The sequence below is a fragment of the Xiphophorus couchianus genome, chromosome 17 (genome assembly GCF_001444195.1).
Source record: "Xiphophorus couchianus chromosome 17, X_couchianus-1.0, whole genome shotgun sequence".
NCBI classification, from domain to species: domain Eukaryota; kingdom Metazoa; phylum Chordata; class Actinopteri; order Cyprinodontiformes; family Poeciliidae; genus Xiphophorus; species Xiphophorus couchianus.
The window spans coordinates 15,414,601-15,553,807 of NC_040244.1; the positions used below are offsets into that span (position 1 = coordinate 15,414,601).

General features: G+C 40.3%; 5 protein-coding genes and 1 long non-coding RNA gene across 11 annotated transcripts; 4 read left to right on the forward strand and 2 right to left on the reverse strand.

Annotated features, from left to right (window-relative positions):
- Positions 1-11,407: 11,407 nt before the first annotated feature.
- On the reverse strand, positions 11,408-16,816 carry nudt5 (nudix (nucleoside diphosphate linked moiety X)-type motif 5). The gene is made up of 9 exons (XM_028044125.1): positions 16,724-16,816; positions 16,349-16,444; positions 15,206-15,273; positions 14,346-14,506; positions 14,086-14,181; positions 13,887-13,988; positions 12,513-12,521; positions 12,370-12,423; positions 11,408-12,060 (listed from the first exon to the last, which is right to left on the reverse strand). Exons 2-9 carry the CDS (start codon positions 16,403-16,405, stop codon positions 11,951-11,953), a joined length of 657 nt encoding a protein of 218 aa, XP_027899926.1. The 5' UTR covers positions 16,406-16,444; positions 16,724-16,816; the 3' UTR covers positions 11,408-11,950.
- Positions 16,817-17,656: 840 nt separating this feature from the next.
- Positions 17,657-27,237, forward strand: cdc123 (cell division cycle 123 homolog (S. cerevisiae)). Of its 2 annotated transcripts, XM_028044111.1 has the most exons (13): positions 17,657-17,813; positions 18,038-18,109; positions 19,446-19,509; positions 20,406-20,438; positions 20,663-20,758; positions 20,845-20,951; positions 21,944-21,995; positions 22,979-23,054; positions 23,274-23,396; positions 23,586-23,614; positions 24,347-24,454; positions 24,539-24,676; positions 26,094-27,237. In XM_028044111.1, the coding sequence occupies exons 1-13, from the start codon at positions 17,740-17,742 to the stop codon at positions 26,145-26,147; spliced, it is 1,026 nt and encodes a 341-aa protein (XP_027899912.1). In that variant the 5' UTR covers positions 17,657-17,739; the 3' UTR covers positions 26,148-27,237. The 2 variants fall into 2 exon arrangements, with proteins under 2 accessions (XP_027899912.1, XP_027899911.1); XM_028044110.1 differs by having other exon boundaries at positions 24,347-24,676.
- A 3,918-nt stretch (positions 27,238-31,155) lies between these two features.
- Positions 31,156-90,727, forward strand: camk1da (calcium/calmodulin-dependent protein kinase 1Da). The gene is made up of 11 exons (XM_028044098.1): positions 31,156-31,550; positions 59,143-59,274; positions 66,559-66,633; positions 78,444-78,582; positions 79,278-79,404; positions 82,515-82,590; positions 85,676-85,788; positions 87,017-87,095; positions 87,185-87,272; positions 87,456-87,711; positions 89,037-90,727. Exons 1-11 carry the CDS (start codon positions 31,453-31,455, stop codon positions 89,159-89,161), a joined length of 1,308 nt encoding a protein of 435 aa, XP_027899899.1. The 5' UTR covers positions 31,156-31,452; the 3' UTR covers positions 89,162-90,727.
- Positions 90,728-109,583: 18,856 nt separating this feature from the next.
- On the forward strand, positions 109,584-112,201 carry LOC114161071 (uncharacterized). Of its 3 annotated transcripts, none has more exons than XR_003598929.1 (7): positions 110,072-110,267; positions 110,446-110,507; positions 110,617-110,754; positions 110,866-111,160; positions 111,259-111,414; positions 111,537-111,621; positions 111,795-112,201. It is a non-coding gene; the product is annotated as an uncharacterized LOC114161071 (long non-coding RNA). The 3 variants fall into 3 exon arrangements; XR_003598928.1 differs by having other exon boundaries at positions 110,622-110,754; XR_003598927.1 differs by lacking the exons at positions 110,617-110,754; positions 110,866-111,160; positions 111,259-111,414; positions 111,537-111,621; positions 111,795-112,201 and adding exons at positions 109,584-109,806; positions 109,905-110,060 and having other exon boundaries at positions 110,183-110,267; positions 110,446-110,459.
- ccdc3a (coiled-coil domain containing 3a) lies at positions 110,582-125,390 on the reverse strand. Of its 3 annotated transcripts, XM_028044114.1 has the most exons (3): positions 123,082-123,865; positions 122,820-122,997; positions 115,981-116,602 (listed from the first exon to the last, which is right to left on the reverse strand). In XM_028044114.1, the coding sequence occupies exons 1-3, from the start codon at positions 123,489-123,491 to the stop codon at positions 116,297-116,299; spliced, it is 894 nt and encodes a 297-aa protein (XP_027899915.1). In that variant the 5' UTR covers positions 123,492-123,865; the 3' UTR covers positions 115,981-116,296. The 3 variants fall into 3 exon arrangements, with proteins under 3 accessions (XP_027899916.1, XP_027899915.1, XP_027899914.1); XM_028044115.1 differs by lacking the exon at positions 115,981-116,602 and adding an exon at positions 110,582-110,719 and having other exon boundaries at positions 122,820-125,390; XM_028044113.1 differs by having other exon boundaries at positions 122,820-123,861.
- Positions 125,391-127,372: 1,982 nt separating this feature from the next.
- Positions 127,373-138,498, forward strand: optn (optineurin). The gene is made up of 13 exons (XM_028044089.1): positions 127,373-127,660; positions 131,226-131,347; positions 131,446-131,633; positions 131,749-131,892; positions 132,148-132,332; positions 133,237-133,330; positions 133,417-133,532; positions 133,662-133,811; positions 134,711-134,795; positions 134,873-135,031; positions 136,504-136,646; positions 136,772-136,854; positions 136,952-138,498. Exons 2-13 carry the CDS (start codon positions 131,227-131,229, stop codon positions 137,059-137,061), a joined length of 1,578 nt encoding a protein of 525 aa, XP_027899890.1. The 5' UTR covers positions 127,373-127,660; position 131,226; the 3' UTR covers positions 137,062-138,498.
- Positions 138,499-139,207: the final 709 nt, after the last annotated feature.

Here is a 139,207-nt window from a genome sequence, read left to right on the forward strand (position 1 = left end):
ACGTTTGTGGCTTCAGTGTAAAAACAAATATTGTGTCAGTTGCTTTTGGCTAGTTCAGAACTCTTGACAGTTAGCTTTAGACAGTTAGCGGCTAGCAAAAGAACTAGCTAGCTGTGAGTTTTTAACTAACCAAAAGAGACTGACGATGTTTTTTTACGCTGAAGTCACCAACTAGCATTTTTAGTCTGGCAGCACTAGATGGATCTAGCCAGAAGAACTATGCTGGCTGTTTGAGTTTTGAACTAGCCAAAACTGAAAATGTTGCTTTACACTTAAGTCACAAACTATTATTTTATTGGGACTGTATGTGCTGGACCAATATAAACTACAGTAGTTCCTATTGATGAAATTGGAAGGAATTGATACATGACTGTAAAAGAAAAATGTTTGGCAGGTGTTCTTGCAGGACTCCAGCTTTAGGTTGCATCCATCTTCCCAGTAGCTACGCCTCTGTCTCTGTTGAAGAAAAGCATCCCCACAGCATGATAATGCCACCACCATGTTTCACCGTGGCAATGTTACGTTTAGGGTAATGCGTCTAGTTTCCTGCCACACTCAGGGTTAGGTTTGCACTCAGACCAAGCTGTGTAATTTAGTTCTCTTGGGACCAGAGCATTTCCTTCTTCTATGTTTGCTGAGTAAAATCTGATCCGTTCTTCATTTGATTTAGCTGCCATAGTTTTGTCAGACGGTGAGGAATGACCTTCATCTGCCAACTTTATGAAAATCTCTAACTGTTTACATCCTCCTGTCTTTGGAGGATGTAAACATGCTCCCCAAACAGCATGTAATTCTCATCTGAGCTCTGACACATTTCTGCAAGTTTCCAGCAGTAATTTCAAAGATGAACTGCTTCGGTTGATGACTTTGGAATTTTTAAGTACGTTGCCGTCAGATTGTTTATTCCTACGTCAAGTCTAGCAGGCCCTTTCCTTACAGCCTATCTCAAAAGTAAACAAGTGATGGGTGGGGTGTCGCCTGGATGTGTCAGCAGACCATAACGAAGCCAAAATAGAAACACATCGCCACACTTCAGTCAGTTTATAATACATAGTTAATCTGGCATTTTGTTTTCGAAGCAACAGCAGAAGCTGGAGTTGACCCGTGCATACAGACCTCACATAGAGCCGGAACCTTCTGGGAGGAGAATACAGTAGCCTCTGTTCTACTATGAAGCCCATTCATTTGTAAAAGTGTCACAATTCTACACATACGTTGCTAAAACAAATGTTGTATTTAAGGTAATTATTAAAATCTAAATTGAGATGCACTAATTAAGCAAGTAGATGTTGCAATGATCCAGAATGGGTCATTTATTTATTTTCGATTGGGTCTCTAAAGACACTTACACTGCCTATATTTAATAGTTCAAAGACCAAATATACCTTAAAATACCTTAATACGCACAGTAGAAACCGTCTTAGAGGAAAACATCCATTGTCTTTCATGTCTTGGGGGTACAGCCAATCAGAAGCCACGGAAAATGTGTGGCGTTCTTTGACTGGCTGCTCTGCAATCAAATATTTGCATATTTGGAGGGCATATGGTCTTCAATAAAAACCTGTGAGACAGGTGTTATTATAGATTAACAGACTTTTTGTTTGTTTATTTGGGTCCCCATTAGCCATTGCCGTGACAACAGCTACACTGTTGCAAGCTACCGTCACCGCTAACGACTTCGGCTAATAATAATAGCTGTTGTCCTTTGCAAAAAAAAGAAACTACTACAAAAACAGTTACACACACTCAATATAACATTAGCAACGCAGCACTTGATGCGAGGACATCATTTTTGCAGCCAGTCAGTTGTATCAGGTTGAACATTTGGGCCTTTTCTGATCTGTTTGCTGATTTTGTATTCATTTTTCACGTTTTTTATTTGTTCAAAGACGTCCAGTGTTGCTCCACTAGGGAACAACAAGCACGTAAAATGGTGCTTTTCTAAAAAAAGATTTTTTGCCCGCAATAGTAAAAATAATTCCACTGTCTAGTTTTTTGGGTTTTTTTTTTTTACCCCGACTCCTTGAGCCCTTCTCCAAACACAGCTGTCTGCCAAACTTGAGACGGAGGTATAATGGAACGGGACCAGGAGACACATCATTTATGTTTTCCAGAAAACATGACGCCTTTGTATTTCTTATATCTGTCAACATGCTTTTACACATTCTTATTTTTAACATGTTATTATGATCATTTTTCATGAGTGATTCTTGTGGCGTCCCCATGATAGTGTGCGCCCATAATTCCATAATTCTCGCACTCCTTTTCATTGACCAGTGTTTCACTTGTACATCTGGAGGAGTTTTAACAAGCTCCAGCGAACACCGACTTTTAAATTAAATATGCTCAGACATCACTGAGTAAGTTGTTCTTTTGAAGTCTAATTGAAACGTGATGCGATCCCAGAGAGGTTTACAGAACTCCAGAAAGGGAAGAGATGAAAACATCCGCACAATATTAATAATGTGACTGCTTGACGGCTGCAAAATGTTACAAAAACGCTTTGGCCACAACCTCTGTCGAACCTTTTCAGTTCCCCTTCCCCACGACCCGTTGATGAATTGGCAGATTGTTGCTTGGAAACCAGATCCTCCAAAACACAAAGCAACTGGGTCCAAAATCGGCCCGTTCTGCCATGGAGCCGAACTTCAGATTGTTTGTGGAAAACTCACTTGCTCATAGGTTTGTTTGTAGTGCAAATAAAAAAAATACAATTTCACAAGAAAATGCAACTCAGAAAGTTGAGATACCTGGAAGAAAATGCTCTTGGCGTGCAAATACATGCCGTTTTCTGACTTCCACACCCACACTTCATCTCTTCGCTCTCTGCAAAATGATTTGCAGCAACTAAATTGGAACTCAAGACTTTTTGCAGAAGCCCTACAACAAGTGGTTCTGTATTTGATTGACCAACGATCTGATCTGACCCGACACCTACATCCTCTAGTATGAACGGGAGGATCTCAACATGCATTTACTGACAGTTTGCTGCTGCTTTTCTTGTGCCAGGCCACAATATTAGCTCCCATCCCTCAGTCCAGGTTGTTTTCTTCTTCATTGCGTCTGAACAGAAACACTCTTTTTAAATGACTCGTGAGTTATGGAGAACTGTTCGTTTCACTGCTAGGACTTGAATAGTCATATCTCAGGGGAAGCAAGTTTCTCCGATCATGTTCGCCGGCGTCAGTCATTTGCCAAAGTACGACTACATGACTTCATCTTGTGGCCAGCCAAGGAAAAAGTAAAAAAGATGTATTTAATCCACAGTTACAGTAGCTCACAACAGTAGCTAAGTGAACAATTCAAAGCGATACATATTGAAAACAATGATATAAATGAGCCAACGAAAGCTACATGCTGACAGAGTTCATAAAGTTCTTGTTCTGCTCCAACGACTTCCTTCTGCATAATGCAATGCACCGCTGCACACACATGCTAATAATTAGCTGGAATTTGGAGGGAGTCGGTGGAGTTTTGCAGTGTGCCAGTGGTGTGTGTGTGTGTGTGTGTGTGTGTGTGTGTGTGTGTGTGTGTGTGTGTGTGTGTGTGTGTGTGTGTGTGTGGATTGGTGGGAAGTCGTTGGCTGGAAGCAGTTGTTAGTGCTGCTTGGCTCCTACTGGCCGTTAATAAGTTCAGTGGATCCTGTCAAAACTAGAGCGTTTAGGAAAAACATGCAGCTCCTACATAATAACCCTGAACTCTGCTGGTTCGTCAGGATTGTGCAAGACAGTTGAATTCCTCTGTGCCAGGGCAGTGATGTCACATCCCTTCCTGTTGTGGAGTTTCTGCTTTCATATCTTCCATTATCTTTTCCCCCATTTCCAGTTTACTTCCTCCATTTGTTCAGTTATCTGAGTTTTTTGGATTTGCTTTGCATTTTCTTCTCGTTTTAGCTCATTCCTTCTGTTAGTTTAGTTTGTCAGCTTAGGTTTCGGATTTATTTTTGTTTCCGTTCATCATTTTTGTCTCAGCGACTTCGCCACTTATTCCTCTTCCCCACAATGGAGAAACAAAATCTCACCAGGTATTTTTTCTCGTCTTGTTCGGTTCACATGGTTCATTCCATCCTCCCGTCTGCGTCTTGGTCCGACTCAGAACTCACCAAACACGACAAGCGGCGTCAAACTCATCTTCACTTCGGGCCACATGGAGATCATAAACGTCCTCAGAGGGCCGGTTGTGGGAGAATGCATTTGTAGAACTGCCTGTTAAACTGTTGAAATATTTTTTGTTTTTTCTTCTCGTACTTCAGAAAATGTAAGCATTTTTTAAACATCTTTTCACGTTGATGTAATTTGGTCCTATAAAAATGAAAACTGATTGTTTTGGGGATTTTTTTTTTTACCTCTATTGGCCTGTATTGTCCTGAACGTAGGTTGTGACCGAGGGGGGAAGACATGCAGCAAAGGTCAACAGGTCAGGACTCGTGTCCGTGACAACCACGTAGAGCACTGAGGCCTCCATGTGTTGGTCATGTGCTTTACCACTCTTTGCCACGCCCACAAATGAAAACTGATTTGATCTGATAGGTGAAAAATATTTAAGCTCACAGCTGTTATCTTAAGGTTCAATTTCTAAGGCCCTTTAGTATCCAGAGGGCCACATATTGTAGGCCTTGAGCTTTACACCTCTGTCCAATGTACAAACACACAAAACTTAAAACATATGTACAGTATATGTAGCTTTTTAAAGGTTTTGTGACACTATCCAAATTATTTTAATTCACGCTTATTTCAGCAAGGACATTAAACAATGGTACATATTAAAAACAAAGCAAATGTTTTGTACACAGGTTATCTAGCCACAAGCTAATTTGCAAAACTAATCTTTGGTTCAACCATTTTGAAAAGACAGCGAGATTAAAATGAAGGATTCCTGTCACACACACACACACACACACACACAGATTTTCTGACCATTAGGAAGAAAGACATGACAGTGCATATGAGAGAAATCTAATTGTCCACATCACAGGAAGTTATTCATTAGCTGGACAGGAAGAAGGGCAGAGAGAGAGAAGGGGAGGACGTGCAGTAAATGTTCCAGGCAGCGGGAATCGAACCGGGTGACAGCTGGGTCCACATGTGGTGCACCTGCTCTACTGCTGAGCACAAAATAATAGATTTTTAATGCTTTTTGCAAAAAAAAATAAATAAAAAGAAACAACTTTCAGTTAGCTTCAAGTCTCATGACCAAACATGAGTCTTTTTTTTTTTTTTTTGAGGTTCCGTGTCAAATTGGAGAGTTACTATTTTGGATTGTGGGACGAATACCTGGAGGTCACTCATGCATGTCCACTGAGAACATGCAGAAAGCGTCCAGGCTGCGATTCCAACCCAGCACCTGCTGAGGCATTAACAACTGCAGATCTGTTGGTTTCACCACACAGGAAAAAAAGAGAAAACATTTTATTTTACTCTTTAAATTTTCTTACAGATTGCACCAGGTTGAACAATCCTTGGTTGAAGGTTGATGACATCAAATAAAGTGAAGGTAAAAAGCATAAAAGCTCATTTTTACATGAAGCCTGAACATTTCACACTTGAATGAATTGTTGGTTTAAAGATCAGATTTAGTGGCTCCCACAGCTGCTTAGTTTTGCTTCGCCTCACTTCCCCCAGAGAGGGATTTACTGAGGTCGATATTTCATAGAGCTGTTAGCTCAGCAAACACAATAAATCTGGTCAGAGTTGATGAAGCCTCATAGGAGACTGTGTGTCATGTCTTGTCATGTGGTTTTGAGGCCGGACTGAAATGCAGACTCAAGATTGGGACGAACTTGGAGAGTGGATTTATTAATACAAACCGAAAGACTCGCAAAACCGCCGCCTGCATAAAACACCAGGGCAAATATCAGCCGATAGACAGAGCAAGTAGTAGAGAGCAATGAGGTTAACCAGGATTAAATACGCAGAAGAATGAGCAGAACAACGGAGGAAATGAGAATGAAATAGAAACGGCTGAGGGGAACTGAAGAGGAGGACAATTAACAACAGCTGTGCTGAGGAACAGGCTACACAGGGAAAGTAAAACCACAAGGAAAACAAATAAATACTAAGCTAAGTGAATTAAAGGGCAACATAGATGCATAAATTAACTAACAAATGGAGTGACTTAAATGGCAAGATGTAAATAAAGGGACAAGAAGGAGATTATGAAAAATAGAAACTCAAAATAAACCCATCTTGCCTTTAAGGACAAACAATAAGAAAAAAACCGTTGCTGAAAATAGTGGGGGGGGGTTTACAAGCTTTGACTGGAGCAAGCATGTGGACGAAGGTGCTGAACCAAAAAAAAAAAAAAATGTACAAATGAAAGAAATCAAAATGAACGTACCGAAACTACTCTAACATGGGCAGTGCTGTCCTCGTAATAAATGTAATTAAATCGGTGTTTTTGGATAATATTCACATTAAAGAGGACAGGGCCTATAAAAGCTCATCAGGGTGGAGATTTTTAAGACGAAGGTTTGAACCTTACGGACTTGATAGTTTTATTTTGTTTGTTTTTTTATCCACCTTTGAAACTTGGGGTCAGCTTGTCTGACTGAGATCCAAGATTTCCCTTACAACAGAGACTTGTAAAAATACAAGTAAATACACTGTTTGTCTCAATTCAATAAGCAAATGAAATATTGCCTAAAAACAAGATCAAATTGTATAAGATTTATTTTTTATATATATATAAAAGAAATTGAAACAGAGCAAAGTAAGAACGTGTGTTTTTTGTGGTTTTTTTCCAAGTTGCGATTGCACTAATGGAACACTGAAGGAGAGAAAGTCCTGAAAGTGTGTGGCTAACTGTGGCTGGATGCTAAGTGTGGCTGGATGCTAAGTGTGGCTGGATGCTAAGTGTGGCTAGATGGTTAAGTGTGGCTGGATGCTAAGTGTGGCTAAGTGACGTGTAAGTAAGGCGGGAACAATCCAACAACTTTGGAAATGTACCAATGCATTAATCTATTGATTCACAGTGATAGTCAACTCACCTGAAAATATAAATTCCAGTGGTGAGAGATTTAGACGTTATGATCCCTATTTCTCCATGACAGACAGCAGCCAACACATGCAGAGAGGAGGTGCATTCATAGGAATAACATAACTGTAATCTAACAAAGGCAGGAAGGTCATTAAAACAAGATGCTTCATTACATAGAAAGAAAAGCAAGATCTGTTCTGTTCCCAAAGAAAATCCCTGGTTTTGATCTTCGACTTCTTTGCAACATTTTAGATATTTAACTTAAACGACAGTTGCAAACTATGAGAAACGATGACGTTTAGTTCCACGTACGTCAAAGGTCTAAAGCACAGCTGTCCAGTGGATCCAGGTGTCTGGTCGGCCAGCACTGCCAGAATTATTTTCATTTGTGGAAAACCGCCACAGTGAGGTGGAAAATGTGCCTATTCATAGATTTTCTGTAGACCGTATCCAGGACAAACAGAGACCGTTTACAAGAACAATGACAGTTCTGTTCTACTCCACTGAGCTCTTTGGTTCACATGTGCTTCACAGGACAGAGTTTTCCCCAATTAACCAAGCAATTCAGAGAGACTGTGGACCACGTCCAATCAGCATCTGGTCTTCTCTAGCGCTCTGCTCAGAGCCCAAAGTAACCCACCATGCTATAACTTGTCCCACAGCAGTTAGGAAGAAGGCGACAACTGTTACACTTCTGCAACATTTGCTTACTTTTCCCGTCCAAGTGCGCTCCTGCAGCAGATCGGAACCAGATGGCGTTGGATAACAAATGGGGAGCAGTTGGGAGACATCCCTGCGGTCTAGTTTGTTAAAGTGTCAGAAGCTGATGTCTAATGGAGCATTAAAAATATGCTTTTCACATTCAAAGGTCCTATTTACATTCTATATGAATGTAAGTCCATTCGGTAAAAAAAAAAAAAAAAAAAACATTGCACTTTTAGTTATTGTGCGCCTCAAGGAACAATGTTCGGGCCAGACTTTTTTGGCACTGAATGCGATTCCTGGGATCAATTTTCTCCACATTATAATACTTTTTCTCACTGTTTTGCAATTCACTTGCAGATTTATTTGACTTTAAAAACAGAAACAGGCTCATTTCAGCTGTTATTACATTGCCTTGGAAACAGCAATCAGTGCATACCCTTAAATGACTTTAAATTAAATAAAAACAAAACATTTTTGGCAATGCTGTAAGCCAAGATATTGACACTACTCCTTTTATCCTTTGATTGCAAGACAAATGTTAAAAAGTCTCTTTTTGTACTTTAGTACTTCCTGGAAACAGTGCGGGTGAGTGCAACATAATTCAGGGGAGCAAATCCCATCTCATTATTTGGGGGGACGATAAACAAGGAAATTTCTTAAACGTAATTTTGGGGGAGTCAGAAAAGTTACAGTGAATTGTAACGTGGTTTAAAAAGTTTTTAATGTGTTCAAGCTGCAGGAACAAAGATGACTAGTAAGTGTTAATGTACAACAAAAGTGTTTTTCTCAGTTAACAAACTGTTGAGACCCGTAGAGACTAAAATTAAAACAAACTAAAATCTAAATGTTGTGTATGAGTTTGGTTCAGTGTCACTGATCTAATCTCTGCTACACCTTCACAAAAATAAAGACTCTAAATAAAAACAAGCTTTAATGAGTGACTCCACTTAATAAAATTCCCCATAAATAGATTTATTGTAGTGGCTCTCAATACAAGTTATGTGTTATTTAAATGATAACTTGTTAAGTTGCTTTATGTTTAAACCTTTTCTGGTTTCCCCATGTCCTGGATGGCTGAGAACCTGGTAGGTGAATATCTGGGAAGTATTATAACTTCAACTTAACGCTCAAAGCACCAGGGATTTTATGGAAAAAATATTCAGATGTTATTGTGTGGTTCTAAAGGATCCTTCTTTTTTTTCCTGTCAGCTGCTCTACAAAGCCCCTCTGCTCTCAGCTTCCACCGAGCTGTCAGCTAGTGCTAACGCTCAGCTCTCCTGTTCCAAACTCTTCTTATTAATGTAAGAGTTGAAGGGCTAAATATAATTGAGATATTTTCTACCTTTAACAAAAAAAAGCTAAGTCTATCAAAACAATGTAACCAGTTTAGCTAGTTTTGATTTCAGGCATAACAAGGCAGTTTATCATGATTCAGCCAAAGTAATGAAATGAACAAACTGCAGTCTGATTTTTATTCATGTGTTTCTTCCTGTTGAGCAGTGAAAGCAAATAAAAATGTGTTACATGTCTTTTGCTTTGACTATTTACTTACTGGAGGGGATTTTCTTTGTGCTGCAGAGCCACAGCTAACAGTTAACAGTTAACTCCTCTCTGTATTGTTCAGCGCTGCTGCTGCTTCTCCCTCACTTTACGCCCAGGCACACACACCTGAGGAGAATTTATACAGAACAATTAACCTGACAGTCATGCTTTTGGACTTTGGGAGGAAGCCGGAGTACCTGGAGAGAACTCACCATGCACATGAAGAACATGCACACTCCATGCAGAAAGAAAGACGCCGGGCCGGGAATCGAACCCAGAGCCTTCTTACTGCAAGGCAACAGTGATAAAAAACTGTGCAGCCCTATTTTTATTTTTTTTCCAACTTTCTTTATTGAATTTTACAGCTTGAAATACATCAGTCATTAGCACAATAAAAACGCGCGGTAGTTATAGATAGAGAAAGAAGTTCAAGTTGATTTCTCCCAGAACCCAACCCACCCTGAACGCACCATATCCAGGTCTAAGCACAAGACAAACAGCCAGCAGAGATCCAATCCCTGCAGCAGCTTCTAGCAACACGACATACACACACATTCCACAGGAGGCAGAGGAAGAAACAAAGAAAGAAAAAATAATAATACTGATAATGAGTAAATAAATGAATATATATTTATACGTACATACTAGTAAATTAAACAAATATACAAATAAATTACAAATAGAGAATAGAAAAAAGATTCTAAGACGAAGAATATATATTGGTTAAAAACAAAAGAATTGGATATCGATGAGAAGGCCTGCAGATAATTTAATTTTCTTCTGAATCAGGTCTGTGCAGCCCTTTTTAAGTAATATTCAAATTTATTGAATATGATTGAAAATAATTAGTAAGGTAAGGTCGCGGCAGAGATCGACGGAGGCACAGAGAGGCGTCACGATGCCAGGACCGACAGAAACACCTTGATGCCAGGACTCATAGAGGGACAGAGAACCGTCTCAGGGCAAAGGTCGATGGAGGGACAGAGAGGCATCACAGGTCAGCAGCTGCTGAAAGTGACTAAAAAGTTACTTGTAATCTAACTTAGTTACTTTCCAAATCAAGTAATCAGTAATCTAAGTTACTTTTTCAAGGAGTAATCAGTAATCTGATTAGTTACTTTTTCAAAGTAACTATGCCATCACTGCCTTTGCGCATGCATGAAATATATTTTTCACTAAGCCTTCATTTCTGTATTAAAAGTGTTTTTTAATTAGTCTGACAAAACTCTGTTCTTAAATGTCTTGTTTTTATTAGCTGTAAGATGAGAGTGGTGCTGGTGCATCTGCAGTGGTGAATACAATACACACACACACACACACACACACTGAAGCCATACCTTCCAGCTAATGTTATTCATCTGTTTGTTGCAGATTGGACAGCTGCATCTCTGTCCTTCGGTTTCAAACCGTCCAGATGGTCAAAACCGCAGTGGAGCAAAAAGAGAGGAGCACATACTCAGAATGTTGGCCTCTCTACACCTACTTCCTGTTGCAGAGTTCAATTTCATGTTACTTTGTTGTTTTTCAGTCCTTGAAGGTCGAGCCAAAATGGATGGTGTCCCATCAAGAGTCTGAGCTCGAACCTCATTGGTTACACTGTACATTTTTATTGCATGATGTCTTTGAGTTTAGTTGAATTTGGTTCGTAAGGCACTTTGTGCAACAGGAGTTGCTACATAAACAAACTTGGTCTTGACATTTTGTCACATTATAACCTAAAGTTCTTATATGGGTTTTTTTTGTTGGATTTTAAGAGACAAAAATTTAGTAGTGCATAGTTGAGATTTTATAGTATGGCATCATTTTTATAGCATAGCTGAGTATTTCACATTTTCATTTTAACAATTTTCTTTTTAGAAATAAAAAAAGGCAAGGTGGTGTGAAGTTCATCTATTAATTACAACAAACTTGAACATAATTACACGTCAACCAGATAAAGTGAGCTTTGGTTTCCTTGACAGCTGGGATTTCAGCACCATCGTTAAACGTTGGACAGTGGTAAGAGTGGAGAAAGGGCGCCCTCTGGTGTCAAATATTTTGTTAGTAATGATTCATTTCTGTTTTTCCCACCATGTCCTGCTCTGCCCTGGGCTAATCTTAATTTCTCTAACTGGGCCTCTAACCTGTCAGCAGTTAGTCCGTTACGGAAAAACGTGAAATAAAAAGCACACATTCCAGTCACAACACAGGTAGAAACACTTTTTATTCACTGGTCAGTAGTTGGGTACAGAATGACCCAATCAGCTGACTGGGTTGGCATTACCATCACCGAACACTACAGAGTAAAACACCCTCCCACACTGTTAATGCATCATCAGGCATATTTACATTCACCATAACAACTAATTTAGCAACAAATGTGCCAAGATTCTTTGAAAACAATGTTAGCAATTATTAAGGAATGTTTCCTGAGAACTACATTAAAAAGGTTTGATGCAATTAAATGTTCCTAATCATCACTCAAGGAATGTCAAACATTAAACAAATCTCATGTTGAGAATGAAAGACATTGAGAGCAAAGGTTAATGTAGTTTTGACCCTGATCTCTTTCATTATTTCTTCACAGCTTCGTTGAAACGACTAACGAGACCAATATTGGAGTACCAGATTCATTTAGATTAAAAAGCACAAATCCATACATTTTCCAAAAAAATCCCCCATCAAAATGAGAAGAATCCTCAAATTCCCAGGCGCGGGTCAAAGTAAAGACCAGCTCTTCCTTGTTCCATCACTGCTTTAGGACGGGCAGCTCCCTGGGCTTGAAGAAGGCCTGAGCCATTCCCATGGCAAAGATATAAACCTTGGAGTCCACAATGATCTTCTCCCTCCGGATCAGGTCTGGGCAAGAAATCATAGTTAGCTACATTACCAGTAGCAGCTCAATAAATGTGTATATTAGATCAGTTTCACTCAAAAACTTATTTTACTTGCTTATTTATCTATGCTGTAACTGCGAAGTAATTTCCCTGCTGTGATGAATAAAGTACTTCTATTCTATTCTATATTCTATTTTATCAAGCTTTGAGGGCTAAAACAATTTAGCAGATTAATATGAAAATTTCTCGGCTCTATGCTAACTCAGTGAGATGAACTTGAACGTGTTTCATGACTTGGCCGAAGTCTTTTTTTTTTTTTTCGAAAACCTACCGTCGATTTTGCACTGGAACTCATCGAGCGGTAAAAGGATAACTTCGACAAACTCTGGAAGAGACGATGGAGGCCGGCGTGATGATTTGTGTGTCCAGGGAGGAAAAATGCATTTGTGAAGGAAAAAAGAAGGTGAAACTCACCTCCGTCGCCTGGAAGAGAGCAGAGGAGAGCCAGGTTAAGCCGCCCAGCTCTTTATAGTTTGAAACAGATTTTTAAATGGAGCTGAATTGCCGGAGGATGAGCTTAATGGGCCACTCCCGTTGCACGTTAACACAGGCAACGCTTTGCAGCAACTCAAAGCAGCTGCTTCTGTGTTTGGGATCGTATTTATGCCGACGACCAAATTTGAGTTGACTTTCGGACAGACGACGTCATATTTCCGTCAGTTGCTGTAGCAATAACTCATTTTATTTGTTTAGGTCATGTGGCAGCAGTAAGCCTAAAGTCCTCATTTTATGTTAACAGTTGATGTTCCCCCCACATGACGCTATGCATTATGGGTAAAGTCATTTTTTCTGTAAATCTCCAAGATCATTTAGAACTAACTGTTGCAGACTGATGTCGTGCTGCCATGTTTATATTTTGAATGAAAAGCTTCTTATTGGTCAGAAAAGTGCAAGAAGTCCTGTTATTATAGCAAATGTCTGACTTCCTGATAATTAACTCAGTATAGAAATTAAGAAGCACAACTTCTTGACTCTCAAAGGCAACAGCAAGATTCATTTTATACATCTCAGGTTAGATCTAAATATTAAGCTTCACACCAGCACCACCTACTGGTCAATTTTATTTAGATTTTTTTTATCTCTAGACTTGTACTAATGAAGAATTTTAATGGCAAATCTCTTGATTTTGTTTTCAGTTGTATTAGTAGAAAGCCTAGGAATGACAATAGAAAATAAATAAATATGTTCATTGACAATCCATGATTTAGGCCTAGAAATGTGAGAGAGTTCTCTGCAGAAAAACAACCAAACTGACCTAAAACAAGAAAAATAGTCTGGAAAATGTTAACCCACATTTTTTTCTCAAATTTAGACTTTTAACCAAATGTTAGATTGCAATTTATTTCAAAGCTGCACACTTTGAATATCAAGCACTTTCACGGACTTTATACACAATTCAACCTTGAAAACACCAAACTGAAATTCAAGTATTGTCAAGAATTCAGGAACCCGTTCGGAACCTGAAAAATGTGTGTATGTAGGGTTGGAGTTTTTGTTAAATTCAAACATATGTTTTGTTTTAGCAAGCACTTCAGTTTTTAAATTCCTTCTTCGATCACCTTAGAATTACATTTTTTCTTCATTTTTTGTCCTTTTCTATGAATTTAAGGGATTTTAAAACCCCTGGTCACATTTGTTTTCATATTTTTTGCAGAGGTTTCTTGTTCAAATGACATTTCATTCCATACATTTATTGTTTTGACTGAAGAAACTTTTGAATACGAGAGTTTCTGGGTTGTCTGTTTATGACTGTTTGACTATTTTGTGTGTGGACCAGTGTGTCCTCACCCAGCTGCTGTGTGGGGTTGATGTTCTCCACGTCGTCTCCGTTGATGTTGACCAGGACGATCTGGGTGGTGCAGTTGGACAGGCCGGGGTCCAGGCAGGTCACTGCAGTCACAACATGCAACCGTCATCCCACTCCCACCAGCTCCAGATAAGATAGAGGAGCTAATGCAATCAGATCCACATCACTGTGTAGAAATACCTGGAGTCACTCCCACCACTTCTCCTTTGTAGCCGGTTTCCTCCTTCAGTTCCCTCAGCGCAGCCACATCTGCCGTTTCCCCCTCATCGATCAGTCCTGAACACAGTCAGGACTGTGTTCACAGCCAGAAACATTCCAAACTTTACAGCATGGGACGGGGGACAGGTTAGTTAACGGGACAGATTTATTACAGAAGCCTAAAATGTGTGTGTGTGAAGGGGTGGAGGGGCGTTTAAGCATTTGGTTTCTTGGAACGGGACCTGCTGGAAACTCCAGGGTGTTGCCTCCCATTGGAGGACGGAACTGCTTCACCATGACGACGCAGTCTTTATGGAGCGTCCGCTTCAGCAGCGCGATGATTCCTACTCCGTCTGCCTCTGTGTTGGTCCTCCTGGTCGTCCGCTTCGCCGTCTCCCAGGTTCTTGGGAGTTGCAAAGGCAGATAGGAGGAAACACCATGAGCCACTGATTCACTTCTTAAAGGGACAGTAATATTTATTCTCCAGCCACATAGTGCCATTTTATAGCACAATCAAGTAACCATGTTACCTTAAGTTGTTATAGAAATGCTCTATGTATCAGATATAACTTAAAAGAAATTTCACATTGTAATTTAACGCCTTGAATTGGGTCTCTGTCTCTTTAAGAAACTCCGCCTCCAAGCAGTCATCAGTCATCACAACGCGGCTCCTCTATGAACGCTTTAACAGCGTTTTTACCAGCATTTCACTGAGAAGTAGCTCCTATAATGAGCTCAGCTGATGTGCAGTTCCACCAGGTGTTTGCTAATTGCTTCTGGCTAGTCTGAAGGAGCTGAGTGGGGGAGTCACTGGGAGGGCTGCTCTGTAAGGCAGAATCTCAGAAACCTGGAAACTGCAGCTTTCAGGAGGAGCTCTGTCTTGAAGGCGGAGTTAGCTCCACCCAGCCGTGCTACACAACTGAGTGGTTGCCATGGAGATGAAAGAGTTTCTCACATATTCCTGAAAGAAGCAAGGCAACACTCCTGGTATGTTTTCTGGTGAGGGAATAACACTATAACATGATGGAAAGCTTAAAAAAAAAGTCAATTTTACATAATAATGGCCCTTTAAAGAATATATATATGAAGGCTTGAGCGCCACCTGGTGTTTCCTGCAGGGTCCATGTATGTGGTCTGTTCCAGCTTTACCCATTTCCCTTCTGCCAACACCTGCAACACAAACAGTTGATAAGACAACGGGTGGAATGAACAGTTCGTTCTCATTTAACTCATTCAATGTTTTCCTCCATTACACTAAAAACAACCTGTTAGGATTTTATGAGACCGCCCTAACATTGTACGTAAACAATACCCGCTGGTAGCTCCACTATTGGATAATAGTCCTAATATCAGTCTGTTATACTTGTGTTTCTCTTTTAAGGGCAGAATCGCAAAAGGTGATCATTTGTGCAATGCAACATCATTTCAAAACTTTTTCATGAACTGAACTCCCTTAAGAATCACAGGACTTTATATGGATTAATAATGAGACTTTCTTAACTACCCATATCTAGTCTACTTGCAGTTTAGGAAAAAAGTACAAAAACGTATGAGTACCACCAAGAAATAATGTGAGCCAAGTTCATACTACTGGTTGCAAACTCTTCTCCATCTTGTAAAAATGCTAAATAACGGTGGCCCAACATATTGCCTGCTAGGCCACATGTACTGTCTGTCTTATCTGAAATTAAAACCAGCCTTTATCAGTTTCATTAACTTGCTGTGTCACATGACAAATTAATACAATTGTTTTAATGCTCAGCACTGCATAGAAATATTCCAGATCTTTGCGTAGCTCTGTATCAGGGCGAAATAACAAAAATGGTTTAACTGATGACATTTTTAAAAATTGTATTCAGCAGAATAATTGTCGCTCTTCTTGTTTTAAGCAGTTACATCTTGTTACACATTCTTGTTTAAAACTGGCTGATGGGGCTGTGGTAGCTGATCAATAATTGGGTTCCTCAAATCAAGTCCTGCCCAGGGCCCCAGTCAATCTCGGGTCAGCCCTGTTAGAATACATCTGGATGCTGGATATTAAGCGATTTTAATGGCCCTAACAAACATGAGACCCCAGACCCCCCAAAAAACCCTCTTATTTACAAAAACTTTCTAAAATGACTGGTAAGGAGTTTTCTAGTTTAAACATTCTTTTAAAAAATGTACTGCATTGATATACACAACTGTTAAAAGTAATTACAACTATTTCCTGTTTGTCCTATAGCATCAGAAAAACTCGACAAACCTCTTCTTTGATTATATGTGGTGTTGTTGTCACTTTAGGGTCCTCGGGATTGCTCATTTTCACTACAGGAAATGTAGGAACGTCCAGTCAGAAAGCCTGTACAAAATTAACCTACTGTTAATTACATGTGCAAGCAAAAGCTATAAGTTGTATTTTAAAGCTTGAAGACAGCCCTTAGTTACCCACTTAGCTGCAACACAACAAAAAATGCCAATTTGTCCCTGTTTTTTCAACATTATTCTGGTTCAGACCGGTTTTCTGTCCGTTAAACAGAAGCTGTAAGCTCTGTAGTTGAAAGTGGCCCAAGGCTTCGTAGTCTGCGTATTTTAAGCATTATATTTTCCTTTCAACTAAAAGAAATGAAACTTAACTCACGTGAAATCCCAGCCGTGCTTAACTAGCAGGGAAAAGAGGGTAAAGTTGTAGTGATGAGTCACTCTGACACCACTTCCTGTTGAAAGGAAAGCGTCACAGACGAGGTTTTCTGTTGTCTTATTTTATCTGATTTTTTTTTTTAAATAAAAAAAAATTCGTATAAAGATATAAGTTATAGCAAAAACATATTTGAACAATAATTTTTAAAGTGTTCTCAATTTTACTGAACCTTTTTGGTAGATAAATACAGCAGCACGTGCTTTGATGCTCTTTTAGATTAGTAAATGAAAACAGATAAAACCAAGAGAGGGATTGGATAATCATTTAAACCCTTCATTTTCTGTTTAAATCAAAGCTACTAACCATGGCAGCGACTCAGAAGAACATTTTTTCTTTTATCTGTTTTAAAAATATATACCAGATTTTTTTTGATTTTTTTATTTTCAATGTTAAAAAATGTAAATTTGCTACATACAGGACATAGTATCACCACCACAGCATGCTGCTGCCACCACTGTATCTCACTGTAGGTGTGTTGCTGTTGTTCAGTTTGTTCGTATATGCCATTTGTATGACACCTTGTGCAAACAAATTAAAGCAATAAAAATCTTTTTTGAGAATTTTTCCTCTAATTTATTTATAAGACGGAGCTTCTAGTTTCGCTGCAAATGCGATCTTCTTTGTAAAAAAAAAAAAAAAAAAAAAAAAAAAAGGAGTTTAAAAAGTTTAAAAATAAATCGTCACACTAATAAACGATCTATGTGCGTGTACGCACTCATTTTACGTCCTTGTGTGCATCTCCAAAATTGCTCCTCCGCGAGAAAGGAAAAGCTTTTCACGCAAAGCGCAGTTTTCTAAGTTAAATAAATATAAACTGTTGTATTTACACGATTGGGAACATTTTCTGATATTTTGAGACTGTAAACGAATTTTGGAGACCATGGCCATTTTAAAACGGTCTAAGTATCCGGAGGACATTTAGCGACGGACATGTTTCCTTCCCAGGATCTTACAGCATGAAGAAGGAGCAAGTTGTCCACTGTCAGTTCTCTGTTTGGTATCCGATCTTTAAGAAGCACACGATAAAAAGGTAAACGAAAACGGTTTAGTGGGAAAACAGGCTAGGAGCGCCTGTTTGTTTCTGCTGCTGTAAAACACGACTAACGTTAGCAACAAGACACATTTACACAGCTGTAACCTTGTTTAGTTGTTTGTGTTCTGAAATATTTGTCAGAGTCCAGCTGAGCTTAGATTCTCCTGAGCTCCCTCTGCTTTCATGATCTGTTTCTGATTCATTTCTGTCTCGTTTCCCAGTCTGATCCTTCCACTGCCTCAGAATGTAATAGACTATTTACTGGACGATGGGACACTGGTAATCTCTGGAAGGTATGAAAACACACACACACACACACACACACACACACACAAAATCTACAACCAGAAATAGAACAGTTCACGGAACACGGTACATGTTTTCATTAATGGCGTTGAGCTTTACTTGGACCTGCACAGAAATTAAAAATTTATCTCACAACCCGTTTTAACTTATGTTGTTTCTGATCCCCATTTGGACTTTTATCGAAAATGTGTTGTAGAAAATAATTATTTACATATTTATGCTTCCATAATCTATATTCTTAAATCTCCCTGTGATTGAAAACAGCTCATTTTGATATTTCTTTCTTCTTTAATAACCTTTAAAGAAGGTTAAACGTTCACTAAACATGTCGCAATAAGCAATTAATCGCATAAATTAAAATTAGTTCAGTAATTTCTTTCTGATTACTTTTTTTTTTTTTGACAAACTATTTTATTCACATAGACCTGATCAATTTTATTTTATTTTTTTCCCGTTGGGTGTGATTTTTATTTTCATTTAATGTGTTGCTTTCAGTTGTTGTGTTTTATTTTGCATATTTAAAATATCAGAATCAGCCTTTACTTTCATCGTACAGAAGCGCAAAGAAATTAGTTTCAGTTCAGCCCATCCAAAAAAGACAAATAACGTAAGACATGGTTAGACGGGTACTTTAGGCTGCAGCCATCGCCGGAAGAATATTTTCCTGTTCCAGTGTTACGTGCTGTTTAGAAAATTACAGATTATTCGTCTTTGAGAAGGTGAACTTTCATTATTATGCTATTATCAATATATTAGTTGAAAATGGTCTCAAAACGGCAACATTATGATTTACCGCAATCATTTTTGGGACAACAGCAACATTTGTTATCGTTTCGGGCCTGGAGTTCACTGATTGGAAGAAAGATCTGACAGTTCGTAGTTTCTGACAGGTTACTGACCGGTTAGAGTTCATCAAGCTAAAAATTGTTTTCTTTATCTGTACGTCTAGTTGTAGATCTATGCATGAACAATATATAGTGAGACGGTGGTGAGGTGTGCTGTAAGAGTGCTTCTTCAGCAAGTCACTTACGTGTTTCGCAGTGTTTACAGGTGAGGTCAGGCAGAGACCCTGGATTTTACTATTTACAGATGACATTGTGATGTACAGTATATGGACAGGAGGGGATGGCAGGAAGAGAACCTGGAGAAGTGTTAGTTTGCTGTGAAGAGAAGGAAAATGAAAGTCTGTAGAAGACAGAGGGTAACAGGTGGAACGTCGACGGGTTCTGGGCGCTGTGGCTCAGCCGTCTGGCGGTGGGCGGGGCTCGGAGTTTTATTCAAACCCTAAATTTTACACGAGCTCTCCTCCTCTTGTCTCCCCAGTGATCACAACTCTCAGCCGATACAAACCAACAACAGCGAGTCAGATGCTGAGGAAGACGTACAGGTAAGGTCACTTTGAGATTGGAGACTCAAACTTCACTCATCTCATCATCCGCTTGAGCCTGCGTTAGCTTGCTGGCAACACAGGAAAAGAGGTTAGCTTGTTAGCACTGTTACAAGTTAGCACAGAGTGTGCCCTGAGCTGAATGCGGTCTGCTAAAGTTTACCATGACTGAAAAATGAAGCATTAATCAGCACATTCTAAAACCTGGTGGTTTATCAAGGCAATTTCAGGTTCAGCTCAGGACTTTTGTTCACTTTGTACTGGAGCCGTCTCTGTCTCAACATTGGCTGGTCAATACAGATGGAAGCACCTCTTCTCAACCAATCAAATTCAAGGAGATGAAGAAACTATTCCATAAGCAGAGAAGAGTCTGTTCCTTTTATTTCCCAACAGAATGTCTGTCAGAAAGTCAACTTTTACAACAGCTCCCCCTGGTGGACCAAAGGTTGTTTTTTTTTTTACCTTACTCAGTGCAAAGGGCACTCTGAAATTTTCTGTGCATTTGGGAACATTAATTAGCACAATTGCACATTATTTTGGTATAAAAAAAGAGTAAATAAGCAGAATGTTAGGCTACTTAGTGCAGTTAATGGCTAACATTGAGGAAAGAAAGTAAAATAAGTATTCAGTCACATATGTTAGGTTTTATGTTTTGCTCTTTAAATTTGGACCATCTGGCCATTTTTCAGTGCGAATCTGCTCTAAGTGTGTCTGTCTGGGTTGGTCAAAATTTCCATTTAGATTTGGTGGACTGTATAAATGACTGTTATACACAATCACAGCAACATGCTGCCACCACATGTGTGAGTGTCTACTCCACAGACATTAAAATCTGATTTGTTTTCCTGCTAATTCTCACTCTCTCATAATTCTGTTGCTTCTCTACTCCCCTCTAGTGGTCGGATGATGAGACGACAGCGATAGCCACTGTAAGTAGTTCAGTGGCCGTGTCTTCTTGTTGGAATGTTCGTCTCATCCGGATGAAGGAACATGGAAGATTTTCTGGATTTATTTCACAGAAATGTTTTTAAGTTGAACTTATGTTGAAATGCTACTAGTGGAAAAAAAATAGTGTAGCATTGTGTACCTATTAACATGCCTACTGAGTGTACTGAGTACTTATGAGCGAAATAATTGTGATTCCTTTTCCAAGGCTCCCGAATTCCCAGAATTCGCTTCTACAGTGCTGGAGGCCATCAACGCCCTGGGTGGGTGTGTCTTCCCCAAACTCAACTGGAGCGCTCCGCGGGTAAAACACACACACACACAGGCGATTGAGTTTGCTGATGTGGCGAAGCGTCCGGTAGAGCCTCTGTCACCTGTGGCCTCTGACAGGACGCCAACTGGATCGCTCTGAACAGCTCGCTGGAGTGCCGCAGCCTCGGCGACGTCTTCCTGCTCTTCAAAAGCTCCGACTTCATCACGCACGACCTCACGCAGGCGTAAGCCCTGTTGTTCTTCCTATTGGAAAAGCATTACGAAATGAGTTTTTATATTTATGTAAATCTATGGGGCGGGGGGAAATTATACAGCCCCTGCATCTAAACTTTTTCTAAGCTGTATCAGAAATTAATCTGCTCTAAACCCCATTATTATTTTTATTTCTGCTTTAATTGGTTTTTTTTTTTGTTGTTTTCTTTTACAGTGGTTTCGTGTCCATCTTCCCCTGTGATCTTTCATAGATACACCTCTGGAAAAAATTAAGAGACCACTTAAGATGATCTATTTTTCTGATTTGACTTTTTATAGGCATGTGTTTGAGTAAGATGTACATTTTTCTTTTATCCTATGAACTGCTGACAACACGTCTCCCAAATTCCGAGCAAAAATTTCTGATTTATTTGCACAAAATGCGAAATGGTCAAAATAACGAAGAAGATGCAGCGCTTTCAGACCTCAACTAATGCAAAGAAAACACGCTAATATTCATTTAGAAACAATAAAACTATTGTCTTAACTTAGGAAGAGTTCAGACATCAATATTTGGTGGAATAACCAGGAGGTTTTCAGTGGGGTTCAGTGCAGTGGGCTCGTCATTTTTTTCAGAGCTGTATATTCAGCTGTTAGTGGTAGTTATACCAATTTAATATATTTTTCCTAAGTGTACTAGTTATGGAGATATTTAAGATATGTTGTCTAGAAAAGATTATTTAAATGTGAAATAGTCGTCATTTGTTTTGCATGTTTTTATATTATATACTGCTGTTCTGCTGAATAAAAAGTTGCAAAAAAAAAGAAAAAAATACCACACAGCTGTGCACCTTGGCAACCCTCAGAACCTACCGGAAGCTATGGGGACTGGAAACAACGGCATAACATAAGTGGAAAAAGCTGAAATATGAATTTTATGAATCCTTTTCATAGGAAATCAATGTAAAGTGAAGACCACTGCTAGCTAAAGCGCTAACTAGCTTTGGTGCGATTTGCTTTGCAGGTTCCTCCAGTGCAGCGACCAGGACTCTCCAGATCCAGTCATCAGTTACGAGGTACTTCATTCTTCATTTGGAAATATGTTTTGATATTGCAGCTTCAGTGTATTCATATGGAGAAGGCTTTTTTTCATACACGCTAAACATTTAAAGCAGCAGGTTGATTTAAAAAACAAATCACGTCTGAAAAGTGAGAAAAAAAACAACATTTTCTAACATTTGTTGTCAGGGTTATAAATGGCCCAACATTAAAAGTCCTGATCAGATTCTTAATTGTGCTTAAATACAGAAGCACAGAGAAAATTCTACTCCATCATTTTTATTCATTTTTGTGTCATTATTGACAAAAATTCTATATTTCAGAGGAACTTGAATGTAGCATGAATGAGAAGCTAGAAGCTAGTTTGGCGACCAGTTGGTATATATTTATGAAGAACCATAAATGTCAACCGCGCCGTCATATTTAATTCTGATTAGCTAGTATTTTTGAATTAAGGCTGAAACGATTAATCTCGATTAATCGTTCAAAAGAAAATAAAAATAAAAGAATTGTCAGCTAATTTACCAATTAATCACTAACTGAAGTATACAGGCTCAAAAGAAATTGTATTTGCTGAAAGAACAACACAGAGAAGCACGAAAAATATACACATTTCTTTAAGATTTAAAAAATTATTTTCTGTAAATATTTTCTACCCAGAACTTCTCAAGTGGGATAGTTTTAGCTTCACATGATTAAAAATTTCTAAATAAGAAAAAGGAAAAAAACTCCTAATTAATCAGTTAATTAAAAAAAATCCACAGACTAACTCTACACTGTATTGATAAGTCACGCAGAAAGGACTGAGCTCTTCACAGGCTACAAATGATGTTTATATGCAACATATTTATATTCGTTAGACTTAAGTGACTACAAGAAAAAATCTGCAGAATGTACAAATTTTGTTTTCTCCGATTAATCGTCAGAATAATCGATTACTAAAATAATCGTTAGTTGCATCCCCGGTTTAGATGGTAACGGTTGGTGTCCTTGTCCTCAGCTGGTGTTGAGGAAGTGGGCGGAGCTAATTCCCGGCGGAGAGTTTCGCTGCTTCGTCAAAGAAAACAAACTGATTGGTAAGAAACAAACCCTCGCGCTCATAACTGCAGCGTGTGGCAGACGCTTTGGCGCTCTACGAGGAAAAAAATCTGAATCAAAAGCATAAGTAGAAAGCGCCTCCTGCCGAAGCGCCTGCGAAAACGGGCCGAGTTTGAGCCTTGCCCTGTGTTCGGCGGGCTAATTATAAAATCCAATTTGAGCTGCGCTCACTGGCGTGTGTCTGCGCGATCCGGCAGCCGTCTCCCAGAGGGACCACACACAGTACTACCAGCACATCCTGAAGCAGGAGCAGCACATCTCCCAGGCCATCCAGGACTTCTTCAGCCAGCACGTTCAGTACCGCTTCCTGGACGAAGACTGTGAGTCATCATTTATTCACCATGTAACAAATGAGCTAATTATGTGACTGGAAAGGGGAGGTTAATGAGTCTGGGTTCTTTCCTGTGTTGAAATTTTAATATTTCATCTCAAACGATTCCTTTGTTGTGTGAAAGTCAAGAAAACAGTGAAATAATGTCTCTGTCTTTTTTTTCTCTTCTCATTTCCAGTTGTGTTTGACGTGTACAGAGACAGCCAGGTAACTCGTTTATCTACTTCAGAAGACCTGTTGGACTCTTCCATATTTTGTCAAGAAAAAAAACACAAACTTTGAGTTTTAAAAAGGTTTTCTGTGTTAGATTAACGAAGAGCAGCACCTAGTTGTACGCTGGAGGCTTTGCCCTCGATGCTGCTGAATAAAATTCGTTCAGGGCAAAAAGATTGCCCTTTTTATATAAACGCCTGCTATGGAAGAAAAAGTTTGATGGTTAAATGAAAAACTGTACGTTTTAATTCTGTTTTTAGGTTTAACAACACAAAAAACCAACAAAAAAAAGAAACTGTACAGTATTTTTTTTTTGCCCCCTAAATTCTGTATTTATGGAAAACAAAAACACTAAAATTTCAGCCAGAGAGCTACAGTGGAAGGGTTTTAGAGATGCATACCTCATATTTTAATTGTTTTTCATTTTCTTTGTGTTTATTTTGGATAGCTGAAATGTCTTCCAGGTCCAGCGGTCAGCATTCTTGTACAAAATCAAAGTTTATTGAAATTTGAGAGTCAAAACAACAATATTATGGTTTATCATGATCATTTTCACCCTTTTCAGATGTAAATTTTCAAAACAACGTATTGTCTACCTGCTGATTCACTGTTTGAAACTTGGCCTGAATTCTTTTTGCATATAAAACACCAGTAGTGGTTGTAATGCAACTAAAGCTGAACAGAAAGCTTAAGCAACAGGTTTAGTTTTTTTTCTTCTTTTTGCAGGGCAGGGTGTGGCTCATCGACCTGAACCCATTCGGAGAGGTGACCGACTCGCTGCTGTTCAGCTGGGACGAGCTGATGTCTGGAGAAGTCGTCGACCATCAGCAGCAGGTCAGCAAACCCGGTTTTTACCCAAAGCGCACTGCTTTCGCGACCCGACCCGGATCCCTCCGTGACGGCTGGTTTGTGTGGCAGGACGGCCCGGCGTTCCGCTACACCACCAGCGAGGTGACGGTGCAGCCCAGTCCGTGTCTGAGCTACAGAATACCGCGGGACTTCGTGGACCTGTCCGCCGGAGAGGACGCCTACAAGCTCATCGACTTTCTGAAACTGGTGGGTTCTGGTGTCTGCACGTTAGAAAACGCGACAGATAAGAATTTAAAAGCAGTTTCCAAACTAGCTAAAAAAATTGCTTGTACACCAGTACAGTATTGGGCAGGTGCTGATGCTAAAGTGCTAATCCATTAACCTGCTAACTTGAATTCAAATTATATCTGCCCTTGAAAGACTACAACCCTCAAGCACCAATTTAATTTTGATATTCTAATTTACATGTTCTGTGACGTCCTTAAATATCGTATTCACGTTTATATCTTGTTCTCTACAGCCTGTGTTTTATTTTGTTCCTTTGTGCTTGTTGCTAGAAATTAAGTTATAGGGGGGGAAAAAACAAAACGTGAGGAGAAGAAATGGGACTGTTGCACAAACAGTCTACACCCACTTCAAAATAAGAGCAGAAATATAAACGTCTGACTGCTGGAGGAATTCAAAACGGCCAAGAAAATTTTGTGTTTTGGAATTTATTTGGAAAAATTAATTAAGCTAAACGCACTAAAAGTTTTCAAAATTAGCAAAAGTTCTAGGCAAAACAAATTTGCTCCATTATTAGCATATTAGCACAAGTGTGCCAACCTCTGCCCAAAAAGAACCATAGCAACTGATTATATCTCAGATTTTTAGTGATTTTAAAATTATTTGGAACTACCGTATTTTCCGCACTATAAGGCGCACCACATTATAAGGCGCATCTTCAATGAATGGCCTATTTTAAAACTTTTTTCATATATAAGGCGCACCGCATTATAAGGCGCATAGAATAGAGGCTACAGTAGAGGCTGGGGTTACGTTATGCATCCATTAGATGGAACTGCAATAAAGGGGATGTCAACAAAACAGTCAGATAGGTCAGTCAAACTTTATTAATAAATTACAAACGAGCGTTCTGAAAACTCTGTTCATTCCCAAAATGAATAAACAGCTGTTGCTTCCTCCACTTCCGCACCATTGATTCGTTCATGTTAAATTCTCTGGCTGCTGCTCTATTCCCGTGTTCTACTGTGTGACTGATCGCCTTGAGTTTAAACTCTGCGTCGTAAGCGTCTCTTAATAGGAGCCATTTTGGGGTCTTTACACAAAACCCAGCATGCACCGCGCACTTCTTCTTCTACGGGGGAAATGAAGTTGGTGGCTGCTTACCGTAGTTGCGAGACCTGTTGTGGCTCAATATTGGTCCATATATAAGGCGCACTGTCGGCTTTTCAGAAAATTGAAGGTTTTTAGGTGCGCCTTATAGTGCGGAAAATACGGTATATTATTATTTATTTTTTTTAACTGTATCTTTTTTTTTTCTCGATTGTGAAAAACAAAATAGCTTACCACCAGGTTGGGCTGTTTCTTAAACATCTGCTCTGTACAAGGCCTGGCGTCCAATAAAGTTTCATTCAAATCTTCTGCTTTCTACTTTGTTCAGACGAAGAGCCAGCAGGAGGAATCCGAAGAGGAGGAGGAGAATCCTCCCCAGTGATGTCAGCTTTTTGTATAACGTGTGTGAAGAGACTCGTTTCCCCGCTGTCATTTATTTTTACACCGTTTTCTTGTCCTCACGCTGTTCTGTACCACGTCTTCTGAACCAAGTCACAGCTGAGAAACAGAACTTACGTTACCGAATCATGCTAGCAACTCCTGGAGATCATATTTTCCTGTCAGGTTTTTCCCCTCCTCTGTAACTGCGGAGGGTCTGACTTGCCTGCTTTTAGATATAGAAATAAGTGCATGTAGAAGTTATGAACAGTTAATGTGGAAAAATGTAGGACACCCCAATAAACATTGACTTCTTCACATATTTGATTTTTTTGTTATCTCTGGGAGAGAAAGTGATTTTCATGGGCATAAACATTAAAAATTAATGTCTTAAAATCTTGTTTTACTCGTTATATATGTACTTCTTAGGTAAGTTAGGACACCCCTATGAGATACACATTTGACTTGGCCCAGAAAGTTTTCTTTTATTATTATTCTTTGTTTTTATTCATGCTAGCATTTTAGACATATCTCTCCAAAGAACATGTCCAAACAATTAGGAAATGGTATGCCTTTCTTTTAAAAAAGAAAACAATTGACCAGTTTGTCAAATAATATAGTAATTTATGGAAACTAAGTACGCTAAATGTTCTCAGAGTTAGCAAAAAGAGTTGAATGCTAAAATTTTCATACCTGTCAAGTGTCCTGTTTTGGCCGGGAAACTCCCGTTTTTTACTCCCCTTTCCTGCTGTGCTCCAGTATTATCATAACCCCCTGCACCTCGCCACTTACATTACTTTCCAACTGACTGTGACAGTAGCATCGTATTCTCAATCCAAATCTTGACAGGTATGCGCTAAGTTAGCTCAGCTATTAGCAGAAGTGTTCCCACCTCTGTGTCATTTTTTGACTACTTCATGGCAATAATTTAGGGGGAGCTAAGTGCGCTAAATGTTTCCAGACTTAGCAAAAGTGCTAAATGCTAAATTAGCTCTGTTATATGTGGATTCGGGGAAGTGTGTCCCAGTCTGCCAAAAAGAAACCATAACTGATTATTTCTCAGCTTTTGGTGATTTTAAAATGATTTGGAACTACTTTGACTGCTGCCTCTTTTTTCCTCACTGTGAAAAACAAAGTAGGCTAACTAGTAAAGATGCTACAATGGTGGTAAGTTTGAGTGTCCTCATGTAGACCATTTTCTGTCCAATGAGATGGCTGATTTATACACTTTGAAACCATTACCTCCTTCTGCTGCAGTCTTCTGTCACTTCTACAGTCAGGGGCAGCAAGCTAAATGTCTGAGGTGGAAATGAAAGCAGGGAAGAATTTACTCCTGACCAAATATTGTCAGTATTCTGTTGGCTATCTGCAGTGATGTTCTGCATTTTAAAATGAACCAGAGCATGTTCGCCTGTTTACCATTAAAACCTCTCAGTCACTTAGTCGTGTGTAATTTATAATCATTTATCTCTGCTCCTGCACCTCTAAATTTCCTTTTGACATACTCCTTGATCCCAGCTGCCTCTGGGGCGCTCTCGGTCAAGTCCCGAATCCCGATTCTTCCCATCATGCATTGCTGTGGACACAAGCTCCAAAAAAGAAATAAATACATACTGTATATCACCCCCTCCCATTAAACTTCTTGTCATATTGACCGGCTGTCGGTCCAGCGGGCGCACTAAACAAGCAAATAAGAAATTGATTTGGCTTTTTATGTAACACTTCTCATTACGCTGGGAGCTAAATGAGCTGTGCGCGCGTGGGACACGGCTCCAGGCTTCCCGCCTTTACTGGATTTATGGAGCAATCATTTGGCGAAGGAGGAAGTGAGGGAGCCGAGAGTCGCAGTACTTCAGGGGAACTGCTGTAGACACGCAGCAGTGTGTGAGACACAACTCTTGTTAATGCTCATTAGAGGAAACAAAGGGCATTTGCCAGCTAAAGTGGTCCACAGTAATCGGGGAAGCGGTCAGGTTTGACTGGGGCGCCATGATAATGCATCACACAACATTTACTTAAAGGTCAGATCCTTGCCAGAGTTAGGCGGATGCAATTTAGAAGATCCAATGACAAGACAACTGTCCCGAAATACATTAATAAAGTGTTCTATTTAAACATTGTCATTACCAACCAGGTGCTAGTGATGAAAAGCGTTCAGTGAAGCAGGTATTAACCGATAATCACCACGGTAAAACGGTGGGAGACATCAGCAAAGATCTGAAAGATTAAATTCATAATGCCCATCACTGTGGGCATTATGAATGAGAATATATTCTAATTCAGCAAATTAGAATATATCCACAAAGTTTATTTCAGATAGATGTTTTTGTTTTTTATGATTATTTGCTTACACCAATAACCATTTGGGGAGGTGTGAATGCACAATGCAACTCTGATGCGGACCAAGAAAAAGCGAACTCTGCTCCGCTTACGGAACTCAGCCTCAGTTCAGTTGACGTGAACTCTGTTGCAGTTCGAATATGTGAATGCTAAGCGGATCGCAGACCGACCCAAAAGCAGGAAGCAGACTATAGCGCAAGGCATTCTGGGTAAATACAAGTAAAACAAAAGCTGGACTAGCACTCAGTGGGATAAATGAGTCTTTGTGTGGCACATTAGCCAAAGACAAAAAAGAATTCCTACAACCTCACTCTCCTCCATGTTTGTTTACGTTTCTTGAAGAAGGAAGTTGCGCTCGGTGTCTTCTTCAGAGGTTTTCCTGTCGTTTCCTTCAGTGGTTCTCGGTGCAGCGCCACAACAGGCTTTTTCAAAGGGTTCGGATCGTTTTGACCAGGGGTGCCCAAAGTGGGTCCTCTAGGGCCAGCATCCTGCACGTTTCAGTTCTCTCCCTGGTGGTACCAAGAACCTTTTCAGCATGTCAGAGTTCGTCATAGGCCTTCTAACGAGCCATCATTTGATCCAGGTGCGTTAAACCAGGGAGGGAACTAAAACAGGCAGGATGCCGGCCCTCCAGGACCCACTTTGAGCCCCCCTGGTTTTGACACAGTGCTGTGTGAAAGTGAATCGGCTGAAAATGTGACAAACGTTGCAATTTGGATCTCAAATTAAACCACGTCTACTGGACTATCAGGTGTGAAAACACCTTAGCAAACTGATTGAGAACATAATGCTCGTCGGGTAAAGTGTAGTTCAGTAAAGCTTCATCGCTGCCTCCCAGTGGACTTGTTTGTGTTTGTCTGAAGCTGCCAGGAATACGTCCTCTGCTTAACCCCTGCTCTCTGTTGACCTTCAGCCTGGATCTGCCCATCCCAGCGTCCCTCGTCTCCTCCTCTTCCCTCTGCAGCTGGGTTATCATCTTTCATCGGGGGGGAGATGAGAGCTGCTGACTCATGGTAAAGGATTAGGATGAGCAGGAGGAAGAGATGGGTGGGTGGGGGTTGAGAGAGAGAAAGGAGTTTTCCGTGGCTGCTGCTGCTGCTTCTGCTGCCGCCGAGGAAGAGCTGCAGTAGTTTGCAGCCGGAATACTCATGAGGAGTTGCAACACATTGCTCCCCCGCCCCCTTTCACTCCCTTCTTCTGCTGTTGTGTTTTCCTCCAGGATTACACACACACACACAGATATAACGAGGCCAGAAGCCACGTGTAGGGCAAGCTTTAACCATGACACGACCTCAGCTGGCCTGAGCCCACTCGCCACTCCCCCCCCTTCGTCAGCCTGCAGTTGTCGCAGAGCCTCTCTGCAAACTCCTGTCTTTGGTAACCCAGGTGAACGTGCAGCTGCTGCAGCTGGGGTCCCTGCTGATGTCATGGGGTGAGGGTGAGGGTGAACTGTAACGCAGATGCCTTTGGGGGGATTGCAGAAACTGTGACGGTTGTCAGCAAATTGGTGCACTGCGAATTTGCAGCGTCAGCTTGCAGGCCACACACACGTGTGCACACTCATGCTGTCAAAGAGGATGCATGGACAGCAATCCAATCAGCAGCTTTTTTTCTTCCTTCTTTTTTTTCATTTTTATTACTGTCTTAACAACATGGTGTGCTGTAATGACGCCGCAGTCGAACGCATTGGAGATGGTAAAAATCCTAGAAAGGCTTTGCTGGGGGCCTCAGGGAGCCCATCAAGCTGTCACACTGGCATCAATTAATTGCTTTTAGACAATTGCAGGTGGCATTACAATTTCCATTAAGTTACACACAGAAGCTGCTTCATGTAGGAAACGTCAAGGTGATGCCTTCAAAATAAGATATCGTCACCTTCCTAACATAATGACCGAAGTTTTTTTCCCCCTCTTTTGGTCTAATTCATCTTTAGGCAAAAAAGAGGTGGTGTTTTTAATTAATCAATTAATTTATTTTTTGCCAATATGGGTCATTTGGGTTATTATTTTAGGAAGATAACAATATGTAGTATGACAAAAGTAGCTTTTTCTAGAAACAGGAAATCGTATTTGAGTTTAATTTGGCTATTAATACTTTATTCAGCAAGTATTATTGAAATTAAGATTAGATAGATAGACAGACAGACAGCCAACTTCTCCTGGCACATTTCTACTTATAAAATGGTCTGATGGGAAAAGACTATTTCTTTGTTCAAGTTGTGCTAACAGAAGTTAGCCTGTTAGCAAAACTATTCCAGCCTAAAATATCATCTCAGTGCTAAACATGTTGCAGCAGCTCAGGCATCCCTATGCTAATGTTGCTAATGCTATTTTTCAAAGAAGCTTCATTAATGGACAGAGGTTCCTGAAAGACTTGAATGGTGCATCGGTATAATAACGCTTGGTACCAATCTGATGGCTGAATATAACCTACTTAACAGATTATAAGCAATAAATATCCTTGTTGTTGAGCTCATGTCTATTTATTCAACAATTCAGCAGCAAAAGAAAAATCGTTTCTGAAGTGAAAATGTTGCTTACTTTGTCAATATATAGTTTTATCTGTGGCTGTTGTAAAACAGCAACCCTTTATTTTGAAAGAGCTTTTGGAAGTGCTTGTATCTTATTGTGAACTTGACAGCTTGCTGTCCGCGCGGTGACAGAGAAAGAGAGAGAGAGAGAGGGAGAGAGAGAGAGAAGCGCAGAGAGACACGGTAACCTGCAGGACTCACATGGTCCTGCTGCAGCGGACCATACACCACCAGAACTCTCCAAAACCTCTCCCACTCAACTTCTTCTTTTTAAAAAAAAAAAAAAAAAATTTCTCCCACTGTACCACCTTATAGTTTTGTCTGTCTTTTAGAGGAATTTCTTCTTCTTCTTTTTTTTGTTGTTGTTTTTCTTCGCATCCTTGCCGCGCGCAGCCCGGTCTCGGCCAGACTCGCGGCGTCTGGCCGGTGAAACAGCGTCATGGCTCGGGAGAACGGAGACACCGGCAGCGGCGAGACGTGGAAGAAACAGGTCGACGACATCAAGAAGGTCTTTGATTTTAAAGAAGTCCTCGGAACGTGAGTAGACCGCCTTAAAAGCCTCTTTTATACTCCGGAAGCATCCTCACCCGGAGTCTGTTTGCGTCTTCCAGGGACTCCACAGTGACACTTTGTTACTACGTTTGAATAAAAATGACTCTTTCTACTTTATTCCTCGCTGTTAAACACCGTAGCATCGACAGGGCGCTCGTTGGGTGTCCTGTATGAAAATACACGCACTGCAGTCTTTAGTTGGAAGCATAATTTCAGGCTCTTAATGATTCTTCACAACATTTTCACAGTGACATCACAGCATCACTACTAGTAGGGCAGCTTGATGCACCCAGGCTTGCGTGTTATTCATTACATGGAGTTAATCATTGTAACCATTCAGTTATCAGGCTGAGCCGTTTCACTAATTCCCCTCTGGCAAGAGCACAGCTTTCCCACTGGTCGCAAATCACTCTATTTCAGTCTAAGCTGGCAGCCTGGTATAATGCACAGAGCTTCTACTACTTCTTTATTTTACAAAAAAACAAAAAAAGTGAAGAATAAAGACACAACAACAACAAGAAACAATGGGTCCACTGATAAATCAGTCCTTCGTTTTGGGAAATTGGTGACGGGCCAAAGCTTACATGTGAAGCCGACCTGATCCATCTGAAAACCAGCCACTGTCCTGTGTCTCTGCCGATAGTCACCCCATTGCTGCCAACTTTGCAAATTTGTCACTAACCTTCCCAACTTTTCAGAGAAAAAGAAAATCAACATGTCGGGCTCTTTAAAGATTGAAAGATCAGTGATCTATCAGAAATCTGCAAATGGTGTATCCCTAAAAAATATATGTATGTAAAAAAAAACTCTTAATTTTGTGAGGTAAAATGTTTTGTTACAACTACAAATGTCAATGTAGTTTATTACCGTTTTACGTGGCAGACCAATGCAAAGTGGTGTAAAGTTGTGTAACGGAAAGCAAGTTTTTAAGGTATATATATCTAAAGAAAAATTGTATTTTCATTCAGCCCCCTTTACTCTGATACAAATAGAATATAAATATAATAATATAAATAGAATCCAGTGCCACTGGTAGTCTTTAGAAGTCAAATAATTAGTAGTTTCCTGTTTTTTCAGTTTTGCTGTGAAGCATTTGGAGTTTAAAAATGCATTTTTAGACTCTAGTGTCTTTTATTGAACAACGAATAAACTGGATATAGGGAGAAGGGGAAGACATCCAGATGCTGGGGAGACGGTGATTTTGTGTCTCACCTCTAGTCAGATGAGACACAAACTGTAGCTTTTTGGCCAACAGATTTGGCAGGAATCTGACATGATAATCATCCACCTGACTGTGCAGGGTTTCCCCCACAAGACCAACAGTAGTGCTGCTAAGAACGTTTTGTTTAGGAATGCTAAGAATATTCCGATTGGATGAAAAGATCTGTTTGTGATTGGCTGGTTGTGTAGCTTATTTCTATAATCTTTGTCAAGTTGCACAGACGGAACGAAGCACACCTGCCAGAACATCAAGTGAGCATGTGTGAGATGGAAATACATCTCTGTTCACAAAGATGTATGCTCTCACATCAGTCTCACTGCGCGCTCAGGTTGGGGGCATGAATGTAATGTCATACGCAGAAGATTACTCTTTAAGGCTGAGTTACTCTGGCGGTTTTTGAGGTTTATGTTCAAGCCGATCAATTGTTTGAGCTTTTATACTTGACACGTACGTTGGCGCAGCATTTTCTGAAAATAAGTCCTGGTGTAAATGCCAGTACAGGCGAACAATGACCAGTGTTCTTCTAGAGATACAAGAACACTGTCCATTTTGGTGCCAAATTACAAAAATTCAGAGGTGTACATCGAGGCACTTCGAGGCCAATGCTACAACTGTTAACCTAGCTTTAGCCTGGGCGACTAAGTCCTGGTGACCCATCAAGACATATGATGTGCTGGTGAAAGCCCTGCATTGTCCTGGCTTATGGACAGTGGTAGCCTCCAGTTTTTTCATTTCAGACCCTTCCCTCAGCAAGGGCGTATTTTCCAGCCGACCCAGCTCTGCTCACTAGTGAGTCCAGGTGGATACAGAGAAACCGCTATGGCAAAAATCTAAAATAAATACACAGCACTCTTTTACATGCTGTACCAACCGTAAATAATCCATCTTGTTGTCCAAGGAATGATACTATCGAGAGAAAGTAGTGTTTTTAAGCCAGATGCTTAAAAACACTACTTTCTCTCTAGTAATAAACCTGGTTAGCGTAGCTAGTGTTACTATGACAGGAGTCTCCGGGTTTCCAGCCACGGTTTCCTTAATTTTGAAGCTCGGTGATGAGCTGAAACCAAACGTATCCACCTCTGCAAAGGTCTGAAAATCAGACACTGAACCTGACAGACCTGCCTGCACATGGGCGGTTAACAACAGTCACCGACCTGCTGTCAACTTAGCAACTTTGAACTTTGTCCCTATATTTAGTGGCTCTTCATACAAAAAAATAAATTGTGATCGGACAAGATCACAATTGGCAGGTCACGCTTTTCGGCCAGAAAACTGCAACCGGCGCTTCCCTATTTTCCAGTGCATCTCTTATCATAAACATGCACACACACAAAAAAACCCCACTTTTACACCTTTTTTTCATCCTTGATGATGACTGTTAAACTGTGGTAAATTTACTCACCATCTAAATCTCCTGCTGTTTATTTGACCACACACACATTTTGTCTGGTTTGCCCTCAAGCTTCATTGCCCTGGTGTTTCTGTTCCAATGCTACTCCATTATCCAAGCTCTTGTGTCGGTTCTGTTTATAAAGCGACTTGTGATGACTTTAAGTAAGCTTAGGCAGCAGCAGCGGTGGTGGTTGTTGGAGGTGTGTGTGTGTGGGGGGGGGATTTTCTGGTTGATGACAGCAAGACTTTAGCAGACAGCACGAATTACAGCCTGAGCTGCAGCGGTATCACTGTCAGGGTCGTAAGCCTTTACCTGTGGGAGTTAGAGGCTTTAGGAGAGGAAGCTCCGAGGTGGGACATGTTTGTTGTCCTTTTCAGTCAGGTGAAATTTTCACTTTGAACCAATTATCTGCTTCCACTTCCAGTTTAGAGGAGTCATCTTGTTTGGAGATGGGCGTAGATTGGCTTTAACGATGAATTCACAATTTGGGAAGTACAAGAATCAGGGTTAATGGTTCTTTTTGTCTTTTCGTTTTTGCTGCGGCGCAGCTGAAACTTGGAGCAGATGTGAATCACGCAGACACCTGCTCACTCAGGAGGCAGAGCGGCAGTGATCCGAGTCGGTTCTGTTTGCCGGCGCCGGTGATGGATGTTTGAAACTGATGCGTCAGCAGAAAGGGGGAAGCAGGATGTGTGTGTGGGGGTGTGTGTGGTGGAGGAGAGGTGACTGCACTGACTGAATCCCAAACAGACTCTCGCTTTCTGTCCTGGAACCAACCAGATAATTGTTGTTGCCTGAGGCGGGTCAGCTGGATCGGCCAATGGACGACCGCGGGCCACTTCCTGCAGCAGAGAAGCCGCGGTGTGTTTTTCGCTTCTGCGGGTTTTGACCCCTGGAAGTGATGTCAGACACCTGACACTGTCATCCCTGCATCATCTGGTCCCAACACTCTGCCTGTGCACCTGAACGCCTCGCCTCCTCAAGTTTATCAGCCTCAGAGGGGCTCAATTAGAGCCGCAGCTGTGTGCAGAGTGATGTGTTCGAGTCTCTCCCTGGGGTCTGATTACACCCCCTGGTGTGTATGCAGTGTGGGCCCCTGTTCCTCACTGATCAATTATTCAAAAGGAACAGGAGTGTGTTCTTTGTTGCACGTGTGTGTGATCTGCAGGTGGGCTGCACATCTCAGCAGGAGAGGTAACTGAGAACTGAGAAAATGCAAAAGAAATAGTTTATTCAGGAGAGTCTTAATATAGTTGGTGGGAAAGTAAAAATATAAACACGGTTTTTTTAAGCCCATTATTAATCCATTTGTTGCTAACAGTAGTGAATCTGATCACTAAGCAAATGATGGATGAGGGAGTTCAAATGTAAACATGTCACACCAGCAGGAGACTAAAATTCTAACTATTTGATCCACCCAGCACTTATAAGTAGCACAAAGCAAACGTACCAAAATGCAATTCTGTCAAAAGTGGCAAAAATAAACATTTATGCATTTAAATTAGAGGTGCAGAAAAAAAAAATCTGTTCTATTAAGAATCGCAAATCCTAGTCCTGGGAATTCTGAATCGATTTAAAATGTCTCCTAGCTCCAGTGTTGATGTTTAACATTTAAAGTTTAATGATCTTTGAAAATGCGGATTATGGCATTATCATTATATCACTTGAAAACGGTCAGTATGAACTTTTATTGCAATAATTTAAGGGACAATTTATTGTAAAACAAAATTTCTCGTTGTGACGTAACCCGTGCAACAACAATGCCATAATTTCTTGACTTGAACGTGACCCACAGTACCTTCTGTTGGAAGGGCGTTCAGCTCGTCTGCATTGAGCTAGCTAGCTAGACATTGCTGGCTAGCTAAGGGCATTCCAAAGCCCTACGTTAGCCTGGCTAGCTTAGTGCCGGATTTCAGGTTGGATGTGACTGCAGAAGACCTTTTTAAAGGAGCAGAAGTGTGTGTGAGTGTGTGGGCGTGTGTGGGGGTGTGCGTGTGTGAAAGTGTGTGAGGATGGGACAGGAAGAGAAATGTGATGGTAATGCATTGTGGGATTGTTACAGTGCCGTCCAGGGCATGCTGCCCTTAATTGATGCTCCACTTCCCCGGTTCCGGCACTGTTCTTCGTTCACCGTTTCTGGGACTCCGCAACCCACATCCCTCCCAAGTCATTTTGTCCTCTCTTTATCTCCTCTTTATGCCTACAACTCCGTCCTACGTCCCTCCCCACCACACCACCACACCGCGTCTAACTCTGCCTGGTCTCTCTCGACAGTGCAGGGTTGCGGTGCCAGCGTGCGTGATGGACTTTTCAAAGTTCCTTTCACTCGAAGTATAAATAGGATCTTAAAAATAGAACAAAAGATGATTGTTAGCTTTGTAACAAAGCCAGCTTCATCAGTGGACTGCCAGCCTACGCCCTGAACGGTGCACAACAGCACATGTGCAGTTTTCCTAAGAAAAAATAAGATGTACTTTATTGATCCCACAATCGGAAAATCTCTGCACAAACATTTTCATTCCTTCACAGTTTGATATTTATTGATATTTATAATGTCTCCTGGGTTATTTACCAGTTTTGTTCTCGAGTCCGTTTTATAAAATGACGTTTGAGTGCAGTGGAAGAATGATTAATCTGCATTCAGCCGTTTACCAAATGACTGCAGCAGTTGTGGTCATTAAAGAATGGCTCAGTGCCACACAAAAAGGATGAAAACACAATATGTGTGTGCATCATCTTTGCTTTCCATCTTAAGCCTCACAGTGCCATTGTTTCTACACTAAGGCTGCGAAGTCTTTTTAAGGAAATCAGAAAAATGGTGAGCCAGTTTGTAGAAAAACAACAAAGATGTTTACTCTGGGTGAACCTTTGGGGCAACAGGGGAGTCCTGGCCGGAAGGATCCTCGAATCTTTTCACATTTTCTTCTCTAATGGGGATTTTATGTGACTGTCCAACACCAAGGCACACTGCACACTTCAGTGGTGGAGGCATTGGAAAGGGGAATTGTGCAAACATCAAGGAAAATTTTACTTTTCAAGTTTTTTATTGCATTTATAGACGTGGATTCAGTGAAGCAGAGGTGCCTATGTTTGTTGCTGAGACCATAGAGGCTATGATGCTTGAGCCAAAGACTCGGTGAAGATGCAGCTGAAGCTGGTAAGGCAGAGTCATTATCCACAGTGAAACATGCTACTCAGTAAGGAGGAAAACGTTACTCCAAAAGAAGCACAGCAACAGCAGATTGCAGTTTGCAAATGTCCACAGGAACCTTCATATTTAGAGACATGTCCATAATGACCATCGCTAACTGAAGTATGGGGTTTCCAATATCAAGTTGTGGGGCTTTTTTGCTGCAGAAGAGACTGGTGGACTTTATAAAATAGATAGAATCATGAGGAAAGAACATTAAGTAGAAATATTGAAGCAACATCTAAAGATCTCAAAGCTGGGGCTCAGATAAGTCTTCCAAATGGACAGTGACCTTAAACTTACAGCCAAAGTGGTTACAAAATGGATTCAGGAGAACAAAATCAGTTCTACATAGAATTTGTTGGCAGATCTGAAAAGGTGTGCGAGTGTCGCTTCCACCAGCTCTTTCAGGAAGAATGTACCAGAACTCCAGCAAACTAATGTAAGAAACTTGAGGAAGGAAACCCAAAATCTTTGACTCAAGTCAAAGGCAATGCTACCGAATGCTGATGAGATGGATGTAAACTTCTGATTTTGAAAACATCTCTGACATACTCTCTCTCATTATTCTGGCATCTAGCAAATAGAAATCATTCTACTAATTCTACCAAGAGAAGTTTGATCTGATTTACCTTCAAACAGAGCAAAAGAAGGTGCTTTTATTCTATTGTTTGGTGTGTGTGTAACAGTGTGTGAGCTACACTGTGTTGCTCTCCAAGGTTTGAGTTTCTGCATTTACTGTGAAACTTTGTGTATGAGGAGAAGTGGGCGGGTGGGGTGGGGGGGGGACTTTCAGCCCAGACTGACACGTGGGTCCAGAGTATTAATGATCATAAACTTCAGTCCATTATCGGATCAAGGCTCTATTTTAAGCCTCTCTGTGATAACATCCAGCTTATAATGTCCCCGATCTGGGAGCCTGTTGTTTCTGCTGCTGCTGCTGCTGCCACCGCCACCCAGTTAGACAGCTGTATAGATTTATGAACTCAACTGCATGTTCCAAAGGGAAAAGGTTAGAAATGGCATTTTTTCAATAAACAAAACATGGAAGGGAATGTGTTGTTTGTCCTGGTCGGAGGACTCGGTTTCAGCGCTCTTGTGCGATCCCGAAGGCCCCCCACAACAACATCTGCTCTCCGAGCGCGACACGAGGGGAATGCAACCTGCTGGGACGCAAACGCTGGTTGTGATGAACGGAGCAGCTGGTGGGAGACGGCTGCATTTTTTAGTGATCAAGGACGACAGCGGAGCCGCTGGAGGTCAGCGATGTGAGCCGCGGAGCTAACTGCTGTCCTGCAGGCTATCGGCCTGGTTCACAACACCGTTAGGAGTCAGCGGAGGACGGGGCGCAGGAATTCGTGTCAACATGAATCAGTACCAGCTCTCTGTTCAAGAGAGGAGGCGCACTGGGGCTAATAAAGTGTTGTAGCCGACCGTGTTGTGGTTTGGAACTGTACTTTATTTTGCGGTTATGAAAAGTTGGTTTATGTCTGATATCCGACTGAAGTATCAGTTGAACATTGATTTCATAGAATAGGTGCATACCGTGCCATTGAAAAGTTTTCCGTCTCGAGAAGCACCAATCCGCTTCTTTCACTTTCAATACCAATATCTGGTATTGGTAATATTAGTATCGGCCGAAACCGATCCAATACAGAAAATCAGTGTTGAATTGACTTAAAACATTTCTATTTTTTTAACGCAGACATAAATTTACCGAATTGCAGATTTATTTGATAACTCTGCACCAGTACAGCACACTTAAATACACCAACAGCTTCTGTAAAAACAACACAACTTGAATTTATTTCAGTCAGTGCAATTCGGAGTGTAACAAAATAAATTATAAAAAAACCCCTGAAGCTTACAAAAACAATATGTTGACTACCTTGGTCGAACATGTATAAAATAAACTGCAACATTTATTGTATCGTTTACCATGTTTGCTATGTCAGAACTTATTCAGGAAATGTACTTCCATCTGTTTAGCTGCTAACGCTATAGCGCTTTAGCTCTCGGAAAAGCCAAAAAGCACTTCAAGCTAGCATAAAAACTATTTTTTGCGAAATCAAAGAAGTTATTTATTATTTTTGCCATTCCCATCAACCTTTTCTAACGAGATAGGAAACACAGTTTCCTATCTCTTGTTGTACTTTAAGAAAACTAAAACTTAAGTACAACTTAATCTCTAGCCTTCATATTTAGCATGCTACCAGTATGAGGTTGGCACTGTGCAAAACAGGCTTCATTTTGCCACACATCTCAGAAACATGAAAAGACATTTTCAGGAATATGTTGCTAGCAGGCAAATTGTAATTGTTCTGACATCATGTAATGCTAATTATGCTAACAAAGGAAACAGCTGAGTTATGGGGGGTGTATGTTTCAGGGTTTCCATCTCCATGTAAGCACTTTACCTCTTTAGCTTATTATCTCTCAGAAAAGACAAAAAGCATCTCAAGCTAGCATGAAAACTTCCCATAAATCTTTTCTAATGCATTAGGAAACATGGTTAATGAATAATCAATAAAACTTAAAGCACAACTTCATCTCTAGCCATAGTAACAGCCTTCATATTTCCCCTTCCAAAGCAGCATGCTAACAGCACGTGGTTAGTGCTGTGTAAAACAGGCCTTGTTTTGCTACAGAATATTATGTCGTTTTCAAAATTCAAGGAGTATTTCATTTATTTTATTTTCAAGAATTTTTTCTATATTCAAGGAAGATTTTGCAGTGATGAAGAATGGATCCTCTCTGGAGCTAAGCAGAGAAACAGCATCCCCCCCCTCACCCTTCTGACTTTGATTGGGTTTTAAACTGACTGGATCAGGACTCTGGCCACTCAATGGGAAATGCTTCCAGACTGGATTGTTTTGTTGTTTGATTTCATTTTCGATCTTCTCAAACATCGACATCCTCTCTCCAAGAAGATTGATTCGGTAGGCCTGAGCAGTGGCTGCCGTGTTCACGTGAAAATGGACCAGATCTGTGTTTTTCAGTGCAGGAGAAGTTAGCAGTCGACCCCGATCGGCGATTCCACACTTGCCTGAACGGATGAGCAAATCAGAAAGGTGATTTGCATATTTTCTCTTTAGGCTCTGCTGCTTGTGATGGAGGCAAAAGAAAATATAACAAAATAATGGAGTGGAGGAAGGAGGAGGATAAAGAAGAAGAGATAAGGTATGGAAATGAGGAATTGTAATCAAACTGCAATGAGGGATGGAAGCAGGAGCTCACATAAGCCTGAAGGGAGAGGGGGGGCTTCAGGGCCCCTTTGGCATTCATGTTCCACTTCTGAAGGATAAATATGTTGGAAGTGGTTTCGTTCTGCTACTCGATCTCTCCTTCCACCATCTGCTGTTGTTGGAGCCAAGAAAAGCTTTTGTTCTGGAAAAAAAGGCCATCTCTGTTTAGAGCTGCAAGGCATTTAAGAACCTAAGTGGTGTCTCATTATGTAAATTTCAGAACAGAGGCTAATAGAATCTTCACACGGATGATTTTGAATCTGTTGGTTCAGTAATGGACTAATTGTAAGCAGCAGCAGCAGCGATGGAGGCAGAGCTCAGGACCAGCCAAGGGGATGTGGAGCTCTGCTCAGACTCCAGAATGAGCGATCCGTCAGCCGGCCTCTGTTGGAGGCTGTCCATGTTTCCCTATCCGTGCTCCCTTTGGAAGGATTAATCCATGGCATGAACAAGGAGATCTGGGCTTTTTTTCCTAATCATTTCCTTTCATGAGTCCACAGAACGGGTTGGAATGGATTAAAACTGAGCGTTCTTATTACAGCTGCACCGATCACCGATCTTTAAAAAGCCTGGCCTGCCAGTTCCGATTTTGGAAAATGCCTATTTCTTTGGTGTAAAAAAGTCTCTAAATATAGTAACAAAGTTGCTAAGTTAAGAATAATAATAGCACTTCATTTGGATAGCACCTTTTTAAACAAATTTTACAAAGTGTTTTACATAGAAAAACCAATTAAAGCATCCATTGACACATGAAACACAGAAAGTGTACCAAATCAATTAAAATACATAACAATGAAAGACTAAATGAAATAATAAAAATACAAAAGAAATTAGAATATTAAAAGCCTTATCATAACTAATGATTTAAAAGCAGACAATGAAATGGCCTGTTTAATATTTGTAAGTAATATTTGGGAACAAAGTTGGCAACAATGGTTTAATGTTGACCTCACATGTGCAGATGTGACCTGCGTTTTGCATGTTGGGTTTGATCATTTAAAAAAAAATTTTAAATCTGGGTCGATTTATTGGTCCAACCGGTTTAGCGGTTCAAGGCTAATTCTCATAGCTTTAAAAGGAAGTTTATATCAGTTGATTTTACAGTATGATAAGCTTTCACATAGTTGAGCTTGAATTGGTTGACTGGTTGCGTGCGACCACAATCACATCATCATCTCCGGATGTTCTGATGGCTGAAAAATTGAAGCTGTCTTCAAAAATATTAATTGTTGAAATAACAGCACATTAATTTGCTCCTAAACCAGTTCTTCTCTGGTGTCTAGAATCCTTTAGCAAACAAACTATTTGCTAAAACTAATGTCAAATGTTTCAGTTCAGTGCAAGGTAGTACAAAGAGTTCTGTCACTACTGTTTTATCTAAATACCACATCAAAACCTTAGAAGTGTTACAAAACCTCTGCTTCCAAGCAGAGTTTTTAAAGAACACACTTTAGAAACTGTTGGGTTCAGTTAGAGTTATTTTGCTAACCCAGACCTGTGTCAAATATAAACCAGTCAAGCCCTTTGAATTGACACAAGACAATTGTCAATAAGAAGGTGAGATTGTGGGTTTGTGACTGTAGCTTTTCTAATCAAGCCCATGTCCAGCTGGCTCGTGTTCACAATGAACTAATAGTACCATAGGAAATATTGCCTGTGTGAGTTTTCTCACCAACACTCAGATGTCAGATGGGAAATTTCACAAAACATGTGTTCAGAGTAAACAAAAATGGCCAACTGGGAAGAAGCAATGACAATAGTGTGTGGTCATATTTAAAGGACACAAAACACTACAACGATGTCTTCAACATCCAGTGGACTCTGATTTGTCTTCTGCATTTTGGGTCTCCTGTGTTTTCGTCACCTCGCTTTTGTATTGGTCTCGTTTGTCCCTGGAACACAACACCACACTACACATGTTGCAGCATTGGGATATGCAGTGGATCTATATTGACTTTAAGACCAATGCTTTGGTCAAATGACATTGGTAAAAATCAAAACTTTGAACTCTCAGCTATTGAGAAACGATGGCCACCCGAAGGTGTGGGCTCTGATGAATCTTGAAATGACTGGATCTGATTTTACCCAGCCACTAATGTTTAGTTTGGCCGTTACTTGTGTAATACCCCAGCTTAACTGAAATTGTGTGCACTGTAGAGTAAACAGCCTTGTGGGGAGTAGGGCCATGACATCTTTGCCAGAATTAAAATATCTTAAACATCCCTATGGCTCCGATTTGAATTGCTCAATATTTGGAAGCGTGGCCAACATGAACTAATTGGCTTCGTTCACCTCCTCTTTTAATTGCCATTAAACTGAAAGGAGATGACAATCGAGCGGAATTGCGTGGGAAAACGATGGCCAAGCTAACGTAGAGGTTAAGACAATTCTGCAATCAAATTATGATTCCTTTCTATTATCCTGTCTGATTCTGCTGCCACTTTATAGGTGGCAATAGTGCATCTTTATGGTCTTTGCTGAAGTGTACACATAACTGAACCAAATATCAAGAGCTCCTAATAAGGCTATTGGTCAAGCTTTTTTTTTTCTGTGGTGCTCACAAAAATGTCACCACAACCTTTTTAGGGTCTTTTCCTAAGACACCCTGGGTAGTAACACCGTGTACCTAAGTAATATTTGACAGGCATGAGGCAGGGTCGCCATGGTAACCCTTAGCTGTTGCCCATCAGATTGTGAACAATGGCTGCCGTTAATGGAAGCAGTGCTGCCGCAGTGCCGCGGCCGACCGCCGTACACTCTGTCTTCTCGACAGGTAATTTAGGGCAGACCACCACTTAACACACAAACACAGGGAGAAGACCCACAAGAGAGCAAACACAAAGAGACATGTATACACAACTCCGACTGCAAGAAAATCTCTGGTAGCTATGACACACACACATTATAGTGCTGTAAAGTGAAACGCACACCTTTACGAGGGACACACACACACACACTGCTGCACCGTAGGGGCTTTTTCTGTATTATAGCAGACCTACTTTTACTCAGCCCCATTACTGTACTCAGATCAAGGTGATACAAGCTTCTTTTTTTTAAATGTATGGTCTCTGGAGTTACTGTGCATTATAATTTTATTGTACTGCACAATGACAGTGAAGTATTTTATCTTATCTGATGTGTGTGTTGTTTATGAGGCTTTTCTTGACCCACTTACACAACTTGTGAAGTCGTCCTTGATGTCGAACACAGAGCTACGCCGTGCAAGGGCAAGTAGATACAAATACAACCAGTGGCGCAAAAAATGGGTATGCACTACATTGGGGTGCCATGCTAGAAGGGGCGCCAAAATGATGGCAGAAAAATGATTTCTGTTTGGTATTTTCCATGTTTAACAGCAAGGTTATTATAGTTAACTAAAAGTAACTAAATTAATAAAAACTAAAATTGAGAAAACATTTTTGTGAACTGAAATAAAAAACACTTATTAATGGGGAAAAACTACAACTGGAACTATATTGTGCACTTATGAAACTAATTAAAACATACCGAATTTAGACTTTATATCCTTCATTTTTGTGTTCATGAATCTATTTACTAGACTTTCAAACTCAGTGAGTCATTCAACAAGAATTGAATACATTTTTTAAAAATTTTATTTTCTGTTGAAATAAAATTATAACCCAATCAATGTAAGCATAATCACAATATAATACTTTGATGTTTTTCGAGTTCCACACTTCAAATTATTTTTAAGTCATATTTGAGATGTACAGCATTTTCATAACACACCAAGCTGACATAGTTACTTTAGTGTGCTGTAAAATGGCACTGTGTGGCTGGAAAAGCACATACTACTGCTCCTTTAAAAATTGAAATAATTATTAGAAAACTGCTTTTTGTATTTACTCAAGTTAGCTTCATCAGTTAAAATTTGTTTGATTTGTTTAATAAAATATGATTGTTTCACATCTCATGGATCTGTCAAAATTTATGAATTTAGTTTGCTTCACAATCCATTAAAGACTTCAGCTATCTGTGTTTTTTCTGCAACCTCTTCCTTCTACAGTTTTTTCTTTCACTCAACTTTCCATTAATACATTTGGCAGATGGTACTTTAACCTTTAGTCTTCAAAATGAACAGAAATAACCTCTGAAATTGACTAGTGTGTGTAGTAGGAATTATGGAGTGTGTTACATTTAAATATCAAGAAAATCCAAAGTGTGAACTGATAATGTTGAGCTCTTATATTCTCAGTCAACTGCTTTGGTTGGACTAAACACTTCTAGTTTATCTAGGGAGTTTCTAATTGACTAATGAAGTTTGTATGATTTTGGAGGAAGACAATCACATCATCCCCCCCTCCAGCATTAATAAAGCCTTGAGTCACTTCTAATAAGCCGAGCTGCTGCCGGGTACGTTTCACCAAGCAGCCTTCTGCCACTGTTTGCACTCCCTTCGAGTGTGCGTGTGTGTGTCATTTGTGCGTTTGTGACATTGGAGGGTGATTAGATGAGTTTGTGTCTGTTGGACTGAGCCCAGTCAAAGCTCCCTGAGTAACTGGGAGTCTGTACTTCTGTCTCGTTAACACCTGCTCCTCCGTGTGCGACTTTGTCGGGGTGTGACCATGGCTCACCGCAAGATGTTTGTTTTCCTGCAAAACAGATGCAGCAAAGTAGCTGTGGGGGGATTTAAAGCGCGACTAGTTTAGACAGAAAGAAACGCATGTAAGGGCATGACGGCGTGTCTCGGTGGAAACGATGACGCTTGTTTTAATCGGGGAACACAGCTCTGGATACACGGTTAACCTGTGACATTTGGTTATGGGTAATTCTTTGCTGAAAGGTCTAGGTTGTGCAGATTTTAAGTTTTTAACTGACCGAGAACAGTAATAGATTTTTACTAAAGGCCATAAGGGCGGTTACCCAGGTGGTATCACAAAGGGGGTCAAGTTATTTATTTATTCGAATGTGATTCTGCCTTAAGTATTAGTTTAACAAATAGTTGCTTCTTAGTGAAATTGTACAACAGTACTTCAGCTCATATAGTAAAACTGACAGACTGATATATTTCACACATTTATTTCTGTTCAGTTTGATGGTTTTCAGTTTCTCAGAAAATCTAAATATTACCTCAAAACTATACAAAAGGATATATTTTCCATAAATCCGAGTCTAATATAAGGTATGTTGGCATACTCTACAATGCATGCACTGGAGTTAAACTATTTATTTACTTAATTTTATGTTTTGTGAAACTAGCTATGAGTGTTATTCTATCATATGTATAACCATAACAGACATAGGCCATGTGGGCGTTTGCCCAGGGTGGCATTAGAAAGGGGGTCAAACAATCGAGAGAAAAAAAAATCAGTTGCGCCTCTGCCTCAAACATATTTTCTGTTACTTTTATCCACCTGCAGTCGATGGGATGTTGGAACTTCCTGCTTGAAGACAAAAACATGGAGACTATTTTATTTCCATGGGAATGCACTACATTTTATCCAACCCCAAAATTTACAGACGTTCCAGCATTTTGGTCAACTGGAGGGCTGCAGAAGAATTAGCTCATCCTTAGCACCATTGATTCAAGACCTTCCATTATAGATAATATAATTGTCTGATCTTGTTATGAGGGCTTGCAGTATCACCACAAGTGGTTATTGTCTTTATTTCTTTTCTAATAGCTTTGCATTGTATGTTCATTTAAATAAAACTGGCTCTGTTAGTGACTGGGAGCCCTGCGGTGTTGCTACCTGCAGTTCTTTGAGGATGTCAATCCTGTTTGTGTTTTACAGTAAAAGCTAAACTCAAACTATCCAGGTTACACACCTAAATGCTTCCTCTCAGGCCTGATAGCATAAAAGGAGTATTTCCTTTCATCTCGCCGTCAGCATCTTCGCTCCAGCTATTAGAGCAGGCGACCTCCACTGTGCCCTGTAATGTGTCAGGTCAAATCTCTTTATCTTCAGCCGTAGCTGCCTCTTTTCTTCTCCTTTTCTGCTTTTCTCACTGCTCCCCCTTCCTGTCTTTTTGTTCCTACATATGGCTCTCTCTCAGCATGAGCTGAGTCAGAGGGTCTGATGCCGCTCTATCGGCAATTTTTGTCTTTTGCCGTGTTTACAGTCCTGTGTCTAAGTACACAGTTACCACATCAACAGTGCCCACAGGATCCAATTTGTAAAAGTTGAGCAAATATGTTTGACTCTTGGATTCATTTCATTTTTTTTTCTTTTTACTGATCACATGTGTGTCATTCGCCATCATTGTCATGTAGACAGTTGTAAATGTTTCACCCCAACTCTTAACTATAGAATTGTAATGTACTTATGAGTTACATTATAAGTAATAAATGTGATTCCCACATTTATTTGTGGATATCAAAGGTAAATGTGATTTCCATGGTGACGGATGTCAACATGTTGAAAGTCTCGTGAAATCCCTGCGGTGGTTTGCACTGTTGCCATGGAAAAAGCTGTACCTTGGTGGCTCAGCGTCATGTTGATCTGAGTAAACATAAAACATCCGAGGTGACGCCTCATCCTGCGCAGCTGTACCATTCTCCTGGCCCTCGGTTGGTGTTAATTTCATCAGGATTCTTGTCAAGTAGGTGAACAAAACAAGTGAACTAGAAACAAGTCAGGATAACATAATCAGGACATTATGAGATGCAGGGTAGAGAATTGAAAGAACTCTCCCACTACCAACACTGGCAACATCTATCTGGAATGCCGGTTATAGGGCCTGTGTGACCTGTGGAAACTTGATGACATCATACAGGGATGTTTGGACCTGTTGCCTGGGTGACCCTTTCTCTGATAACCAGAAGGCAATGGATGGATAGGAGAATGTAGGAGGTGAGAAAAGCATCTCAGGCCTATCTTTTTTTCTTAAAGGGACAGCATTTTGTCAAGTCATGTTACAATGTTATTCCCTCATCATAAACATACATGGGGGGGCGTGCCGTGGTGGTGTAGTGGTTAGCGCGACCCATATTTGGAGGCCTTCAGTCCTCGACGCGGCCGTCGTGGGTTCGACTCCCGGACCCGACGACATTTTACGCATGTCTTCCCCCTCTTCTTCCCCGTTTCCTGTCAGCCTATCTTCATATAAGGGACACTAGAGCCCACAAAAGACCCCCTGGAGGGTAAAAAAAAAAACAACAAAAAAAAAAAAACATACCTGGAGTGTTGCCTTGATTCTTTCATGGATGTTTGAGAAACCCCTTAATCTCTTTTGGTAACCATTCAGCTGTGCAAAATGCCTGGGTGAACCTTGTTCCACCTTTGAGGACAAATCTCCTCCTCCATGCTGTCGTCTCCTCCCCTATGACTCCAACTCAGCTTCTTCAGACTAGCCAGCAGCAATTAGCAATCACCTAGTGGAACTGAGCATCAGCCGAGCTCATTATAGGAGCTATTTCTCAATGGAACTCTGGTAAAATCGTTGTTAAAGGGTGAATAGAGGAGCCATGTTGTAATGAATTCCTGAAGGCAGAGTTCCGAAAGAGCAGGAGCTTCTTAAAGAGACAGAAGCCCAATTTGCAAGCAAAGGTGTTAAATTATCTTTTAGCATTTTTATACTATGCTATAAAATGCCAGTATGTGCCTGGAAAACTGTCTCTTTAAGAAATGAAATAATCGTTAGGTCTGATATTGAAACTTGATTTATCTAATGTAGCAAAAACAGAAGAAATGTGTAAGAATGTAGTTACAGCAGTAAACATGAACCAGGAAGAGCTTTACTTTGCCTACAGATTGGAGACAGCTTTTGCCCAAATAGACTTCTGTTTCTCTAAAGCTCCGTTTTGGGTTCGTCTCGGGTTTTGGTTTTACTTTCCTCAGATCCTGACATTCAGCTCAGGATTATTTTTTTCCACCTTTGTATTTGTTTGGTTTGCTTTCAGCTGGTAGGGACATCCTTCTCTGGTTTGCATCCTGTTCAGCTTGCGTTCCAGCTGCCTGTTGGATGTGCTGCGGTCGCGGCGGCACAGCAGTCAAGAGTTTCAGAGGGAATTCTTGTTCGCCCTCTTGTTTTCATCTTCTGCTATTGGAGCCCTAGTTAGAATACAGACTATAATTGACGCTTAATTTCTGCTGTGGCAACAGTGTTATTTTTTTTTTTTTTGCGCCTGCAAGCTCTGCTACCAAACCAATATAGTGCACGCACACTTTTCTATTCTTCATTTTCATCCCGGCTTGTGTTTTTGTTGCAGGGATAAACAGTTACGGTAGTAAACTTTTCCTTGTAATCACGCCGTTCTTTGTTCCTGTGACATACGTGTTTGCATTCTGCTCCAGTGCGTTTACACGCCAGCTGTACTAAATCCTCATCCATCACGCCTTACCTCCTGTTGCCATAGTGATTCATATCAGCAGCTTTCCCACCTGCCATTTGGAACATCAGCAATTGTCCAAACATCCTTTTAATCCATTTAAAGTCCAATAAATTTGAAAGTTGAATCACATTTTCCATATTATGTTTCTCTCTTCTAACCAGTAGAGCGGATTCCTGTGGATTTAGAAACCATTAGGAGTTCTGAGTGGGAACAAAATGTGTCTGGGTATTGTCAGAGCATCCTTTTAAGGAAACTGGTGGATGTTTTATGAGTCATTGTATTGACTTCATATTTCATGGAGTCAATCTGGCAGGTTTACCAAAATCGATAAATGGCTAATTCAAGACATAACACCAGTTTTGGTTTTTGTGTTTTTTTTAAAGCCTAACAACTTGATGCATTTTCGTGGTCACATTTTCTGTGTCATGATAACACATTCTGCTGGACGATGAATTGTCTCAGTAATTATTGCCATAAACAATGCTATTGTTCTTTAGAGGCAGTTTACAAGTAACATATTGATAATGGCATAATAATGGAATTTCGCCCTCTAAACTTTAATTTCTGTAAAGAACACTTAATACTGGAACTGGAGGATATTTTAAATATCCAGTAAAACAGAACAACCAAAAACAATAAATAAAACAGTATTAATCACCATTTACAATCAAAAACATTGATAAAATGGACGATGATGAAAAGAAAATTTCCATCAGAATGAATATTATCGATGTCATATTAATTTACCATGCGGTTAACTGATTAATTGCAAAATTGGAAAAAAATTCTAGATTGGATTTTGTTGACAATGTGACCAATCTACAAGGGCAGATCTATTCATTCTAACTCTATGCTTTGTGCTCAGAGCGATGTCATGTTTTATTATTTATCTTACATTTGAAACCATTTGGAAGAAGGTTTCATGTTTGAGCAAGATAATCAACCTGTTGTTTTGTCAGTTTCGGTTTTTTATTATTTATTTTACATTGGCTCTTCTACTTCTGATTGCACTGACTGAACAAATGAAAGTTGTTGTTGTTTTCACATCTTTGACCAAGCTTGTGAAACTATTGGTGTGTGTAAGTGTGCTGTACTGGTGCAGAGTTACCACATAAATTTTAGTACAATACTTCAAAGTCGGTGTTTTGTTTTTAAAAAAAAGGGAATTGCTTCAAGTCCACCTTAGCTGTTTTTCTTTATCAGATTGTATTGGACAATATTAAACTGCAGATAAGGATATCAGTTCATTGTTAGGTACAGTGGGGGCTCTGTGATGCTGTGGGCCTGTTTCTTTTCCAAATGCCCTGGCAACCTTGTTAAAGAGAAGTAGCAACAATAATAATCGAATTGTGATTCTTATGCAAATTGATTTTTGACACACGCCTAGTTACACCCCTCCAATGCTATTGAATTCAAGCAATTCTACATAGAAGAGTTTCCAAAGCTCTTAAATCCATTCTGCCATTACTCCCTTCAACTCATTTTTCCAATCCGCCTCGGGTTCCCCCTACTTGTTTGTCCCCTCTTCGAGCGCATCCTAGGAAACGGTAAATCTGAGCCTTCTTGTCACCACGACACACACCTCTGGCTGACCGCTTTGCATTCAGGGAGCTCAGGAAGATAATTGTGTGTGCGTGTGAATACGGGCTCTGACGTTTGCAGCGAACCGTGTAATTGTCCTTGCCCTCGCTCAGTCATTATCGGGCCTTTTGCCGTGACGGCGTGCGTGTGAACGACCTTCAGCGGCTCCCATTTCTGCTTTGATTAAACTCCTAATTATTGACGGGAGAGGAGCAGACCTGCTGAGCTGCCCCTCTCTCTGCGTGTGTGAGCCACGTTAACAGATTCTTGCACAGTTGCCTTTGGGTGATGTCTTCTGTCTTTTAGCTCTTATTGATTCAGGATAAGACTGAAGTTGGGTTTAGACTTAGAAGCTATGCATCTGATTACATCTGGAATTCAGCTAGTTCATCCTTTCAGAAAAAGAACAGTTAAACATGGTGGTGGTAGAGTGATGGTCTGGGTCTGCTTTGCTTACTTGCTGTAATTGGGGAATCCACAAACGGCTCCTTTAGAACGTTCTCCTAATGGAGAACATCAGTTTGTGACCTTAACTCTAAGCACACTTGGGTTATGCAGCAGGACAACTATCCAAAGAACACCTCCATTCTGAACCGCAGTAAATTAGAGTTGTGATTCTTATGGGAATCATTTCTTCCGACACACTTTTATTTAAAACCCCCCAACCCTGTTGAGTTAAAACAAGAGTTTCCTCTACTGTGATGGAAACAATTATTTAGGTTTCCAGGCAACTGTCATGCGGAATTTAAGTGGACTTTTGAAATGTGGCTAAAAAGCATCTACTTTCCATCTACTGGTTCGGAGTGAATCAACCAGGCTACACAAAGCATAAATTCATCAGACGTTGATATTACGCATGGATGTAATAAACAGGAAGTAGATGTTGCAAACTAGCATGGACCACACATCTAAAAAAGATGAGAGTCCTGATCTCCATGGTGAAGGTTTGGACTTAAAAATGTCTGCGTTTTGTGCTTCCAGTAAGGCACAGACCCTTTTCTGGATCTGGATGGGAGCATCCCACCACATCCGTCCCAGCTTAGAGTACCTCTCACCGGCCACTCTAGGCTGCAGCTCTCCCCTCTGTCATGGAGGTTTGTACTTTAAAGTTTTCATTTTCTTTCTGTGCCTCTTTTAAGCCACCAGACTCACCAGTGGATGGGAGCGTTCGTTACGTCCGAACTTAACTGGCAAATGTGTTTCCATCTCCCCTTTAGCGCTTTAACTCTTTTTCAGAAAAGCCTAAAACCACCGGAAGCGAGTGTTAAAGCCTTTTCTGTGATATTGTGGTAGTTTTTTTTCAAATTTTGCCATTTTCTATCAGCATTTTCTAATGCGACACTTCAAAATTTATTACAAACACTCGATGGCAGTCTTTACCTCTACGGGTGGCAGAAGCCAGTACGAGGTTTAGGGGCCTGGTAGCTTTTCATATGAGGCAAGGTTGGTTTGGATAAATTTCTTTCTTTAATGAATGAAATCATCAGTTGAAAGCTGCTTTTTGAATTCACTCTGGTTATATTCATCAGATATTAAAATTTGTTTTGATGATCTGAAACATCTGGAATAATTGGACTCATATTTTGACACTGAGGCGTAATGTAAACCAATGCTCTCTACGAGAAATATCGAATCACAGTCACATCATAAAAATCTAGGAAATCAAACATGAATTAGAAGATTTCAAAACCTTTTTTTTTTTCTTTTCAGTGGATGGATTTCCAGGTTGACGTTGACGGCTGCTGTCTGTCCCCACGTCAAACGTGTCACTTCCACCTCTCTAGTCTCTAGTCTCTCCCTCTCTGTGTGTGTGAGCATGTGTGCGCCTTTGGAGACAGACGGTTTCCCTGTTGGATACGCGCTCCATTGCGAAGCACTCTTGCACACGCCATCACTGCCAACACTGCTTTTCTTTTTTGTTCCCGGCAGCAGAGCAGCACTGACACAGTTATACAGGTTCATAGAAGAGGGAATTCAGTCATCGTTGCCGTAGGTAACAGCAGCGAAGCAGGGACTTCCAGCCAGTCCAAACATACGTTGAAGTCGGCTGCCTGTCCTCCAGTCAGGTCGACCCCGCCCGTTCCTCATCCCGTGCTTTGGAGTTGCAAAAGCAAATAACTTTCAGGTTGGAAATAAAGTAAATTTGTTCTGGTCGTGCTCATGGCACGCTGCTCTATGCAGTTTCTCCCTCATTTGCATTTTTCTTCTATTGCTTCTGTGTAATTGTGTGATTTATTGGGATTTTTTTTGTGCATAGCTGCGGGAGTGGAAGAAAAACGATACATCTGCATCTTTTTTTTTAAATGTATTTTTATTATTATAAACATTTATTTTACATCAGGGTAAAAAAAATACATCACATTACTCATTACATTAGTGGTAAAAACATAAAGCAGGGAAATGGGATCCAGAGCGCGTGACGTCACGCTGCGTTGTAATGTGTCTGTAAGCGTCTTTAGAGGGGGTCTCAAGTGGTCCCCCAGTGGTTCTGGTACTCGCCTTATGAAAGACCGGCGGTCCACTGTGCGTGCTGTTCTACACGTCATGTTGCGGACATGACACGGCAGCAGCCGAGTGGATGAAGGTGTCCTGGTCAGATGAGTCCAAAATGAAGCTTCTTGAACAAACAAAAAAAGTCTAGTTATGAGAAAAAGATGTTCGACAATGTACTTGCTAATTATAATTAGTAATAAATATACAGCTTACATCTATGTGATTGAGTTAATAATCACGTTAGAAATCACGTGATTGATTTAATAGAGAGAGGGAAGACTTGTTTTGTGCGTTTTCACGGCCTGAGGACCAGATGTGCTCTTTAGTTTGTTTGTATGACATTTGGTGCTCATCCCAGGAGGCAGCAGGCTAGACAGGCCTGGGAGTGCTTTTTTTTTTAAATATGTCTTCCATGACTCTCATGTTTGCTCTCAGTTCCCTGCCACATCAGAGCTTATTGTTCACTGAACAATATTACTTTCCCCATAATCAGCTGTGGTTTTGACCTTGAAAGGAATATAGTTTCCACTACGTGTTCGACTCCCTTTAACTCAGCCTATATTCCATATATCTTTGTGCAGACGAGATTGAGTAATGGACTGTGCACTTGTTCTGTGTGAATGCAGACATGAATCAAGAATTACATATTTTTCCAAACAAATCTGGATGAAACTAAACATTAACTTTGTAAAATTCCAGATTTCTAAGACATAATCAAACAAATACTGCCTTCAAGGGTGTCGTGATGCATGTTTTTTGATATTTATTTATAAAATAAGCTGTAATGTAGAAGGAGCATCAGATGAAACATTGTGTGTGAAAGCAGACAGGTGTTATGGAACAAAAGTGCTGACTTGGCATGTAAGCTTACGGTTAAAGCAGTGCATTTATCAAACAGTGGCCACTGGTTGTTTGTGCTTCATTCATTCTGTAATACTCTGCTGTCGTTTGCAGAAAAAGCCGTGTTTCCATTACAAATGTGTGCAACATTTAGTTCATATTCCTCTAATGTTGAACAAACAGAGTGGAGAATATCCAAACTGGAACTAACTTCACCGCAGTGTCTGCATTTGCTTCAAACTGCATTATCCCCTCAGTTGGACATTCAAGACAGTACTGTAGAAAATCTGCACAAACTGAAATAACACTTTGCATAGCCTGGCTGATTCACTCCAAAATCAGGCAATAAATGGAAACACCTTTCTTACATTTTCCTGTTTTTTTCCCCCCCAGAGATTTAAAAAATTCTATGAAAAATTGCACGACCGCTGAATGGAGACATAGCTATTGTTTTCACCAACGAGGCGTTTACAATAAAAAGCCAGAGTGAAGTTTTCTCTCTGGAACGTGTTTGAAGAAAAAGAAAAAACGTTTTCATGTGGCCAGAGCTGGAAGCCGTTACTGTCGTGTCGTATTTCCTTGCTCCTGACCTGCAAACTGACAAAACTGAGCAAAGGTGGTGAAACAAAACCTTGGAGAGAATACATTTCTAGTTAGGAAAAAGGAGAAAGAAAACAAGTATCAACAGCCTATCCAGCTCCCAAATCTGTTTCCTTGCTAACACCTCGGAAACATTTCTGCTGCCAAAACTCAAGACTGTGAAATTCCAGCCTCCGAAACCACAACAGCCATCTGTGCGGCTTTGTTGTGACTCTGCTTTTTTTCATCACCCATAAATGCCTCCTTTATCGTGGAACACAAACATTAGAGAAAGAAAAGAATGATCCTGACACAAAGCGCAAAGGTAAACAGGTTGCGACGTCTCTTGTGATGATTAATGCTGCAGCTGTGAATGCCTCGCAGCCACCGAGGGCGCCCGTTCATGTTCCTCCCTCTCCGGGGGTAATGAATGAAACGCTCCGAGCTTTGTGTGTTGTTCCGATTGCGTGTGTGTGTGTGTGGGCGCGCGTGTACCTTACAAATCGCACCGGTCGCTCGTTTTGTCGGCCCTTGACGTCACCAGAATCCCAACATCCTTTATCGATGCTGCCAAGTCTCAGCATGCATGGGTCAATTGAAGTAATCTTATCGGTTTGCAGACAGTCCACCTCAATCGCCCAGGGCAACAGACGCTATGATCACTTGTCACTCTGAAAGATTTGTGAGAGACTAAGGGAGATTGGCAGGTGGAGGCGGTAGAGGTGAGAAGACAGAGGGAGTCATTGCTAAACAGATGGAAATGCGCCGCCGGCAGCGGGGCGGCGACAGGCAGCGGGTCTGCGTTGGCATGCCGGTACCGTGAACACGGCTCTGTCTGCAGGCTGATGGACAGCTCAGAGTATGCGCCGTGCTCTGACTGGCTCCGGGGCTTTTCTGCGAGCCGAGGAACAAATCGATGCAAAAAGAGAGAGTTCATTCACAGCAGCCGCTTTTCACCTTGAGGGAGAAGCCGAAAACACACACACACACACCCCCACTACTACCCCCACACGCGCACACGCCTGAGCGCACAGAAACAGAACAGTCACATTCATCAAAATAAGCTGTGTACTGGTATCTAGCAATAGCAAACTCAAGTTAAATTTGTTTCACAAGTACACTGCCATGAATTAGTTTTACCTGTTGAATTACTTTACATGAGATCAGGTGTGAATTTTTTTTATTCTTTATTTTTTAAGTAACAGTAGTTAGTTTCACAACATGATTTTGACTTCCGAGATGACTCAAACGCAGCATTAGCCATGCTAAAAATCTTCCTCCGTTAAGCCAGGCCGTTACCTTCCTACACAATTCCACTTGATTCTCATCTCCCTTCCGTCTGGTATTTCGCCCATTGATTTTGATTTCTCTGGTTACATTTCAACCAAACCAACCAGCGAACAGATGTAGGATTTGTGAACAATGATGTTTATTTCCTACACAGCTTTAGAATTGTAGTCTGCCTACCTAGGTTAACTTGGCCATTACCTTGCTTTGCTATGAGGGCTGTATAATTATATGGATTCTACAATATTTAATGATTTTTTTCCCCCTCGGAAGGTATCGATTTTTCATCTGCGAGTATCGATACGTTAAACCATAGGAATCCATAGGCTTATACCGTCTTTTTAACATGTCTGGTTTGTGACAACGTAGCAGCAAGACTCCGCCTCCCCCATTCTCAATTTAAACTTGTGCTTAAAGTGCACATTATAAACTACACACCAGTTTTTAAATTATGTTAATAGGCCAGGTAAAACTGGAGTTATGCTGAAATAAGTAAACCATATTTTTCCGACTGTCCGGCTTTTCTGGTTATGTGAAAGGGAATGAGCTTCCAAACGTAAAAAACGAAACGCAACATTAGATTCCTTTGTTTTTGAGCCCATCATTATTTATCATCAATAAATAATGATGGGCTGTATTTTGTTGCTAAGAAACGAAGTAAAGTTGCGCATGTAACCGTGAAAGAGAAGCGGAACTGAGTAGCGGCGAGAACGGAGTAGCGGCAAAAGCAGTGAGATCGCGATATTGATGCAAAGTTTGGACATCGGAGCGACTACTGGCATCCACTTCGCAATTTGTTTTTAGCTTAGTGGTTTCTGTTCTGTATATAAAGGATAACCTGGAGAATGAACACGCAGCATGCAGCGGCGCTCTGTTTTGAGCTGGAAAACGAAGCGGTGAAACCCGCAGCCGGAGTCTGGGCGCGGTGAGGATTGCCAATCGATCATTCTTATTAGCGACTGACAAAGAGTATCAGAGACTGAGAGTACGATGAGATCCTGGCAGTCTGAGAGGCAGCTACTCAGAGGTCCAAGCAGGGGACTGGCGGCGCTGCGCAGCTGCAAGGAATCGATCACTACGGGGTGAGGCAGAGCCACTCCCCCAGCAGCTAGTAGTAATCAGCTTACAGCCACGGCTAACTCCGGGAGCCAAGGCAGAAAAAGCCTTTTCCTTAAAGTCCAAAAGACTTTTTTTTACTCCAAAACGCAGCCACAGTATGTCCAAAAGAAAAACATGAGTGCAATCATTTGCATATTGAGAGTCTACAGAGGCTGATAATCTCCCCACTCAGCTCCTAGATCACTGTTGAAACTTTGAGTTTTATGTCAAACCCGCATGAATTAAATGGCAGAAACTAATTTTCTCACTGCATCTTTGATTCATTTTGTCCAGCTGTAGACTGTTAGACTCTGTCCAATCAGATTCAGGTATTGTGTAGTTGGTGCTTTTAATCAGTTTTCAGTTAATTAAATCCAAGTCTATAGAACACAAAATGTCACTAAAATCACTCAGTCCTTGTAAAATCTTTCAGTAAATCATAAAAGTGCATAGAATCGTAGCGAATTGTATCGTTCGCCAAATATCGTGATACATATTGTATCGTGATCAGGATATTGTATATCATATTGTGAGATTGTTGTATCGATATACCTCTATTTGCTATTCCGCTCAATTAAACTTATTATACACAAACAGTCTGGGCTTTCTCCCGTTTACTTGGATTCCCTCTGGTAGAAATTCTACTGGCCCAATCAATGAACAGATGGAGAAACTATGAACAATGGTGTCTATTAAGAATTGTAGTCTGGCTGTAGTTTTAGCAATGGCAGCGGAGGAAGCGCACAAAGCCATTCAGTTCATGTTGGCCACACTTCCTAATATTAAATTAACATTAACAGTCGCCTAGTTTGGCTCGGTGCCAAACTTCTCTCTGTGTGGTGAAGAATGGTTGTTTACAATGCAGGTAATTTCCAGTAAGTTTCATATTGTCAAACTGGTACATTAGATACGCAACGGACAAATTTCAAAATTCAACAGAGTCCAAACCTCCAGGTGTCATAAAGTTGTGTGAGGAGGCGGTGGTGAGGTAGACGCTTGGAGACCCAGGTAAAGATGAATGATAGTTTTAATGACTGAATTAAACCAAAAACACAATCCAGAACCAGGCAGCACAGCTTAACGGAAACTAAGGTTCAATGCTGGTAGCGACAGGTTAAACGACTGGACGTAAACAGCAGAACGGACAGACTGGGATCACATAAGACAAGGACCCGACAGACACGCTCAGACACAGGTGACATTAAATACACATTAGGTAATCAGGGAATGAGACACACCTGGGAACAATCAAGGGGAAGACAGGACAACACGGAGACTCAGAGACACAGAAACTCAAAATAAACACACACAGAACTCAAATCCTTACACCAGGAAACAATCCGTTCTCGATAACCGAGACGCCAGACTCTATACGAAGCAAAGCGCAGAACAAAGGTCTGGTTTTTACCAGGATAATATAGGGTGGTAGTTTGGCCAGTCGGTCCGTGTTGGCCGCGTTTCCCAATATTGAACAATTAAGGTGGGAGTGTGAGGAATGGTTAAGATCTTTTATTGCTGACAAAGATTTTATTCAGCTCAACATCTCAGTGGTGAATGGTTGTTTTCAGCTTACGCAAAATCTGATTAGCTTCATAGCATAGCTGACGCATTACAGCCATCAGGCTAAATGTTAATGATTGGTTATCCAGTTGCTTCAAATCTCCACAGAGTCCATGCCTCCAGGAAGGGCCCAGACCTTCGGAACAAAGTGAAAGGTTGAACAAGAGGCCATATTTTTTACCAGGCTAGTGTCACATATGTGTACTACCATGTTAGCTTGGATTTCTGCAGAATGCGTAGACAAATTTAGTCAGAAAACAAGGAAATTGAAGGGCCTGGGGCAGATTGGTAGCTGAATTCCTGCAGTCTGCATGGTCTCCCACTGTGGGTTGCCGATACACTGAACAGACGTAAGAACAAGGACGGCCGAGAAGAGATAAGGGCGCATGCATCGTGTTTACTCTGATATGCCAGCGAGTCTGAGGGCAGAGCAACAAAGGAGCCAGCACTCGCTTCAGGCAGATTAACTCGCAATGGGCTCATCTTCATTCATCGCCCCGCTTGTCGACATGACGCGCACACACACATTCACAAAACACAAACACACAAAGGGATTTTAAGAGCTGAAAAACACAGATGTTTGCCCTACTGCCAGTGCTGTTCTTTCATGTCGTTAAGAAAGGAAAGTTGAAAGTGTCACATCGGAGCACATTCACACAGCAGTGCAATTTTCAGAATATTTTGATGACTGGACTTTGCACTTGTCGCGAATTGCATCTTTAGGAGAAAATAGCTGAAATCATGAAGCGTGAGATTGAAACGGAGTGTGTTTGTGTTTCCTTTGTTCCATCAGAGGGGCGTTTTCAGAGGTGGTCCTGGCCCAGGAGAAGCTGACCGGCCGCATGTTCGCCGTCAAATGCATCCCCAAGAAGGCTCTGAAGGGGAAGGAGAGCAGCATCGAGAACGAGATTGCCGTGCTGAGGAGGTGAGAGCAGTCACACCGCCACACACACATCTACTGGTTACCGGGCAACTGTGGATCTCCTCTGTTACTTCCACGCAAAATACCCCCCTGCCTCCATACATCCATCTATACATCCCTCCTTCCCCTCCCCTGTCAGCCCTCACCCCCAGGTCACCACGATCCACTGCTGAAACACACATCACACACACCAGGCCTGTGAAGCTACGCAAACACAATCATATCAAAGAAAATTGAGTTATTATTTAATTATTTTTGACCTGTTGTGCAGAAGTTTGGGGAGAACACTTGTAAATTTTCTTTTAGTTTTGCAAAAAAATAGAGCCGTTAGACTTATGAGCAGGAAACAGAGCCAACAAATCTGTTGTTCTTTAACTTGAAATGAATGAAATTTTGTGACTTGCTGGACTATTATGTTCTGCAACTTATGTTTAAATAAGATTAAGATATTTACGGAAAACAGAAAAAAAGTCAGAACTTAACAAGTGGACCAAATCCGCCTAAAGAAAACAAGGATATACATTTTTACTGAAAATAATAAAATCTAATATTTTATCAAAGTATAATGAACTATATTCAATTAGTAGAGTTCTGAATCATTACAAATATATTATATATATTTTTTGTAATTATTAGTTTTACATATACTTTGCCTTTTCTGTGTTTAAAGATGCATCAACATGTATGGTTGATTTATGCTTGGTTGCTTACGGTGTAGTGAATTGACTTTTGACAGAAGGGGTAGATTATATGTTGTTGTTTACCTCCGGATATTTTGCAAACGCGCACAATGCTGGAGGATGAAAAGACAATTCTTTTACTGGCCGTCTATAGCCGCGCTGTCGTGGTAGAACAGCCCCATTAACAAAATGAAACCTGCAGATGTAGGTATCATCAAATTAAAAAAAACAAAAACAGTTGAAGAACAACTAAAAACCACTCATACTATTCTTTTATCTCGCTTTTATCTCGTGTTGGCTACACAACACACAGACCTGTTGCTATAGCAACTAACTGACAACAACTCCACTAACGTATCAGGATCCAACACCAAAACACACGCAAGCATTTCCCACACAAAGAACGGAACATTCATTCTGTTACAGTATTATGTTTTCAGACTTTATGTTTATTTTCCGATTATTAATAAGTGATCATCTGAACACAGTAGTGCTTGATTAGCTCATTTAAACACCTGCTCTACTGATGATGTGTCAGAGAGTTGGTGTGTGTGGGTTGCCTGTTTTTTTTTAATGTTTTTTACTTATCCTAAACACACTCAATTTCACATCACATCTAATGTTAATATTGTCAAAGTCAAGCTAGCAAACAGCTCTCCCTTGCTATTTTTTACATTAAATATTTTTTTCTGCCCTTGTTATCTAGTTGTCGTAGTGTTGACAATTAATAGCAATAATGTCCCTTTTTATTTTATATATAGCGTGTACTTTAAAGATTTAGCGTGTCATGTTGACAACTTCACACTTAAACCAGTAGTAGTCATCGTCACTGAGCAGATTTCTGCTATCCAGTAAGAAGCTGGATGGCAGAAATCCAGCTTCTTGGATTTCGTTGCGCAAGAAGGGATCTTGCGCAACGTGTCTATATAAGATTTTCTTTCTCCCAACTACTCCTTTCCATTCAAAATTTTTGTTTATATCGACGTGTTCATTTTAAACTATAAATGAATTAAATAAACAAATAATTAAATAAATGATTGTTATTTTAATATGAGGCATGTTTTTGCACAATGAACCTGAATAGCTGTGGGAACAATTCAGGCCTCATATCAGAAATCTGTTAATTGTGAATGGACAGAGCATTACGCCTGCCGAACCTCCAATTAGGGCTGAGCATTGGGGACAAAGACGACTCTCCCTCACCACCAGTCCCACTGCCGTCAGTGTCACACCAGCCGCTGCCCGTTGCACATCCTGGTGGCACCGTAATGACAGCAGATGTCTATGTTAGCAGCAGAAAGTGGCCCCAAAGGCAACGCCAATGCGATGTGTAATTTCAGCTTTTGAGGTTGATGCCGGGAAGCAACACAGCAACACAAGCGCCACGGCGATTACGAACGCCTGAATGCAGCTCGTATTTGTGTGTGTGTGTCTGTGTGTTGATGTATAAAACCGTGCAGAGCAGCTTATGTTTTGACACATATCATATGCTGCTAGTGTGTGTCGGTCTTTAGTCGTGCGGTTTGACTCTGCCAGACGCAAGCTGTTCTGCTTTTGTGCAGAATGTGTGCGCCTTCAAAGACAAGGAGTTTATTTTTCTCTCGTAGCCCCAGGCATCAAATATAAATTTAAAAAATCTTTCAAATCACTGTTTAAAGATTCCAGTCTGTGAGAAGAAATAATTATTTCATACTTTATATGCTTCAAATAAGAGAAGTTGATGAAAAATTTATTTTTACTGGTATCACTAACATGTATTAATAAATCTTGAAGTTTTTCACAAGTTGATTAAAGCTACAATTGAGCATATTGGACTGTATGAACTTTCTAAATGTGTGCAGAAGATTGGAATTAATTGGATTGGTTTGAGTTTCATCTAAACCCATTTAACTGGGCTTGAATTGGACCTTGTAAAACGATATGAGAAATTATATTCTCTGTAATTTGGTGCTCTATAAATAAACCCGATTGTATCAATTAGGAGTTATAGGGATCCAAACACACATCTCTGCTGTGTGTGCATGGGGTTGTAAGTATGCATTAGACTTATTTACCAGACACATTGGGGGAAATATTAGATTCCTTGTTGATTTTGAATGTTTCCCTCTGAGTGTGTGTGTAATTTTATGGTGGTTCTACTTTAATGTAACAATAACAGCCGAAAATACATAAAAAAATATATAATTTGAGAGTCACTGAGGGGAAATTTTGGCTCAAGTAGATTCGTTATCTATTCATGTGGCACACAGATCAATCAATCAGCCAATCGACTGCTGGTACTAATGACCTCCGCTTAAAAAATACCTTTCAACAGGCTAAATATGGTCTTTAGTGGAGTTGGCCCTGAAGGAGGCTTTGTGTTTGCACCTTGGCGTCTGTCCCCTCCGTATCACAGCCAATACAATCTACAACTTGAGTCTTGGGGTTGAGATGATGGGCCTTGCAAAAATAGGTAGTTGTACTGTACTGTACTGTACTGTGCCAACACTATAACTCCTATCTGTCTCCACATCATTGTTCTGGGTTCATACATCATTCCATTCAGTTCATGAGCTCTAATACTTTCACTTTTCATACTAGAAGCAACCCATATAGTTATATTGGGTTACAAATCAACTCAACAACTACTATTAAAATCATTGATGTAGAGATATAGAAGGTTATCAGGGTTCATTATTAGTCCAACTGAGACAAAGAGTAAATGAAAGGTACAGATAGACGCTTCTCTATACAATCACAGATAAGTATTAAAGTGATGCACTTGTGTATGCTGTGACAATAGAGAAGTATGATGCATTAAATATGCTGTTACTAATTTGTCTCTGCAGAGGGACATTAGAGAAAATTGTAATTGCTAATAGTAATAAGAGAGCAAGAGATGCTGACATTCATTTCGATAAATGAATGTTATTACTGCAAATGGTTCAGAGCGTCCCTATGTGCAGTGTAAGACACTGGGTCACCTTTGGAAAACCTAATGGATTTCTTTACAGCTCTAAACAGGCAGATATTATTTTAACTCTATAAAGGACAAAAGCTTTGCTTTTTAATTCAATTCAGTGCATTCATCTCAAGGCAGTTTACAAGGCAAAAAGATCCATATAATGTCTAATTATTAAGATTTCAAGATGGTCCAAAATTAGTTCACATGAATCCTACACACAATTCAAACACAAAGACGCATTTACTTACATTTTACACAAAGTGTAATTTAATTCATCCAGAAGATATTCACACACCCTCACTTTTTCCATGTTACATTATGTTCCGTTTCCCTTTTAAAAAATAAAATCAAACTACCCGCTGTTGACAAAGTTAAACCATGTCTTTAAACATTTTTGAAAGTTTATGGTTTTATATAACGGGGTCCATAATTTCATTTTCTACACTGTGGTGGATCCAAATCAAAAGACTTGAGACGAGACTTCAACTTTCACGCTAGTGACTCATAATTTAATTCGGTCTTTAGCCAATTGGCTTGAAAACAATTTTCTTTTTGAAATTTAGTTCCTTTTGGTGGTTGTTCTGGCAAACAAAATCACAGAATACACTCTTGATTTTACATAATTTTACTTTGTGATTAAATTTGACCATATTTGGTGTTAAGTTTGTAAATATCTTTTTCTTTTATATACTCATTATTATCTTTAAGAATGGAGAGATTTCTGTTCTTTCTTTAAGTATGTGTTTCTTGGAGTGATGGAGTGATCATCTTGGAGTGATGATGATCACTCCAAGATGATCATCACTATAATGATGATCATCACAATAAATAAAAAATTTTTTAAAAATTATTTAAAAAAAAAATAAAAAAATAAAAAAATAAAAAAAAAAAGAATTAACAAGTATTCTAAAATCGGGAGCAGATACTAGATGGTCTGCAGCAAGAGTGATAACTGACGTGGCAGAATAAACAATGGATGATTAAGGGTCGAAGTTTATTCAGCAGAGACAGAGGAACTGTACATGAGACCACGGAAACGCAAGACACCTCATTGTTCTGTGGGATCATCAGTTCCTGCATCATTTCTACAGAAGGAAGTAAACAAGAACTCTGAACAATGCACTCTACATGACGGCAGCTTGTGGGTGCAACATACCTGTGATTCAAGAGAACAGAAGAAACAGCTACTCTATGTGATTAACTCAAGATAATCAAATAGGCTATGTAACTAGGACCGCCCTAAGGAAACAAAAAGAAAGGGTCAGACAGGAGCTGTTTTAGAGCGGGTAGGAGGTTGCAATTGAAGCATGCTCCTGTCTGTTCTCCTTGCAAGTAAATCTTAAACTCACTTGTCTCTTTCTTCTTTTTATGGGTGCTCAGATTCTTCAAACCTAACATTTGGCTAAAACTGGAGTCAAGTCTGGTACGTCTTGCCTTGGGACTCGACTTGGCACCGTCATGTCTTAACTTTAGAATTGACTTAAGACTTTGGTGGATAGACTTACGGCTTAGTTGTGACTTACAAAAATCCCTTGGTCCGAGGTTTGTGTTCAAGTATCAAAGTCTTTTACTTGCGAGTGGTAGTATGATGGAGTGGGAGATGAATAAACAGATTTGGATCTTGGCTGCTGTAGCATGAGTGCTGCTCTGGCCAGGTACCGACTTGGGATCCCACAGAATGAGGTGGAGAGTCACTAAGTGGAGGGGTCTTCACATTTCCATCCTGGACTTGTTACATCAGGCACTTGATTGTAGATAAGTGGAGGACAATGAACCAAAAGCAGAGACATAATGATATCTAATTCCTGGTGAGAAATTTCTCAAAATATTTGTCAAGAGAATTGTCTCCAGGGGATTGAACGTCCAACCAATGAGTCCTTCGTTGGCCAAGCACTTGGGGATCAGTTAGTAATTCAGTCGGTAACCATCCAGAAGTCATGACGCACTAGAATCATTCCTACTGAGATTAAAAGATCTCAGAATAGCTAAAATTATCCATTCTACCGAGAGAAAGAAACGAGAGTTATTGGAATCAAACAAATGGTTTAGATGTGGGGTTTAAGAGATTTCCAAGGAGATTTATTGGTCTTGACTTGCTCTGACCCAACTGTTGTTTTTTTCCCACTCTACAATCAGGACATGTTTGATTTCCATACTTATTCAAGAAGTCCCAAGAAGAAAACAGGTGAAAAAAAACATGACAAGGCTGTAACTTCCCTATCAGAACAAATGGTTGGGCGTATTTTGGAAGTGCTGCCATGCCAGTTTTTCGAGACAGAAACAGACTATAGAGCTCCTCCACAACAGCTGTTACAGGAATCCATGAATAAGAGCAGCTCATAGCAACATGGAGCCTGAAATGTACAAGAGGCTTTTTGTGAATGGACCCTGACTCTGGTCTGCCGTTACACCCAGTCTGTTGTCTGTAGCTCTTCATTGTCCTGGGCAGGGCTTAAATCCACGCATTATCACCATTCAACCTGCACTCGTCTGGGTGTTTGTAGGGGTGTGTGTGAGTCGTGTCTTAGCTTCGTGGCTCATCGCTTGCCTGCTGTCACAGAGATCATGCACTGTAATAGGTCACCTGAGCACCTGTTGTGAATGTTTGGGTTAGCGTGTCATACCTGGGGGAATTGCCTCTATTTACAATGCAGAAGATGATCAAACCATGCGCCCACATAAATTCAGTCGTGATTTTACCAGCAGTAAGCTATTAGGGTAACGAATGTGCACCACATACACACACACACGCACCTACACATACACACAGAACTGTTTAAAACACCCTCATCATGCTGCTGTAACCATGGAGAGTTTGAGGGAGGGAAGTTTGAAGAAATTAATCCAGGATGAAAAGATTTTTCATTCCGATTTCAAAGTGTTTGCTAACTGGGTAAGTCAAAAGAATGAAAGTGCAGAAAGATTTCAGCTTAAAACAAAATCACAATCTACATTTAAAGCTGCAGTATGCAGTATCTTTTATTTTTTTTTTAAATGTTTTACATGTTGTTGATAATCTGTGAAAAGATCAATCTCCTCCACCTTCTCCCTGAGCTACTATTGCCGTCTGTTTTTTGTCGGGAGCAGTGCATTTCTTCAACTAATCAGAGCCAGGAGGAAAGTCTTAGTGCTGTCAATCAACATCCTGTACTCGCTGCCGGATGTGCTAATGGTGGAGAAGCAATTTACTATTACAGGAAAACTGTTTAACCGCCATCATCCATGGGCATGCGTTCACAACAAGCTGTGTTTCAACAAATGTGTAGAAAAATATTTTTATAAAAGTTTTCATTTTTTGTACATTCTACTTTGTGAAACCACCATTTTCTCTACTTCCAACTACAGCTGTTTTGTGGTGCTTCTCTACCAAATAGGCACATCTAGAAATTTTAGCTATTCTTTGTATAAAAGTTCGAGCTCAGTCAATTTGGATGGGGAGCTACTTTAAATAGCAATTTACAAGCTACTGAACAATTTCTAAATTGGATTTAGGTTTGGACTCTGGGCCATTCTAACAAATGCAAGGTTTGATCCAAGCTGTAACATTGTAGTTCTAGGTGAACCTCTGAAGTCTTTAGCAGCTTCTACAAGCGTAAGGAGGACAATTCGACGGATATCATATGAAATAAAGAGCTTTATTATTGGTTTGTGTTTGCTTTGCAGGATCAAGCATGAAAACATCGTTGCTCTGGAGGACATCTATGAGAGTCCGGACCACCTCTACCTAATCATGCAGCTGTGAGTTAAATTTCATCCTCATTTTGGTGTGTGTTTTCTCAGAGGTGGTGCAATCAGTTGATGTGTGTGTTGGTGGAGGGGGTCTTCCATCTGTTTTAGTCATGACTGAAATTTCCTTGCACCTATGTCTTTTTCCTCCTTTGCGTTTATTTTGAGGAACATTCCAAGCATGTCCCATTTAGATATCTAGGGATTTGCTGAAAATAAAGGTAAAATTGCGTCTGGTTAACAAATGGGAGCCTTCCGCCCTTTGGTAGAAGGTTAGAGCTGCTTACGCAGGAGGAGAAGTTGTTTTGGAGGTTTGACACTGAAGCTGGAAACTGTTCTATCAAGTTCAGGTGGAAGTCCCGTCTGAGGATTATGTAAGCATAGCTGTTTACAAGTCATTGTCAGCGGATTATCAGTACAGCCACAGCATGTCTGGGTTCCAACGCCACCTTTCATAAAATCGAGAAGTCCACCCTCACAATGAGGGGTAAATAAAGGTTGTATTGCACTTAAATAGTGTACAAAAAATATGTTTTGTTCAAAAACAAAAGCTGTGTCTTCATCAGACCCATCTTTTCACATTGATCATTCCCTCTACTATTTGACAATTTTGTTAATCTTTTTGCAATCGTATTGATTAGATGGAAGGAAATTTTCTCTTTTATGTCTTTTCTGACTGTTGAGAGTGACGGGTTCTTTCACTGACCGTTTCATTGGATATTTTTTTCTTGAGTACCTGTTGCATTTTCTGTGACTCGGACAGTCTTTACGGTGCAAATCAAATTTTTTTATATCACTCCTTCAGCCAACTGTTACATCACCTGAAGTCCTTCTCTTGACGATCCTCCAAAGGTTGTGGCTTTAGCTAAGCTGATAAGCTTCAATGCTAAACCCAGTTAACCAAGTATTTCCGTTTCTAATGCGGATCCTCCCACATGGTGTTTCCAGAATGTCTTGGCTTGCATTACAACGCTATAGGGTCAATGCAGCGTCCATCAGAAAATCAAGTGATGCATCACTGGACAACAAAACCCAGAATGTTTTGTTGTCCGTCATTGTGTTTCATTTGGGTCCATGCGTGCTCTCCTTTGTTTTCATAACCGAGGCTGCTGTTGTTTCCTCATCGTGATTTCCACTATCAGAGAGATAATCAGGGTTGTACATGTTCTGATGTCCGGATGTTTCCAATGAAAAGCTCTGGAGTTCTGTAGTGAAACAGTTGGAGACAGAGAGCATATCTTTTTGTCTTCCATCTCTACGTCTTCTTTCCTCTCCTGTCTCTCACCATCTGTCCCTTCTTTCACTTCATTGCTTTTCTCTTTCCTTTTTTTCTCCTCACACCTTAGTTCCGTCTCTATCACCTCATGCTTTCCCTCTGGCTTACTTGCATTTCTTTATTACTTGCCATGTTCATTTTTGTCCCCCGTCGCCATCTGTTAATGGAACATGGGTTAGTTTCCATAGTTACAGGGTCAAAGGTAAGCGGTGGGTATTGACGCTGCAGAATAACATCGAAAAATGAGGCTGTTGGAATTTTCTTTTGCTTAAGACAGGAACTGGCACCATTTCAGTTCATAAGGGGGGAAACGGATGAATGCTGCGAGCATGTTTTGTGCTCTCCAGATATGAATGAATGAAACTTAACATGCAGTAATCGGATGAAATTAAAGATGACAATATGTGCAAATTCAAAGATGTGATACTTACAGCACCTTTCCCTCTTTTGTTACGGGTTTTCAGCCAGCCGCTGGCCATTTGTGCAACTCCAGAGTATTTCTTCCAGCTCCAACAGAATACTTACAATAAGTGTATTTTAGAATACCTAAAATACGTACTGAAAAAAAAAAATGGAGCTCCAACTTATAAAAAACTGAGGTAATTTTTTACATGTAATCAAATTAAGTTGGTCAAACTTAATTTATTCATGTTTGTTTAACATGACAATTTAATAAACGTAACATATTTACTTGGATAAACTTAATTTGATTACTTGTAACAAATTAAATAATTTTTTTTTTAAGTTTGATCATCTCCTATTTTTTATTTCAATCCACTCCCTACCCAGCTACTACAGAAATAGACATAGGCAGACTATACTGTCATTCAACTGCACAATTCAAATGTACGTTAAGCAACAGTTTGTTGCAAGACTCCAAAAAAGTGACAAATGGATTGTGATAGCTAAGCAACAAATGAAACCATATTTTCCTCACGGATGTTTTGGCAGAAATGTTAAGGGAATCATTTGCTACCTCTAAATGAATTCTCATGTTGCCTTGTTAAAACACTCTCTGTGTAAATTGGTGCTACTGCCAGACAATTAAATTGATATATTAAGTTTCTGTCAGTATGCAAATTGAGATGCGTCCATCACAGTTTTTGAAACTAATTCTGACTATTTTTGTTACACCCTGAGCTGACACGACCAAATCTGACTTGCGAGCCAAATCTGTTTCTTTTTTATTTATTTATTTTGGTGACTGAAAGTTCCAATATGTTTATAATTAAACATTTCGTAAGGATTTGGTTTTCCTTGTGTTGATTTGAGTTTTTCTGTGTATTTATTTTTGGGTTTCTGTGTCTTGAGTCTCCGTGTTGTCCTGTCTACCCCTTGATTGTTCCCAGATGTGTCTCATTCCTTGATTACCCTCTGTGTATTTAATGTCACCCGTGTTCCATGTTCTTTGCCGGTCCTCGTCTCGTTTGACTGCTTGTTTTGTTTGTCTCCAGTTGCTACCAGCTCTGAGCTTAGTTTAGTCAGTTCATCTTTGCTGCCTGGATTTCTGGACCTTTGAATTATTTCTTCATTAAACAACCATCATTCTCTACAACCTGGGTCCTCTGCATCTGCCTCACTACCTCTCCACCGCATTTCATGACACATTTATTAAACCTAAGATGACATCCAAGGCAATATGTTGTGAAACTTGGCTGTCTTGATTTGTTTAGGTAAAACGTTTATGGGAATGGATGTTGCTTGCAACTCCTAGACCCCATGCATACACACAGAGATGCTACTGGATGGATTTTGATGGAAGTGTGACTGAAATATCACAGCAATGGCCCAGTAATATTGTTGGTTAATCTCATGATGCACTATTCAGACGCTCTATTTGCATTAATGAAGATTCAGCTCCTCAACATACCAAAAGCTTGAACTGACTCCAACATCAGGGTTGACCAGCCTATTTTTTGAAGTGAAGAATTATTTGACTTATTGAGGGCAGTCGACCATTAAATATGGTACAACAATAAAAACACCATGATGTCGCAGCAAAACGTACCCCGTCCTGACGTAGGAGCACAATTTTACCCACTTCATCCCCATCCAAACATTATATAACATGATGGATACTGCATACTTCATACACAATAGAGCACTTAATGCTTAACAAAATTGACTTGGATTGTTAATATTAAGAAAAAACACAATTTAAGATAGTTAACATACTGGGGAGGACAAGAAATAATGCTTTAATTCAATATTTGTGGTCAAATAGCTTTAAATGTCCTGTTGTGTTAGACTCTTACTGTTAGTCAATTTGTAGTTGTTCCAACTACACATTGTAATTTAAGGAACCTTCCTGCAATAATCAATCATTAATTATATATATCACAAACAAAGTCAAAGTTACACCGCTGTGTAACAGAGTAGGTGCTGTGACAGAATTTGCTGAATGTACCTTTATTATGTAAGCAGAGACAAAATGATTTATTTTCAAAACTTTCTCAAACATGTTGTATTAGCGATTCACCAATAAGCACTCATAGTATTACAAACATGCATCATCATTCTATATTTCTCCGGTTGTAATCAAAAGGTTTCAGACTGAGAATGTTTTTTCGCTCATTTGTTGCTTCAGTTTTTATGGGGGCAGTTTGTAACTGGTACAAATATAAGGAGTAATCAAATGAAATGCAGTTAGCCGCAAAGGTAATAAAAGTTAATGAAAAATACTTCAATCATGAAAACCTCTTAGGAACTGTGCTTAAGCCCAGCCACTAATTGACAATAAGCTAAAGGGAAACTGTTAATGAAGACCAGGCAGCTGGTATCACTCTGTCATTCTGATTAAATCAGATGGACAGAACTGCTACTTTAAAGGAGTTGCTGCTTGAAATCATTCTTCCTTTGCAAACCATGGCTACCTCCAAGCAAACACGTGCTGTTTTTATGTCTTTGCTTCAACTCCTAAGACTGCACCAAAAGCTTTGTTTTATTGAATCATCAGGAACTTCCAGGAGAGATGTTTAGCTGCTGCAAAAACAGCTTTAAGACACCCAAGAAGATACCAGGAAATTGTTCTGAGGAAGATTTAACTCGGGGAAGTGGTGACCAAAAAAGTGAACTGTGGTACGCCTACAAACCTAGGTCTTAGTTCAGTTCAACTGAACTCTGGTGCGGTTCGAATGCATATGTGTAGGCCAAGCAGAACGGAGGCCGCTCCAAATATAGGAAGCAGACTATAGCGCATGGCATTCTGGGTAAATACAACCAAAACAAATGCTCACATCTAGCGCTAGCCAGAGAAATGGCTTATCTTTTGCCAAAGACGAAATTAAAATCCGACTCTATTCTATTTTTCTATTTCATGAAGAAGGAAGTTGCACTCAGTTTCTTCTTCAAAGGTTTTCCTGTTGTTTTCTTCAGTGGTTCTTGGTGCAGTGCCACTACAGGCGAGGGGGTGAACAGGTCTTTCAAAGGATTTGGTTTATTTTTACACAGTGCAGTGTGAAAGAACCATACCAGCTGGAAGTGGAGCAAATGTTGTAATTTTTTACCCCAATCAAACCGAGTCAACCAGACTGTTAGGGGTGAAAGCATGCTAAAACTCTGCCATGAATAGAGAATAGCATCCAAATATCTCCCAAGAGCAACTTTGTCTATTGATGCTGGAGCAATTTAGTGATGATATTTTTTCCGCACTATTGCAGTTGAGCACTGGTTCAAAAGGCAAAAGGAATGACTAAGACCCTATTCATACAGAGGCATATCTGCAAAAGTTTGTTTTGTCTTTTAAACTGTGTGTCCACACAGGTCTGGGGTGTGAGACACCAGAAATTAGCATTTTTGAAATTGGGTCTCAGAGTGGATACATTTCCATGTGAACATGCCAACCGAGTCTTGCTGGAGGTGTGGCTCTGTTGAAGTTTAGCCGCTAACGTTTAGCCGTGACCTAAGTAATGTGCCAGCTCAATGAAGCTTACTGGAAATTGCGTATGCTTTAAACAACCATGTGGGGTGTAGGGCAGGAACGTCTTTAGGAACAATAAAATATCTTAAACATTCTTCTTACTCCAAGTTTAAGTGCTCAATATTTGGAAGCGTAACCAACACTGACAGAATGGCTTCACCTCCTCCGCTGCCATTGCCAACGAGACGAAAATCCTAAAACAGTGCAGAAAATCCACATCATCGTTCACAACTTCTTCTTCTAATGTTCGCTGATTGGCCAAGTTGAAATTAAATCAGAGAAGTCAAACTCAATGAGAGAAATCCCAGAGAGAGAACTGAAGGGAGATGAGAATCGAGCACAATTGCGTAGGAAGGCGATAACAAGGCAAGGAACACACATACTTCTGTATAAAATAGTATTTCCTTTATTGTAGTAATAATAGTGGAAGGTTTGAAATAACCCTTTAACATATCTGAGCTTACTGTACTGACATGAAGTACATGATTGCAGCTTAAATATGAACATAAATTATTTTTCAGATGGGCTTATCCATAATCTGAGACTCTTTGAGTGTCTTGACTTGTTGATTGATTCTTGTAGTTGTGCAGCTTATTTTATTCTGTTACGTATCCTTTTTCTTTCCCCATCTTCCTCTAGTAATGTTCAAGTGCCCTCATGCTTTATGCGTAGACCGATGTTGAAATATAGAAGACACAGTGAGAGAATTGGAGGGAAGCAACAGTGTCAGTGCTGCAGTCTGCTCTTACTTTCATCACCGTACTCCATTGTAGTATGTGTAGTGTGTGTGCAGCGGTTTAATCGTGAGGCATTGTCTATCCTCTCTAATAAAAGATGACAGCCAAACCGTGTCCTCGAGCTTCTGTAATTACCGCGCTGGTTCTGATCTCTAAGTAATAAGTAGCCTCGTTTGTTATAATTATGCACATTTACAGAAATGTCAGTCTTCCTCCCCCCCCCACCCCACAACTTCCAGAAATCTCATTTAGGGAGCAAGGGTTGTCGAGCGCGTTTGGTGTAATTGCAGCACGGCGGATCAATGCGCTCTTTCCTCCGCTGCCCTTCAACGCAGCCTGTCTTATGTAACCCCGAGCCCAGGGAGCCAATCAGTCCGCGCTGTGATGGAAATCAATGCAAACCCACTGCAACTCTAGACGAATGCTGCTTGTTGTGAATTAAATATTAAAGATGAGATCCATTCAGGAAAAAGGAGGAGGGAGTCTGGCTTTCAAGAAAGAAAAAAAATCCAGATGAAAGTATTTCAAGTTAGACAGCTATCTGTGTCGATGCAGTCATTAGTATGCTTACTGTGGTCTGCCTGGGTTGCTGCGAAACAGTCCCGAGTTGGCTGCTTTCGTTTCAGCGTTTAATATCACGATGTTGCTTCACACGCTTTAGCTGAAATACGTTGTTTGTGTTATTAAAGTCATAACTTTAGAGACAGAGACATTTCATTTAAAGCTAGAAAAATATCTCAGAGCGACTGGAGATATGCAAATTGAGATTTGCATATCTCAATTTGCAGCAGAGTAAAAGAATTAAGATCATCAATATGTCTTATTTCTCATTATGCCAAGCAGCACCCTTAGGATCAAAAGCAAAATAAATTAAAGAAAAATTTAAATTCCATGATAAGAAATGATGCCTGTTTATCTTCATAACGCGTAAAAATACTTGATTTCAAAGAAACGTTTTTCTTTGACATCTGTTCAATAATCCCTTATTTATATAGGAAAATATCTTGAGATTCATTCTCTCATTTACAAGAGATGTTGCATACATCAAGAACAAATAACATGAAAAAATAATAACACAATTTACTTATTATAATTTATTGACTTCTAATAATCAATACCATACATTATCAACTGAGTTGATACAAGATGATTAGAAGTACAAGGGTGGGAAATAAGGATAGGACAGAGAGGACGTGGTGATATATGGGTCTCAAAAATGAGATATTAAGTTTTCCTAACTTAATGGTTGTGCTACAGTCTGCATGATAGCTGGAACATAAACTGGAAGCAGACATTCCTTGGGATGTAATGTAATATTAGTTACTGACCATAACAACCGTATTAATTTACAATATTGGCCCAAATTTTCTGTGCATGCCTAGATAATCTGTTTCAGCTGAGATTTTTTTTTCTATCTCTCTTGAAAATAATACAGCTCGCAACACGTATGCAGGCATTTTTGTTTTATAATCTGATTAGGCTGCAATACATTCCTATCACCACAAGGGGAGCTACAACTCCTATAGACCTCCCATTTTCTTTATTAAACTGAACAAAACATCTTTATTTTATTATTCTTGATTCTTTATGAAAAATGTTAGAATATTTTATGATACTTCTCCAGTGATTAGAACTAACTGTACATATTCTGTGACAAATCAAAAAATGTTGTATTAAGATGAACATTTTGTGACAGAATAAGAATGGCTTTATTGGCCAGGACAAAAAAGAAATGTAACTTTGGATTTCTGTTGGAGGAAAAAAAAATAAAACAAAAAATAAAGAAAGACATGTTCGTGTATGTGTATGTACACACAAAATGCCTGTTTTAAAGGTAGGTTGTGGTCAGTATAAAAACCATTTGCCGACCTAAAAGTAAATCCAAAACAGTTTGTGTCCAGGATGTGTGGGATCTGCAGAGATGTTAGGTGCCATTTTCCTGACCCTTGACCTGTACAGGTCCTGAATGGAACTCAGCCCTGTCCTGTTGTTTTCTGCCTGGGTTGAACCACACAGTGATGGATAAACAGAGGAGACTGTTTCCAATTTAATCTCTTAAAACTTTAGAGTCACCTCCTGGAAGTGTTTTTCAAATTCTTCATGAAGAGATTTTAAAAAGCGATTTCATTACATTCTGTTAGCTTATACACAGACTCCTAGTAGCGAAAGCCTAAATCAGGCCAAGTTATTAAAACCTTTGCCTAATATCCCTGTAGCTGCTTTATTAGGTTATGTTTGCACAGATTATGAATGTCATGCTGATGAAATAATTACTGTGTGTGAATAAACACAACCTTGATAAAAGAAAGCCAAGGTGGACGGTGTTGAGTGCAGCAGTGGCCTCTGAAGGCAGCTAATGACTGCAGCAGCTCCGGTCAGAGACCTGGATCTGTTGGTGTGATTATAGCCCTTCATCTCTGCCATGATGAAACCCTCTTTCCCCCGTACACACACACGCATGGACACACAAATAAAGCCTCGCTGTCAGCCATGATGCACAACCATCTTCTCCTGAGAGCATTCAGACCACGTGCCTGTTACCAGATCAGCTAGAAGAGGGGAAATGGAGAGTCGATGAAAAGGAAGGTTGGATGGACAGTTCCGGCGTTTAATCTAAGAAGAAGGAATCAGGTTTTTGTCACTGTTTGGTTGCAGTTGAAAAAAGACCTAATAATATGTCTGGAGCCCAACTGTGATGGTGAGATAACAAACGTTACTCACCACAACTAAGAAAAAAAACAAAGACAATGTGAATGAAAATTTTGTAAGTTTATGTAATATTATACAGGACAAGGTTTCCCCCAGAAAACTTGCTAGGGAACTCATCCAGCAACCTACCATGTTTCAGAGGTAAAAAAAAAAAAAAAGAAAAAAGATTAAAGTTGACAGAAAATTTGAAAAATATCAACATGTTATTGGAAGATATTTTTAACAATACGTAAACACCAGCTATAGTCTTTAAAAAGGCAAACATTAAAAAAATACAATTAAAATACATATCAATATTTTTTTTAAATTCAGTTGTTTCATTCTAATTAAAGTGTCCAATTTTTTTTAATGCCTTAGCCATGACTTGTCGCTTTATTTGTTGAAGTGTGTAGACCGTCTGTGTGTGTCATTTCGTCCTTGCTTCAGTGTGCATGTAGGCTTGTGTGGGAGCTCCTGTCTTATTGCCATGCTCTCCTTACGCAAATGCTTATGCAACCATGCAGCCTGGTGGCTGATCTCCCTTTTGCAGTCCGTACATAAGTGTGTGTAGGTGTGTGTGTGTGTGTTCTTGTTTATGGTACATGTAGAGGGCATTTGTAACTAATTTCACAAACAGAAAGAGGTCATTTGTGGGAAGTGAGGACATTTTCCTTGTCCTCACTTTTTTCAGTTGGAATGCGCTCAGCTGGTTAAGTTAAAATGTCTGATGTAAATTAGGTTTTGGTTTATGGTAAAAAATGATCTACACTTGTCAAGTCTAGAGGACATCATAGCACTTCACACTACATTCAATTATTCACCCATTCACACACACATTCATGCACACATACATTAAGGATAGGGTTAAGGAAAATGTCTGGGTTAGACATAAATGCAGTTACTAAAATGAAGAGAAGTCAATACTCAAAGTTCTCATTTGGATACAAGTACAAGAATGCATGTGTGTGTTATCCCTTTCCTGTCATTCCCAGACAAGGCTTCTCGTGAAAAACGACTGTCCTCTTTGAAGAGCCACAGAGAGGATTAGCAGTTAATTCTGATCCCCCTCTTTTCCAGAAACTTCATTAGTTTGACTTCAATAAGCTCTAATCTGATCTGTCGCCATGATGACGCCTAACAGATGCTAAAGGCGGCAGGGTTTGCCCTTGGTGATTTTTTTTGTCTGTGTTCAATGCATTTTTTGTGCGTGTGTCATTTTAAAATATGCTGGAGATAGAGGCAATGCTTAAAAAATAACCTGGAGCAACAAAACTGTTTTTAAATTATCTTTGTATTTTTATATCAAAGTGCCGTACTGTGTTTTATTGAGATTTTTTTGTGATATACTGAGACAAAGGTGAACAAAATTGTAAATAGGAAGTAAATCAACAAGGTATTTTTACACAGAAATTTGAAGGTGTAATTTGTATTAACCCATCTGGAGTCAATAGTTTATAGAACTGTAGTTTACAGCTACATGTTTTTTGAGATTTGAATATGTCTTTGCTGAATGACTCAACAAGAAGAATATAGATGTTACAGAGTAGCATAGGGAAGTAATAATGCAGGCTGCCATTTACAGATTGATATTAAAGTTATTCAGCAATGAGAACCAACAGTATTGTCACTAGATAACAAGATGAAGGAAGCTAATGAAAAATAGCACAATTAACAGTGAGTGGGGCATTGACTGAAACATCTATAAAAAAGTTTGTTTGGATGTGGAGTTGGAGTTAAGAATGGTGGGATTGTGATGTGATGCACTTTGCTGATACAGACTTCTTTCATAAGTTCATAATTGTAATTTTCAGACATTATTTATGTCCCAATTTACCATGTGTGGCTTCTTCTAGTGCAGAATTGCTCTCACATCAAGGCAAAAGTCGGATAAAATGCGTATCATGGCCGTTCAGACTGCAGACACTTTGAAAACAATCGGTAATATATCTAATTTAGTTCCACATATGGAAGTGGCACAAATTGGATTTTGGGGGAGGAATTAAAAGATCAGAATTAGTCCGTTCATGCTGCAGTGAAAAAGGATCACATTTGGAAAAAAAAATCGGACTTAGGTCAAATTTAGAAAAAAATTAAATTCAATTTAGGTTCCACTTGCGGAAAAAGAAGTCAAATTGGATTTAGGTCACATTTGCATGCTGCGTGAAGGTAACCTTAGTCTTTTTTTGTCTACTTGAGTCGTGGTTCTGCAGCTCCTCCAGAGTTACCTTTAATTCCTGGTTGCTTGTTCTCACCTGAAACACACTATCTCCGAGGTAAAACATGGTGGCGGCAGCCTCATGCTGATCATTTTCTTTTGCTGCAGCAAGAAATCTGGTTAAAGTTGATTTGAGTAGGGGGTGCCTGAACGTAAATGCACACCACACTTTTCAGACATGTATTTCCAGAACCATTTTCAAATACTTTCTCAAGATAATGGCATCTTTGCTAAATGATGATTTTGTAAACATTGAAGCATTCTTTTATTTTTTTAATATCAAGCATAAAGCATAAACCAAAAAGGAACACTAAAATCCCTTCAGACCTTTTTGATCAAGACCAGTTCAACAGAATACACAGGCTGACGTAGAGACTGTCCTCCACCAGGGGGAGCCATTAGTTTGACTAATAGCAGATAAAACACAGCTCACCTGGATAAAATGTGTATCATTTATACCAGGACAAGTTATTTCATGTGGCAAAGAGTCATAAAACATAAAAGCAAGAACATATTGCAAGAATCTCCCAGAGGGGAGAAGTTTTTAAATGAACTTGAGTTTTTCTTGGATCAGATGGGAGATTTTCTCAGATTAATTCCGTCTGCAGACAATAAGAGCGTTTGGTTTATTGCTGCTTGGGCTAAAACAGCAAATGAAACCAGGATTAGACATTCTCACTCCTCTGCACCATGGAGTGGGCTTCCCAGCTTCTTATTAAGTTGTTTTTTTGTAAGAAGAGTATTGCTATGTTTGAAAACATGATGCTTGCTTTAGCTCAGGAGTGTGTGTGTGTGTGTGTTTGTTGCACATGCCTCACAGGCTATGACTGGAAACCTCTCCACCTCATAAATAACCTGAAGTGTTGACCCATAAACTCCCCGTACATTTCAGTGAAAAGGACAGCCATGCAGGCATCTTTTTGTTGGTGTTTTTTTCCCCAGTTGTTTACACACACATCATCATCATCATGATCTCTCTCGCCTCAGGGTGTCAGGGGGAGAGCTGTTTGACCGAATCGTGGAAAAAGGATTTTACACAGAGAAGGATGCGAGCACACTGATCCGACAAGTCCTGGACGCCGTGAACTACCTCCACAAGATGGGGATCGTGCACCGGGACCTGAAGGTTAGACTGGCATATGCGTGTATTACCTTGTATTGAATTTTATTTATTCGTAGCACAAATTTTTGATTTTCATTTGTAAATATTCTTGAAACGCATGTTTGTTTTAACATACCAGAAAAAACACAACAAAGTTTTTCCAAAAGTAAAGTTTTATTTATATACTAAATACTACCAAATATGATGAGGTTTATATGGAAGCCCAGGTCTGACATGAAATGAAAAAATAAACGCCCAACAGGAAGTCGTCATTTCCACTAAAATATAGTAGAACACACACTACCATCTATTTTTTTAAAGTCATAATCAGGAGATAGTCATAATTTTTACTTTCTAAATCATAATTATGAGAAACAGTCATAATTATGAAATTCAAAGTCATGATTATGAGATACTGAAGCAAACCTTGGAGAAACGGCGCAGCTTTCTATCTCATAATTATGAGTTTGAAAGTCATCATTACAAGTATTTCAACTTTTAATGATGACCTTCTGTTGGGCTTTTATTTTTTTCCTTCCATGCCCAAAATCGGCTACCGTAGGGTTTGACAAAATGTGGACATTTCCAGGGCGTGAGAATGCTTTTGCAAGACAAAAAAAGCCTCTGTTTTCTACACTGATGTATAAATTCATCCATCAGAAAGCAGTGGATGTGAAAAAGCTTTTTTTTTTATTTTATTCCATTCTGTCTTCCTGCAGCCAGAGAACCTGTTGTATTTTAATCCACAAGACAAATCTAAGATCATGATAAGTGACTTCGGTCTGTCAAAGATGGAGGGCAGTGGCGACGTCATGTCCACAGCCTGTGGGACGCCAGGATACGTGGGTAAGCCAGTCGGACCTCCCTCATTTTTAACATTTACATTTTTACCCCATCATTCCCTAATTAATCAATATTCCTGTTTGAACTCATAAAGAGAAGACAATCACATGTCAGCCAGTGGTAAATAGCCTGTAATTGTATAGCATCAGAGGACTTAAACCACTTTACATTACATTCAGTCATTTAACAACCACACAGTATCACATCTGCACTTTATTAATATAATCTTGTTATGATGTCCAGGGAATTTATTTAGTTGCCGGTATAGATGCAAATACTAGCATTCTTGCTAACAAGACAGCTGTAATGACTTCATCAAAGCATCACTATGACTACATGGTCACTCCATGCTTCAACCAGGACCTCGACTTACTCTTTATAAACTACCACGCCAGCCTACAGGAAGTCTTGCTCTCTATTGTTCACTGCTCTGTGCACCAGAATAACTCACCGAGATCCAGCACTGACACGTTTCACAGGTTTTTCATTCTGGTTTTCAGTCATTGTTGTGCTGTTTTCTTCCTGTGAAAAGGTGGCTTCAAATATCTTCATTTTGCCGTCCATTCTTGTCTGTTTGTGTGCATGCATTGCAGAAGAAGAGATCATACATTGGTGTAGATTCTTACTCATCCCGAACATATCACAGCTGAACTTTTTTTGTTTCACTTTTTTTAGAGAGGCTTCTTTAGTTCTGAACGTGGTGGGAAGCATCAATCCCATAAGTTTAGACTTACTTAAAAGACTATCAGCTATTAGCTAAGTTTACATCAAAATGTCATGCAAATTCTGAACAAACAAAAAAAAGGAAAAAGTAAATTAGCCATGTTTCTGTCTACTGATTTTGAAGCAAATCCGCCAGACTATGCAAAGTGTGATTTTGTCAGACGGTGACTCTGCAAGCAAGCTAGAATAGACCACACATCTCAGAAAAATGGAGAGACTCCTTCCCTCCAAGCCGGAGGTGTGAACTTAGAAATGGTTCTATGTTTCGTACCTCTGGTAAGGCACAGACCTTCCAGTGGATAGGGGCTTTCACTACATCAGAACTTATCCTGCAAATGTGTTTCCGCCTCCGCTTTAGCGCACTAACTCCTTTTCAGAAAAACCTAAAACCACCTCAAGCGAACCTGAAAACTTGCTAAACTGAGAAAGTTATTTGGAACTTTGCCATTCCCATCAACTTTTTCAAACTTTTATCAAAATGCACCTAAAAGAAAACGTTGATGACTCTACCGGCCATTCGCTTCAGTGTTTGGGACCGTTGTCATTTAACGACCCAAACTTAACGCCTGGTGATGTCAACTTGTCCATATGAAACTAATCAGAAACTGACCGTAACCCTGATTCATCCAACCCCATGTTCTCTGAAGAATCTCTTTGAATGGGAGATGAAGCATTTTCAAAAAACAAAATGATGAGTCCAGTTGCTTTTTGTTTACGTACTTAGAGAAGGAGAAATGGGTTCGGCGAACCCTTTTGGATTCATGTAAAAAAAGAATGGCTATCTGTTTTAGATGAAGACATTGTAAAAACTAGCATAAACAATGTGTGGCAAAAATCCAGCCATGTTGTTGTTGTACTACTAAAACTGGTCAGATTACTGGAACCCAGCACGGCTTCACTGGGGTTGTGCTTGAAAAACACTTTGTTGACACATTTTCTTTGTTATTGTTCTAATGATTCCAGTGCGTTCAAAAACACACACACACACGCACGCCCCCACACACACTGTCTTAAACATCACTTTTGTTGGGCCGTTTTTACTCCAGACATATGGTGTCTATTTATGAACTTTCCACTTCTTTCTTTTACCATATTTGCACAAAACTTTCATTCACAATTCTCTCCGGTCGGCCTGTTGCCGTCTCCAGTGGAAGTAAAATGTAGCGGCTGTAAAATAGCTGAAAGTGTTGCTGCAAAAGCAATAATAACTCCATATTGGGTTCTGATTATTATCCCTGATTTATTTATGCCAATAACAGCTCACAAACATTACATGTACCCTTCAGCTTCTTGCAAGTTTATCATCCTTTGAGCTCAGTGTTATTTGCAAAATACCTCAAGCTCAGTCATGTTAGACAAATAGTGCCTGTGGACATCACCTTGTGAGTCCAGCTCTAAGTTCTCATTTGGATTTATGTCTGGACTTTGATTGTACCATTCTAACAGATCCATGTTCTTTAAAATTAAGCAGTCTGTCGTAGCTTTTTCTTCATGTTGTTGTAGTTGTCTGGCTGGAAAGTGAATTTGCATCAACATATCTGATGCTGAACAGGGCTGAGTGATGTGGACTTGAAACTTGATCGCGATATTTTGTGGTCCTTTTGTGATAATGAACAAAACAATTTATTACTTCTTTTTTAGGTAACTGTATGTCAGTGACCACATGGCACAACACAAATACTGTCTTGAAAAACATTCCCATTTCAATCAGGCTTCTTCAGGACACCCCTTACTTATAGAAGTGACTGTATTAAAGCATTTTTTTAAATTCACTAAAAATTATTGATGCTGTTGTGGAGACAATAGTGAACATAATATCTGATAATGCTGGCAATGAAACAGATTGAGAAAACTATAAACCAAAATTCTGATTACGATAAGAAACTTCGCGATAAGCGATACGATAAATGCCCACCCCTGTGCTGAAGACAGTTTTAGCAGAGATTCCCCCAGGAATCGTGACCTCAGTGTGTAAAAATCGTCTTAAATCCAAACCCGAGAAAACAGAAACACTCACACAGGCCTTCACGGTGAGTCAGAACGGGCCAGTAAACACCACAGTGTACACATTCTCCAACGTGTGTTGCGTCTCCCTTCATGTCTGGCTGCAGGGAGGTTCAGACTCACATCTGAACTGGACAAACAAAATTTTCTCTGTCAGGTAGAATCCTGAAGCCGTGAGAACCTGGAGCTCCAGCAGCAGCTTTCCCACCATAAAACCAGCTGCCATGTGATTTCCATTTGGACAGACATGATGTGTCTGCATGTTTTCCCTCTTCTCAAGCCCATTAAACTGTTATGTATTTTTAAAAAACCCAGTTTTATGTAAAAGTCACATGCCACACTAAACACAAGGTCCATTACTGGCTTTTTGCCTTTGTCTTTCTCAGCTCCGGAGGTTCTTGCACAGAAGCCGTACAGCAAGGCGGTGGATTGCTGGTCCATCGGAGTGATCGCCTACATCCTGTGAGTACCAGCCCTCCTCACAATATTACACCACTCCTGAAAACATCACAGCAGCCTCACACAGGCTCAGTAGATGAACCTGTGTGGTATGAACATATTCATTGACAGAAATCTCTGTCTGAATATTATCCAGATAGGTGATTATATTTTGTCTCAGGAGGTTGTGTGGGCCTCCTGTTTTCCTACTGAATTAAACTTGATTTATGGTTTTAAGGGAAGTACCAATCCACTCTTGTCATTTCCGATACTGATATCTGAGGTTTAGTATCGGCCGATACGATCCGATTCAGAAAAACAGATGAATTGACTTGAAAGATTCCATTTTTTCTTAAACACAGACAGACATAAATGAACTGAACTACACACTGATTTAATAACTATCTGCACCAGAACAGCACACCTTACCAACAGCTTCACAAGCTTGGTCAAACATGTACAACGCAGCTTTTAATTTATTTTGTTAGTCCAATTATGAGTATAACAGCCAATGAAAAATAAATGTTAAATAAACTGAAACTGACAAAAGCACTAGGTCGACTAACCTGGTCAAACATGCAAAGATAAACTGCAACAAACCTTCTTTCAAATGGTTCAGAAAGCAAGTTACGGTCATGATCAGCCTCCTGGTTGTGGCTGCTGCTCTGCTTGCTTTTGAAATTATTTAACTAAAAATGTTTGGAAGTGTGTAATAAAATATGTATAAAACTATAAAAGCTTCTAAGATTATGCTGTTTCTTTATTGTACACGGGTCCCGCTTTTCTTGCTTTTGAGAGTTTGTACGATGACATTACAGGCTTTGAAGCTCACAGGACTAATTAACCCAAGCAGTTACACAATCGCAAGCAAACACATATTTGGCAGCCAAACATGATCTCATCAGACCAGAGAAGATGAGATTTGTTTTGAACATTTTTGACACTTTTCAAATATGAGCCAAGAAATGAAATTAAAAATTCAAAACAGCATTATTATTTGACCTAACTCACTTTTTAGATTTTCCTCTGATCATTAATGCAAGTAGAATCGTTTAATACTGTTGCTGATTGCTAAACAGATCAAAGACAGAAAATGATTATTTATTCACAATGAAACTTCAACATTTGCCTATTCAAAAAGCAAGCTGACATTAAAGGAGTATTAGCATTTTCATGACGATACACTATACATATATTTAGCACAAGTCATTTAGATATTGTCTAGATTATTAATGTGAAAACATAAGAGTTGAGATCCTTACATAGAACCTTGTGGTACTCAGATTATGAGGTTCTAAAAGGCTAACGCTAAACAAGTAACTTTTACATGTTGAGCTTTATTTTTTGAAGATGAATTAGCACTTTTGCTTTTTTTAAATTTCTTTTTCGTAAAACAAAATCATGACTGACATTATGAAAGGCCTGAAAAAAAGCATGTGGTCAATTCAGGTCAACTCATTTTTGTTATTGGCAGTATGCAGCAAATTTCAATCAATCAATCAAGTTTATTTTCACAGCACATTTCAGCAACAGGGGAAAAAAAGTATAAAAAAAAAAAGCATGTGACTTTTTTAAAAAAAAAAGTGCTTTACATCAATATTACATCACATTTGCGCGAGAATGTGGTGGTTTTTCAGCAGTAGATGTATTTCACAAAGAAAACTGCCACGGAAACACTTTTTACACATAACACCAGTTTTTATACAGCTCATTTGTAGCATCCTTGGCCAATGAGCACTAGAGCTCTCACAGCATCGCACAGTTCATCAAAAGTTGAGTTTGTCATTCGTAAGAGTTGAATCCATAACTGCTCTGTACAATTTCCACAAAACGTTGCGTATATACAGTATGTAGCCGCTCCCAAGGAGAAGAGGCTTGTCGCTCCAACGCCTCAATAAGACGTCAACGTCTCCTCTGGTGTCTGATGATGAGCGCTTAGCTCCACGGCTGGAATATGAATTTATCTCATATTTACATCATTCACCGCTATGATTTTTAATGATTATCACATGAACAAGATTATTCAGATGGGATTTTGTGTTTTTCATTTAACAGAAACATGGCAATTGCGAAATTGTGTTTATTCAACACTAGCAGAATGTCGAAAAAGCTCTGCGCAAATTTTAATGGTAATGGAAACGCAGCTGGTTACTTTCTCCTTCTCTGCTCATTCTCACATATTCCTCTCCATATCCACAGAGTGAGATATTAAGGGTCAGAGGTCAGCATCATGATAACAGGAGTCAGAGGTGGGAGAGAGAGTTGCCAGGACAGTGATTGACGTGTTCCTTGTACTGACCGCTCAATCAATCATCTTTTTGTTTTCTAAACTCCTGGCAGCACTGTGTGGGTGCGTGCGTGGGTGTGTGTGTGTGTGTGAGCGCAGAAAACAAGCAGCTCCCTGCTGATAATTAGAGCTGGGATTCAGTCCTTGTTAGCTTTTAGCTGCTGCTCAGGTGGAAAGATCACATCAAGTAATCATCCATGATAATCAGCCGAGATCCGTAGTGCGCGGTAATGGACGAGTGTTCGTCCTGGTGTGTGTGTTCATGTTAGCATGCGTGCTAGATGGAGTGGAGAGGCAGCAGAGTGACAGGTACGTCTTTAAGCAAATGGGAAAGCAGGGAAACGGACAGAACGCTTTTCTGTCCTCGCGCCAGGTACAATCCCAGTCCCTTTCTTCCTGTTTTCTGATGTGAATTGATGGAGAATGGTATTTTAATGAGTTTCATGAAAGTCTCTCGGTGCGTCCAGCTCTGCGGTAATGAGGAGCAGATGATGTTTTTTTTTTGTTGTTGTTGAGCAGCAACTCCGACATTGTTCTTAGTTGGCTCATGTTGAACAATAAGACTGGAACGACTTAATAAATAGTTTTTTCCCAGACTGGAAACCAGTAATCTGTTATTAATGGGATTAAGGTGATTCACTCTGCTGAGTAAGAGTAACCGTATACAGAGCCTCACAAAAAGTATTTATATGTCAGGAACTTGGCCACTTTTTGTCTTGTTACATCCACACACATTCACGTTATCAATAAAACTGAACATTAAATAGTTAAATATGCATCCCAGAGTTTCTTTTTTGGCTAAATGACTGTTGTTTTCTGCAGGCTGTGTGGTTATCCTCCGTTTTATGATGAAAACGACTCTAAGCTGTTTGAGCAGATCCTTAAGGCCGACTACGAGTTCGATGCCCCGTACTGGGATGACATCTCAGACTCTGGTGAGCCTCAGTCGTTTGCTTCCTTCCTTCCTCGAGCGTTCAGGCGTTTCTTTGCTGCCGTGAGCCTCACATGCACCTCACACCACTTCTACATGCCTGGAGCTTTTCTCCTCCTGAAGCTGCTGGTTCAGAGCGAACAGCAGGGAAGAGCGCTGAAGGTGTATTTATGCAGGTGAGAGGATAGACTGAACACTGCGGGCGATTGTGCATTAGGTAATTAACGTAACTGTAGCTTTACGGACAAACCAGAAAATTTATTTCATATACCTCCTGACCCCACTAGGGACTAGGGTGTAAGAAAATGGATGGATATTTCATATATTTATTCGTTTACAACAGCCCTAATTTATACCTTCAGCTGTTCTACACAACACTCCCTGCAGTTCTAATTTTCAAACAGCAGATGTCACTGTAGATAAAATCTGCCTTTACTCGGCAGAAGAAGAGGAACATTCCAGATATCCAAACCTAATTCACATTTTGACCTTATAAATGTGAGTTAGTTACTTCTAGGCATTTTTGAGTGTGTGTAACTTTTTATAATAAAGATTCCTACTGTCCACATTCAGCCATACAGAAGCTTGTAAAAGCTCGCAGTCTTCTCCATGCCGCTCCCTCTTCTTCGCAAGGATGTACCATTTATGAGGACAGAAAAGGCAGAAAAGCACACTTTTCCAACTGAACTTCCAGTTGGTCCTAATAATCCCACATATTTTGTTTGTACAAAAGGCTTTTTAATGACATATCTTCCAAAGAACCAATTTTCCTGTAGATAGCGTCCAATGGTTGCTATGGAGACTTGGTGACCCCAAGTAAGCTTTGGAGATTGTCTGTGTTTGACTTTTAGGCAGGTGCCTATTGTCTGATGAAGAACAAACTTCTACATTACTCCAACGTGTAATGTCTCCTTTGAGTAAGGTCCTTCCGGTTTTTAAGCGTAACTTTAAAAAATCGGTTCGTTGTGGCACGACATATTAACAACCTCCAGGAAATGGGATGTTATGAGTTGCTGATTAAAAGTTGATAGATGAGCATGACAAAAGTCAAGTATAGGTTACAAAACTGCCTAAGTTGCATTTACAAACATAAAATATTTGTTAAATTTAAGCAAATTCAGTGTTTTTTTTCATTGTTCAATCCATTATCTAAAGCTGCATATGCTTGCAGGCATTATCAATTTACAGTGCTATTCATGCCTATTTTTATTTATATTGTTGTTTTTTTTCAGCCAAGGACTTTATCAGCTGTCTGATGGAGAAAGATCCGACCAAGAGGTTCACCTGTGAACAGGCCCTCAGACATCCCTGGTGAGGGAAACACACAATGTGGAGGCACCGGCGGGATGGTTACAGGCGGCAAATGCATGTTTGTGTAAAAATATAAATGTATGTTTCAGGATCGCTGGGGACACAGCACTCTGCAAGAACATCCATGAGTCAGTCAGCCAGCAGATCAGAAAGAACTTTGCCAAGAGCAAGTGGAGGGTAACTTTTGTCCATTGCTGTCCATTATCTCTGTTATTCAGTCTCCATGCTGCATGTCTGCAGTTTTACTAGGTCAATTTGTGTCAGTTAGAAAGCTGCTCTATGGTATTTTCACCGACTGAATGTAAGAATATTACAATTTCTGCATTTTTCCCATCTTCCCTCTTTCATTTTCCTCCCTAGCAAGCGTTCAACGCCACCGCGGTGGTGCGCCATATGAGGCGGCTACAACTTGGCAGCAGCATGGGCAGCAGTATGGACGCCTCCAACCCCAGGCCGAGCCAGACACAGAGGCCGGCCCAAAGCCAGAGCCAAGCGGGCCAGAACCAAACCGCTCAGAGCCAAAACAGCGGCCAGGCGGCGCCAAGCCAGGCCGCCAACAGCAACGCCAGCAAGAACTCCTCCATAGATAACAACGTAGCCGCTCCACGCAAAGAATGTGAGTCAGGAATGCCAGGGGGACAGAAATGTTTGAGAGCGTGTATGTGACTGGTGCAAAAGAAATTTCAACTAAAAGTGATACAAACAGAAACTGTAAGGTGTTCATTTTAACATCCACCCTTGGTTTTTCCATAACATTTACGAGGGAAAATAATAGAAAGGTATTAGTGATCAAACTCTCAGCAAGTCAATATGGAAACTCATTAACAATGGCCTTCAATAATCCACTGCTTTTCAATCTTGGAGGGATTATACGGGAATTTCTAAACAATCTACAGTGGACCACGAGTAACTAAAATCTGATAGTAATAGATGCTCGCTCTCAAAACGCTTAAAATCATGTATTTTAATAGTTCAAACACCAAATAAACCTTAATATGCATTGATACGCACAGTGTAAACTGTCTTAACACGACCATGGAAGCTAACATCCATAGTCTTCCTTATCTCCACTATTGGTTGTACAGCCAATCAGTGCCAATTTAAAATAAATGCAGCTCCTGGATTGGCTGCTTTGCAAATGCCAGTCAAAAAGCGTACGAAGCAGCATTGCGCCTATATTTCAGCTTCCCAAGCTGCGTTTTCTTTTTAATATTTTAGATAAGCATTACAAAACAATTCTGCAGATATGCGAGTTTTCCACCAATAATTCAGAGGTGCATTCCACAGAAAAATCCATGAATATGTGAATCTGTGAATATTAAACCGTGACTGGGCGGGGACCACTGTAATATGAAATTTCTGTAGTGAGAAAAATGTTATTTCCAGACTATAAACCACAGTTTTTATCATACTTTGGCTGGTCCTGTGACTCGGTCCTGTGCGACTTATCCTTATTTCCTCTTCAAAATTGTTCACTTAGGTGACGTATACTTCTGAGAAAATAAAATACTATATTGGTCAAAATGATTTAGGACAATTGAAAATCTTCTCAGGAAATTCAACCCAAGGTTAGAGACCCCACTGTTTAGAAAAATGACAAAAAACCAAGAGCTCCATGTCAGAGTCTGCGGCCTTTTATGAGTCAGAGGGACGGTCGGTATTGGCTCATTAGAGAAATCTGTTTGGAGAAAACCTCTCAAAAACAATGTAACAGAACTACTTTATGAAGCTTCTTTCGATTAAATCAGAAGCTGTTTGGAAAATTACCAATTTGAGATCTTTTGGCCATGGTGCATTGCACCACACTTGTAGAAAACCAAACAGCTCATCAGCGGAAAGATCTCACGCCAACCGTCAAAGTCTTGGGTGCGTTTTGGTTTAGGTTACGTCTGACAACCAAATGTGTAGAAACCGTCGCTAAGCTTTGTCTCCTGTTGCTAGGTCTCCCTGCGCCCGTCACCCCTTGCAGCCTGGCATCTGCCGCCTCTTCCCCGGCCGCCGGAACGGAGCTGAACCGGCCCCACCCGTCGGCGGTGCCTGCCCCGATGATGACAGAGACCAAGTGACGGCAGGTCCCGCGGGGCACCAGCTGGGAGGCCACAGCGCTGTGAGAACGAGAGAGTCTAAGGTTTCAACAACAACGTCAAAAAGAAAATGTGAAAGGGACGAGCAGAGAAGAGTGCCACCGTACTCTTCACCGTCCTTCCCGCTCTTGGATGCGTTCTCTCTTGGATATGCCGCCCAACTAGTTCCCCGCCCTGCTCGAAGGAGAGCAGAGGACTCCATTACCCACAAAACCCTTACGACGATTGACGCCGCCATTGCCATACGTTACGGCCACCAGGATAGCTTGCAGGATTCTTTCTCGTAGCATCAAGGCATCCACTGACTCTCACCGAGCAAGTCTGCATGGTCGGCTGCTCTGTGCTCACGCTGCAACCTTTGGGGGGGAGGGGCTTATGGAATCTGGGCTGTCCTGTTTCGGTTTATTCCGATTTTTTATTTTATTTTATTTTTTTTTTGACTGTTGGCAACTGGATTGTTTGGTTCTTCTTGCTTCCTGTTGATTTTAAAGGCAGCACCGTCACTTTGGTGTGATTACTGTAAATAAGCCATAGCTGAGATAACTGACGAGAAGTCAGCCCCTTCATCGTCGTTGTTCTGTAGGCATTCCTCTCGATGACGCCCTGTTTCCCATAATTCCGTTGTCTCATATCACCGTCACTGCATTCTGTGTTTTGAACATTGATGCAAAACACAGTCGGACCGTCTTCTGCGCAACCAGCCCTCTTCGTTTGCACAGACTCTACCCATGTTGATACATTTGGGCGAAAGTCTCATGAAAGCTCCTCAGCCGCTTGTTTCCACCGTTCACGCTTGCAGAAGTGCTTTAAAAAGAACCATGTGACTGTTTGGAGATCTGGAGACGTGCGGTTTTATCTTTTTTGCACAGGGAAAGGTCAAACATGTTGTCTCTGACCAATGAGCTGCCATGCACACGGATTTATCAGACGGAAGAAGAAGACATTAAACCTAGAAACACAAACGGATGTCTTCTAACGGTTAATTGTGTGAAGTTATCAAATTCGTTGGATGATTTTATTTTTTTTATGTCTTTTTGTAATAATCACCCATTAAGGGAGACGCACAGAAGAAGCTGCGGACTGCAGAGAATGAGATAGATCTGAGAACTGCCTCCACATGGGAGTGTTAGTCACTATGAATGAGTTAGAGACCCGCCAGCAGCGCAAGAATGTGTTCACACCCTTTGAGCTTTTTAGTCGCATTACAACACATTTCAGCAGGTTTCACCAGTCATTCTCTAATGTAAGTGGGGGTTCCCAAACATTTCCATGACGTGGCTCCCCAAACTTCTGACCTGCGGCCCTAACAAGCCAACCGGCAGTGCTACTACAAATAACAAAACATCGACTTTTACAATGTTTATCCGCACGTTTATTTCACTATTCAATAATTATTACATGCATTTAGCATAAATGCTAACCTCAGATTTTTCTTGTCAGAACATTCATTCCAGCTTTAGGGGCAAAAATCATAGCTTGGATCAATTTGACTGGCAGCCAAATGAAAGTTAAATAAATTATATTTTATTGTCATGATTAAAAAAATTGTAGATTTTATTATTTAAAAAAATGATTAAAAACATTTATTAGATACATTTTTTTTTGTCATTTTCATCTTCCCTCCATCGTTCTGAGGCCCCCTGGTGGCCTCGGGAAATATACATCGAAGTTTGTGGCGTTAATTTGGCAAAGCAGGCAAAAGTTCAAGGGATGTGGATACTTTTTCTTTCGTTAAGTACGGTGGTCTTGGATGCAGGATGGGCAGGAAACCAGTTGCGAGTGTCAGGATGCCCTCCTCCCTGACGTTCGTTCCCCTCTCTGACAAAGCCATGATCTGACCTGCTGGTTCTTTAAGTTGACCTCAGGGAAACCTGCAGCTGCACTGTGAGCTGGCTAACCCCAGCTTCCTGTTGGCTTTGTTGTTTTTTTTTCCTCTTTTGTTCACAGGAAGCGTTCTGGGCATGGCTGCGGGTTACGATCCGATGTTTAAGATCTGACCTCGGCTCTGTTATCCCGACGCATTAAAGATGTGTGACATGAGCTTTGAGCACAAAACTGGTCCTTTCTGTTGCAGACTTCTTGAAACTATTACCTGATTAGATATAAGCTAGTTTATGTATATATATTAGCTTTATGGATTTGCTAGCTTAGCTTCTTTTCTGTAAGATGTTTTGTGTTTAATCGTTGTTTTCTCTCTTTTTTTTTCTTCTTTTTTTAATCACCCTGATTTAAACAAGCCAACTGGTAGTATTATTTTTATTTATTATTACTTTTTTTTTTTTGACACAATTCAGAACCAGAACTGTTCACTGCCGGGTGCTCACTCTCACACATATATCAGATTGTCAAGTCCTTATTAAATGCAATTCTTTTTTTTTTCTGATCCCTTTATTGTAAAATGTAGCCAAAGACTTGTTTGCTTTTTTTTTTTTTTGTAATTTTTGTAGACCAAATTGATTCATGTTGAAGCGGTTAAAGCAGAGTTACTCTTGAGGGGAAGCATTTCGGAACACGAGCTAAAACTAAAGGGCTGACCTCCATCTGCAAACTAATCTAGAAACCTGTTGACCTTTGATCCCTTCTCTGGCCGTATATCCTTGTTATCTTCAGTCGTGCTGCTAAACGAAGAGGGGCGTCTCGGTGAACGTTGGGTATGAAAGCACATCTGGACCCAATGGGTTGGCAGTAAATCAAAACGCAATCTGCCGCATCGTTTGGTACGTTAGGAATCACCTGAGGTTGATTTACAGGGACCACGGCGAGACATTTCTCAGTCCAAAACGCTGGTCGCAGAATTACAATTCTTTTTTTTTTCATTGTTTGTGGCGTGGTTTGACCTGTTTATTTATTCTTTTTTACTTCTGTTCCCCTGCTTTGTTGAAGCTTTTTTTTTAAATCAATGTTAAAACTCTTCTCTTAAGGTTCAAGGTCATTATTCTGGACTATTATTGGTCACTTTGGCTGTAGCTTCACAGGGAATGTTTCCTGCTACCGTTTCAGGAAACGGTTGACGGTCTGCAGGATTTCAGTGGCTATTTTGCAGATATGTACCAGTACTACTAAATGTTAAACGCAATTTTTCACGGTACAGTTGTGTTTTTTTCTTTGTTGTTGTTTTTTTCGGTAATGTTCTGCTAAAAGGTAACACACAACCTTTAAGTTGCGAGATATTTTAACATGGCGGAAGTCCACGTTTGTTTTTTGACGAGGCGTTAGCTGGGAAGTAAGAAAAGTTTATGAAATATTATATACATGAACCGCTTTGAGATTTTTCATATTGGAGTCTTTTTAACATGGTCAAATTGCGCTTTGGTCATTTCCTGTCTCAGACTAGCTTATTTGCCTACTGTACGAATACCCAGAGAAAGTTATCTAATTCTGTTAAATTATTAACTGTTTGCCATATTTTCACAGAAACTTCTAAGTTATGCTTTTGACAGCTCAATAGTGTAAAAGTCATTCTGGAAGCATTTTAATGGCATTAAAACGTTGATATTGGACATCAACATTATTATTCTGGCCATAATGTTCATAAATAATGTTCTAAATGTTGATACTTTATATTAAATGGATCTATAATTTAGAAAATATGCCTCCCACTCAAACTAATTTATACAAAAGGCCACCATTACTCATTCACTCGCACACGCACGTTTAATTTACTGTATCATTTCAACATAGCTCCAATAACACGACATTTATCTCTTAAACAGCTGATTTGCTTCGTGCTGTTTCCAACGTTTCCACTCAGAAATGAAGAAGGGGATTAGACATGGCAGAGTCCGGTGTGTTCTCAAAAGGAAAAAAAAAAAAAAGATTCCCCTTTTTTTTTCCCCTCAGTGACGTCTCGCTCCGTTTTTCTATAGAAAAACCCGAAAAATTCATTGTATGTTTCTACGTAGCCGAGGGGAACATCTAAGGGCTTTAGTCAAATGATCACCTTAATCTGATTAATTGCTGTGACCGTATATGTTGCAGTTGATTGCTATGCATTTCTTTTTTGTTTGTTTGTTTGTTTTAAACTATAACATGTTTTCTTAAATGCAGGACCAGAAAATGCAAAGATTAGCATCTCTGTTAGGAAGTACAAAACGGATTCCCTGTTACGCGTTCGACCATTTCAAACATTTGTCTTTTAGAATAAAATAGAATAGACATTCCTCACAAATTGCTCCTAGATAAGGTAGATTTTGTTTAGATGTTAATGAAGACTAATTCATGTTTTGTGTTCATCTGACATTAAAACTGTAGGCTGTAGACTCTCAGCTGAGAGGCAAACGGAGGATCGTGCTCCTCCGTAGTTTTTATGTCTGCTGTTGTTTTATTTTTAAACATCTGAATGAATCTCTTTTTTTTAAATATATTAATCATGCTACTGTAAATAGATTGTAAATATAAATGATCTTTTTTGGAGATATTTGTGGAATCTGTGGTTAAAGGGTTTGTGAGTGGATGAGGGAAGCCGATTGCATCATCTATGGAATGTTTAATGTAAAAACAACAAAAAAAAAAAAAAAGAGAGAAAAAAAACCAAACAAACTCCCCTTTACTTCCTCGCTGCTGTAAGTTTTCAGAAACACCGTCAGCGTCTGTCCAGCCGAACAGAAACGTCATCACTTACAGAACTCAGGCATATGATTATTATTATTTTATTTTTATTTTTTTGCCATTGTAAAGAAAGAAATCCAAAGCTGTGATTGACTCAGAAACACACTGTTATGGACTGTTTTGAACTCACTCTCCTTTGATTTTATCATTTATTGTTGTTTTATTTTTTTTATGAAGATGCTGCAGAAGTGCACGACCACACACACACACACACACACACACACGCACACACAAAGGGAAAAAAACAAGCATGTTGGGGAGAAAAAGTGCTTCTAGAATTCAGTTTCACATTGTTTGCATTATCTTATATGATCTTGTTACGGTGTTGCTATCTCTGTATTGTGTAAAGATTTACACAGTTTGATATGCATGAGCCCTCAAATAGCAGAGGAAGAGTTTCAGTCCTATGATCAGGCAGAGTGTTCAGGTTCTTTTTTTTTTTTTTACTGAATAACTCGCATACATATATCAAACTAGAGTTTACACAAAAAAAAAATACTCAAACATTGGAAATTTAAAATACATTTTTAAAAAGCTGCTTGTTTGATTTGGACCTAATACCCTCCGCCTGCAAACCAATAACCACCTTAATGCAAAGGTATTCATACGCCTTGAACTTTTCCCCGTCTCGTTGCGCTACAATCACCAACGTCCACAAATCCAATTGGGGTTTTTATGCCACAGACCAACACAAAGTGGCGCGTGGCTATGAAGTGAACAGAAAATGAAATGAATGTTTTGAAACACTTAGCAAAACTTGCCATGCATCTATCCTCTCTCTGATGCCCCTAAATAAAATAATCTAAGTAGTTAAGTAGGTTTTGCATCCACTTCAGAATTCTGTATGTTTTTGTGTTGGTCTGTGTCACCAGCTTCCAATAATAACATTGTAATATGAAAACGTTCATGACTCAATTTGATAAATAAATAAATCATGGTTTTATCAGGCTGGTTGTGTCTACAGACTTAAGTCAATTGGTAGTGATGAAGGCACTTTTACAGCACAGTGCTCCGTGTCAGTATCTGCGCTTCCATTGGCCGAATAACTGCGCAATTTGACATCTCGAAAATAAATTTGCTTAATGGAAATACACCAATTTAGAAAAAAAAAAACCAAACTAAAAAAGGTCTTTGCTGTAGGATGAGGTAGTTTTTCAGTATCAAAATGGGTGTATTTCACTAAAACTGCAATGGAAACACTTTTTTGTTGCATGCGGGACACATGATCAACAACCGGATGTTACTACTGGCGGCAAAGACAAAGAAGACGACAGGAAGTGGTAGGAAGATGATGGTGTGGCATGTTTTTTAACGACTTATTCACGTGTTATTTTAACTGAACGTAAAACACTGCAATTGCGAACTTGTTTTTTTCGACATTAGCGGATTATTGACAAAGTTTTGCGCACATTTTTAATGGAAACGCAGCTCCTGAGGGTCCCACACCCAACGGACTCAGCAGCTTTGTAGTCATATTACCTTTTAAGATGCACAGCTTCTTTTTCACCAGCAGTTTTTGGTCAGGGAGGGGCTAAGAGCAGGAGCATTTTCAGTCATTCGGCTACCTTAGTAAGCTAGTGTTGGAAATTTGGGAAAATTAGCATGTGTTAGTAGCTTTAATAGTACGGTGCTGAAAGGATACACAGACAAGGTGTCAAAATTATTTGGTATTTAATTGTAGTTGTATACACTGGATGTATACGTAGTCAAAGAAAATGGAGAAAGAAAGAAAAACAAACAGGAGAAATAATTTTGTTCCCTCCTCTGACAGTTGGTTCATCAAGCTAAAGCTAACATCGATTCCATAAGTAGCCAAGACCAAAAAGCTCAAATTACATTGTGTGGTTGCATAGAAACTGCTACCTTATAAAGGTGAAAAGGGTGCACCTTTAGTCATTTTCCCACATAAAACACGAACTGAGGATGTGAACATGTACAATTTTTACACTTGGAGCAACTGCCTGATATATGCAGAAGCATTTTAACTGCTGGCGGTTGGAAATAAATTCAGGAACAGAGACTCTTTGTTATAACGTCCCATCATAACAAAGAGTTTCATTTTAACCTGACGTAAAAATACGTTCCTCGGTCAAAAGGCACGGAGGAGCTCGCCGTGACTCCTTCTTCTCGTGCCGTTTCTTCTAAATGTTGTTTTACTCTTACAACCTTTTCTAAATAAAATAATATATTTTGGTTTTAATGACATATAAATCTTGTAACGGGTTTTTCAAGTCTAGTTTAAAGGATAAAGTTTTCTCGTTTTAATAAGCTAATGATCCTGATTTTACAAGCTCTGTCAGTTGAACGTTTCCTTAGGCATAAATATAAGGGCAGAGAAAATTTTTAAAACTGTTCTATTTGTTTGAGTGACCTTTATGTTGTGGACAGAGAGTTACTCTGACTGAAAACACATGTTCTCCTCTCAGTTCAGGAAGATTATTGTTGGCGTACCATCTTTTACTTCCTGTTCCCCTGTAAATAGTCATTGGCCTCCTTGGAAGTTACTGTTCAATAAAAAACATCAGAACTATTGAAAGGTTCATAAAATAGCACGAGCATAAACCCCTATAACATTTTGCAGATAGTAAATGTTTGTGCAACGGTAGAAGTCCATTTGTAGGCTAGTTGTTAGCCTAAAACAGCTAACTTATTCCTTATAAGGTTTTAACAGATTTTCACTTTACAAATTCCGAATGACCCCTTCAATAGTTTCGTTATCAGTCAAACAAAATGTGATGAAAGCCCTGCAGGCTATAGGAGCTCTGTCTTTGAGACGAGTTTGGACTGAAACTTTCTCTGTGCTGTTGGCCGGGGCCCTGCGTCTCTCTGTGGTTGTCCTCGTCCAGATCCGGCTCTGCTAGCTAGCCGGCCGTATTTACTCTCTGCATGTGACCACAACAAACTCCCATCTTGTGCACCATTGTCGCGTTGACGACACCGGAGCGGGCGCCGCCTGCTGCATTTATTGTGGTGGGATGATGATGATGATGACTACGATGATGATGATGATGACTTTTTGTTGATGGGGCTTGTGTTTGAGATGCCTTCGACAATCATGTTCACATATCAGACCTACCATGACGACACAGGCTGGGGAAACTGGTTCTGTTTGTTATTCTGGAATAAAACCTGAATGACTGTAAGCTGACTACTGTCTGTGTTTGTATGGATGGAAGACAGTGGGACTATAGAAGTCACACTCTATAGTCTTCATTTACAAAAGGGGCAGAAAATCCAGTCTCAATATGCAAAAGTGGTGGATGCAGTTGAAAGCAGATATAAACATAAACGGACTAAAAAGACAAACTGTTTGAAGTTAAATCTGACCAAGCCTTTCTGGAGTTAGCTTAGTTAGAATTACCAAAATTATTTATATTTGCTAAAAAAAAACAAAACAAAAAAAAAAACGTGGTGATAACACATTTTTTAATTATTTTTTGTAACTTTCCTCGAATTCAAAAGTTAAACCCATCGAGGACTTTTGAACTGTATGGCTTTCGTCAAACCTTTTGGTATTCCTTCCACGAGCTACACTCACTTTATGTCAAATGTTCCTAATAGACTTTTAGTTTATTTGCAAAAGTGTCAAAACTATATCAAAAGTAAGCGGGGGACAAAACAGAGGTCACCATAGCAGACATGCACTCAGGCAGGAACACAGAGAACTCGGGCAGAAAGTGATCAACACAAAATTGCTTCATTTATCTCAAAGGGAAATGAAATGCTGTCATCATACATTCAAGTATTTTCAGAGATACTTTGGTCCTACTCTCCATCCTTGAACAGTGGCTGACTATTGACACGAAAATCTGCCAAATAAAACCTAACAGGACAACAAAGAAAGGTCAGTACTGTACTACTCAGTAACCTGTAGGAAACCCCATTGGGTCGAGACTATCTGCCCAAAGAAGAAGAAAAACTGAACAACAAATAAACGCCAAATTCCTCGTCCCCTTTACAATCAGACAGTAGTACGACCCACTCAGTGGTTCTGCTGTTTCAGGAGAGCTGATGCAGCTTGGACGCTTTTCTTTGACCGATGGTCAAACTAGAATTCCAAGGTAACTGGGAACCCCAACAAAGACAAATGAATCTTTTCATTTGTCAGTCTACAACAGACTGACAAATAAAGGTTCCTTAATGTGTGAACTCCAAATAGTCCAGTGTGGAAGTCAGAAGGTTGCGTGTTCAAATCACGTCGGGGTCACCAATGTGGAAATCAGCAGAAAAAGTCATTTGAGTCTTGATTGATTCTCATTGTCTTCCAACCAAAACCAAAAATAGAATGGAGTACAACCGTTGGTTTCTTCTCCTCTCACCTTCTCCCCTTCACAATAAAAGTATACATTTGGGTGTGAAATATATACGCCACACCAGTCAGGCTAATAAAACATTCATTTTACGTTATGGTTTTTATAGAACACACAAATCTGAAATGTCCAGTCATATCAATGTACGTAAAAAAAAGAAAAAGAAAAGTAAGCATTACGATTCAGTCTGAAAGACAATGTTGAATTCATCATTTTTGCTACTTTTTCTTGATTTGTCTGTAAAACATTTGAAATGACACGTTGACATTTCTAACTTGACAATGTGGAGAACTTTAGCACATTGATTCGTCAGTCCTGTACTTTGGTTCTCTCCACTCCTCCATTGGTATGATTAGAAGTGTTGAGCATCCGGACCGCGCTGACCAACGTTTAGCCTCCATGTGCTGCGCAGCAGATGTTTGAAAGACAAAAGACAGATGTTACAAACACTTAAGGCACACGTTGCCTTCCCTTTGGTGAAAAAACGTTTTCAGGGTTAAAAGAGTTCAAAACATGCCGCCGGCAGATGTTGCTTATAAAAATGGACGTTTGGCTTAGGCTGGGAATCTATAGAGTGGGAGTGTTTTCTGGCATCCATTGTTTTCCCTCAAATGTTCCTGGCAGTTTCACAACTTCTCACCACTGGAACTGATTTTTCTTTTTTTTTTTTTGCTAATAGTGAAAACATTATGGTTAGATAATGCTAAGTCCTCATGTGGCTAGCGGTTAGCAGTTGGTGCCTAAACTTTACTTGATGCAAACGCTTTTCTTTCTCAGCACAATTTTTTTTTTAAAAATTAGTAAACAGAATAAAAATAAATAAAATAAAATAAAAAACAGCCTAAAATGACACATAATGTGACATCCAACAGTATTTCTATACGTTCAACTCTTATTACAGTCATGAACTTCATTGTTTTTATTGAAATTCCATCTGATAGACCGACAAGAAGTAGAGCTGAATTATTAAGTGGAATGAAAGTGACAGTGTCCCAGAAAATCAATATAAATTACTGCCATGGATTTTGGAATGAACTATTTCCGCAGTGATTAGGGTAGATAAAATAATAATAATAATAATAATAATAATAATAATAATAATAATAATAATAATAATAATCAAGTATGTGTAAAATGCATCATTCAAAAAAAAACTCCTTGAGTAAAATTGGTATTTGGTGACTATTTAAATATTGTTTGGTTAAAATATTTGATGTATTTTTAGAAATTGTATAATCAGACACAAAAAAAAAAAAATCTAGTATTTTTTGATTAATAGAATAAAAATGAATGAACATTCTTAAATTAGGGCACATGAAATTTCGATGTCTCGCTTTTCACAACATAAAGCATCTAGAAGCTACACCGGGTGACGCACGTTGAGTTTCAACAGAGCAAACTATTGGCAAGATGTGATCTATAATTGATTATACTCACAGCTACGCAACATGTATTAGAATTCATGCGAGGCACCATACTGTTAGGATCTTTTTTTTTTTTTTTTAATTCAGCAGAAATAACAGAGAGGGGTCAGAGTTGACTTTATCTCGCCGAGCGGTCTGCCTGAAGGCCTGGCTTCGGTCATCCCAGATATGCTCCTTCATTAGCCGGCCTCGGCTAGCTCCCCACGGGTCCGGTCTCTTCACCTCTGCCGTTTCCTCCGACTCGGCTGGAGATTATTCTCCCCGTTATCTCATCTCAAGAACAGAGGAATGAAAACCCACTCACCCCTTCACCCTACAAAGCTCAGGGATTAAAAGCAGAGAAAAGGGAGAGGACTAAATCAAAGTCTCTCTGTGCCGTTTAGGCCTCAGTAAACAGAAAACGTCCTGCAAGAGGGAGCAGAAGTAAATATTTGTTGAATCCTGTTCCAGCAGATGTGCTTGTCGGCGCTGATGTCAGGCCCACAGCTCTAATTGCTTGGAAGTGCTGGAAGCCACTAGTTGCTCTACTTGCTACACAGATTTCTCTCCCTCCTCATCTTTAATTCAGCAGTTCAGCCACTTTTGTCCCACTTATCTGTAACTTGCCCTCTTCAATTTCAGCCTTCCTGTCGCTAAAAGACCCGACTCACATTTTCTGTCGCTCTTTGCAAAGTAACACATGTACTGCGGCTCCTAAAAGACGAATTACAAGCCGATATCTGAAGCAGCGAGATAACACGCATGCCTCGCAGCAGTCAGAACAGAGATCTTGACGTGTTTTGGAGTTTTTTGCTGCATTCAGAGATCAACCTTGTCAGCAGGCCTGGCATACCAGAGAGTCTCTTCTCATCATTTTAGGGGACAAACAAATGGCATGCCCCCCACTGGGAACTGCTTTCAATCCCCTTACTGATGCTGGAAGCTACTGGGGGATTATTATCTTTTGCAGGAATGTGTCCTTTCCTTACACTGTTTACATAGCGCCCTGCGACAGACTGGCGACCTGTCCAGGGTGAACCCCGCCTCCCGCCTGGAACGTAGCTGGAGATGGGCACCAGCAACCCTCCCGACCCCATTAGGGACAAAGGGTGAACAGAAGATGGATGGATGGATGGATGTTTACATAGCAGCTCCTTTCCGCTCGTCAGGCTTTCTCGGTTTTTTAATTTAAAAAAAAAATGAATAAATCTTTATTGCACAGATGGCAAATATACGACAAATGAAGGAATAAGGTAACCAGAAGGACACAACACTTCTACAAAAAAAAAAAGCAAAAATTCACACCTGAGAAACGTTTTGAGAGCTTCACGTTCTCCTTGTGACACACGGGAGGTTTCGACGGGGTTGAATTTAGCGCTTTTCGCGTTAGCTTTCAGGAAATACCATGCTGGCGTAGCGCTTTAGCATTAGCGGAACTAATGTTTATGATCAGTACTGACTTAGTGTATGTTTTCTACGACAATTAAGCTTTTCTTTCAGAATTCTGTTTGGACCACTGTCATTAAAAATGTGTTTTGCAGAGCTACAGCATTCGGTTTTTGTTGCTTAAAAAAAATAAATAAAAAAAATTACATGCTAAATTCCTTTTACATTTGCATCACACAATTAACTCTTCTTGTCTGAAGAGTGTTGCTGTATGACAGTCTTTTAACTTTCATGACATGCTTACAGCTCACTTTTCTGAAGCTCTGCCAATCCACCTCACTTGCTTTTGCCGCATCCTCTTTAAATCTCTAATTAAAGTCACGCCATCCAAAATATTAGCGATGCTTCCATGAAATAGCTGAAAAGCACAAAACATTTTGTACAAAGTGGGAAAAAAGTGTTTAGACGGGCCAGTCTGCTGGAGTCTGCCTCCCGCTGAGCTCCAAGTTAATTGTTTTCATTTCATTATGAAAGATCTGCTTTCCCGTCTAAATCAGAGGAATATCTCAGAGACGGCGCGCTGTTCAGAAAACCACGGCCCACATAAAAACATTCCAGTCACTTGACGGACCAGACACACACACACACACACGTTCATAATTTTCTTTATACAAACACATTCACATCTACACTACACTACACTACTACTCCAGTACTGTACTAATACAGTACTGGAGTTAGTCCATTGAACATTTCTACCTATGCAGTCTAGAGATGGGCCAAATGACCTGAAGGATTTTATCTAGCAGGTGCTTTTGTTCTGTAAATAAGGCCATTACCTTATCAGTACCCTGGTAATGGCCTCAACGCATCTCACAGTTGCACAATTGTTCCTTAGACTTCGACTTCGACTGACTTTATTGTCATTTTGCATGCACAGGGTGTATACAGAACGAAATTTCGTTGCATACGGCTCAGGACAATGTTTGAGGTTCCAATGTTGTGAGTAAAATAAAACAAGGTATAAAATATGAATATAAATCTAAATATAAAATATAAAGTGAAGGACTGACAGTAAAAAGGACGTTATTTAGCTCTGTACATGTGCAAGGTATAAAGTGGAGACCAGTTTTTGAGTGCAGTCCAGTTAAGAGTTCAGCAGTCTGATGGCAAGTAGGAAAAAGCTGTTTCGGAACCAGGTGGACCTGCACCGGATGCTGCAGAACCTCTTTCCAAAGGGCAGCAGGGAGAACAGTCCATGGTGGGGGTGTGAGGGGTCACTGATGATGTTTCGGCCTCAGGACACGCATCCTGCATCGATGGTTGACCTGACACTTCGCCCTTTTGCCTGAGCTGGGTGTGGAAGGTTGTTGCCGAAGCAGTTTCTCCTTGTGTGCCTTCTTCTCACTCACATGAGAGTTACCGAACTCTTTTGCAAGCTCAACCAGGAAGTCCACCCGTCTCTCCTGCACCCCAATGCATGCCTGATAAAGCACATGTGCATTCAGTGCTGCCATGTCAATCATGTTTGCCAGGTTTGCTGACCAGCTGTCACATAGTGATGGAACCTTGGTCACCCCCCGCAAGATTATGACTGAAATAAATGCCATTAGTTCTTGTGAACTAAATAGGTGAAGCAGTCACCTATTTATCCTCCACAGCACAAAAGGCTGCATGCAAATTTGCATGTGCAAAGTCTCCCAGATTTCTTTTGCTTACACTTTTTGCATGATTTTTTTGAGGTGGATCAACACAATTAATTTGGTTAGTTTATTTCTAAACTGTCATTTTAACATTTCACATCTCTTCAAAAACACTTAATGTATGCTTCAAAACTAAACTGACTAGTTGTAGGTATCATAGATACCCACCCCCAACATGGACTATTCACACTCCTACCTTCTGGCCTGACGGTCAACGGCTACATTTACAATTGAAGAAGGGATGCTAATTTGAGCCGTCAGGGTCGTCAGTTTGGACTCAGGGCCTTTTGGCTCTGTTTCAGTAAGTCTGGGGAGAAATCGAAAACCTAGCACTCCCAGTGTTCTAGTCAATATTTTTATTGGGATATTTTTGTCCCAACTCAAATACTCCTAGTTGCAACTAAGAAATGTGGGGTTGGAAATGAAAACTAATTTATCATCAGCATAACAGGAAACTGTTGGGTTGTTTTTGTTTGTTTGTTTGTTAGCGATTAGCACCTTCTGTGGTTCTCTCTCACGCACCAGCGCGTGCGTTCGTCAGTGAGCGTTCGTCAGTGAGCGTCATGGAAACGACGTTAACGTCGGCAACCCTATAAATCGCCCTGACCTTCTGAATTCTTTCCCTTTGCTACGGGACTTTTGAAGGAGACGCCAGAAGGAGCATTAAACGCCTCGGACGGTTTGAAACTATCGAGAGTCTGCTTTGCAAAACTCGCGGAAGAAGCACTTGCTGAAAACGCACTCGCCGAAGAATCGTGTGGTGGAAGAAGAACTGCCAAAGATGGTTCCTGGCCAGGAGCAGCGCCAGCAGGGTGACCAGCGGGAAGGTTAATATTATTCTTCCACTATTTTAAATAAACGAAAGCGAGTTATTAGTAAGATATTAGTGAATTGTTTATTTTGTGTCTCTGTGTGTGTTTTTGAAGAAAGTCTGACTGCTATACAGAAAAAAAGACAATTAGCATTCTTGCTAGCGTAGATCTTTCTTAAGTAATGAGCCTTTTTTTTGGCAGGAATGTTAAACTGTGGTGTAGTGATTTAAGAAATATATGTATTTTAGTGAATGATAGTCAAATTAGTTGAATTGATGTCAAATTAGTGGAAAATTAACTTGTTCGTGACCGTTATTTTTTGAAAAATGCTCCGATAAACACTCCGTTTCCATGGATACGCTGAATGAAATACATTAGATATATAATATTACTTAAATTGTTTGCTTTTTTTTGAAAACACGTATTCCCCCCTATTATAGCTTATAATTAAATTGCTTAGTTTTGATACATTTTTAAGAAATGGACATGTTGACTTGTTTTATTTATTTGAAAAAATTTTTTTTAGCATAGCCAGGAAATCTAACCTGGATGCATGTCTGGAATGTTAACGCTAATGTTTGGGAATAAATGTTATGCTGGTTTAAAACCCCCCAGTGAAATTTCGACCCAGTTCTTGGAAAACGAGCTTTTTTGACCGTTATTTTTTGAAAAATGCCGTGATAAACACTCAGTATCCATGGATACGCTGAATGAAAATAAATACTTAATATTACTTTTTACACTTCCATTTACAAAAACATTTTTGTAAATGTATTTTCCCTATGACAGCCGATTTAATTGTTTAGTTTCATTATTTTTTCAAGATGGTGACCTGTTTTTCTTTTGTTTGTTTGTTTGTTTTTGGATAGCCAGGAACTTTACATGTTGAAATGATTTGAAAAAGCAAAATCAATGCTTTTTAGTCTGAGAGTATCACGTTTGAAGACTTTGGTGTCCAATACTTTGACAATTTGATGATTTCTTTGAATTCTAACTTGTTCTTGACTGTTTTTTAAAAAAAAATGCTGTGATAAACATTTGGTCTCCATGGCAATGACATCAGACTTAAATAGAGGTTTATTAGGACACTCGACAAACGTTCACGTTGATGATGATAAGATAATGGATTGTAGGTGTTGTATATTAATACTAAATATTTGCATTTGTGGATTGTATCATATTTGTGAGATGAATGAATTTGCTTTGTGAGTTATATGAAAATACAAAATTTTGGAAAATGTCAGTAATGCTGACTGTAGTTGTTTTGGTTTAAAAGAAATTTTGGAACCATCAGCTTTTTGAAAAATGTGGTATATGAAGTCTCCATGGATACGTTGATTAAATAACAACACACAACATTATTCTTATAAAAATTCTTTAAAGAACAACCAATGTGTGCCTATTAATTTCACAAAGTCACAAAATAACTTAGTGTATTACTCAAGACCAGAAAAATAGAGTTTTGGTCCATTGCATTTTAGTGATGTATCATTTTCAGAAGGAATTTGAAATGTTAACAATGAATGTTAAAATTCATTAGAGAAACAATTATCTCAATTTGTTGTCTTTAATGATTGAAATGATTGATTGGTACCAAAGGTGAAGCTGCAAGTTTGTTTCTCTGAGTGATAACTGTCCATACATGTTTGATCATTGAGTTTTAGAATACGTATGTTGTTCTTTTTTTATGTAAAAATATGTTTTATTCTGTTTTGCTGTGACTAAAGATGAGCTTTATTTATTCTATTTCTTAATTCATGTTCTTATTATGTAATCACATCTAGTGTAGCAATACCACTGTTAATTAAATCTGATGAAGAAAATTAAAGACATTCTCAAACCTGGGTTAATGTATTTTTGGCCTTTCAGTGTTCTCTTTAAACATTTCTTGGATTTTTGGGAAGGTCTTGATACTGAACTATAGTTTTTTGTTTTCTTTTCCATTCTGTAGCGCTCCCAACAGATAGATCCCCAATATTGGGGGGACATCCAGACAGTGGTAAGGATCTCAGTAAGGTGGTCAAATGTTTTCTTGCAGATGTCAGACGACATTTCACTCACACTTCATATTTCCCTCCCTCTCAGTCTCTGAAGACCAGGGAAGGTCAAGCTATCGTTCACCTCCAGACTCTGTGGACTGTATTACCAGCTCCAGTGAAGTCCAGGTTGGTAATGACTGCACTAGCAGTTGCAGTGGTAGCTGTACTACCAGCTCCATTCTGAGAGTGAACCCTGCTTATGCTGCGTCACAGCTGCTTGAGGTTCGTCCTCCAAGTTTTAAATACATATGTGAAATAGGGATGGTTCAGAAGCCTCAAGAGGGCATTTCTCCCTTGACTTCACTTGAATCCACATGTGGACTTGACAAGCAGGAAGAGCCCATTTTGAGTCCAGAGGATTCCAGACCTATTGGTACCTTGCAACATCACCAGGTAGGTTTGGAAGAGGATGCGGCTCATGTGACATCTGTGACTGGCAACAACAGAAAGAGGACAAAGGGCAGGGGTGATGAAGAGGAGCCCCCTGCCAAAAGGACCAGGGAGAATCAAGCTGAAGATGACCTCTCCTCCAAGAGAACCAGGAACAGTGGTGCTGAAGAGGAGCTCCCTGCCAAAAGGACCAGGGAGAATCAAGCTGAAGATGACCTCCCCTCCAAGAGAACCAGGAACAGTGGTGCTGAAGAGGAGCTCCCCGCCAAGAGGACCAGGGAAAGTGGTGATGGTGAAGAGGAGCCCTCTGCCAAAAGGACCAGGGAGAATCCAGCTGAAGATGACCTCCCCGCCAAGAGGACCAGGGACAGTGGTGATGAAGAGGAGCTCCCTGCCAAGAAACCTAGGGACAGCATTGCTGAAGAGGAGCTCCCTGCCAAGAGGACCCGGGAAAGTGGTGATGGTGAAGAGGAGCCCTCTGCCAAACGGACCAGGGAGAATCAAGTTGAAGATGACCTCCCCTCCAAGAGAACCAGGGACAGGGTTGATGGTGAAGAGGAGATCCCTGCCAAGAGATCCAGAGACAGCAATGATGAAGAGGAGGACGAGCCCATTCAGTCAACCCCTGTGTTCATTGCTTACCAAAACACAGACCATGAAGATCCCATTCTGTCATCCCCTGTTCTCAGTCCCTCAGGAGGGATGGTACATGATGATTCTTGTCTGCCATCCCCTGTCTTCAGTTCCTCGTCATTGTATGGTGACTTGGATGATCCCATTTTGTCACCCTATGACTTCAGTCCTTCACCTAAAATGGAATCTGAGGATCCCAGTCTGTCATCCGTTATATTCGGTCCCACATCAATGACATACTTGGATGATCCCATTTTGTCACCCTGTGACTTCAGTCCTTCACCTAAAATGGAATCTGAGGATCACAGTCTGACATCCATTATATTCGGTCACAATTCAATGACAAACTCGGAGGATCCCATTTTGTCACCCTGTGACTTCAGTCCTTCACCTAAAATGGAATCTGAGGATCACAGTCTGACATCCATTATATTCGGTCACAATTCAACGACAAACTCGGAGGATCCCATTTTGTCACCCTATGACCTCAGTCCTTCACCTAAAATGGAATCTGAGGATCACAGTCTGACATCCATTATATTCGGTCACAATTCAACGACAAACTCGGAGGATCCCGTTTTGTCACCAGTCTTCTGTTCTTCCCCTGTCCTTAGTCTTTGTCTCTCACCATCAACATACTCCAGAGAACCACTTTTTTCACCCTGTAACTTGAGTTCCTGGATGTGGTCTAACGAGGACATAGAAGAGGACCCAATACCTTCAACATCTGACGGAATTACAGGAAGAGAGAGATCCAGACATGTTTGGTTTAGACCTCACTACAACTTGTCTAGTGACTCTGATTAGATTGGGATCTTGAAAAACTGAATACCTACCTGGTACCTGGTAACTAATGGAAGTCACATTAGGACATCATCACTTCGCTATTGTTTTATTAAAGCCAATGGCTTTCTACCAGGACTGAGGATGCCTTAGGTTGCGTCTTGCACCAGGGCTTTTCTTTATCCCGCTGGTAGATTTTGTATTTTAGATGTAAAGAATTCTGGCAGGACCGAGGATGCCTTAGGTAGCGTCTTGCACCGGGGCTTTTCTTTATCCCGCTGCTAGAGTTTGTATTTTAGATGTTAAATATTCTGGCAGGACTGAGGATGCCTTAGGTAGCGTCTTGCACCGGGGCTTTTCTTTATCCCGCTGCTAGAGGTTGTATTTTAGATGGTAAGGATTTTGGCTGGACAGGCAATGCAGACTTTTTTGCTGTTTAATCAAATAATGACTCAATGCTGGAGGAGACAAATGCAAAATTCTGAGGAATGAGACCATATTTCTGAACAAAAAACACTAAAAGGAGTCGGACATCGCTGGTGCATAAACAAAAAACACTAAAATGAGTCGGACATCGCTGGTGCATAAACAAAAAACACTAAAAGGAGTCGGACATCGATGGTGCATAAACAAAAAACACTAAAAGGAGTCGGACATCTCTGGTGCATAAACAAAAAACACTAAAAGGAGTCGGACATCGCTGGTGCATAAACAATAAATGCTAAAAGTATCGAGACAACGCTTCAGGATTAAAACTAAATCTAAAACAATCTTGCTGAGTAAAAATTAAACATCAAAAGAATTGAGACAACACAGCTCGGGACACTGGAAACAATACAATTGCGACAACACGGCTGCAAATTAAATTATTTAAAATTCAATCGACGTTTCTGTCACCTTCTAATTTTTAAGACATGAAAAAACGGATGGGGACACAATATAACTGGTTGTGCTGTAGTATAAACGGGTCGAAACATCGGTTTTAAATTTGAACACACAGGGCAAAAGGTAAGTATCAGTCCCAGACAGAGCAGCTCGCAGTGAGACTGCTTCTTCCATGATTCTCTTTGTGGTTCTGTTTCTGTTTTGAGGACTTTGAGATCTATCTGTCACTTGAGTTTTCTGTTTTGCTCTTTGTGTTTTCCTCTCTACTCTCCCATGTTCCAGGGTGTCATAGTGGGGCTTCGCCACACGGTGATCTCTAATATTGTAAATTGTTCTCACCTGTTCCTCTACTAATCCAGTCTCCCAGTTTTAATCGTTCAGGTTTTAGCCGATCATTGCTGGATTCTTTCGTCGCTGTCCACGTGGTTCCCGTCCTCCTGGTTTCCTTCTTGTTTTTCATACTGCTGGTAAGTTTTTGCATTCTACATTCACATGACACTTGCTTGCCTCTGGCTGGTGTTCGGGACCATCAGCTTTGCTAAATGAAAATGTTAATAGAAATTCACAATTGGTAATTTAGAAAGCGAGTCTTTTCATAACAGCCGGGCCCTGATGACAGAAGGACGATCAGGAATAGAGCAGAGGACCTACTGATGTAAAGGTTACATTCAGTTTTATAAATGGTGAGGACATGATTATGACTTGATCAGAAAGTCTGAATCTGTTATTTAGAATTATTTAGAAATGAAGGAATGTGTGTCTGATCATGTATTGGTTTACTTGCATGACTCAAACAAGACAACAGCCCTGGACCAATCAGGGGAGAGAAGACACAGAGGACAGAGGAGACGAAGAAAATCCTGCTGGAAACCCAGAGAAGTTGTTTCCTGGTGGAACAGGAGGACAGGACACAGAATAAAGAGACACAGATAATGTGAAGTAGGTCCTTTAATAACAAATCAAGCTTTGCCATAGAAGATTATGTTGAAAATTCACCTGTTCACGGGTCAGACATTGAATTTTAAGGAATTTTAGAAACAGTAAATGGACTGAACTTATATAACGCTTTTCCAATCATTTTGACCACTCAGAACGATTTACACTAGAGTCACATTCACCTATTTACACTCATTAACGCACACACATTTATACACCGATCGGTAGGCACTTTGGTAGGTTAAGTGCCTTGCCTGGGGCACATCAACATGTGGCAGGAGGAAACTGGAATCAAACCTAAAACCTTTCGAACGCAACACAACTACACTACCAACGGAACCCTCAAAGAAAACCCAGAGCTGATTTCTGATCTCAGATTTAAACTTTGCAGATAAATAATGTCTCTGATCATCCCAGGTTGGGTCTCCTGAGCCTGTAAACCTCCACCTTCAACACCACCAGTCAAGTGAAGGAAGATAAGAGAACCCAGTTGACAAAAAAAGTAAGAACATTTGTATCTTTCAATATAGCTAAACATTTCAAATGTAGCTGCAGAGAGTTGAACTGAAAGTTAGAAGCTGTTTCTATCTGCCGTCTATGTATATTTTCCTCTTTAACTCTGTTGTCTTTTCTCTTTTTTCTACGTCAACTCATGTCACATGACTTGAGTTGAGCAGCAATTAAGGCAGAAGATCTACTATATCTGCTGATTGACTGGTTGTAACAGGTTGTGGAGAAGGTGAGGACATGATGATGACTTGATCAGAAGGTCTGATTCAATCATCTGTTTAGATAGAAATTAAGAAATGTGTTTCTGATCACGTCTTGGTTCACTAGCATGACTGGAACAAGACAGCAGCGCTGGACCAATCAGGAGAGAGAAGACAGAAGATCCTGCTGACATTCCAGAGATTTAATGAAGAAGAGTTTCCTGATGCAACAGAGGGACATCTGAGGACGGGATGCAGAATAAAGAGACACTGATCATGTGAAGTAGGTCCTTCAATAACAAACCAAGCATTGCCGTACATTTTATGAACTCATAGAAAACCCAGAGCTGACTTTTGACCCCTGGTTCAGATTCTGCAGATCAATAATGTCTCTGATCATCCCAGGTTGGATCTCCCGAGCCTGTAAACCTCCACCTTCAACACCATCAGTTAGGTGGAGGAAGATAAGAGAACCCAGTTGACAAAAAAAGTAAGAATATTTATATCTTTCAACATAACTAAACATTTCAGATATTGCTGCAGAGAGTTGAGCTGTAAAAACGGTTTCTATCTGCTGTCTTTGTAAAAAAAAGAATTTTTAACTCTGTTGTATTTTCTCTTTATTTCAATTCTACATCAACTCATGTCACATGACTTGAGTTGACCAGCAATTAAAGCAGAAGATCTGCTCCACCTGCTAATCTACTGGTTGTAAAAGATTGTGGAAACGGTGAGGACATGATGATGACTTCATCAGAAAGTCCTTCATTCATCTGTTATTTAGACAGAAATTAAAGAATGTGTGTCTGATTATGTGATGATTCTCCAACATTACTGAGATAAGACAACAGGATTGGACCAATCAGGAGACAGGACTGAGGAGACACAGGAAATCCTGCCGAAAATCCCGAGAAGAAGTTTCCTGATGGAACAGGAGGACGCCTGAGGACAGAATAAAGAGACACAGATCATGTGAAGTAGGTCCTTCTTGGGTCAGACATTGAATATTAAATAATTTTAGAAACATTATAGAAAACATGATCCCAGATTCAGATGCAACAGATCAATATTGTCCCTGATCATCCCAGGTTGGGTCTCCTCAGCCTGTAAACCTCCATCTTCAACTCCACCAGTCAGGAGGAGGAAGATAAGAGAACCTAGTTGAGAAAAAAAGTAAGAAAACTTATTTTTATCCAGCTAACAATTTTAAATATGGATGAAACAGCGGTCAAATTTCAAAACTGTTCTTTCTTCTGTCCATTCTCTCTAACCCTGTTGTCTTTTCTACATCAACTCATGTCACATGACTTGAGTTGAACAGCAATTAAGGCAGAAGATCTACTATATCTGCTGATTGACTGGTTGTAACAGGTTGTGGAGAAGGTGAGGACATGATGATGACTTGATCAGAAAGTTTGATTCAATCATCTGTTTAGATAGAAATTAAGAAATGTTTTTCTGATCACGTGTTGGTTCACTAGCATGACTGAAACAAGACAGCAGCGCTGGACCAATCAGAAGAGAGAAGACAGAAGATCCTGCTGACATTCCAGAGATTTAATGAAGAAGAGTTTCCTGATACAACAGAGGGACATCTGAGGACGGGATGCAGAATAAAGAGACACTGATCATGTGAAGTAGGTCCTTCAATAACAAACCAAGCATTGCCGTACATTTTATGAACTCATAGAAAACCCAGAGCTGACTTTTGACCCCTGGTTCAGATTCTGCAGATCAATAATGTCTCTGATCATCCCAGGTTGGATCTCCTGAGCCTGTAAACCTCCACCTTCAACACCATCAGTTAGGTGGAGGAAGATAAGAGAACCCAGTTGACAAAAAAAGTAAGAATATTTATATCTTTCAACATAACTAAACATTTCAGATATTGCTGCAGAGAGTTGAGCTGTAAAAACGGTTTCTATCTGCTGTCTTTGTAAATTTTTCTTTTTAACTCTGTTGTATTTTCTCTTTATTTAATTTCTACATCAACTCATGTCACACTTGAGTTGACCAGCAATTAAAGCAGAAGACCTGCTCCACCTGCTAATCTACTGGTTGTAAAAGATTGTGGAAACGGTGAGGACATGATGATGACTTCATCAGAAAGTCTCCTTCATTCATCTGTTCTTTAGACAGAAATTAAAGAATGTGTGTCTGATCATGTGATGATTCTCCAACATTACTGAGATAAGACAAGAGGATTGGACCAATCAGGAGACAGGACTGAGGAGACACAGGAAATCCTGTTTAAAATCCCGAGATCCCAGGTTGGGTCTCCTCGTATTAGCATCTGACCGGGGCGACCCCAACCATCATTCCGGTGCCAAAGAAACCTCAAGTCACCTCTTTCAACGATTACCGGCCTGTGGCACTGACTCCCATCATGATGAAGTGCTTTGAAAGGCTGGTAAAAGAACACATCGTCTCCAGACTCCCCTCCACATTCGACCCGTTCCAGTTTGCCTACCGCCAAAACCGCTCCACTGAGGATGTTATCTCCTCCACCCTACACCTGAGCCTGGCTCAACTGGAGGAGAAGAACACTAATGTGCGGATGGTGTTCCTGGACTTCAGCTCAGCGTTCAACACAATCATCCCACAGCATCTGGCAGGAAAACTGGGACATCTGGGCTGCAGCACCCCCCTGCACAACTGGCTGCTAGACTTCCTCACCGACAGACCTCAGTCAGTCCGGATCGGACAACACACCTCCGATGTCATCACCCTCAGCACAGGCTCCCTTCAGGGCAGCAGAAAGGATCATCGGGGCCCCCCTTCCCTCCATTCAGGACATTTCATCCCAGCGATGCGTGTCCCGAGGCCGAAACATCGTCAGTGACCCCTCACACCCCCACCATGGACTGTTCTCCCTGCTGCCCTCTGGAAAGAGGTTCCGCAGCGTCCGGTGCAGGTCCACCAGGTTCTGAAACAGCTTTTTCCCACTTGCCATCAGACTGCTGAACTCTTAACTGGACTGCACTTAAAATCTGGTCTCCACTTTATACCTTGCACATGTACAGAGCTAAATAACTTCCTTTTTACTGTCATTCCTGCACTTTATATTTTATATTTATATTCATATTTTATACTGTATTTTATTTTATTCTGGAGTAACCTCACAACATTGAAAGCTCAAAACATTGTCCTGAGCCGTATGCAACGAAATTTCGTTCTGTATACACCCTGTGCATGCAAAATGACAATAAAGTCAGTCTAAGTCTCTAAGTCTAATCTTCATTTCTGCGGTGTCAGTAGGATGTGTGATAGACCTAGACCTAACAGACATAGACCTAACAGTCTGTTAGAGATTGGCTTTATTTACTTTGGTGAATGTTTATAGTTTTTTAAAAAAACACTGAACATTTTTTGCCTGCTTTCTTTTGTCCGTTTAGCAAAGGAGAGACAGTTGATTATAGCATGAAGAGGGTATTTTTACATACAGCCAAGTTTAGCGTAACTTATTTCCTTTTAATAAATGGAGTAGTCTAAAAGCAGCTTTTTATATTAGCTTTACAGAGCCTGACTTAAATATTGTTTTATTTTTAAATAACACCACTGATAGCGTGTGTTGAGGAATCTTTCCCTTGTTCAAGGTGTTATTCTTTTAGTACACCTACAACTTGTTACAGATTCTCACTGTATACTTAGCGCTAGCACTGATAAAGCTGCGTAAAAAGCTTCAAGGAAACGATCCCACTTGATATTAAGTCTATAAATGTACATTTAAGTGAAGGAGAAAAAAGTTTTCAACAAAATCCGACAGCACTTCCATCCATCCGTCCATTTTCTACCCTAGTGGGGTCGGGAGGGTTGCTGGTGTCTATCTCCTAACGTTCCGGGCGAGAGGCAGGGATACACCCTGGACAGGTCACCACTCACCAGTGTGTCGCAGAGCAACACAGAGACGGACACACAACCGTACACAAACAGAGTTTTTGGACTGTGGGAGGAAGCCGGAGTACCCGGAGAGAACTCCGTGCAGAGGTTTGTCAGGAATCAAACCCAGGACCTTCTTGCTGCAAGGCTACCAACTGCACCACTGTGTAGCCCCAGACAGCACCTACCTGATCTTATGTAACATTTCTCATTTGAACGAGGTCTGCACGATAAGCCGATTTACTAAAACTCATTTGGCCGATACCAATACCGATATTTTTTTTCATATACCTACTTACTATGAATTATATGACTTTCTCTACTGTGGAATTAAGATACTGCATTATCTTTGTCCGTTTAGCCAGCTACCAAATGCAAATGCTACAAAGGAGGCTGAAGATGATGTAACACGTTCAACTTGCATTAAGTTTAATGTCAAATTTATTCAAGACATTTGCTTTCTCTAAGACAATGTCAACAGTGCAAAATGGATGTGCTGCAGGCATTATTGCCACTCGTTTGTCATATAAAAATACCTTTTATATCGGTGAGTTATTTTGACAGAATGGCCGATATCCAATATTAAATTTTCCAGCTAATATCGGCCCGTGCCGATAATATTGTGCATCCTTAATTTGAACATTAGGGGTGCTAAGAAGACTCTTACTATTCATTAATAAAGAATAAAAATGGCACCTTTCCATATGGTCATTCGAATAATATGCCACTACAAAAAAAAATAGATTTATTGCTACTTATTCCAGTACATTGTCCTCCATGTGTTGGTGATGAAGAGCATGGGCACAGAGACATGTCAGTGCTTGTTGGTTTTGATGCTTTTCGCACCTGGAAATATTTACAAGTGTTTATTTTTTCTTCTGCAAGAATAGAAAACATGGAGCAGCTCTCGTTTAGAGACATTTAAATCACAGGCCATGTAATAAACCTTATAATTTGATACAACACCTGACTCATGCCTCTGAAGTCTCTTTCCTCTTAGCTAAATCTCTCAACATGGAGTTCTTGCTGGATCTGGAAATCTGCTCCCTTGGGCCTGATAATCTTGGCAGAGAATTTTAGCTCTGACTACATAGAGAAGGTAATGATTTCAAGCAGTTAATGGTCATATTGCTGCGTATTCCTCTGATGTGATAGCTTTACTGTGATTGATCAACAAAGATTGGAGCTTGATTGCATCTACATTCATCAACTGATGTTCTCTAGTTTCTGTTATTTTCCTTTGAAATACCTGCAGAAAATGTCTCCTTTTTTTTTACTACGGTGTCTCTGATCAGCCTCTTCAATCCCTCTGTGTTTGTGCCTCATTAGTTTTTCACTGTTCCATTGACCCAGATTTTGGTAATATTTAAAATATTATTTTTAAACATGTTCAAAACAGTTCTCATCTGTATGAAATTGTATGTTGCTGTTTTTTCCACTTTTACATGGCATTTATTTCTGGTAGTTTAGCTAAAAAACAAATAAGTCTACAAAAGTTGACATGATGTTAAATAATCAGTGTTGTGTTAAAAAAAAGCATCTTTTTTTTATTAGCTTTTTATCATGTTATGAAGTTATACCACCATCAAAAACATACCTGGAGTGTTGCCTTGATTCGTTTTGAGAAATCCTTCAATCTCCCATGGCAACCATTCAAACAATCCATTTTTTAATATTTAAAGCAAGGTGCTTACTTTATAGAACAACTTTATCTGTAAGTGTCCCAAAAATATTCCTATGAGACAATTTATCAAGTCATTTTAAAACAGAGAGGAAACCTGCTAGCGTTAGCCTAGCTCGTTAGCAAACTCCTAGCATGAAAACATCAGCAACAGGAGCAAGATATGAGTTCATTGAAGACCGTAGCTGAATGTGTCGGGTCAGCACATCCTTAGAAATGCATTACATGATGTCAGGATACATGTTTCAGGTGACATGTTGCCAGAACGTAGCTTTGTGCTCGCCGTAGCATGTCAGCTAATGCTACGCCATATTTACATCAAAACGCGGAGCTGGGTTTGACGTCACTTCCAGTCGAGAAGTCAGGATTTCAACATCGTTAGCGTTGTCAATGCGAGAAGCGGCCATTTTGAAACGAGAAGTCGGGACTTAAACATCCTATCTGGGGGTAGTTGGAGTTTCTCCCACATTCTGAGTGGGAAGTCTGAATTCAGGAAGCATTTCAGTTGATTTATCCGACTCGGGAAGTTGTAATTTCCAACTACAAATGGAACGCAACATAACTTCCTGTCCGCCATCTTGGAAGACAAAGAGAACAAAGAAGTACCCCGATGCAACGCAATTAGCAATCAGAGACAAAGAGATGAAAAGAAGCATTTTTTATATTTGTGAGTCGTGATCATAGCCAAAGGATTGATCAAGATAAGAATTGTTGTTGGGCATCAGGAAGCACATCCTCTATGCTCACAGAGGAGAAGCTGCGAAAATAAACTTTGACTAGATTTGAGTCATGTGAAGTTTGAAGTTTATTTACAAGAAAATTATCTGGACGAATACTTTAACATTTGGAGTATTCATTCAGAAAAGGTATTTGTCCCTGGAAAGACTGTCCAGCAGTCTCTCCATCTCCACAGCAAGTTTTAGGTCCATTTAGAAGATAATAAAAAAATTTTTTAAAAATCAAAGCTGCATCCTCTCCTGTATCGCTGCACCTGTGAAGGCCCCAAGTGACGGCTCCTCCTGGGTCACTGCATTGAGGTGACGCCCCGCCCGCCTCTCGGCTGCCCTCAGTTTCTCCTGCAGCTCCCGTGCCTCCTGCTCCGCCTTGCGTGCGGCCTTGCGGGCGTTTCTCAGAGAGCGCTTCACCTTGCCAACGCGCTCCTTCAGCTGCCGGTTCCTCCTCTCGGCTGAGGCCAGGCGCTCCTGCAGCCTCCGGCCGCGCTCCTCCTCCTCGAACAGGGCCAGCTGCACCGAGGAGCACAGCAGCTGGAGCAAGAAGAGAGGAAAACAGAGTGGTGCCTTTTTGTGTTTTCTAGCAGTGAAACCGAACCGCTGCAACTAACAGCTGTCACAACATCAGGTTCTGCTACGTGAGGAGGAAAGAAAATGGGAACTTAGGGTCCTATTATTTATCTACACATGCAACCTGTTCCCAGTTTATAGAGTAGATCTGGTTGTTAGTCTAACAACCTCATCCTTTCCTGGGATGCCCTAGATTTTCATCTCAGTGGGTGACATCCCAAACCCTTCAAAACCTACTTCAAAAGGTACCAACCAATGAGACATGATGCACAATACAGAGCTCACACATATGGAATAACATTTTAACAAGATATTTGGGGAGCAATACGTTTTTTCAAAAGAAAAACCTCCTACCAACCTTCCTCTCTTTACACCCCCTGCCTAGACTTAAGATCTATGATGAAGATGTAATCAGCCTCCTTCAGCATCAGAAGACCAGGAAAGCGTCCTTGTCTAAGTCCCTCACCATCCTCAACAACAACGTGTCTGCTGTGTATCACTGCTGGTTCCTAGGAACAACCCTTTCTTGTGACCTCTGATGGTCCTCACATACAGATTCTGTTCAGAAGAAGAAGCTGGACTTCCTGCAACCACGTAAGGCAGGGATCCTCAAATCCAGACCTGGAGGGCCAGTGTCCTGCAGACATGCCTCTGCTTCAACACACCTGGATCAAATAATCAGGTCATTAGCAGGAGTCTGAACAACTTGACAGAATGAAGGAGGTAACTTAGCCAGTTGATTAAGGCGTGTTGAATCAGGGACACACCTAAAAGTTGCAGAACACCCTTGAGGCCTGGATTTTAGGGACCTCTGACTTAAGGAGCACAACCTGTCACAGGAGCTGCTGGTCATCTACCACACTGTGTGGTTTGGCTCATCCACAAGACAAGTCCAGGTTACAATGGACAATTAGGACTGCAGAGACGCTCATCAGGGCTGACTTTCCCTCCATTCAAGACTTGTAAAGGTCTAGGGTAAGGAAAAGGACAGCTAACATGTCTGCAGACCCCACACATCCTGGACCCAAACTGTGTAGGCTTTTACTTTCAGTTCGGTGATGTCATAGTCTGGTGAAAATCAGCTCCTTGTTCTAAGTTTTGCTTCGTTTAAAGGGTCTGGACCCTCGACCCTCGAACGATTGCCTGCTGGAGGCGTGGCCTCTGTTGAAGTTTTAAACGATTGGATCTGATTGTGCCCCATTGCTAATGTTTGGTCGTGATGTATGTATAGAGCCAGCTTGATGACGCTTACTGGAAATTGTGTACGATACAAACAACCGTTCCCCACTGCGACAAGAGAAGTCTTGAGCTAGATGACATCTTTGTCAGTAGCAAAATGTCTTAAACATTCCCTTTCTTCCGACTTTTAACTGCTCGTTATTTGGAAAGGCTCCCAATGTAGACTGAATGGCTTCATTCACTTCCTCTGCTGCCATTGCCAAACTACAACCATAGGCAGAGTTTAATTCTAAAACAGAGTATTGAGCGTAAATGTGTTGGAAGGCAACGGCCAAGCTGGTGATGAAGAACTGTTTGGAAAAAAACGAGCTGTCATGAGTATCTACTTTCCCTTTTGTGTCTATTTATATTTCAAATGTCTCCAACAAGAGCAAAGTAGAATCCAAGTCAAATTCTTTGTTTGTGTGGACAAATGTGGTGAATAAAGCTGATTCTGACTCAATTCAATTTCTTAGAATTGGCTTACTAGTGATCACTTGCTCTGAACTTACACTAGTCATTCGCTGGTCACTGCCTGTGTGTGAGCCAATGGTAGCCAAACGCCATTTGGTTTTGTGATAATAATTTTGTAAGCTTCATGGAATTTCATGTGAACTTTGTTTTCATTATTATAATCTTCTTGGATCTGAGATCAGAGCACTGTAGAATCTTCAAGGTCTTCTACTATCAGTAGGTCTGTTGCAATTAGCAACATGCCTGAAACAACACACACACACACACACACACTATTGTATCACATTCCCATCACTTGACGTGTGCAGATGCTGGCCTGCCCACGATCTTAGCATATGGCCAATTAGACTGCATGCCTAAGTTCAGGCTACTGTCTGGTGAGTGCGTACACAAGAAGATAAATATGTAATGTACTCTGGTTACTTTGCTCTTTCTGTTGTGTTCACACTCCCTAAAGGGCACAGTGGTGTCGAAAGTTACATGTGGTCAGAAATAAATTAGACATTGGCTTTGTCTGATGTATTAGAAAAAGCCAATGTCTTGTGAGAACTGACTCCAGCTCTTTAACTTGGGCTGTTAACAACAGAACTGGGTGGCAGAAAAAGCTAACAGGTTTCACAAATCATACAGAATCTGTATCAACGGTAGAATATTCCAGTCCAGGTTTGACTGAACCGTATACCCGACCAATCCTAAAGTGATCCTGGCACAAGAAAAGCATGGAAAATGTGGGACGAGTTTTCAGACATCTTAAACTTTCAGTCAGTGTGGATCTATAGCATGTATCTGTGCACGCGCCTGGCTGCTCTACAATTGAACACATGCACAATGTTTATGTGCACATGTGATTTTAAAACTGAGGTACGTGTCGAGCTGGGATCTGCTCATATCAAGGCCCTCAGTGTGATACCTTCAGAGCACACACACACCCACACACACCATCTGTGAAAACATCCGAGTGTTACCCTCCTGCTGCTGGATATCATCTGGATAAACACTCTTTAGAGAACATGTAAAGACACACTTCAGCATTAATTATCTTCAGGTTCATGTAAAGTAAGTAGTTTTCCCAAATTAATTTAGGAAAACAACAAAAAAAACTAGTGTTTTAAATTGCTTCCTATAGGCTAACATCATGACCCAACCCAAGTTTTTAAATGCTTACAGGAATTTGCTGTTCAGAGTCACATTAACTACTGCAAACTACCGCAAATTAACCGAAGGTGATGTATACCTTTTGCTAACCTAAAGTCAGGTTGCTGCGGTAACAAGTTCTAGAGGCTATCATTCAGAACTTTTCATTTCAAGCAGAACTTGTGTTCACTCCATCACTAAGCTTCATAAATAAAAAATAAAAACTACTTTCAATCATATCACGGCAATGACTCAAAAGTAAAATGAATTAACCTCATGGAAAACTATGCAAGTGCTCTGTCTGTGCCGATGAAGATTCCCTCACGTTGTGATGCCAGGTGCCTGAAACTGAAAGTGAAACTGACAGCATGACCTAATTTCTGATTAACTCAGCTAACAGTCATCAGACCAGTTGGGGGAGTAGAGACGCAGGAATGGAATTCCACTCCCAGATGGTTAGCTGATTCTTAAATCTGAACAAAAGGTGAATACTCACAGGAAAAACAATTAATTCCACACTATTGATCCCAATGCGCGCACACTAATCAACCAGGATTACATTAAATGGTTACTGACTTGTACTTGTGTAGCGCTGTTTTCTAGTCCAGATGGCTCCAGCTGGTCACACATTCACACCCTGGTGGTGGTAAACATTGTGACAGCAGCTTAAATGTCAACTATAATATCATCAACACAGACTGTGTGACGTTTTCCGTCGGTCCTGAATGACCCGTGCGCCAAAGCTACGCCACCAAATCAGTAGGCGTTCACAAGACGCTTGGTGATGTGCTCCTTTATTCTGCTTTGAAGAAGGTCGTAGGTCAGGGGTTAGAGGCTGTGCTCATTCTGAGGACGAGCTTTCACATGTAGAGACCATGACCCAAAGGCAAGGCAAGACCAAACAGCTGTTCTGCTTTGGGGATGTGGAGGAGAGCCAGGTGAAAAGAAAGGCTTCTTTTTTTGTTGTTGTTCAATTCTTGGTAAAACAGTTCAAGATTTCAAGATCTCACACTTACATACTTGATGTTATCACGATCGCAAGGGCTTTGATGCTACGACATCTTCTTCAACTGTGGTTTAAAAACAAAGAAAATTCCCCTAAGATTAGATCAGGGAAGGGGTTTGCTCCTCGTTTCAGGTGCGTGGGAACCAGATGGACAGAGGAGGCTTCCTTGCAAGCCTTTAATTAACTTTTGGTCAAAGCCTCGTCTTATCAGTAGCAGTCAGATCCGCCTTTTCATGTTTTGTTTTTTCTCTCTCTCGCTCTCTGTCTCTATTTTACAGCCGTGGCAACAGCAGCACAGCGTTAAACTGCATAAATATTCCTTTAAAAGAGCGTTAATAGTTTATTGTCAGGGAAAACTCGGGCTCTAACAGCCGTGTTCGCGCCTTTAAGACTTGTCAGACTCACATTAACATTTTATGAGAATGCTCAGAGGGCTGCCTGTTTCTCTCAGTAGTGAAACACTGAAGTTTACAAAGTACACAGCGAGAATGTGTGTGCGTGTAGGCGCGCGTGTGTGTTGGGGTAATGAAGGAAAGGAGTACAGAAGCAGAGCAGAAATGCCTCCCTGCTGGTCTGGATTTTTCTTCCCACTCATCCCTCTTTGTTCTTTCTTATCGTTCTTCATCCAAACACGCACACACACACACACACACACACACACACACACACACACACACACACACACACACATAGACCAAATTAATCTAGAAGAGAAGATCTTTTCTGTGACATCAGCTGTGAAGACTAAAGTGTGTGGGGCTGTGTGTGTGTGTGTGGACGGGAGTTCATTGGACACATTTGAGAAGTGAAATGGAAAGTCTTCAGTCTTTTACTGATGGTTGCCATGTTGTTCAGCAGACCAACACACCACCAGGGCTGGAATAGTTTTACATTTTTCATTCTATTTTTTTGTGACTTTTTGTTTCTGTGATTCAGTTAGCTCTAATTAGCTTTTAGCGTGCGTTTGCTAGTTCTTATTAGTTATTACCAGTTGAATGTTGTTTGGTTTCAGTTTAGCTGTCATTAGTTACAGAAGCAGCTTTAGGATGTTTTTTTTTCATTCTTTGGTTAATTTTTAGGCACAGAAGAATTCAAAAACAAAGGGTATATTTCTAATTTAAAAGAGTAGATACACGTTCTCATGTATTTGCTGAGCGTTTTCCTGTTCTCCCTGTGCGTGCATTGGCTCTCTCCTGGTACTCCAGCTTCCTCTCGCAGTCCAAAATCGATGCAAGTGTTCAAGTAACGGCTGGAAGAAGAATAAAATAGCAGCTACGGCCCAAACTGTCCTCACTGACACTAGAAAGTGGTGGATCTCAATGGTTTGACCTTTGACCTCCATTAGGCAGAGGTCGCCACTGCCTGAGGGAAGGACAATAGGAAGAGCTTAAACACCTTGGATTTTAACATTTTTTTTGACATGACAACCCCAAACTTTGTGCATTTTACTGTGATTTTAAATTGTAGAGCATGATGCTGCCACCACCCTATGGGAGTGGTTGGTTGTGTTATCTAGAGTCAGCTCGAAACTATTGATCAGGTCTGAAATCTGGGTGTAGTCATGAGCTCTGAGCTCAACCTTCAGAGGCACATAAAGACGGTTACAAAGTCTTCCTTCTGGCACCTGAGGAACATCTCCAGGATTAGAGGACAATGTCTCAGCCAGATCTAGAGAAACTCATCATGTGTTAGTGACATTGATTACTGCAACAACATCTTCACAAGTCTGTCCAACAAATCAATCCTCCAGCCGCAGCTGATCCAGAACGCTGCTGCTCACATCCTCACTAAAACCAGGAACATAGAGAACGTCACCCAGATCTAAAGTTCTTTCACAGAGACAATAGAATATTGTTGCGTGTTTATAAATTACTGAACGGCTTAGCACAAAAACTCATTAAAGATCTGTTGTTGCGTCAACCTTCCGGACCTCTCAGGTCTTCTGGTTCTGGTTCTGCTCTGCATTAGAACCAGAACCAGAACCAAACAAGGAGAAGCAGCATTCAGCTTCTATGCACCACAAATCTGGAACAAACGTCTAGAAAACTGCGAAACATCTGAAACACCGAGTTCCGTTAAATCCAGACTGTTCAGAGTTGCCTTTCACTCTTAATAACGTGACCAATATAGTTGATGCATATTTGTTTGATGATTTTGATGACGGCATTTAACAAAATGTAATGTTTATTACTTCTTTTCATGATTTGTTTCTATAACTGGTTGCTGAAATGTGCTGCACAATTCAACTTGACTTCTTACTACCCCACCACATGTCTCATTCTGCATGTGGGCTAAAAAGTCCAGTGTTGCTATAGGTGAGTGCGGCCCTCTAGACAAACAGCCGCTTACCCTGCTGTCCTCCTGGGTGTCCCACTCTGGGCTGAAGGTGTGGAACGGTCGGCTCCCTTGACTGCAGTTGGAAAACTGGAAAAGGCTGGAGAAGGTGCGCCTGTTCTCCGCGGTGTCGGGGAAGACCGCATCCTGGAAGTTCACACCATGAGGCAGGATGCTGTAGTTCTCATCCATCCTTAAGAGGAGCCAGACAGACAAGAGCGAGAGGACATTCAGAATCCTGTGGTTCTGATCTGAGACGAGACTTAAATCGCCGCACCTGAGGAAGAAGAAGTAGGAGTAATTTTCCATCACGGTGTGGGACTGGCAGGACAGGTACCCCAGCCCGGTCAGGTTGAGCCGAGATCCGGACGGCACCTCCAGCATGCTGCCCCAGGCCTGGTCGCACAGCAGCTCCACCTCCGCCGAGTACAGCAGCCCTTCCTCCGCGCTCAGGTAGCCGTAGCCGAAGGGCAGCGAGTTGTGCGCGTTGCCAGCTCCGAAGCCCGGCGGCTCCCGGTGGATCGCCAGGACCCGAGCGTACACGATGATCTCCGCCAGCTCCGCCCGGCAGCCCTCGCTCAGCGGCCGCCACTCGGAGGGCAACTGGCAGCCGTGCGTAAAAGCGTCCAAAGTGTCCAACTGCGCAAAAACGCACAGCGTCGCCAGGAGTAAAATCGAGGAAATCATTCCGAAAACTCTCGAAATCCTACTGCTGGTGCTTTGGAGAGGTCTTGCTCGTTTTATACCCTTTTTAAACTGTTATTTCCCCGAAACTAATTCTATGCCACAGGTATGTAAAGTATGAGCACAAGTTTATCTGTGGTGTTTGGTTTTGCTATGACCTGAGCGCTGGAGGACGCTGTCTGAGGTCATCTGAAACAAGGTATCTACAAAACTTTGAGACGGCCAGCGCTCTGACATTAACACACCTTTCAGTGTCGGAAAGTTCAGGCAGTCTGTGCTGCATTCACTGACTGATGGACACCTCAGGTATTTGGGCTTCCCATCAGCTCTGGTGGACATGTAAAGCAGAAAACATACATTTTATCGCGACAAATTATTATTATTATTAACATTATTTCATATTATTAGTACTACTAGTACAATGCATCCAGTTTCTTTTTTGTTTTTGTTTCTATAGATATTATTTAAAGTGCTAATATTTAATGTAGGAATTATGGAAATACTTTATTATACTAAAAATAAGTAAACTTTAATATAACACAATATAAAGTTGCCATCATATTTTCTGCTTAAATTACAAGAACTTCGGAAATCATATTTACAAGAAATTCGGTAGTAGCAGTAATGGTTTCTTGGTGCGCTCCAAGATACTCATTTCGTGTGTTATTTTACAACCCTGGCTATTATTGAGGGATTACAACCTACTGACACTGGAATTATAACAATCTCAGAAAAATACGAATAAATATTGTGAAAGCGTGAACAGTTCCTGACTGAATCTATCTACAAGTGTTTGCTAAATTTATACTGCTAAGCATTTCGTCTCAAAATACACCCGAAGAACACAAATCAGCTGAGTTCAAACCCTGAACAGCACTGCCATCTAGCGGACATTAGAGTGAAAGGTGAAGGTCAGGATCTAAATGAAACAGAATCACTTCCGTTCAGTGGCCTTTTAATAGCAAGAAACCCGGTTTATCCAGCGCTGTTTGTTTTTACAGATGACGAGTCTGGGAGAATTTTTTCCCAGCTCTTGGGCTGGGTTTGAGGTCATGCTCCAGCATTGGATTTAAGTTTTCACTTTGACTAGGCCAATCCCAAAACAGTCTATCATTTTCTTGTTGAGTGAATCAGAGGTATTTCGAGCCTTAGAATAATTTCCCTGGGGGCATCGGGGAACACTGAGACGCATTTTCGGCAAATCTAAAGTGTTTGTGTTCTCTTTGGTCAGCTGTGTTTTTGACTTTTGAAAAGTCCCATGGATGCCATCTTGCCCGATATTCATTTACTATGGAACTTTTCTGGGTTCTTTTAGGATATTGAACTAAAAATGTGGTTGTTCTCATTAAATTCACTAATTGGGGCCTGCCCATAACATAAAACAAAGAGACAATTATTGCTTTTACAATTAACAAATACTTACGAGCAAATCTTGTCTGAAACACAACGTATAAGGATAATAATCAGCTTAATCCATGAACTATTCCTGTTGCGTTCCACCATCTTGGATCTATATTCTTTTTTAGCGTGACCAAAACATAACAAAATATCCACCAGGGGGCGTTCTAGTGCGGTTTTCAACCTTGCTGGTCCAGCTTAACTTACAAAAGGCAGCACACGGTGCAATAACATTACCTTGCATTATCTTTTTCTCTCAGGTCAGGGCACTTTAGCCAAATGCTAATGTACCATTCAATATGTTAACATAGTGATTGGTGCAAGTCCAAGTTCGTCAACATGCTTGTTACTCTTCATATGCTATTGATTACATTGCAGCTGTCTTTAGCATTAATGCTAATTGTTTTAGCATCAGAACGCTGGGTCCAAACCGACGGGCACACTTTGGCAGGCCCCGGTTAAATTTCTTCAGGAATTTTCTAGTTTATTAAATATCATCCAATGGCATCGAGAGGCCTCCGTCGGTTCTGGCATCGAGAGGCCTCCGTCGGTTCTGGTATCTAGACACCTCTCTGTGCCTCCGTCGGTCCTGGCCCCATGATGCCTCTCTGTTCCTCCGTTGATCTCTGCCCCAACCTTACCTTAGTAATAATTTTCAATCATATTCAATAATTTTGAATATTACTTAAACAGGGCTGTACAGTTGGTAGCACTGTTGTCTTGCAGCAAGAAGGTCCTGGGTCCGATTCACCGCCCGGCGTCTTTCTTCATGGAGTTTGCATGTTCTCCTTGTGCATGGTGAATCCTCTCCGGGTACTCCTCCCACAGTCCAAAAGCATGACTGTCAGGTTAAGTGGGTTCTCTAAATTCTACTTAGTGATTGTGAATGTGTGTGTGCATGGTTGTTTGCCCTGTCGGTCTCTGTGTTGCCCCTGCGATGGACTAATCAACTGTCCAGGGTGACCTCACCTCTCGCCCCATTGACAGCTGGAGATGTGCACCAGCACATCCTGACCCCACTTGGGACTAGGGTGTAAGAAAATGGATGGATGGATTATTTTCAGTCATATTTAATAAATTTGAATATTACTTAAAAATTGCTGCACAGCTGGTTACATTGTTTTGATAGACTTAGCTTATTTTTGTTAAAGATAGAAAATATCTCAATTATATTTAGCCCTTCAACTCTTACATTAATAAGAAGAGTTTGGAACAGGAGAGCTGAGCGTTAGCACTAGCTGACAGCTCGGTGGAAGCTGAGAGCAGAGGGGCTTTGTAGAGCAGCTGACAGGAAAAAAAAGAAGGATCCTTTAGAACCACACAATAACATCTGAATATTTTTTCCATAAAATCCCTGGTGCTTTGAGCGTTAAGTTGAAGTTATAATACTTCCCAGATATTCACCTACCAGGTTCTCAGCCATCCAGGACATGGGGAAACCAGAAAAGGTTTAAACATAAAGCAACTTAACAAGTTATCATTTAAATAACACATAACTTGTATTGAGAGCCACTACAATAAATCTATTTATGGGGAATTTTATTAAGTGGAGTCACTCATTAAAGCTTGTTTTTATTTAGAGTCTTTATTTTTGTGAAGGTGTAGCAGAGATTAGATCAGTGACACTGAACCAAACTCATACACAACATTTAGATTTTAGTTTGTTTTAATTTTAGTCTCTACGGGTCTCAACAGTTTGTTAACTGAGAAAAACACTTTTGTTGTACATTAACACTTACTAGTCATCTTTGTTCCTGCAGCTTGAACACATTAAAAACTTTTTAAACCACGTTACAATTCACTGTAACTTTCCTTGTTTATCGTTCCACCAATAATGAGATGGGATTTTCTTCCTTGGGCCCATATTTTAGCTTATCACACCCATATTGGTGTGTCATACTACAGACAAGAAAGACTTGGTCTGGACTGATGTACTGTATATTAAACAAAGATTCTTTAAAACGCATTTTGAGTTCTATAAATTTACACATTTATTTATGTACACAGAAAGCAGCATTATGTACTTTTGCATTCCATGAACTGCATTATATAAACCAGCCAGATATAACTTGCATACCCAATTTTGAACATAAATTGTTTAAAACAGGACATTATATTATTTTTATTAATCAATTTTTGATTAAGGGAAACCCCCACGGTCTCTCTTTGTAAGTTAAAGGTGACAAATGTCGGGATTTCCCGTTATCAGCTGGTGTCTTGCCACGTGACCTTCAAGTTAGAGTTTCGCTGATCTATATAACATATTGATGGCCCGTCACCAGGCGCTGAGTCGCAGTGGGAGGCGCCGTTCACTGTCAGATCTACTCTCTGGTCTTTAACGCCGTGTAGAGGAAACGGAAACCTCTATGAAAAACCCAAGTCACCGTTCTCTGAAGTTGACAGTGTTTACAATGATCTAAACAGGATGCTTACACTCTTTTTTTTTTTTTTAACGGATTAGCAAAGGTTCCAGGATGGGGGAATCGAACCCAGGACGGTTCAGGGGACTATATCCTCTGAATAATGGGCGCCCGCTCTACCTCTACAGCACGCAGCACAGTATTAGCATTCTTGTGACCGTGAGTTTGGTGTTTTATTTTGAAAGTCTCAAACGGAAACCACCATAATATTGTCGCTCGGGAAGCTGCTTTACGGTTTTACCAACCAGACTCGGTAACAGAGGCTTGGTTGACTCATTTCGGCCCTTTTCTGAGTCTGTCCGTGTCGTCAGAACGAATAGCTGGGTTGAGGTTCGGTTCGACAGCTGGAAGCAGGTGAGTCAAAACCTTGAAACTTGTTCAGCTTTGTTGTGACGCAGTTTGGCTGGACTCGAACCACACCGCGTGTTTCACTTAGGGCTAACTTTGTTTTGTTTGTGGTGTTTAACTTAAAGTTGCAAACATGTTAGGCTGACCTAATTAAAGTGAAAGTAACATATCATTTCCCAGTAAGAGAAACTCAGAAAAACATGGCGTTTATTTATTTTGTCGCCGCATGTTGTTTTTTTGTTTTTTTTTAATGGCTACAATTTAAATATTGCTAGTTTTAAGTAGCTTCATCCAGTTGGTGTTTTTACTGCGGGGTCATAAGGAAGTTATTCACATACACTGATTGTTTACAGTGATATAATTGGCTGCATACTCTGTTGGGACGTGTTTGCTTATTTATTGTTCATTTTTGTCAAGCCGGTTGACGATTATAACAGCTTTTGCTTCTGTTATTCTAAGAAATGTGTCTCGATCAGCTGATTAGGTCATCTGCGCTGAGTCACTTAATCAGGGCGATGATGTTTTACATTATCCACTTACCAAACGCCATTGTAAACTTGTTATACGGCAACATTTATAGGTGGAGCAAATCTTGAAAACGTGTAAGAAAAATAACCTGGAGTGCTTAAAACAGGCACATGTTTTGTGCATCATCAGTAGCACCGTCATTATACCAGAAAGTCTTACTTTGCACTCAGGATGTGACATATTTTGTGCAATTCAATAAAAAGCAAAAAAATCGGTTAGAGGAAAAAATGTTTTGGAAAATAATAAGCTGCGGCTTCATTATGTAAGTGTTCACACCCTTAAACCGCATTCAGTCTTGTTAGGTTGGTACCTGCCTTAAATTAGAGAGAATCACATTCGTCGTAGTTAAACTTGAGCTGTTTCAGCAGGATTAAAATAAATAAATAAATTGGGCCATTTGGATCCAGATGCCCTAAGAAGTGACAAAGGATCAACATTCTGTCATTCTACAAAGGTATCAGGCAGGAGAAGGGTACACGTTTTTTTTTTTAAACAAAACAACCACACCTGGCTAGGATATTTCAGAACTTTGTGTAGATGGGTATGTTGTTCTGATGAAACCAAATTTAAACTTGTGGCCACAAAGAAATCACCAAAAGAAAACCATACCCATGGTGAAACATGGTGGTGGCAGCATCATGCTCCGACGGTACTTTTCTTGAAATGGAATTTTTTGTTAGCATGGATGTTGCTAGTAGTTCCAAATATGCTGCGGTTTTGACCCAAATGCTTCAGGTGTGTACTAAAAAGCATAGATCTTTTAGCATCCCATAAGGCGTATACATCGTTGCAACTTCTGAAATGAGTTCAAATTTAAATCTGGCAAAAAATATTGGGGAATATATGAAGGAAGCTGTGGAAAATAATGTAGTCAAACCATTTAATTTTTCTTTGTTGTGAAATATGATCAGGAATTAATGTATTATTTTCTCTTTCACTTTGCGGAAATTGCTTTGGGGTTATTTCAGATTAGGTTACTTCACAATAGAAGTCTGCTTCTACACCTGGAGAAAGAGAGAAAAAACATATTATTTTCTAAAAACCATTCCACTGGGCCTTTATCGAACCAAAAATAACTACTTTATGTAATATTTTGTCAGAGTCGGTATTAGTTGACACACTTTATAAAAAAAATAGTATTTACTTTTAGAATACTCTGCCCCCAAGTGGTAGTGGATGGGACTCCATTCCAGTTTGGAGATATCACATATTTTAAAAGAAGTTTAGATTTTGTTTTACCCTGATTTAGTGTTGAAAGGTGGTGTGTGTGTGTGTGTGTGTGTGTTAAAAACTATCAGCACCAGCAGCAGATGACCCTCTTAGCATTTTTTTTATGGCTAGGTTATGTGCCATAAAGAGCTAACGCTATTCAGAGCAAAGCCAAAAGCAAAGTGGATTTCTGCTGTGTTGCAACAAATCCGCTTGATTTGATTTTGTTTTTTTAAGATTTATTTCAACTCTTGTGTTTGCTTAAGCCTGTGTGAAAATCAAAATAAGAAAAAAAAATATGAGGAAGATGACATTAAGTTGTGTATAATATTGGAGTATTTTGGGGGAACTTTTGAGCTTTGTCTACCAAAGTAGTAGGTGTGTCTCAGGCAGAACATTTTTGGGATACGTAGGACACCGTACTCGCGTGCTGCAGATTTGTATCACTATAATCATCGGTGTTGTTGTGACGTCTGACGTTTTCATATTTACACTGTACTTTAAATCTGGTAGATAAGAATTTTCTAGATACAATAAATGACAGCCTCTTCTGAGTACTTTTTTTTTTTCTAGAAGCAATTATATGATGCTTTTTTCCTATTATTATTATTATTATTATTATCAAACAGGAGAGATTTAAAATATGCTGCTGAATTAAAATAACTATCTGAACCATTCATTCAAAACTAAATATTGACATTTATTTTATTATTTCTCATTGACGATATTGAAAAGCAGTCTTTTTTTCATTATGGATCATTTCAAATGTTAGGTCTAATTTTGCCGCCTGTTGGTTTAAGATGATGGAAGGTTTTTCATCCTTGTAACTGTGAGCAAAAATGCCCCAATGGCTTCACAATATTGAGGTATTTACAAAAATATCATTTAGTTGCTGTTATGTAATACGGAAAAGCAGCATTTGTTTATTATTACTGCTGATAAAATGATGTAACACTAAGATTATCATGGGTATAATAAAGTTAATGTTATTTAGTTGGATTATCTGCTCTGTTTTTGTTTTTGTCCTAAACCCCCACTACCAAAAAAGCCCATTGGCATTATTTCAGCCAGCTAAAGAGCAGCATCATGTATAGGCGGGGGAGAGACCAGGAAGCTGTGCTTTTTTTTAATTATGTTTTTTTTTTTTTTTTCTTCAAACATTAGCATAAATCTTTGTGTTCCTCTGTACCAGCAATCAACACCTAGTTGGTTAAAACAAATTCCATGTTTTCTTAGAATAGCACCGCTAATGTTAGCAACATGTTGCAGTAGCTCTGTCAAGCTAGTTCTGATTTGTTCTTTTTGTAGAATTTTGTTAACATTTTTTTGGTTTTTATTCATTTCATGTTTAGACAATTATTCCTTCTGCTTCTAGATGCTGTGTTGTTGTTGTTGTTGTTTGTTTTTTTTTTGTTTGTTTGTTTTTTTTTCACTTTTGGACAGCTATGATGAGTAACCACAGCAGCAAAGTATTATTTTTACAACTGAGAGTAGCTGATTAGCATCGGGAAAAAAAACTCCAAATAATTCTGCATTTGCTGTCTGGATGTTTAGCTTTTATCAAAATAAATAATTTTGGATTTTTGAACTAAGTTTAATGGATTGGAATTTTTTCCAATTCAGAAGTCTTCATAAGAATTCCTAAACAAAAACATCTCCATCATTTTTTAAAATGCATTTAAGACCCAGAGCTCATCCCCATCGGAATAATATATCACAAGCTAACGCTTAACTTTTATTTTAATTGAAAGTATAAATCATCTTTAGATTTCTTGAGATGTTTGGTGTTGAAGTGACGTATCGTAGCTAATCTCTGGCTCCTTCCTGTCGGCAGCATGGCGTCAGGAGGCCCCATGGTGAACGGAGACATCTCCCGCCCTCCGGGTCAGCCGGGCACGCTGGAGGAGACGGTGCAACAGATGAACATGCTGATCCAGGAGAACCGCGACCTGAAAGGTGAGAGGTTTAAACGGCCTTATACAGTTTAGTTTCGCTGTAACTAAAACGCAGCGACGCCACGGCTGAGATTCCGCGCTTCTCATTCCGTCCACCAGAGGCGCTGCGTCAGACCAACCTGACCATGAAGGAGCGCTTCGAGGGCCTGACGGCGTGGAAGGAGAAGCAGCGGCAGGAGAAGGACTTCCTGGAGAAGCGTCTGGAGGAGGCCCGCCGCTGCATAGAGACGCTGACCGTCCAGAACCAGGAGCTCAGCAAGAGGCCGGAGGCAGGGGGCGGAGCTCAGGTCAGGACCACAACCACGTGTTTCATCCTTCTGCTGGCTGTCTCCCACCTGACGCCGCAGTCAGACTGTAGCGGGAGTCATGTTGTTGACGTGTGTCACGGTGTGGTCCAATCAGAGCGCGGAGGCCGACGCCCTGCGCGCCCAGGTGGCTCGACTGCAGGCGGAGAAGAACGACCTGGTGGCCCTGAACTCTGAGCTGCAGCTGAAGGCTGAGCAGGGAGCCGAGGAGGACTCCTTCATCGAGATCATCAAGGTGTCGGTGAGCAGACACACACACACTCAACACACACAGTAACATACCCAGTAACACACACAACAGGAACTGATTTAGTACTAATGATTCCTGCACATCCATCCAACCATAAATTTTGAAGTTTTCTACTTGGACTTTAAAAACAGACTAATAGAACTGAGGAATCAGGAAAATTATGTTGAGGAGGGGTGGGGGGGAGTGCTATTACAACATGTAGAACTGTGGGGGAAAATTCTGATGTGTCCCCGTGTTCCGTCTCAGGACGCAGGTGTGGAAGACGTGAACCAAACGTGCGGTTCGGAGCGCATCAGGCGCCCGGACCTCAGCATGACCACGTCGCGGCAGGAGAACGAGGAGGCCACGGTGAGCCGGCTGCTGCAGTCGCTGAGGAACGAGACGCAGAGATGTGAGCAGCTGCAGAGCGAGCTGCAGGCCTGCACTGCCAGGTACAGAACCATGTGGACCGATAACTAGATCACGATATATGATGGTAATGTTGTGATGGCCTTAAAGATTATGATTAAAAATATATATTATAACTTATTTTTTTGGTGATAAATAGTTTTGCAGGATAGTGAGTGCATGGCACAGCATCCGTAGCTCCGCAAGCACAAATCTTGTTCTTGAAAAACTTTCTCATCTGAAATATACGACGGCCACTATAGATAGAGAAGAAAAGGAGGAGCAAATGTCTGTCAAAAAACTCAGAAATTTTGAGATTAATCTAAAACATTTTGTAGAAAGTTCCAATGTTTTCCAAGGTCTTCTAGCAAATTTCTGAGATTCATTTTAAAATTAAACATTTGCTAGAAAAACTCAGAATGTTGAAATTTATCTCAGAATCTTTCTGGAAAAACTGGGAAATTTCTGAGTTTCAAAAGTCACATTTTTTCCATGTTTGAAAGTCCAAAAATGTCAAAAGGTCCAATATTTTCTAGAAAATGTATCAGATTAATCTCAAGATTTTTTGAGTAAATTTACTCCTTTTTTTTCTATCTACAGTGGAAATAAGCTTCTTCTTGGTGTCACTTAAATTGAATGTGATATACAGTATATCACTAAGCTGAGCACAGCAGTTGCATTTAGTCATATTTTACAATTTGCTGATATTTGTTGATAATCGCTAATATAGCATTTCCAGCCATACAGCCGATTTTGTTTTTGGTTTAACATTAGTAACTCAAATTAATCATGACAGTGATGAACCAAAATATGCCATTTTTTCCGATAAATGATAAACAATATGACAAATGTACTCAGAGAAACCTTTAAAAAACTGATGAGTCGGCGGTATAAAACAAAACATCGTCACGTTTCTTCTACTACAGAATGTCTGATTTTATCCGACAGAATCCAGGATCTGGAGGAGAAGAACCATAAAGTGGAGAAAACCATGAAGACCACCCAGACAGAGGCGAAAGAAGACGCTGCAAAGGAGGAGAAGGTGTGTGTGTGGGTGTGTGTTTGTGTGTGTGTTTATTCATTTCCTCCAGCAGCAGCAGGATGTGTTTAGACTGTCCTCTGCTCCAGGCGGCGTCTGAGGTGGAGAACCTCAAGTCTCAGGTGAGGACGCTGTTCCGGGACTTGCAGCAGGCGCAGAGCAAGCTGGACGAAGCCGAAGGCATGAAGAAGAACCTGCAGGACAGGTTAGCCCGCTATGCTAGCTCTGTGTGCATCAAATTCAGAAAGCAGACACAAAAACAACAGAAAGATGACGACTTTATGTGTGTGTGTGTGTGTGCGCGGGTACGTGCTTGCTTGCGTGCGTGTGTCAGGTGTCGGGAGGTGGAGCAGGACGTGGCCACGCTGAAGGCCCAGCTGCTGGAGAAGCAGGCGGTGCAGGCGGAGAACGAGCGGCTGAAGCTGCAGCTGGGCAGCCTGCAGGCGCAGGGCCAGCTGGAGCAGAAGAAGGCCGACGACGACAGGTTGGTGCAGACCAGCCGCACACAAACAGGCCGTTGCTATGGGCGATGGCAGTGTCATGCTGTGGGGATGCTTTCAGTCCAGCTGGAGAGAGTCGATGGAGGGCCAGAGGTTTGCAAGACTGACCTTAAATGCTCAACCAAGAGCTGCAGTGGTTAGATTGACCTAGTCAAAGTTCAAATCTAAATCCCATTGAAAATCTGCGGCACAACTTGAAAATGGATGTTCACAAACGCTAAACAGAGAGTCTGATTGAGCCTGGGCTGATTATAAAAAATCATATAACTTCTGAAAGCAGGTAGCAGAAATAGAGTTAATGGAATATACTGTATATACTATATATGATTGCCTGCACTTTTCAGATTTTAATTGACAAACGTTGAAGTGGGAATGGATGGTAAATCTATATATCACTATAGAGACATTATCAATACTAGCATGTTCAATAGAATAGCTAATAATTTCACTTAACTCTGTCTATCCAGAACCGCACAGCATTCTGGGGGATGTAGGCAGACAAAAGGCTTTCGCTGCTTAGCCTCTCGCAGTGAGCTGTCCAAAGGTGGTGGTATCGACTAACTCACTCACTCTTTGGTTACCTAGCAACATCCTGCTGAGTAACTTGCGAAGCAGCAGTTTCATATTTGGCCATCGTGCCTCCAAACTGCTTCAAAACAAAAAAACAACAGAGTGGAGAGAAAACTGGATAAAACAGAAAAGGTCATCTCATAAGCTTGGCAGTATTTCAGATATTTAAAACAAAAAAGCCATCACTAATTATCAATATGGAGTGATATGAAATGCTTATATTGTGAGACGTTTTTTTCAGTCCTAACATCAAGATGTTTGTAAAACGTTTTGGACTCATCCAGACGATCCTGCTCCTTCGTCTTCCTCACAGAAACAACCTGGCTCAGCTGAAGGACGCCTACACCAAACTGTTTGAGGACTACAACGAGCTCAAAGAGGAGAAGAAGAGAAAGGAGGTGTGTTTTCAGAGGGTCCCTCTGGTGTGTTCTGTTTTTCCTCTGATTGAATGCCAACATGCTGCGCTGTCCCGCAGTCCCACATGGTGGAGAGGAACCTGGTGGAGGACCTGCAGCAGCGTCTCACCGCTGCAGAGGAGGCGCTGGCCGTCAAGCAGACCAAGATCGACGACATGAAGCAGGAGATGTTCCAGAAGGAGAAGGACCTGGAAACCATCTCTGTGTTCCAGGCTCAGGTTGGTACATGGGGTTAGAAAACAAAATTAACCCAGGAAAACTCGGAGACGTGAACACACCAGCTACCATTCTGATTGGATGAATTCAGCGACCGATGATGATAAGCCACGCCCTTCAGCAGCTGTTTCTTTTCATGTTTTTTCTTTTTTTTGGCCTGCGAATTCATCTCTTTTTTGCGGTAGTAAGAAGAAAATAATAACTACTAATCACGTTTTTAATGGCGCAAGCAAAGTTTTTTCTACTGCAACCTGGAACAGAAAGCCAGAAAAATCCAAAAAGAAATGATGCAGGGTGACAAACAGAGGCTGGCTTTTCCCAGTTTCATCCACTTCCTGCTTTAGAGGATGACACACCAAATACAAAATGAAACAGAAACTATAATGAAACCAATCCTCAGTGAACGTGTGCGCTTCCATTAAGAAACAACAAATCTCTGCCACAGTTTATCTTTTTGAGCTAAACACATCCCAAATCAGTGACTTTGTGGGGTTTTTTCCCCTTTTTGGTAACTAATCCCTCCATTTTTGGACTTTTGTGTCCTAAATTGGCAAATCACTCCGATCATGTTTACAAATAAAGTCCAGACTTATCCTGCGTGAGCATATCGCCCACCATCATTTGTTAGACTGACTGGTATCGGTTTGGAAAATGTTTTATATGGCCCAGGCTTAGGTCACATAGTGTAAATCAGTGTTGCCATGACGATGTTTGTTTTCTCTTGTTTTTGCCACTAAATATAAGTTTCCATAAGAAGGTTGACTATATTTAACCAATTTTGACCAGGTTTATGCAAAATCTATCTTAGAATAAATGTAACTGAAGCAGATTTAAGATAAACACCAGACTTCCCTTTTCCAAAGGGTTTAAATATAACATGACCAGAGGCCATTTTCCTTCGCCGCTTAAATAAAACCCCCCAAAAAAACCCTGAATATCAGAGATGTCATAGTGTATTTTATTCATGGTTTTGGTTGTTTGTGGTTTTTATTTCCGTTTTATTTCTTATTTTTGGTTGTTGTCGTGTTTCATTTGGAATGTTTAGGATGTCGTCCAGTTAAGTGTTCTATAAAAAATTAAAGTTTACTATTTTTTGAGAGGGCAAACTTCCGTTGTTATGCCGTTAGCAGCATATTATTTAAAAAATAGTCTCAAAATTACAATATTATAGTTTATCACTAAAGTCACTGGGACAATTTATTGTCCAGCAAAACGTGTTATTGCGGTGGACCTGACCATAATCTGCTCTGAAGCAAACCTTACAGTGCACTAGGGTAAGCGTCGTCCTGGCAACAGCTAAACCCAGACTCCGATTAAATTGTCAGACAGTGAGGCATGATTAGTAACTATTGTGCAAATTCTTTCCCAGACCGTTTGTTTTCCATCCAGTAGGAACGCCTGTGACTGGATGACCTGAGTTTGTAGTTTCTTTCTAAAGCCCGTTTGACGGTTTCGGTTCTGTCCTGGCCCGCAGGCTGAGGTCTACTCCTCGGACTTCTACGCGGAGCGAGCGGCGAGGGAGAAGCTCCACGAGGAGAAGGAGCGCCTGGCCGCGCAGCTGGAGTTCGTTAAGAAGCAGAACACGCAGCTGCAGCAGGACATGGACTCACTGGGCCGGTACGCAACACTCACACAGGTGACGCTCTGCTTTCAGCTCACCGAACAAAAAAAATGGACTCCCTCTTGTGGTCATTTTAATCGCAACGCTCTCCAGCAGATGATCCTCTCTTACTGTCCTCCAGGCGTTCTCTGAATGAAATGCAGCGCAGACACGGATCCACTGTATCGGGCTCTCATGGACCCGATGCCAGTCTGGTAGGAAGAGGTAAGCTGAGTTTAGTTCTGCTGATAAATCCCCACATTTTAACTAACAGAGTTTTTGAAACCCCTGAGACCGTTCTTAATGTGTGGGTGTGATTCAGGTGCCGACTGGAACCAGGGCAACATTCCTGAACACGCCTGCCCCAAATGCAACGAGATCCTTCCAGACCTGGACTCCCTGCAGATCCACATCATGGACTGCATCAACTAGACCTTCCTCACCAGGAGCACCTTCAGAGTCTTCCTCTGCTCTCATCCGTACTGTACCTCCCTGTGTCCTATCCTGTAGGATCCAAAGATCTCATAGTTTCTGGATGGAAGTCTAAAGAGGCTTCATCAATCCAGGCCTGCTGTAGTTTGGGGGTTTGTGGAAAAAGTGCGTACCAGCCAATCCCAACAGTTGGCTTTTGATCGATCTAGCTGGACATAAACCCTCTCTTTTATATTATTATTGTTTTTTGTTTTATTTTGTTCAGTTTGTCAAAAAAAAGGGTAATCTTTCTCAGAATGTATAGATTTTAGAGCAACGTTATCACAACTTGGCGCCACTGAAAAAGGCAGGTGACAGAAAACCGTCAATTTGCCACGTATATAAAATCCCTGTAAATGTTGTAAAACGTCTCATCATAGGAGGAAACGAGTAGAAAGAGTAGGAAGCATATACTGTATGTCACGTTTAGGAAATGTAAAGTGAGCTCCTGTCTGTTCTACAGCCAACTGAAACCTGAGAGCAGCAGATGAGGCTCCACACTGCAGAACAGCATGAGCCAAAACACTGGCGTGGATTTATTTATTTATTTTCTTGTGTGTTTATAGTAAACCAAGCAAACCGAAGGTTTACATCGCCTTACATGCCATTTGCCATCTTATGGCACAATATTTAATATTGACCATAGCTGTCATAGAAGTCCCCTTTTAAAAGCCAAATGTTTGGTTATATCCTGTCTCAAAATTACCCTGTAGAAATCTTTCATGCTATTTTTTTATTTTTTATTATTTGACATGTTTTGTCTTGGCATTTCAGGCGTTCCATATATTGAAGCTGGTTATGCTAGGACAGTTTTTTAAATCAAAAAAAAAAAATCACTAATCTACTAATTTAATATAAATGTATAAATGTCCTTAAATCTTTTGCCATCTTTTTGTTTCTTTTCTTTTTTTTTTTTTTGACCATAGATATATGTTTTGTAAATACGGGCCTGGGATGGTACAGGAGCCTGGCTTTGCACGAAAACATTGTACCACTTCTAGCATTTAAATAAGGTTCAGTTAAAGAATTTAAGAAAATGTTTTGGGGTTTGTAATCTCTGCGTGATCTGAGCTGAAAAGTGGGAAAGAATATAAATCTGCATGGCGGACATGTCTTACCATGTTACCAAGTATGCATCTTCTAAATGCTTTGAGATTTTATGGAGTCTCTGATCATCATTTAAGCTCCTGATTGGATTTACTGTCTGGAGAGGATGGGTAAGATGAAGGCACATATTTTCTTTTTATTAAGCAGATGAAACTCTATAATTAGAACATAATTTATATTTACCTGTTATTGAATATGCAGGAAACTCTGTCAGTTCTGTATACCTTGTAAGTTTTAAAGGTTTGGAATTCTGTGGGAAAAAAAATTAATAAAATGAGAGAATTTCTGTCTGAGTTTTACCTTTTCATGATTTACAGTTAACAATTAGCTCTTCTGTAGTTGTAGAACTTTTTTTTAAATTTGTGGTCAGAAGCTCTTTTATTAAACCATCCTTGAACAATTTAGCCATTTCATTTTATTAACCTGAATATGGGAATATTTTATTAAAACAAAAATCCTGTTAATGTTTTCAGATGGTTTTCTTTACAGCCGTTATATTTGCATGCTCCCAGTTTTTCCTTTATTTTGAAGCCAAAGGCTTAGATATGTTAGGTAGTCATGGAGATCGCTTTATAATAAATGAGGATTGCCATATGTGACACACTGGTGACCTGTCCAGGGTGTACCCTGCCTCTCGCCTAGAAAGTCAGCTGGACTGAGGCACCAGCAACCCTCCTGACCCCGCTAGGGACAAGGGTGTTAGAAAATGGATGGATGGAGGATTGCCATATATCAAAAATATATTGTAATAATGGGAATCAGCTGGAGAAAATTTGGGGGCAAAGAATACATATGTAAAGATATAATAAAAGGGATAGAATTGTTTTTAAATTAGAAAATAATACAATGGAAATAAACATATTGAGAATAAAAATAAAGGTTTGTAAAATGTACATATTTAGGCAAAAATAAAAAAATAATTAGGCTTTAAAACAGTTTGCTTACGAAATGAGAATACACATTGGTGAATGGGCAAATTCAATCAGATCCCCCTGCATTG

Bases quoted from the DNA above. Each gene is read 5' to 3' on its own strand.
- cdc123 (XM_028044110.1), top strand. From the start codon at position 17,740: ATGAAGAAGGAGCAAGTTGTCCACTGTCAGTTCTCTGTTTGGTATCCG. The intron at 20,439-20,662 runs GTAAGTAGTTCA...TCCTTTTCCAAG, and splicing joins AGACGACAGCGATAGCCACT to GCTCCCGAATTCCCAGAATT. The intron at 21,996-22,978 runs GTACTTCATTCT...CCTTGTCCTCAG, and splicing joins ATCCAGTCATCAGTTACGAG to CTGGTGTTGAGGAAGTGGGC.
- ccdc3a (XM_028044113.1), bottom strand. From the start codon at position 123,491: ATGATTTCCTCGATTTTACTCCTGGCGACGCTGTGCGTTTTTGCGCAG. The intron at 116,603-122,819 runs GTAAGCGGCTGT...TTCTTGCTCCAG, and splicing joins ACACCCAGGAGGACAGCAGG to CTGCTGTGCTCCTCGGTGCA.
- nudt5 (XM_028044125.1), bottom strand. From the start codon at position 16,405: ATGAGCAATCCCGAGGACCCTAAAGTGACAACAACACCACATATAATC. The intron at 14,507-15,205 runs GTGGCGCTCAAG...GCAACTCCCAAG, and splicing joins GACCCTGCAGGAAACACCAG to AACCTGGGAGACGGCGAAGC. The intron at 13,989-14,085 runs GTATTTCTACAC...TTGTGACTGCAG, and splicing joins AGTGGTGGGAGTGACTCCAG to TGACCTGCCTGGACCCCGGC.
- optn (XM_028044089.1), top strand. From the start codon at position 131,227: ATGGCGTCAGGAGGCCCCATGGTGAACGGAGACATCTCCCGCCCTCCG. The intron at 135,032-136,503 runs GTTGGTACATGG...CCTGGCCCGCAG, and splicing joins TCTCTGTGTTCCAGGCTCAG to GCTGAGGTCTACTCCTCGGA. The intron at 136,647-136,771 runs GTACGCAACACT...ACTGTCCTCCAG, and splicing joins GACATGGACTCACTGGGCCG to GCGTTCTCTGAATGAAATGC.
- camk1da (XM_028044098.1), top strand. From the start codon at position 31,453: ATGGCTCGGGAGAACGGAGACACCGGCAGCGGCGAGACGTGGAAGAAA. The intron at 66,634-78,443 runs GTGAGTTAAATT...CTCTCGCCTCAG, and splicing joins CTCTACCTAATCATGCAGCT to GGTGTCAGGGGGAGAGCTGT. The intron at 82,591-85,675 runs GTGAGTACCAGC...TGTTTTCTGCAG, and splicing joins GGAGTGATCGCCTACATCCT to GCTGTGTGGTTATCCTCCGT.